Consider the following 119,702-nt stretch of genomic DNA (forward strand, 5'->3'; position numbering starts at 1 on the left):
AAGGGGTTCGCTTTCGAAAGGACGGTTGTAACCCGTTTGTGACCCTTGGATCAAAAGTTCTCTTGCATCGTTTGTAGTTGCAAAGATTTTTCAGTCACACTGGTGATATTTGACCATGGACAAGTGTTTTCTAAAGTTTGACCTACTGACTGCTGGGGCAGCCCGATGAATTTGTGCTTGAATTATTTAGGATTTGGCAGCCTATGGGAAAAATTCGCAGCTCCTATTTTACGCAGGGCTATTCGGTTCTCGCACCCTTTTCGCCCCATTTCAGATCGTCAAAGATTTATTTTAGAGTTAAGCATACCTCTTGTGTATTTGTCATTTGCAAGTACAAAGCATCCTAGCCGAAATGGCCATTTTCCAGACTTATTACGGAACCAATAAGCCAACGGAAATGAAGATTGATGCGTCGTTAACATTCGAGCAGACGTGCTGAACATTCAGGCGGCATCGAGGGCCCGTCAATGAGTCCCACTATCAACCGGCGCTGTTTGAAAGCAACACCTGCCACCACGCAGATCTCTGATTGACACTGATTGTGTCATTTTGATTGTCTCCAAATGGGCATTTTCTTGATTTTTTTTGGCAGCTCCTGCCTGGACATATATTTGTAAATGGTGGCAAGTTATTAATGGTAATGGGCACATTTGATATATTTCAATCATTTGATACATTTTTATATTTTTGGTGGAACATGAACAACATGGCCTGAGGTGGGAAACAAGGCTAGACAATGACTAGAAACTTGAACTTATTAAGTGGGGTCTCTAAAGCTTCCCCAAGAGGGACCCCGCTTTGTTTTGCCTGTGAGCAAAGTGTTGCGCATGAGCACCGTTGCTTCTCCTTGGGAACTATTGATTGTTGCTGGATTGACTCCCGGAGGAGAGTCCACAGTGCAGGCGCTTATTTATATAAACAATGTACTCGTCTTTATTGACAAGGCGGGAAAGCAGATTGAGCCCTCTTTGTCTTGTTAGAGGTTCAACGCTGTTACAATGTCCCCAGGGCTAAGCGGTTCTCTTGGGGTACTTTTTTGTTATTTAAATGAAATAATGTGCCACACTTGATGTATAGAGTATCGTGGTGTATTATTTGAATGAGTTTTCTTGCCTTCAGCATTTTATTCTGTAGTAGAATTTAACATTGCCATAGAAGATTGTTTAATATATGAGACGTGAAATGAATTGCTGGCCAAACATGAAGGTCATTTTGCATTTGTGTTTTTCCCAGTTGTTCTATATTGCAAAGGAAGGATTGTAATATAAAATGATTGTATTTAGAGATTTTTTTTTTTTTTAAAAAGTCGGTAAAAAGAGCCCAGAGCAGATTTTCTGAAATATTTTTCGCAAATTTTGTGATGTTTCATAATTCCCAAATGATGTTCAGTGCGTCACCTTTACGAGAGACAAAACCTGCAGAATGACTTTAAATACTAGCATTTTCCACCCCATTAAAAGCCATAATGAGGTTTCTCAGAGCTGTTCTATTGGCTGTTAAAAGTGCTGCTGCTTGATGCTTGTCAGCCGTTAATGGCCAGGATTTTATGTCCGTATTGCACGTTAAAAATCATCATGCCATCCATTAGCCAGACAGCATTGCGTCCATAAGCGGCGGCCTTAAACATGCTTGTTTTACTCGATGTTAATTGGGCGTCCATTAAAGCCGCAAACATTTAGCAACTTTGTTATTTTACAAGCTAATTAGAATCGGTTTTATCTACGTTGCTTTTCCGATGCTTTGAATGCGCTGACGGCAGACGGTCGATTCTTTTGGAGGCAATTTTATGTGTTTTGGAGAGAGACAAAGCAATGTAAGCAAAGTTCTGCAATTAAGTCGAAAGATAACTAAATTAAAGAAAACGTCTTATTGCAGGGCCCAGGCAGGCCGTTAACTTAAGAGGGCGAGCTGCTAATCGTCAAGAGTGAAGTCTTGCGAGCTTCTGTTTTTATGTGGCTAAACATACACAGAAATTGAATTTTTTTTTTTTGCCAACTCAATACAATAGTTTTGCTTGGAACAATGAACCACATGCTGCTTCACCAAGACAAACATTAAAGTATATCGCCATGCCTGTCCGGGCAAATATCCAGTCAATGCACTTGGTTTGTAAGTGTTGCCTTCAGGCAAGGTTTGATTTCAGCATATTACCACCAAGGTCATATCTGGAGGGTGTGTTGAACCAAAACAAGCTTTAACATAACCACTGAGGTCAGTTTGACAGCTGCTTGCATACTGATCAGACTGACTGTCAAAATATTCCATCATGAGAGTCACGCAAGACACAAATGGTGTGTGTTTTTTTGGAAGACTGCTGAACGTTTAGTCAATAGTGATGCAGCTCATGCCCACAAAATGGAAACTATGACCCCCATCATAAACTTGTGCGTGCGCGACGGCTCACTCAGCCATTTGCGTTTGCTCATCAAAGGCCTCAAACTTGAGACGGTTTTAATGAGAACGTCTGGCAGCCAATTATTGAGAATGACCTAATTGCGTGAGATACTTCTGACACAAACACGCACACACTCCACTCTGCTACTGGTTTGTTGATTTGCCTGTCGACACGCATCAGTCTGGTTGGCTCCTCTGGCCATGATGTGATTTTTAACGGTGGGGGGTAGTTTTCACCTCATTTTATCTTCTTCTTACTGCCATTGAAGTCAGTCTTCTCGAATATACTTCATTGACATCAAGATTAATTGGTGTTCGGAATACAGGTTGAACAAATGTATACAAAAAGAAATGTCAAGGCTGAGCTGTGGAAAGGATTACAAAAGCCGCCCACTGGCAAAATGCCAAACTTTGCAGCTCTTAAAAAGATTTCTCGACGCAAATATGATGTTATCTCCCCAAATGATTGGCCTGCGGGGCAACATGTCATCGGCTGTCGCCAAACATAATTACTCCCATTGCTGCCCTTTGGAAAGCGCCGGAGTGATGAATGCTGCGTACGCGTTCCTCTCCGTTGCTCATTCCGCGTTGTACTTCTAAAATGACGCCAGAGCGGAGCAGCTGTATTAACAAACACATCCAAAACTGTCACGGCGAGGGGCTGGATGAAAAGACAGTGAATGCATCAACCACTCGGAGAAAGAGAAAAATAGAGGCTATTATGCATGCATGTGTTTGGCAGAGGCTGGAACCCGTTTGCGCTCTAATTTGCTGCATAAATACATATGACAGGTATGTAAATATGGATGCAAAACTCCAGTGGAATCATTCCTTTTAAGTGCTTGGCCTGTCATGACTGAAGCACAAAGGCAATAGAACACATACACAGGTAAGGTATAGCTTTTAGCCTTTTTTTTAGTGCTCAATTAAATGAGTGAATCCAACAGAAAGCTACAAAAGCAGACCTCTACAAAGAGATAAACTACTATACACCCTGACGGGATGCAAGCAATGGAATATGACTCATCTTTCTCTCATAAAATGAATGCAAATGCCTTTGTGCACTTGATTATTCAGGGCAATATAATACAAACATACATAAGACTATCACAACTAGGCGTCTCAATAAGCTGGAGTAAAATTGGATAAAAACGTATACATTTGAGTATTGCCCGTCTATGAGTTGCTGCACCATTTGTATGCCATGCTAGTTTCATTTCCATCAGCATCAACCAAAAACCAAAACAGTTTTGTTTTTTAGATGTTACCTGCTGACAGTTTGGACTGCTACTCCAGTCTTCGATGTGCTCCTGAAGTGTCATTTATCCAGTGGCCGGCTCGGCAGACCTGTCAAAGTCCGCTGAGCCGGGCCATCCGCCTCTGGTGGTCTTTGGAGAAGGGAATCCCAGATGTGTGACAGGATATACGCCCCCTCATATCTGATGATGGTCCCGCTTGCTCGTTTCCATGGCCTCCTTGATCCACTGCTTTAGTTTGCTGGATTCTGATGTTGTGATTTTTCCCGGTTCCAGTCCATGATGTGGTTGTTTCTTCTGCAGTGGTCTGTGATGGCTGATTTTAGATTTCCCTGTTCTGCTTTTTCTCTTATCGCCCCTCTGTCTCCTTTTCACATTCTTCTTTTTGATGTTCCTTTTTCCTTATGTTGAATGACCTGCCTGTTTGCAGGAAAAGTGATTCGGACTCTTGATGAAAGGAGAAAACACCGTGTGTTTTTCATTGCACAAAAACCTTTTGGATTCTAGGTGAAATAAAAGACTTCCACAAATTTGTGGCACTTTGGTCAAAAAAAAAAAGAAAAGACAAATACAATTGCTAGCAACAGGAACATGACTTGCAGCAACAACCGACGAACAGAGAGTGAAAGGAACCAGGCTAGCTAAATACAAGCAAACTGATGAGTCAGCGAGGTACACCTGAACAAGACAAGACAGGCGCTGATTGGTCGACACAAGAAACATGGCTGACGACAACAGGTAGAAAAAATGAACCAGACAAGAAGGAAAACAAGGCAACCTGAATAAAAGGCCCAATATAATCGAAAGAACAAAACACATGATAGAGAGTACTCAAAATATGGAGAATTGTGTCAATTTTCTATAAAAAAAAACAATTTCAAGCACCATCATTTATTTATACTGCTCCTCAATTATACAATTAAGCCACCTAATGTTTCGTGAGAGCGAGAATGCTTAAGCGAGATAATTAAAGACAGAAAGGGAATTAAACACTATGTCGTAGAAGAATTGATGATCAAGATCTAAGGAGGAGAGACTTATGAAAAGCATGTTCCTGTAATTAATCTTAGATCCGTTATCGTTAATGTCATTTTGATCCAGAGAGTAAAAAAAAAAGTTGCAACAGTTTGAGTTAATACAAATTAAAAATTCAAATATCAAAAACCTGTAATTAATCAAAGGCTTACTAGGAATTAGTGGCTTTCGGGCTAATTCACGATCCCGTGTAATCCACTGTGACTTCATCCACGTAGTAATTCCATCATCTTAATTGTGCGTCTGAGTGTTGGACGTTTCCGTCGCTGAGCTTTGACGTGCGTTTTTGAAGTTGTTAAATAACTTTTATTCACATTCGGTATGACTTGAAAAGTTTAGCAAAAGAATCAAAATGAGGTACTTGATGAATGAATGTCATGTCCGTGTCAAGAGTGCTGAATGGTTGAAGGATGGCAAGCTGAAGGACTAAAGACGTCTGATTCACGGGTAGTCATAAAAGGAAGGATCTATTCGATATATTTTTAAGGGTGGCAGAAGTTCCGTTTGAAACGACTTTCCTATGAGACTTCAGTGACATGTCCTGCTACGGATCTCAAAAGGAGAACACGTTTGACAAGATTTTCTGTCCATTTTTTATGTTGCTTATAATGTTCAGGGTTGCGAGAAACCCCCGATGGCCACCACGACCTTTTCCCATTATCCTCACATCATACTGGCGTAAATTAAAGGAGAGTTTTAAAAACCTTGTATTTCTTCGATCCATGTTGGCCTCTTTCTTCTTCTTATTTTTTGTAACACTGACTAGATGAAAGCAAGGGAGAGGTGGGTTGAAATACGACCATCCAAGAAATAGAGAGAGACAGCACGAATGAAAGTAAATGTGCTCTCCAGCTCGGCCCACACAATATCTGCCCGGTCTTGCGGAACGTTCATCTCCTGACTCTTTCACACACTCGCATGCACGTACACACACACACGACAACTTTGACATCACCTGTGTTGCTTCCAGTTTTCCCCATGTTGGCCTTTGTTCACAGCCAAGGGAATTAACAGGCCTCCAATGTTTCCGATTTAATCAACAGATTGTCTACCTTGCTTAAATGGTATTCGGGGGACGTGATTCACAAAGCATGCCAATGCTTTAACATGAAGACCAGGGCTGTCCTTTTTTTTTTTTATCCTGAGGGTTGCAATAAAACTTTGGCATTCTTCACCTTCAATGTATTGAGTACAAAAGATAAAATGAGCACATGTACATCTCACCAATAAAAGACGATAAATCTCAATCTCAATACATGGGGTCCAATAAAAATGGAAGCAGCCAGTTGGAACAGCAAAAACATTGAAGCCTGGCCTTTCTGTTTATTGGCCTGACTACACATTTTAAATGAGCAACCAAACACAGATGTGTCACAAATTTGCACTACTCAGTTTTGATGGATGCCATCAGAGTTATTTGTTCAAAAATGGTATGTTCTAGCAACCGTGGAACGATTGTGCTACAGCATTCTGGGAGAATTTTTACACGCGAAGTCATCATGACTTCATCGGAATGTACTCACAAACGTAATTAACGCTCTGAAATGTGAGCCTGTTTGGTTCAACACAAAGCTATTATTCTGCTGTAACACGGGTTAATTGAACCTTCTGGCATCTATCTATTTATATGCTCTACTTGTGTCACTGGGATATATGATTTGTAGAAATTATTTCAGAACAAATGCAATTATATCATTTCTGCATTGACTGCATTCGATCATGCAGGTAAGATTGATGAGATATTACAGCTCCTTCTCCCTGGCTGTATTCAAATTTGGAAAGAAAAACGATGCAGCCCGTATCTGAGTGCTTTACCCTGGAAAAAAGCAAAACAATCCATAGCGCCAGCACGCTACACGAGTATTGGTAAACAACCTCCCTAGTTAGACTAATTGATTTCACACACCTGGCTAAGCCACCATGATGGATGGAGTGGCCAACGTTCTGTGCATTTTAATTCGTACTTGAGCTGTACACACAAATACAGTATATAAATATACATACACGTATTGTGCATTTTTTGTGATTCTCTGAAAAAAAAAATATAATATAAAAAAAATGTGCCTCAAAATCTGATACAAGTTTTTCCCGTTGCAGCCTGTGGGTCGCGAACAGTTGCTAATTGTAATTTTTCTGCAATGCTCCAGTGCATTGGTAGGCAACTCTGGTTAGCAAATGACAGGATTGTTATCCAGCTTCTGCAGACCTTGCTAATTATCTGACCGCTTGAATCAGTGTGCCGCAACATGGAGACATAGAGAACATGCAGGACGACGGCTCTCGAGGATTGGAGTTGCCTACCCGTGGTCTAGTTTTTCTCCCCTCGCATAGCTTCTCCTTTTCCAAAATGCAAAGGCGCCCCTCCCTGCGGCCATCTTACTGTGGAGCACAAATTAGGCATGACACGTGCCTTCAGAGGGCGCGGCGCTTCTCACACCCTCATCTAGCAAAATAGTCCATTTTAATTGAACATCCTCAAGCTGACCCCACGCGCACATGCGGTGACAGATATTTTGCGGGAAAGGTCGTCCGCTGTGTGGCACAGGGGGCTTCACACATGGCTGCTGCAGCTGACACTAAAAGAGGGGGGGGGGGGGGGTTGTATCCCCTGCGTGTGTGCTACGCTGCTCACAATGCCGCTAATGAAATGGAAAACAACAACATTAATGAGCATTCTTCAGATATATCAATCGCTCAACGGGCGTCTTCATCAGACGGAAACATCCATCCATCCATTTTCTGAACCGCTTAGTCCCCACGGGGGTCGCGGGAGTGCTGGAGCCTATCCCAGCCGTCAACGGGCAGTAGGCGGGGGACACCCTGAACCGGTTGCCAGCCAATCGCAGGGCACACAGAGACAAACAACCATTTGCACTCGCACTCACACCTAGGGACAATTTGGAGTCTTCAATCAGCCTACCAAGCATGTTTTTGGGATGTGGGAGGAAACCGGAGTGCCCGGAGAAAACCCACGCGGGCCCGGGGAGAACATGCAAACTCCACACAGGGAGGGCCGGAGGTGGAATCGAACCCGCACCCTCCTAACTGTGAGGCGGACGTGCTACCCAGTGCGCCACCGAGCCGCCCAGACGGAAACAGATTTGGAAAATATAGCCATTCACAGCACGTCACTTGAAAGTTCACTTGCTTGGGTCATGCTGTGGCCGCAGGAAATATCTCTGCTATCTTTGTAGATGCGGAATATGCATACATATTTCATCTCCATGCTCTGCTGCCCTTTAGTCCAGCTGGAATTGTGGAAAGAGGCAGACAAGTCGATGTCTATGTCAGTGTCTATGTTAATCTTGTTCCATTTTTCCACCTCCAGAATTGCTGGAAAAAAAAAATTATATATGTATACATACAAACTTGTCTTTCCAACCCCAAGCAGGCCTCACTGATGGTGCACGTCGCCCCCTGTGATCGCCCTCTGGTACTACAATCATCACAGCCAGCTGTGGCGCAATTAATTTCTCATTAGTGTGTAGACAATAACTATCACGCCACTTTGCTTGCAATTCTTTTTTTCTCTGTTTGCCAAAGCAGACCCCTACCCTCCCAGCACCCCCCATCATCATCACCGCCGCCGCCGCCATCAGCGTTCACGTCCCCACCGAAAGCAAACAACAATTAGCTTCCTGTTGACACGGTAAATGGTAGACAATGGTGTACAAATGAGCTCCTGCTGAGGAAGCGACAACAGGGACTTTCACTTTAGGAGTTGCTTAATTAAGCATCTTCACTTCTTCATTTGTTGACATACAGCCAGCCTTGCATAGTCATCACCTTAGAGAGGTTACATAATTGATAACATCCCGATGACAACTGTTTGTCTTTTGATCATCTCAAAAACCATTTGTGTCTTTGTCGGCAGCTGTATTTTATTTGCTTCATCGTGCTGAATCAACAATTTGGCCTGTGCTGTAAATTTAGGTTCAAGTGTAGCGTGACTACACGCTTCATGCTTCACTGGATGTTTCTATGTTTTAGAAGTGGTCCATTCCTGAAGGCCAGGGACAGTGCTTCGGTCAAATTCTGTCGTTATTTAGCCATTTCAATAAGCAAGGCCTGCTAATTGAGTCAACGTTTTGCAATTTTTGGCTTTCTGGATGGGAGTTTGTAATAATCTCGGAGGGTGATTTCTCAGGTATGATTTTAGGCTCTTGCAACATTTGGGGATGCGGTCGGTGCAGACGGCGACTTTGATCGATCATCTCTCTTCGCGGGCGTTAAAAGCGCCATTTCAGCAGCCTCCGCAAAATATCCCACGGCTCAGAGTGTCTGCTATCTGCTTAGAGAGCAGATGGGCATATAATAGAAGATTGTGCTGGCTAAATTGTTTTGAGAAAACGCACCGACCCGACACCTGGGGAACCACGCTATCCGATTGTAAGAAGATGCTGATGCCGAGTGGCATCATAAAGGTGTGGCTTTCCTGTGGCAATTACTTTTAACCTTATTTTCCAATTCGGTCGGAAGAGTTATCAATATATGCGTCGTGTGATGTTCATATGGGACAGTAGTTCTAAAACTTTTGAAACAAAGTAGGCTACCGTCTAAGAAAAATACTCGCATTGCTCATACTGTATTTTTAATGATTTATTTTCTTCTTAGCATACTGAGGCAAAGAAACCCCTTCATAACAATCTTTACTAAACAATCTCAAAAAAATAAATGTCGGACACAAACAATCTGAATTGGCAATATCCTGAGAATTAAATTCAAACTCTTACATTTCAAAACGACCTGTCCAGTGCACACTGGAATAATTATCAGTATTATTTTTCAAAATGATTTCAAAACTCATCGATTTGATTGCTGATACAAACTGTCTGAATTTAAGTCAACAGTGTTTGACTTTGGTGCCCGGAGATAGTGTTTAATTAAGGAGATTAGCAAAATACCGTAATTTTCGGACTATAAGTCGCGGTTTTTTTTCATAGTTTGGGTGGGGGGGCGACTTATACTCAGGAGCGACTTATATACATATATATGGGTTTTTTTCACTTTTTTGGGCATTTTATGGCTGGTGCGACTTATACTCCGGTGCGACTTATAGTCCGAAAATTACGGTAATAAGATCTGGCAAAAAAAAAAAGTGGGACATTATATTCACGGCACACATTAAAATGTATTTTACAGGCATGTCTTGCGTTTGAACCCCCGCCATGAACATTTGGGATTAGGCAACAGTGTCGTCTGGACTCACACTCGAGCGTCAAACACTTCCATTTACTGGCTGGCGGGCCCTCCCCTTCCCTGCCGGGTACGAGCGGTGGGCAAAAATGGCGACTTGCCGGCGCAAGCCTGGCACCTCTCCAGGCCGTGAGGGTAGCAAGCCTGGCAGCGCAGCTCGCTGATGGACTCGTTGAAGCGGTTGGCCAGCATGGACAGCTTGCTGCCGTGACACAGCGAGCACGGTGTGCAGCCCGAGCCGCCGCAGAGCTGGCAGCCCACCGGCTCCTGGACAACATGGCGGAGCGTGCGGCCATGAGGGTAGATACAAAGTAGGTAGGTCAGGTGGGAAATGGAAGGGAAAGGAAGATTATTGAACAAGTTTAACATTTACAAAATCTGACCCTGACCTTTTGCCAAAAATTTAAATACACCTCAGGATAATCAGGATATGCTTGTTACGACTTCCAGTCATCAAATCTTTGCTGGTGTTGATCACCAAGGTTTGGCGGTGCAACAAATCAGAAGTGACAGACGGTTGAGAATGATGGCAATATAGCAGCACGCACAATGAGACAGACTGGCAAATATGGAGGAATGAGATTAGCCTAACATACAAATGGAGGTAATAAATACTCCTGGCAGGGCAGAATACTTTGGATCATTACCTGCGCCTGTGAGGTTGCTTTGCGCTCTGCCTCCTTCGCACGCCTCCTGCTGCCACGCTCACGGGCCTGCGGATAAACCTCCGGAGACGCGGGGGGCGCCGTCCCGTGGCGTACAACGTCGGCCTTCCTCGCAGGTGCTCGTACGATTCGCAGGTTGCTGGTGTAGATGATGATCTTTCCGAAGTCCAACACCGACTGAGAGCAAAGACAGATTATGTATCCCGTGATTTTCTTTCATTTGATGATATTTACATTGATACGGATTAGAATTAAAAGCAATACGGAAAGCTGTCGTCGACTTCTTCCTATCTTCCTTCCTTCCTTCCTTATTTGTCTCTCAGGGTGCAGATATCTGCAGGCATTTGCATTTTTTTCAAACATGGTGAAATGACAATCAGATAAGGGGCACTGCGCTCCGGCCGAGTCTGTCTTTTGAAAACAGCGAAGGGGAGTATAGAGGCGAGCGGTCATGTCTGTGAACCTAAAATACCGCCCATGTATAAAATCCACATTTCTGTCCGCCACTGATAAACGGGATAAGAATGTCACGTCTCAGCCGGCGTGTGGCTTTTTTTGTGCGGCGGATGAAGCTGACACTAAGCCACCGCCGAGCCTCCTGACATTGTCGCTAAAGTGTCGACTTTGTGTTGGCTCGTAATTGTTTTTGCTCCCTTCGAACGGAAATTGACTTAAATTGCACAGGGATTTGTCGCTTTTTCTTGTCGAGCTACCCCCCCCCCAGCATCTTTATGAAACACATCAGCTGTTTATTATTGTTGGTTTTTTCTATGTGGGACGCAAACATACAAATACAAGCGGTGCTACAATCCTATTATAAATCCTTTCATGTCATTTACATACAGTAAATCCAATGAGATGATGCGCCAGAAATAGTGAGATATTTTTACAAAAATACCATGAGAGGAATTAAAAGACGGACGGGGTTTAAGGGTTTCATCATATAAACGGTCTTTTCGGGATGCTTGAAGGTCAAACTGAACCGCCCAATGCTCTTGCTAACCAAAACAGCAGCACAGATGAATTCAAGCGCAGATACGCTCATGGAAACTAAAATGAGCATTCATGAGAAACAATTATGAGCGTTCCAGGAGTTGTTGTTGAATACATTTCAAGTCACATCACGTCGCGACTGAGCCCGCTGCTTACTTTCGGGTCTCCATCTGTTTGGTTGGTGTGGCCCGCAGCAGCCTTGTAGCCGCCTCCTATGCCTCTGTACACGTTGATTCTCTGGGCAATGAGCCCGGTTGGAGGCTCCCCACCTGGGTGGGTGCACAATAACAACATGTTGTCACGCTAGTCCAGCTTTCGTCCTCCAACACAACATATGCTATTATGGCCTTCAATTAGCAATCAATCCCATTCTTTGTTTTTAAATAATATCCATGAAGCTACAGTCTGAAGGCATGTTCAGTCCTTTTGAATAGTCTTATTTTTGACTTGTTTTGATAAATGTTTGAAAAGCAACTTTCCTGGCAGGAGCTCTGACAAAAGTGAACTTTTCCAGCAGAGGCTTTCCCAAGCAAACAAAAGTCAAACAGTCAAGCAGCTATCAACCCACCCTGCCGTTCCGATGAAGACTCCTCAAAGCCGCACCGCTGCTCCATCTCCAGGTGGCTCGGCGCTATCTTGCCGTGCGGGAGGAAGCTGTGAGGGTACTTCTCCTCAGGGCTGTCCAGCTCCTGCCCGTCCTCGTACACGTGCTTCAGGACCCGGCCGCTGTAGGACGACGCCAGCTTGAACCTGACCTGGTGGTTTGGAAGCAGAGTACGGGCTGTCAAGATGCACAGTGCACAATGCATCGGTAGCCCAGAAGACGATCCGGAAAAGCGGAAGGGTTTGATCTATTATGGGAGACGCGAGCATTGGATCAGAGGGTGTCGACGGAGAGGCAGGCACGTTTATATAAGACAGAGTGGAAATAAAACAAATATAAAAACAGAAATATACACGGAATAGTTAATTGAAAAGTCAAGAGTTACATTTGAACTGAAAAGTCAACATGAAAACTAACTTGAATCAAAAATCCCAAAGCAGCCCACTGAATTGTAAGCGTTAGCATTTGCCAAATAGCCATTGCACATCTGATTCTGGGCCCGAAGCACACAGCAGCACTGATGTCAGAAGACATTTTGTTCACCTTTTGACAGGCCGACGCAAGCAGCTTCTCTCCAGATAACTCACCTTTCTGTGCTTGGTGCCTTCATGTCGCTGACTCTTTTTTCTCTGGGGTTCCTCCATGACGTCTGCTGCGCTGCAGAGAGCAGGCGGGTCAGTCTAGAAGGTGAGAACGTCAGCATTAAGCAGTCTGCTGTGATCAACGGCAAAAGATGGACGGGAGTCCTGCTCAAGAGCTGAGGTGGCTGGATTGAGCCCTTATTTTTCTGGTGGATGAGTGAGTCTGTGTGCGTGTGTGTTTGGCGTGCCTCCTGCGCTTAACAATGATCTACCATTGGCCCACTTTTATTGGTAAGCACGTTAAATTATTCACACCTGGATCGGGTGTGCCAAAGGGTGGTGAAGAAACCAGAAGCTCTGTCATCAAATAGTTATGACTGCTTGAATAGAAGCCTGCGTGCACGTGCGTGTGCGTGTGAATACTTGTGTGTGTGTGTGTGGGAGTTGTTACACAACAGAGGACAGCTTGTCAATGGAGTGGGGTGTCAGTGTGAGATTGTAAATATGTCAGCAGGCCTAATATTAGATATACCTACACTCTATGATCATATACAAGTATTATGCAGTATTGATATAATTGAAAATATTTCTTGTCAATTGTGCTACTCCATAATATTTGTCGTTGGACGCAGAGGATCAAGACTTACTTGATTAATTGTTCACTTCATTTTTGTCAGTATAAATGAAAAGATACGTTGACAGAAAGGCATAGTGCATTTTAGATGAAGGCTAACACGGAGTGTTTTTTCTATAACAAAAGCTCCGTGTGCGGCATGGAAGAAGCGAGCCGCTCGTGCAAAAATGGTGTCCACGCAAGCGCGTCACATTTTGAGTCTATCACCCCTATCAACATTCAACGTGAGCTTCATCCATTCATCATGTTGAGCACATCTAAAGTTCAGCAGGTGCGCGTGTGCATATGTGTCACTGTCTCGCCTCAAGAAACGTCTAACATCAAAACGGAAGCATTCTTTTCTATTCTTTGGGGTGTATTCACTCTTTGCAAAATGTCAAAAGAGAAACCTGACAGAACTCTGTGTCCAATGAAAGCAAAAAAGGTTTAAACAGTGCCTTGTAAAATGACAATAAAGTCAGCCTATCAGCGCATCTTGTATTTTTCTCAGGCGTTTCCATAACAACACAGCTTGTTTTTTCCTCATCTGGTTTGAAGCTTCATTGTGACTCATTTCCACTCCTAGGCCAGCCGGGCTTTGTCTGTATACTTTTCCTTGTGTAAAGCGTATAAAAAGGCAAATGGGGAATAAAAAGGCCCCTGCTGTGCTACTTTGGGGTGTAGAGTAAAGCGAGACACCCGCAGTGTCGTTGAAGAAACTGATTGTGAAATAAATATCTGTCTGACAGTGTCTCTGCATATTGAGCGTTGTTTTCTTTGCAAAGGCCGAATTTGAAATTGTCTGTCCAGTGTGAAACGAAGCCATCAAGTACTTCTTGTATGTGACGATTTGATACAGAGCATGTTGCAGACACTTGTACATGTTCTGAATTGTGAGGGGAATATAAAGCATGCAATGTCACCTTTAAATGCATTTTCTGTTGGATATCATTGGATGGTGCAGGTCTTAAGGAATAAAGTGGCCTCCTCCTCCTCCCCTGCACCAAACTTCGCCTTCCAACGCTGACTCTGCCTTCAGGCTGCTCGGTGGCAGCAGGGAGGGATCTGAGTGAGAACCAAGGGGGAGTTGAAAAGACTAATGGAAAGCGGGAAAGGAGACGGATGAGACGACCAGGGCCACCAAGGAGAGGAAAAGGAGGAGTGATGAAGAGCAGATTGATGTTAGAGAGCATACGTGTCTGATATCGTGTCACCAACACCGTGAATATGTTAGGTCAAGAAAAACAGAAGTTAAGTTGAAGTCTTGACAAGATCAAATCATAAATAAATACCACAGCGCACATTTTGCATTGCGCCTGTTGTTGTGGTCAGCCGAACAAAAGTACCGCATTTACTGTATAATTTTGTTCAGTATGAATTATTATTATATTTGATTTATATTATTATAAATTAAAAGAATATGTAGTGAAGTCCAAGCTGGAAAAAGAAATACCATGACAAGATTGCTGGGCCATTCAAAGAAAAATCTGCTCCACGGCAACTTTTGAAGTGGAACATTTAAACGTCATCATCATAATTAGTTTGTCAATCAAAAACGAAGGTAGATAGCAAGCTAGCATTTCGCCGGGGGTGGATTGATGGCTCAATTAGCTGAAGGGTGCTACTCGTGTCTTTTCAATGCACGCAAATACGAATCTAGTGCCGAGTCCTCTCGTAAACACTCCATTCTAACTTCTATTCCATCTCAGGACTGCAAAAGAAGGCGCATTGTCGTTGCCATGGCAACTCCGCATCGCCTATTTTAGTGCGGTATTATTGCTTGCTCTTTTCAACATTAGATCAAAAAACAATTTTCACAGTAAAGAGGAGCCCCGGTGCTTACATTTGTACTTGATTGGATATTTATGCAATGACTTCATCCAGCATAGATAAACATAATGTTTTTTTTTGGTTTTAAAGGATCAAATGGAAAAACCTAATTACTTTGAGCAAACGACTAACCTGGAAAGCAAATTGTTGTACGGTTCTAGCTATAAAAGATCGTTTAGCACTGAGCTCCGCATTGTTGGCAACAATGAGAAGATGTCAGAGCTTTAAATAACTGGCCTCACACGCCTACCCCGTCTGTCTGTCATGTGGGATCTGAGGTGCGGCGGGTTCTTTGGATCTCATTTGTTTTACAGTCCATTTGATGCACCGGGAGTCTTATTCTTCACTCTGTCTCACTTTTAACACCCTGCTTCACTGCACGTTTGTTGACTTGTGGCTTTATCCGTCATTTGGTCTCGTTCATGCCTTCGTCTCGACACCATTCTGTCTTGGGATTCTTTCTCTCTGCTTCCCATTATCTCTCGAATAAAATAGCCGATCGGCCCTGGATCACCAGACCGTTTACAGTATGTGTGTCCACATTTATTTGACAAGGAGCTATATTTGGTGAGTTGGGTGGGTTTCCAAAAGTGCCTTACAGATACAGGGACAGACAAATAGCCCGAGAGATAGAAAGGTAGATTGGTGGTTTAATGGATCAACTGAAAATTCGTGCCTGTCACATAATAATGTTTGCTAGCATCAAGGACAAGACTCTGTAATTGGATCTACGTTCTGACAAATTGTGAACACAGTCAGTCTCTCTTTTGGAGAGTGTTTTGCCGCCTCGTCGCATTTGCTCGCCTTGACTATTTGTCGGTCATCGTGGTGCACGCAAGTCAAGTGTTCTTCATCTGAATGGAATGCTTTCATTTAGTGACCTTTCCCGTGCATGTCAGCGTCGCACAAATTTCCGCGTCATGCATACGAGCGTAGTGCCGTGCGTGCTGAATGACACCTCCGCCAGTCGGCTTACTCGACGCCTCGCCGCGCTTCATTGTTTGCGTCTGCCTTTGAGTGACGGGTCATCCTCTGAAGAAGCTCGCTCGCTAGATTGGACATGCTTGCGTGATCGCAGCCTGTGCTCGTCTTTGAAGGAAAGGCAAGGCCGTTCGGTTCTTCTTTATAGTTAGAGATTTCAAACACTTGTTCACTTTCTGCATACTTGGAAGAGATCAGATGTTGGTGCTCACACATAATCAGGATAGGTGGACAAACACATCAAGAGCCCAACAGATTGATGGATTAACAGACTGTCGGGCAACAAATATGATCATTTGACGGACAGACAGGTGGATAAAATGACAGGCTCGGTGGACAGATGGACCAAATGGTGGACATATGGACGGACAGATTAACTAACATGTTGCTTCAACCGTGTCTCCACCAATCAGTTTATTACCTGCTTTTTATTGTCCTGTCCAGCTGTCCGTATGGACTAAGATGCAACCACGGTCCAACACAGACAGGAGACCAAGGCACGGACAGCAAGAGAGGACCTCAGCAGGGGGGGGATGGAAAAATCATTTCCGAGGACTTTACATCATCACTTCTTGCACCCTCTTGCCATCACTACACACGGCACCTACACGTTTGACACTTAGGAATTCACCGAAGCCTTTGACATGCAGTATGAAGCGCACACACACACACCGACGGCTGCCGCAACTGACATACTTGGATGAAAGAACACCTTCATCAACGGCGGCTGTGTGTGTGTGGGGGGGGACACGAAAGCAGTATGCAACACTTACCAACATCTTATATGAGGCACGGGTCATATGGTACTGGTGACAAGGACATTTAATGCGGTGCGACGTATTGCAAATGGCCTGCAGGCTTTGTTTTTCACACTCAATGCTAACAAGGGTGCAATCATGCAGCAGGAAAATATTCAATTAAGACAGTGAAAGAGGAAAAGGTGCATTCTTTTAAAAAGTACAAAAAAAAAAAATGTTTTACATATCCAGCAAAAATTCTCCATCAACTAGCTGTGAACTAGAGTTCTTTTTGAAAAGTGTGGCAGTAGGAGAAGATAAAAAAAAAAAAAGGAAATGTTCTTTTCCTTGTCAAAATATTCCTTTAATGTGTGACAGGAGAGAAAATGAATGTTAGAAAATGTAAAAATGGTTGTGTTTGCTTTTGCCTGGAGGCCCTGTCACTGACTTAACACCATGTTTTCTATTTGGGCTTGTGGGATCGTTTGCTTTTTTCGCTTTTCGATCCTGAAGGCTCGCTAGTGGAAGAACCTTTGTTTGCACAGAAAAAAAAAATCTATTTCAATTTGGACTTGCAGAGGTCATAAGGGACACGCCGCATCATTGAGCTGCTACTGGAAAACCGCTTGCCGACAACTTTAACTACCTGCAATTCATCACCGCAATAAGGACTAGGTGGGTTCAGAAAATGCTTGCACCAATGAACAAATTTGGCTAAAGTTGGCCTCTAGGATCCCAGAACACAAGACCCCCTCGGTATCACGGGTTCCCCCAGCCACCCAAGACTTTACCGTGCAGCAGAACAACAACTGGTCCTCACGGAATGAGCCAAAACATTCACTTTGAAGCCGTCACATGAAAGGAGTGGAAATGGCACCTTCAAAAGAGACTTTCTTGCCCTCTGGTTTTTCTTCATATGCCAATATGACTCCAGCTTGCCTGCAGAGACAAAATGTGTTAGTTAGCGCTTAGCTGTGAGCAAGCAACTCAGCTTTCACTCAAATCAATTTTCCTTATTCAAATGAACTCAAATGCTCATATGTGGTCCAAAACCCATGATGCCATTTTTAGATGAAGTTTTAACATGTTTATGTGAATGCCCTTCCTAGCTGGAACCTTCCCTATTTATTTGCATCATGCATCCTTAGACGCAGCAAAAAGGAATGCACAAGTCACTCAATTTACTGCAAGCCCAAAAAATAAAAGAGATTCCTAAATCAATGAAGCTGTCCTCGGTGCGAAAATACTTTCTAATTACGCCTTGTTTCCCTCCTACTCCCCCCCCCACCCCATCCCGGTCTCAATTTCATCTCGGTGTCTTAAACTACCATTTGCACTGCACGAGTAATACGGTTCTGTATATGAGAGTGCGGAGTGAGGGGCGATATACTCCACTGAATAGCGAGTCGGCCCAGTGATCAAAGTGATAAATGTGCACCTCGCCTTCATTACTTCGCTGCTGTCTGAACTCCATTTTCCTGCTACTTTATTCTATACAACTGTGAATGGGAAGCATACTAACATGGAATATTCAGTACAAAGATTAGTCAGCCTAACAGTGGCTGAAATTATAATGAAATAAAATCAGACTTAATACCATAATATAAAATTTAATTATATGACAAGAATGAGACTAATTTCACAGTCGTGCTAGAAATAAAACATTTTTTATTTTTACAAAGCATACAAGCTAACTTGTGTGTGAGTGTGTGTACTTGTCTAGGTGTCCTTGTGAGCACAACCCTTGACAGGCCACCCTTATTGTGGAGATATTTTTTATGGGGAAAATGCTAGGAGGATGAGTGCTTTTCTTCTTCTTGTACTCTGTGTGTGTGTGTGTGGCAAGTTCTCAAAACAGCAAAGGAGAACTGCATCGCCATGAATGTTGGCGGCATAAGCGATGCCAACTGTAGGCTTTAGTCATTAAAAACAGGCCAAATAATGATAACGTAACTCCTAATCACGCCAGCTCACTTGCGACGCCAATGAGGACAAGTGCTAAAGAAAAATTGATGAATGAATCATTTTTAAATGAGGAAGAAAAAAACCAGAGTGGCACTTTGGTGTACATAACACCTCTTTGTCACCTCATCATCTTTCCAGCGCTGGTGGGTGTGCAACTTGAGGCCCTGATGTGCTCCCTCCCCCTTGGGCTGTATTTTGATTTCATCTGTTTGCAAGTGGCCAAAGAGTGCAATGGCATTACAGAGATACAGCCTCAATTACTCATATCCACACATTTCCCCAAAGGGCTGTTTTCTATAAGCGCGTGTACTCCACACACCATGCATCGGTGCGTTTTGATGCTGAAAGTGCAGCAAGTAATATGAGCGCACTGGTTTTATGGCCCGCCTGCTGACTTTAGATGCTCCAGGACTGCTTCAAATTTTGACCTCTTCTCCCGCTGGGGGAATCTGGATATGACCTTAGATCAGCACACTGGACTGACTACTCCCTCTGGGCAGCTTCACGCCCTATAGTTATTATTGGAAAACAGCATTTAACTAACATCTGCAGCAAGACTGCCCCCTGGTGGCTTACGGGGCATTTTTTTTCTTCCCCCTGGATGGCGTATGTATCCCCTTTTACAGCCAGTAGAGCTGGGAAACGTTCCCAAGCCACAGTGGGGCAGCTGGCATTACCCAAAGTGGGGGGAAAATAAAAAATAAAAATAAATACTTTTCCCCCCATGGCCCATTATTTGCTTTTTCCCCCTTGAGATGTCACAGAAACATGTTTCCGGACGGTAAAGCCTTCACTGGGGGCAAAATCCAATCAACTTTTTGAATTCCCAGAAAGGGAACTTTCTTTTCTTTGATGTTAGAAATGCAACTTTCTATGAATTAGTTGCCAGGTAGTCAGCCACGTCCAATAGATGGTAATAAGCACCCAACCGCTTTGTGTTGTGTAATGATGTTTTCACACCCACACGGTGAATGCTCGTTGGCTGGCATTTTTAAATTGAGGGAAGGACAGCAATCAGAATTAATAACATGATTGAACGCCTGCAGGGTGGGGAAGCAGGCGGAGATGCGTTAAGGCCCAACACTGAAAATGAAAATTCCATTTATTATCAACATGCTGTCCAGCAGGTTGTCACTGCAGTCGTTTTTGTTACTTTCAGCGTGTCTCATCAGAGGTCGCTTGGGGCTTATTTTTTTATTTTTGGCATGATCACTGGCCACTTCTTTAATAAACAGCAATATCTAAAGCGGAGATGCCAAAAATGATAGCTTTCCATCAGACACATCCCAAATTAAAATAAAAGGGTGTGCACACTTGTGCAACACCATTACATTGTTTTTTTGTTGTCTTTCCCTTTGTCAAAAAGTTTTTTTTCCCTCCAGTACTTACTACAAGCTATATGTCAAAATATTTGATTTGTCTTGGTCTCACTTTTAAACTACAAAATCCTGGTATTTTAACGAGGGTGTGTAGACTTTTTATATCCACTGTGTTGGCTCAGCAGATCCACACTTTACCTCGCCGCTATGTACCAGAGAGGAATTACATTTAATGTGTCAGCTGACCTTTGCTGTGCAGGACAAAAATCAAAAAAAGCTCAGACCTACAAAATCTATAAAGCATTACAACGCAGCGGCTGCAAAGATTATGAGGCTCATATCTCTGGACGTGCAGTAAAATAATACAGATAATAACTTTTTTTTTCCCCCACTTGATGAAAACTATGACGAAAACCAGAGAAAGGTGATTAAAGCTGTAAAGGTTGCAGTTTTATTGTGTGCACCCTTCTATAGTACTTGTCTTTCAGAAATGTAAAATATATTTGTTAAACAGTAGACTGCCCACTTGATCACCGAATAATAATGCAGTTTGTGATTCTAAATCTTGTCCCTCACATCTTGACAATAAGGTAACCAAATGAGGAGGAAAAATAAACAAATGTAATAATAATAATACCACTGACAAGTGCATGCAAGCATCTTTTTTTAAAGAAATTCAATTGTGAAAGTGTACCTAATAAAGTGGCCAAAGCAGGCGTCCTTCAGGGGCCCTCCGAATCAACACTGCTGAGAGCGCGAGTGGAATTCGGGATCGGGTCTGGCGGCGGTCCCGGTCGAGCAAGCGCAATCCAGCGCGGTGGCCACGTGGTACGTCTGAATCCCGGTGCGCCACTTCATCTCCCGTGCCATTTGACACACGGCCAGGGAATAACAGCAACACACGGTGCTCCAGTCGTCGCACATGTTCCCCTGTAGAACAGCACATAGGAACATATTCATGATCGGTTGTATTATATGCTCATCCACCAAAAAAAATTGACACGTATATATAACATATGATGAAGACTGTATTTACTGTATGACACGCACTCGTATTTTATAGCGCTCCCTGAACCCGACTCTCATGGCGAAGGTGGACCCTGGCAGAAGAGGAAAACAGAGACACTCGCCGTACTGGTTTGCGAGCCTCAGGTCCAAACAGCATGGCGCCACAGCGCCGACAACACCTGCTTGGGAAGAACACAACCTCAGGCCCTGGATTATATGTAGGACAACATCCAGATGAAGATGAGTGACTGTACATGTGCATTTATCTCCGCAGATGTCAAACAGACCACTGCTCCAGTCGCCGCCTGTCTGTGTGATGGTGGTGACGGTCGTCCTGGTGACGCCCAGGCCGGGCTGAGTGAGCGCCGCGATGCTCATGTAAGGGAAGTTGTTTGACCTCCAGTGTGTGTCACTTCCTGTGGGGAAACATCCATCGCCCTTCCCTGATAAAGATGGCCTACAATGCAAGCAGATATTACTATGAAATTCGTTAATCACAGGATTTCATTCTTTTTAGTGTGCAAGCATATGACACTAGCATGAGCTTGGTATTTGTGGATATATTTTTGACAAATGTTAATTATTTTAAACACGCACACAGCGTTAACATGAAGAAATAACATCAGTTTGCACAACACGAAACGATCAAGAAGTCGTACTGTTGTGTTGTAACAATTTGAATTTCTAAGTTCTGAACAATTTAGAACTTTTTTTTTGCGTCATTTAATTACACATAAGTACAAAGGACAAGTAGTCGACAAGCCAAACACTTACTGCTGTGTGACAATGGTCTGCTCCATTACAAAACGCCGCTGGCATGCAGAGAGGAGAGTGAAGGCCAGGAGATGACAAGGAGGAAGAAGTGCATGTTAGGGGCAGATAAAGCGGCTCAATGCCAGGCTTGGCAAGAGAAAAAAAAATGTCTTGTAGAGATAAGTCTGCTAGTTGGCCTCTGCGCTAAATGCTGCAAAAGACACATCAAGGTAATGAATGCATTGACATGACCTCACATATGTACTATTTATGATTTCATTTTGTGTAGCATTGATCTGTATTTACTATAAATATAGTTCAAAACAAATCCCCTAGGGATATTATCACTTATTGTTTTAATTACAGAAAAGAGATACTTCATTTGCTCATATCTTATTATGACTTTGATGTGGTTATTGCTCCAGGTGAAATAGGTTACACCAAATGACATGAAGCTATAGAGGTCAACAAATAAATTGGCCAAAAATTATTACAAAGAAATGTCATATTTTACAATGAATATTATATAGTATTTGGAAGGGCTTTACAAACCTTTTAGCTTTGTCACAAGGGTTGCTTGGGGTCATCTTACTGATGTAACATCCTGTTTACAGCCATTGTTTCCTTTCTTCAAAATAAAAGTCAAGTTGTATGGTTGTAAAAGCCTTATATGAAGGAAATGTATTTATTTCAATAGCCTTAAAACGAGTGGGATTAGAAAAAGCACACTATTCACACAAACTATTTTTCACTTTGCACTGTAACATTAATAGTACGAGTCAAATATTTTTCATAGATTTGAATCAGGGCCACATGGGGATGGATGTTACTTACAAACAAAAAGCAAGTAAATGCTACACTCACCCTTGGGCAGGAAAATAAGAATTGACTCCGACAAATGAGGTGCAGGCAAGGGGAAAATTGACTCAGGGAGAAAATATCTACAGTTCACCTGTAAAAAGGGATTGTTTCATTATGTTGACTGTGACATGACACGTTTTTTGGTCATAATGCATTTTCCATCATCCATGCGGTCTCCCTGTGTCCTTTTCAGTTCACTCTTTTAGGTTTGGGGATCTAAGTGCAGCCAACCCATTAGAGCTGCTCCGTATCGTCATGGTAACAAAATACATACTCACCATTAGCCCAGCAGTGCGCGTGACAGGAGGATGAGAGTCGCCACAGATGTAAGATGGTGGGATGTAGGGGGGGGGGGAAAAATCTGGAAATGCTGAACATTTTGTTTCACAAGTTTTATTATTTCTCTGGAAATAATCATTTAAAAAAAAAACACGTGAGACAAACAGCACCTCTAGAGACAACAGGAGGGACCGTGACGTTTCACCTAGGATGAACAAAACAAGGCAGCAGACACAATTCCATCGGTAGGTATGAAAACAGCAAGAGTTTGCAGATATCAACTTATGATGGCCTGTTGTGTCGCAACACTTGATGACGACTGTGTGTTTTTCAATTAAACCAGGTAGGCCAGAGTGTCGCCGATGTCCACAGTGAGGTTGTTGTCAGCCACAGTGACTTTCTTCTCATCCAGGTTGATGCTGAACACGGACTGAGGGGAGATGAGGACTTTGCCCAGCTCCTCTTGTCCCAGCACGGGTACCCGACGGGGCCCCAGTAGGGGGTCTTCGTACCTCATCAGCTTCACTTTGGATAGATCTGGTCGGAGGGAACGTGGCAAAAGGTCAGGGGCGAAGGAAATTTTGATTTGTGTGCCATAATGTAGCTTGAAATAGCTGAGATGAAAACATGAATTTTGGATTGTGTCCCTTTCAAACATCTCTTTAGTCCAGATGTTGTTTTGGATATCTAACCTTTGATGAGTCTGTTGACCTTAGCGAGTCTGCGGATGACGTTGTCTCGGCTGTCTCCCTGCCTGATGTCGAGCTTGGTCGAGAAGAGGCTGTTGCACGGCTGAGGATTGACCAAGGTCACGCAAACTGCTGGCTGTCAACGTAGAAATTGTCCATTTCAAATTTAAGGCGAGCGCATGGAACCTTGGGAATCACAAAGACGTCCTTCACACGAGCGGTCACCTCGGATCTGAACACGCAGTACGGTTGCCCCGGGCAACAGTCTTCCTTCACTTTGTCATCGGCCTCGGACGCGAACAAGATGTCGATCCCCTCCAGCTGCATTAAGCGTGAAAATTGAGGAAACGCGCTTAGAATTCTTTCTCAAGCTTGTTGACTGTCGAGCTGCAGTATGCCAGGCATCTTTGAAAGTCCAATCAGTCTGGTGAAGTGTCGACATACCTCGAGGGAATTGGTTAGGTAGACCAGGTTCTCCATCAGAACTGCCCGCTCGTCAAACTCCAGCTCGAGGTCCAAAACCCTGGGCCCGTTTTTTTCAAGGTTCTCCTATGGAAAGCCGCATGCACGTGTGATAAGTTAAGCACTGGTGATTGGACTCTCTCGTTGATAGGCGGACAACTTGGACTCGATATGTCTCAATTCGGGATTAAATTGAGTCTGAATAAAAGGAAAACACAATTGAGAACTGCAAAATAGAGATTGATGAAAAGCAAAGATTGGAATAAACATTCTTGATGGATTTTTCCTCTGTCGGAGATAGTAACTTTCAAGTCAGCAAGAAATTGGCGACTTGAAAAATCCGGCGGAAGATCAATATAGCAGTTTTGTGTTTTTGTCTGACACATGAAGAGAAAAAGAAAAGCTTTTCACAATACCCAGACAGAAGACAAAAGAATGGGTGGGAAATTGTTGTACTCAATCGCCACCAGAACAGATAGGCCAAGTGAGATGTAGACTTTAAAATGAACACAAAAATATTTGATTTTAATTTTGCTATGAAAGTAATTATAAAATAAATGAATGACAACAGAATATGTGCATTTGCAAAACGGTTCACATTGCTCGCCGCATTAGGATTCTGCAGTGTTGATGCCGTACCTTGATCATGGCAACAAAGGGCATGACTCTCTTCATGTACTTCTTCAGCTCGGGGAGTGCTCCCAGCTCGCCGGCTATCACCTTGTTGTCTGGAAGGGCGCCATTGTTGCTCTACACAAAGAGGACAAACAAAGACGCAATGTCGGCGTTTGTCTAACGCAGCATGTGGAGCATGCGTGTCCGTGTCGCTGACCTTGTAGTGCTTGCCCAGCAGGGATAAGGCGCTGTGTTGCCATGTCGGGTAGCTCTTGGCCACATAGATGGTGCAGTGTGAAGGTTTGCTGGGGGGCTTTGAGTCGCCTTTCTGCTCAAGGGAAAACAAAGTACATCGCGTACATCCAAGCACAGATAGGGGGCAGTATTGGGCGCTTAAACATTTTGGTTCAGCACAACTGAACTCCGTCAAATGTCTGCATTGTACCTTATTTTTCGGGGGAAGCAGATATGCTTTGAGTCTCAGTCGGAGGTCGTGTGCCGTCTCCATCAGGTACTGAGAGGAGCGCATGAGAATCTCATCCACTGGACCGGCGATGGGCCATGACGCCTTTGTCACAGATGTAGGCTGTCGGAGGAGAGGCAAAACACAGGAGGGTGAAACTGTTCGTGCTCATTAGCGTTTTAGCCGGTGCAGGAAACGGTCGTTGCTAGATGATGACGGAAAATACACGTCAGTGGCCTAGCGGTAGAGTGTCCGCCCTGAGACTGGAAGGTTGTGGGTTCAAACCCCGGCCGGGTACCAAAGACTATAAAAATGGGACCCATTGCCTCCCTGCTTGGCACTCAGCATTAAGGGTTGGAGTTGGGGGGTTAAATCACCAACTGATTCCCGAGCGCGGCACCGCTGCTGCTCACTGCTCCCCTCTCCCCCAGGGGATGGATTAAAATCACACGGGGATGGGTTAAATGCAGAGGACAAATTTCACCGCACCCAGGTGTGTGTGTGACGATCATTGGGACTTTAATCTTTAATCTTTAATCTTCAGCACAGCGGCCTTCATTTCTACCCTTACCGTTAGAGTGTTGAAAATATTCTTGGCTCTCTGTGTTATCATGTACATGCACGATAAGTGTGTGCCTCAATTTGACAGCAGCAACAAGAGAAAGCGTGTGTGTGTGTGTGTGTATGGAGACAAGCTCCGAGTGGTCACAGCCAGGAAAAGCGTTAGAAGTGGATTAAATAAGCCGGTCTGATGGTGGCTGTACTCATGAATATATATTAGTGCAGGTCTTTTAAAATGTCGCTTTGGTGCCCCTGCCTTCTTTTAAGCGTACAAAAGGAGGTGGGTGGAAAGGATGAAAGTCAGCACTTTGAACGAGCGGCAACTCTTCCTCAATGGAGGTGGCAAATATGCACATTTCTTACCTTGCCCAGCAGACCCCAGGTGTACTCGCACAGGTGTGGACATATGGGGGCCAGCAGCAGCGTTTGTTTCTCTATGAACTGGAAGACCAGCTCTTTGTGCATGCCTTCAATCGCCAACTCCCTGTACTTATCTTTGGCAGCCTGGAGGAAGCATTCATCATATTAATAACTAGATCTGGATGGAGTTTCTTTTAGAAGGGGTAAACAATTGTAAATTGCTTGAGAAGATTTTATTTACCTGGAACTCAAAGAAGCCACACTTCAAAGCCTCTTTGAACATCATCCTGATATAGTGTTGCTCCGTCTTCAATATTCCAGAATTCATCTCGCTGGCCAAGATACAAAAATCCTTTAAAGTTTCGGCTCGGGGGTTCTTTAAAAAAAGAGGTTTTCGTGCAGCCTCTGAAATGCTTCCCGACTGGCTTGCTACCAGCTCGAGCGCCTCGCAATTTATTTTTACTACAACGTTTTAACTGAATATGACATGATGGGTGTAGACTGCAGTGCATCATTTTGTTTTTTACTATAGTAATCCTACAGAGCGCAAAATTAAGTATGAGGTGATGCAATTAGGGGAGGAGGACAACAAACATTTGAAAATCTTTTGCTCCGATTGTGTTTACCTGGCAAATACGCGGTCGTTGAAGGTGTCTGCAGGTCCGGTCCTCAGGTTGTCCTGGTTGGCTATCATCTCCTTCACCCACTCCAGCCAGGTGTAAAGGCGCAGGATGCCGGCATCCGCCATGGTTTCCACAAAGTTGGCATCCTCCACCGTGTCACCAGCGTCAGCTAGAGCCAGACGCATACCTAAAACAGAAGGAGGAGGAGGTTGACACCACTATGGGGCATCGTTGTTTCTCAAATAATGGCTTTTTATTTGATAAATTGCCAACGGTCATGGAAAAATACAGAATAGAGAAGTAAAATGATAACAAAAATACCTATGATGCAAACTCTGATCCAAAAACCATGTCATATGTTTTCAACATTACAAATAAATGGTTTCAATTGACCAAAGCGCCTCCCACAGTGCTTCCAGCGCACACAGCATTGAGATAAGCCCCGCTGTCCATCAGAGTGGGGATCACTATTTGAAGAACGGTACTAATTCATGCATAGGTAAACATGAGGACAAATGACCATCTCATTATTGGCAAAATGGCTGTCAAATTGAGACTCCTGCAAATACACCACTTTCAGCTCGGAGACATCTTCATCAAGAGATGCCTTCATTACGATAAAGGTGGCATCACCAGGATACCAGCTCGTTTTTTTCCTCACACACTGTTGGTTCCACAGCTGTCAAACTAGCCAAGCGCAAAGCAACAATGAACAGAGGGCCGTCTTCCGGGCCCTCTGTCTCCATCTCCAGGTGGAAGCTGTCAGTCAACAAATAAATAAAGCTGCGGTGCTGAAACGCATGACACTCTCAGCCTACCGTCTGCTGAGAACTTTTTGATGGCTTGGCTCAGAGTGAGGAAGTTTCCGGTTGATTTGGACATCTGGTAGACAAGAAAAGCAGATGGTAAGTAACGCCACACCCCACAGATTCCCACAGAGAATTCAATCAAAAGCAGCGCAAAATCGCTTCGCCGTGGCGAGTTTGTATGATTAAATATGGCAAATCACGCCATTAGGATTTGATGCACCTTCTCGGAATTGAGGAGGAGATGCCCGTTGGCTCGCACAGCCTGTGGCCACTTCCCACTGTGGAAGATATGTACCCCATCAAAAATCAATGTGCACTGGAGGTGAATACTATTTTAAAGCGCTATGTCATGAAGACAAGCTCACCGGTCATTGGGCCACATGGCCACGTGGTTATAGAGGTAGTACGACAAGTGGTTGGGCACCAGGTCTTTGCCAGACACGCGCACGTCCACCGGGTACCAATACTCAAACTCCCTCTTGAGCTTCTGAAGATGCTCTTTTGGGATGTCCGTCTTGGGGAATGGGGACGTTTTGAAAAAGAGAAAGTCCCACACCTCCTTGGTCATCTGTTGTGGTCTGAGACACACATTAAAAATAATGAATACATGAAGAAGTGTCAAATGGGATGGTGTTTGAGTTCCCGCCGTGATGACTCACTTGATGCCCAGCGGCGAGGCCCCCTGTCCGCTGAGCACGCCTCCCTGGAGGAGGTGGGCCACCGTGTAGTAGGCCATGTAGATGGTGGAGTCCGAGAGGGACTCAATCAGCCAGTACTCGTCCCAAGGCAGCCGTGTTCCTATGGCAAGCAAGCGCAAACAGGTGTATTAAAAAAAATAAAATGTCAGCTGCAGTGTCGAGCCTGCCAACAGCCCTGAAGTCACTTTCAGTAAGCAGTCTGATGCAGTTGTTCAATGGATTGAATTCTTTATGAACAATTTTAATAATAAACCGTCAATCAAGAATAATGGTCAACTCGGCTGAGCACACTTACCAAGGCCGTACGTCCGAGAGCAGGCGTGCTCCTGCAGCCATGCCAAAGTAGCCTCAAAGTTTCTCCTGGTCTCATCACAAAATCTATGCAGAACGGAAAAAAAATCGATTGTATGAGATCAATTGGGTAATCCTTTCAGTGCTTGTTCTCCGCAAGCAAAAAGCATAGAATATCTTATGAAATGAATGGAGCGCGTCTTACGTCTCCAAAGACTTGAGGGCTTCGTTGGTCTGCTGCTTCCAGTCAGCATCGCCGTAGTCCAAATACCTGCGATACAAACGACCTCATTTGAATCTACTCAGCCCTAGAGTTGCAGTTTATGTCACTTACCACTGATCACAGAGGGCCACCACGCACTCGTCTGCCGAACGCGACATGACCTGTTTTTCTGGCTCCATGTAGATGCAGGCCTCGCCCTGAAAATCAGAGATGCAGGCAACATTTTGGGGGCGCTACAACGAAATGATGCTACCTGCTGTAAGTATCCAGGAAGAGGCCACAGACAGAGCAAGTCCTACCTTTTCTATCATCATCTTCTGGATTGGCTTCTTCACATCCTGGACCTTCAGCCCCTTGTAGCCGTCAACTAACATGATCTGAGGGAATTCATTCATCATGTATTCTATCATCAGCTACAGTACAGCCCGGACAAGGTGGACTAACCCCTTCATAGAATCCCTTCAAGTAGACTTTCTCCTTAGCCTCGGCCAGCTTCTCCTTGTCATTCTGGCTTTGGATTTTCAGCTCGTCACAGACCAGCGGAGCAGACAGGTTCCCATAGCCTGGAATGTCTATGATGGGGATCTGAAATAGAGAGACACTTATAGCAGCTTCACAACTACAATTGATAGGTTTAAGATGTCTGAGGAGATGAGCTTACCGGCTCAAAAGGAAGCACCATCTTGTCCTCAATTCCATACTTCTCCCTCAGGGCCTATGAAATATTCATATTGGGTTTTTGACGACCAAGCTTTGTCACTATGAATGTGGCGTTGGCTCCGATGAAGCATTGATGTGTAGAAAGACGCGCAACTCACTTGTTTTTTCTTGATGTCCCTAAGAGCAGCGATGTCATCGGGGGCGTCAGAAGGCACGCTGGTGACTATTCCTGTGCCTGATGGAAACCAAACAAGAGGGGGGGAAGGTGTTACATTTCGGGAAACTTTTAAAGCTGCACCGCTTTGCTATTTGCCGTCGCAGTATACCGTTTGCCTAATTGCGCATGATGAGCACCGTGGATGGACATTTTCAAAGTGGGAAATGGTAAATAAAGCTGCTTGGGAATCTGCTGAAATGTCAGTGCACCAAACTCATCCGTGTTTAGCGCACCTCATTGCCTTCCCTAACCTTTAAAACCAAGTGAACCTGAGGGTAATTAGAAGTTGGATTTTGACATTTTAACTTTTTAGAAAATGTAAACCCACCGGCGTGTGAGCGTGGATGCTTAATTGCTTGGGATTCACTTTCTCGTACCTTTGTCCTCCTTGATGGTGAGCATAGGCAGAGCGTAGATGATCTTGTAGGACGTCAGGGGAGCACTCAAGGCGCAGCCGAGGATGTCCTGCAGGCATAATGTTTTGCGAACACTGTTGGACCAACTTCAGTAAAAAGCAAATGCAAATTTTACAGGGCACCTCGACCGCTTTGATAAATATTGGCTCCAACTTTTGCGTTTAATAATAACATACCTGTCCCAGTAATTCCATGACCACGGGGACCACACCATTGTCCTTGGTGAATCCCTGGAAGGACATGTTCCTGGCAGACCTCCCAGTACAGATGAAGACATCCCCGCCGGTGGTCTCAAAGGCCACGTACTTCATGTCGGGCCTCACCCAGCAGTTGGTTTGACCGAACATGGTCTCTGGCCTCAGCGTTGCGGCCACCAGGTAGATGTTCTTGCCTTTTATGGCGCTGCAGGGAGGACAGAATCAATGCCATACTTTGATTTTAACATCACGTATTTTGGGTCTGAATTACACAAAATTATGCAAATTAACAGCAGCAAAGTTTGTTACCTGCTGTAAAAAACCTTGGACTTGAATTTGGCCGTGTAGGGCTCAATAATCTTCATCTTGATGAGTGTGTACTCCTGAGGTCCAACTCCCTGCAAGTGAGGTGAAAATAACTAATTGGGATATATCTTATCGATCTATATATCTTGTTTTTCATAGCACCGGGTAAGCGTACCTCTCCTGTTTGCCTATCATGGTCCATACATGGTTGTCCATCCTTGGGGGAATAGATGGTATACCTGTAAAAATAATATCAATACAAAGCGACATTGAACAAACGCTGATTGTTGTCATCTCACCTTTTTCCAAAATTAATCTTTTTTCTCTCCTTCAGGGTGACAAACTGCCAGCGGACAAAGGAGTCGTAGAAAGGGTTCACGTCTGTCGTGATGAACGAGCGCCGCCAGTCCACCTGGGAGGATCACACGAGACGTTTAATAACCTTTTAATTTGTGGGGGTTTTATTTGAATGCAAAATATGATTTTGTACCTTGACCCCCATCATTTTGAGATCTTTCACAGCCAGAGGAGGAAAATAGTCCAGCCAGTGTTCAGCGTTGGCAAACCTGGCAATGTCGTGGTCATTCAGGCCTAGAGACCTCATGATGTTCCACTGGAAGGTGGCCGAACCAGATTTGGCAACTGCTTTACTCTAACAAGACAATTACATAACGTCAGAAACTGGAATGATAGACATTTCTTTGTCGCCATCTGGTGGAAACTTACTGCCAATGGTGTATGTTGAAGTCAAATGAATTTAATTTTGACAAGCAATGCTTAGCCACCGTGTTGTGGCACGAATTACTCATAGAATTTTGTTATTAATGGGGAATTTTGTTATTAATTGTCCAAGAAGGGAAAGGGAGGCATCTAATCGAGGCAGGTGTTTATTTGTCTTAACTGGGTTATGCCTCCACTCAATGAGTAAACACCATCTCAAATTCAGACCTTCTTCCCCTTGGCTTTGTCCTTGATGATGATTTCATCACACGTGTTTGGCTTCTCCTTCTCCTCTTCCTCCTCATCTGGAAACTGTGGCGGATTTCCGTACAGTTCCATCTCCCGCTTGAGCTTGTCTGCACAAGCCTTTGGAAAAAAAGATTAATTTTGTTATGGTTGTTTTGCAATGTCATGTATAGCATGTATGAGGCAATCTTGAGGAATACACCAAAACACTCACTTTGATTGGCATGCCTGTGCAGTGGAGACCAAATGGGAAAAGGCACTTCTTTCCTTTCAACATCTGGTAGCCAACCGCAAACTGAGACACCATAAAGCACAGGGGATTCATTTCTATGTTCTTTGCCTTCCTAAATAATAGCAACTTACCTCACACTTTGACAAGCTGAATGTGTGACCAAGATGCAACCTCCCATTCATGTATGGGTAGGGAAAGGTGACAAAATACTTGTTTTTGCTGTGGAATAGAGGGAAAAGTATGCAACAATATTTCAACGTGACATTGCGCATCATCTTTACATTTTGTGCAAATCGACGCCCCGGCAAACAGCATGATGTAACTTAACGCTCGTCTTTGGGAGCTTCAACATAAAGGAGCTACTTACTGTGCACTTTCCCCAATTGTTGTCGCTGCATCATTCTCAAACGTTTTGTTTTTCTCCCATTTAGCCTGAATTTCGAGCTCAATCTTTCTCAAAAAGTCCAACTTTGCCGTTCCCTTGCGCTCCTGGAAAGATATGGTAAGCAAGATGTACATAAAAGTAGTGGCAGCTAGAAAATAAACAATGCGTCTGTGAATGGATCATTTGTGAATATGAAACTTCAGTGGCGTTCTTTGGTGTAGGTTTTTTGTTGTTAGAGTACTTGGACTACAAGTCTTTTGCTAGCTAATTTGCTAAAGCTATGGCATGTCAATGCAGTGCAAAATGCTAACGCTTACTATTGACACATTTTTTTAAATTTTTTTATGGGAAATTACTGAAGAATAAACTTACCGTCATTTTTGCACAACTGGTAGGTTATTCCGCTGCTTCGTCAAAAATAAACTTAAGCGCTAGCCAAGAAGCAAAGCCAAGGGAACCCACGCCACCGCTGCGCCGGCTGATGACACCAAGACACTTGCAAGGAATTCTGGGAGAAGAAGTCCATAGACTGTCACATGCATAACACACCGGCAAAGTTAATATCTTTTATTTTAGCTATAAAAAACAAGGACAAAGTGTGTGTTTTTTTTTTTTTTAAATAAATAAATCCAGGTCTTCCGAAAATATTTTTAGTGACATGGTTGGCTAAAGACGCAATTGAAATACCAACGTCGTGCAGCAGGCATTCTTTTACGACACCTCGAGTGAGTTAACATAACGTAAAGTGTTTCAGTGCGACCTGCCAGTTGAGACCCAAGGCCCCGAAAGCTTCCAAATTTATCGACGATGAAAGCAGGCGTTTCGGGGCTTCGTTTCATTTTTTAAACCGCGTGATCGTCTTCCTCACCATGATTATAGAGAATGTTGATGCTCTCAAGTCGTGGCTGGCAAAACTTCTGGAGCCAATGTGAGTGTTTGAATTTAAATGTCATTTAGCTTGCACGCTACGTAGCTAGCTCGTGTGTTAGCATCAATGAGGGGGAATTGCTAGAAACCGTGGCCGATCGCTTGCTATAAAGAACCTTTTTGACTGCCCGTTAAGTGGGAACTATTATGTTCGCTATCTTTCTTGCAATAGTTGGCCGAGTAAATTATGTAAATCAACTGGATCACGAGAAAACAACTTTACTCTAGCACCCCTCCAAAGTGCAGCACAGCATGCAGCCTTCTGTTTGCAATTCTAGAAGCTCTCTTGCAATCACATAGATGCAAAATGTGTAAACATGTTTCAGAGGAGACGCTTGCTGCGAGTGTTACCATAGTTACCATCTCTGCCTCGGCAAATGGATGGCTTAAATTACAGATAACATGCACATAAATTGCAAACTTTAGACACACGCACTCAATAAAATCCTATTTTGAACTCAAATACTAGGCCCCCAAATCAGAATAATAAAGTGTTTACTTACCTCAATTGAGCCAGAGGAAATAAGTACATTAATCAAATCTTCATAACAAAGCGAGTGTCAAATGTGTCCAAGTACTTTGGAGCATCAAGTTTGATCATGTCTTTGTTGGCAGATGTGATGCTGACCCCTCTGCGTTAGCCAATTACGTTGTGGCTCTGGTGAAGAAGGACAAACCAGAGAAGGAGCTCAAAGCGCTGTGTGCCGATCAGCTCGACGTCTTCCTACAAAAAGGTATTACTGGTTACACTTGACTTGACTCTATGATTTATGATTGATTTCACGTGTTATTACAGAGACTGTCGGCTTCGTGGATAAACTTTTTGAATGTCTGACAAGCAAGAACTACCAGGGGAACCCGATTGCTAAAGAAGCTCCAAAAGAAGTGGTTAACGTTCCTCCAGCTAAATCAGATGCAGCCGAAGTAAGTAGGAATCACTTTGTCTGGTTCCATTTTCTGAACATACCAAGAGAGATAATTGCTTTTTGTTGTTCTCGTTGTAAGATTGAAGCTCCAGAAGAGGAGAGAGAAAACCGACGCAGGAGAAGTCCTCTGAGGAACCGCTCTGACTTCAATGAATCCAGGTTTGATTTTGTCTCCTCTTATCTGAGACTATAATGCGACAGGCAATATCATTTTGCCCATTCCCCGACCACGCAGGAGTCGCGACGACAGGAGGCGGGACGAGCGCAAGAGGCGGGACTTTGATCGTCACGGCAAGAGCGGCGGCGATTCGCACCGCGAGCGGGAGCGCCACGAGCGGCGCAGGGGGAATTCTCGTGGGAGGAGCAACAGCCGAAGCCGGAGCAGGAGTGGCAGCCGGGGGAAGAGCAGGGGACGAGGTGAGAAACAACAACAGCAGCAGCAGAGGAAGAGGCTGTTTTATGAGTTGGAATCATCTCGATCAAATGTGGACCGCTTTGCATGTCGCTCATATGGGCTTCAGCCACACAGGCTGGAATTGGCCTTATTCACCTCAAGGTTGGTTTGTGTGACGTGACGGGCTATTGTCTATGTTCAAATACCTTTTTGCCTTTCCGCCAGACTTCAAGTCAAAATTCGAGCTTGAGAGGAAGGACGCCGACAGCTACAACTCGTCCGCCACGGGCAGGCCCCAGCAGCCTCCTCAGCTCCCGTCGCCGCTCTTGCCCACCCCGCTTCACCCGTTCTCATCCACCGCCGGCGGCCCGGGACCCGGCGGCGTCCCCTTGGCGACGCACGCGCACATGCCCGACGGCACTACGGACAGCTGGTCCGGCTACTATGGCAAAGGCAGGCAAGACGGCGTCGGCAAGCCGTTCAGCAATAAGAACCCTTCACGCAAGCAGCGGTGCAGGGATTACGACGGTAAACATACAGCTACTCTTTTCATACTTATGAGTGTATTTTCACTTTGTCTTTAGATCAAAATATTTTGATACTAAATGCTTAACTCGGAATAAAAGGCTTATATGCAAAGAGACCCCGCCACTATATGATTCTACAAATTGGTGTTTCCTCGTGTCATCTTAAACTGTTGTACCATACATGCATTAGCCTTTTTCTTCATACCACAATTTGCCCTTAGGGCTTATTGATGGTTGTGTTTTTCATGGCTAATGACCACTAATGTTGATCACTCTGGCTATCGTCCCCGGTGGGGGAAGGCTCAAACACCTCTCCAGAGGTAAGCGGAGTTAAAATATCTCGCGCCCCTGAAGGCCGCCACTGCCAGTACTCGGCCACGAGAGATTGGTCTTCTTAATGAGACCGTGAAGTAAATAATGTCTAGTTTATCCTTCCAGAACCAGACATTGTTGGGGAGATCGGCACTGAGCCTTGTCGTAAATCATGAAAAATCATCGGTTGAATTTTGTCTATAGATTCCACAAAATGAGGTCGAAGCACTATAGCCATGTAAATGAAGCTCCTCAATTTATGTCAACATTGATCCCAAATCATGATTCTCTCCTCCTCCCATGCAGAGAAAGGATTTTGCGTCCGCGGCGACCTGTGCCCGTTTGACCACGGCAACGACCCTCTCATCGTGGATGACGTCAGTCTTCCCAACATCATCCCGTTCCCGCCGCCCCCTGTGATACCCCCCGGCGGCCTGCCCATGCCGCCGCCCATCACCGAGCCTCCCCCATCACTCAGGATACCACCGCCACCAATGCCGCCCTACAGCCAGCCGCCGCCCCCTGGCGTCTTCTCGTTAGCTGGTGAGTGTCTGTCTGTCTGTCTATCTACCCGTCTGTCTGTCTGTAAATGGTTGAACTCAGCACACGATAGCAGAACAAGGAGCTTTTTCCCCCGTATTGCCGAGTTCGGTATGTGAATGAAGGGCTCACCCCGGATGAGTGAAGGACTGGCTGTTATGAGGCATCAGCTTGGGCTTGTGTCTCCGTCAGGACCCCCTCCACTGATCGCAACCAGTGGAATGGAAACCCCCAACCACCAGTCGGCGATCACGTCATCGCCTTCAGTCGGGCCGCCCGGCGCGAGGCTACCGCCTCCTCTTCCTCTTCCTCTACCGCCTCCTCCCTCGTCGGTGTCGCTCCGTCCCCAATATATCCAGTCTGAATGTAAGCAGGTTGGAAGTTTGTCATGGGATTTCCCCATTCATCGCCCATATAGCCCACTCCATTTTGTTTTTGTATGTTCACATGAATATCTTTTTTTTTTGTTCATGATTTGTTTGGTGGGCGTTGTCAGCAGGCTGCAGTGTTGCCTGTTGACCTGAAAGTGGCAGTGCAACTTTATTTTTGAACATTGTTTTGCTTTCTGTGAATTATGCTCTTGCCTCTTTTCATAAATAAGTCAAAGAACTTTAATGCACTTCTGGCTTCCAACATAAATTAAAATGACTGTCAAGCTCCAAAACCTAATACAACCTGACTGACCAAAAACAACGCTGACGTAAAACTCATTTTCATCTTGTCGAATGTTTTTATTTTTTCCACCATGCATGCATATTGTTACTGTCCAATGAAAAGCATGCATCTGCAAAATGTTTTTTTTTTGAGGAGCAATTCCAATTACATTTAGTTTGAGAGCTTTTCATTGGACAGCATTGATGTGGTTGTTTGGCAGCATCCTGTTCATTGGGTTTCACTTACTTGAGAATATGTATGCCTCATAGTTCAAAGGTTCTCTGCTGTGACCTTCCTGTGTGGAGTCCTCCTGGATGTATAAAGAAATGTCATATCTTATGCCCAAATCTATTTCTAATTTCAAAGCGCCTTTTTTGTCTTAGATAACTACGATGCGGAGGGCTACAACCCGGAATCGCCGGGGCTAACTGGAGCAGGTCGGAACCAGTATCGTCAATTCATTCCCCGAGTCCAGACGCAGCGGCCCAACCTCATCGGCCTCACATCCAGTGAGGGACAAGGCTCCAGAGGTGCCGAGTATTAACCTTCTCAGTATTCACAGAAGAAAGCGCCGGATGGTAGGAACATTTCAAATGAGATTCGATTCCATTTTTCCCCTTTAGCCGCCAATATAGTGATCCAAACGGAACCGGCCACTCCCACCAGCACACCAGGAAGCAACATGTCCAGTTTCAACTCAGAGCTGCACAATAGGAAGAGACCCATGGGCTCTATGACACCTGAGGGACCCACGGCTAAAAGGCCCTGGATGCTCAAGTCAGAATTGACATTTCTATACAAAAAAACTATTTTCAAAATTTCCAAACGATTTCATTTACCTCTCTCTTGGTGTCAGGCCAAACTTCAACAACAAAGGCGGCTTCCCGAAGAGGAACTTCTACGTGAACACTAAGCTGGAGGTGTGGAATATCCCGCCGGAGCTCAACACCATCACCAAGCTCAATGAGCACTTCAGCAAGTTCGGGACCATCGTGAACATTCAGGTATCATCTGAAGCAAAAGAAACCACATTTTAAAACCATGTTGATAATAGGACAAAAAAACAAAATGGAGAGCAGAAAAAGCTGGATTTGGAAATTGATTTCATCCATCCAGGTGGTGTTTGGCGGCAACCCAGAGGCGGCGCTGATCCAATTCACATCCAACGAAGAAGCTCGCCGGGCCATGTACTGCGTGGAAGCGGTTCTCAACAACCGCTTCATTAACATGCGCTGGCATCGCAAGCCCAACATGCTGGGGACTCACCAGATGGATCAAGGCGCTAGCAACCAGGTGCCCGGGTCCACTTCCAACCTCGGGCCGCAGGTAAACGCCCTGTGATGGCATTAACGTGTAAGGGCTGAATCAAATCATCGAAGCATTTGACTTGAGCTTTTGTTTGTTTGGCAGGGGATCAAGCAGCACAATCCGGCCGCGTACGTGCTGAACAAGCATCGGCCGCCGGCGCCAGTCGGCACGACAAGCGCACCTGACAACGTGAACCCCAATGCGGAAGCTGTCAATGTACGTCTTAATAACTTGACATCTGCTTCATTTGTTCCAGTAGAATGCGGTTTAAAAAAAAAAAAGGTTCAGTTTTACACAACATGAAAAGGCAATAATATCATTTGTATCAGGAAAGTTTGAAGCAAGCAGCATTTTAAAAGTAAAGTCTTGTTCGTACCACGTCTCCCGGCGATGACCTAAATTTGTTGCCGTCCCGTCTCGCTGTGCGCGGCACTTAGGTGGCGCCGGTGCTGCCAAACACCCAGAAGGGCCCCTACACTTCCGCCCCGCTCAAGCCGTCCTCCAAGTGCCTTGGGAAAACGGCGAAAGCACTGGAAGCACAGGAAGCCCTGAAGAAGAAACAGGCACGTTGCTTTATTTTTTTTCCATTTTAACGGGCAATACGAGGATGACGGACGTGACGGCGTTTGTTTCCGCCAAACGCTGGAATTTGCCGTACCGGTTTAATGTCGTATACGATGCTGTTTGTTTTCATTCAGGAGGCATTAAAACTACAGCATGACTTGCGGAAGAAGAAGCAAGAAATGTTAAAGACGCAGATTGAGTGGCAGAAGGTGAGGATTATAATTGCACGTGATGCTTGAGCGTGATAATGGAGCAAGGTTACATTAACCAAAAAAGAAAACACGGCACAACTTGCATTTCTCATCAGGCGCTGATTAACCGTCTGGAGAAGAACCGGGGGATGAAACCAGAGGAACGAGCCAACATCATGAAGACACTGAAGGAACTGACTGAAAAGATTGCCCAGCTCCAGAATGAAATGAATCCGGCCTCTCAGGTCTCTAAAGCCAATCACTCCCAGCCCAAGACCAAGACTGATGTGAGTCTTCAAACTTTTGTGAAAGTTAAGCACTTCAAAAGCATCAAAGTAGGAAGCGGATACATGCTTCAAGTTAAATGCCCCCCTCACTCTGTCTTTTGCTTCATTTCTCACGTGCAGGCCCAGAAGGAGCTGCTGGATGCTGAGTTGGACTTCCATAAGAAGATGAACTCTGGAGAAGACACGACAGATCTCAAGAGAAGACTAGGCCAGCTGCAGAAGGAGGTAAATGCATGCACCATCTTCAGCCACCTTTTATTTTCTTGGTGGTAATATAAGGTTTGAGTCAGGCTTTTTGAAAATAGGTTCACGCGAAAGAAAGCACTTTATAGTCATCTCAACCTCACACTGGCTCCACACCCGCTGAAACAACGCAGACAAGGCTTGTCATAGCAGCAGCCGAATAGGAACACAGTTTTTGATAGTAACACCCAGCCTTAACATGTCTCACTCATCCCTACCCTATGGGTTCTAAATTAGCTAGTGGTTAAAAAATGCATAACTCCCCTTCCCTACACACCAGCATCTCAGCCCAAGCCTATCCTCCCCATGCACATTAAAAAAGCAGCCACTTTAGCAAGCCCAGAGGAAGAGCTAAATGCTAACGAAGCCCAATCAGACACTCAACGCTCTCTCGCACCGATGGAGGCCATCTCATTAAAGTCTAAGCCGCCGGGAACAAAAATCACAGGCGGTAGCAGTAAGAGTGGGAAGTAAGCGCAGGGCCAAATGGATGGAAAGGTTTCGGAGAGGTGAGGAGGAAAATTTGGAGACGTCTAATGGAAAAGTGAGGGCAAGATGAGGAGAACCCGAGTTCACGTTGGTACGACATGTCATTAAGAAAAACAAATAACCTGCAGGCAGAGCATTGTGGAATGATGAAAATGTGCTTTTTTAGGACATGCTTACCTTGAGTCCTTTTTTGAATGATTTTCTTTACCAGGCAACACAATTGGGCATCCTGCGATCCCCGACGTGTCGAGGCCGGGGCAAGGTGCTGCCGGAAGGGGGCGCCATACGTCCGAGGGGCCGCAGCGGTTCCGTCAACCGCATGGTGGTGGACCACCGGCCCAGGGCCCTGTTTATCATGGGGGTCACCCAGGAGGAGAAGGAGGAGCTCACGTCACACTTTGTGGTGAGAACATAACACGATTGCCGTGAAATGCTGATATTTGCATGTCGATAGCCATTTCTTTCTTTCTTTGCTCATCATTAGAAATTCGGTGATCTGGAGGAACTCCGTGACCAGGATGCGACCAGCGTCGTCATGACTTTCAAGACTCGGAGCGAAGCCGAGAACGTAAGTCGCGTTAGTCTCTCTAAAGTTAAAGTTAAAGTTAAAGTCCCAATGATCGTCACACACACACCTGGGTGTGGTGAAATTTGTCCTCTGCATTTAACCCATCCCCATGTGATTTTAATCCATCCCCTGGGGGAGAGGGGAGCAGTGAGCAGCAGCGGTGCCGCGCTCGGGAATCAGTTGGTGATCTAACCCCCCAATTCCAACCCTTAATGCTGAGTGCCAAGCAGGGAGGCAATGGGTCCCATTTTTATAGTCTTTGGTATGACCCGGCCGGGGTTTGAACCCACAACCTTCCAGTCTCAGGGCGGACACTCTACCACTAGGCCACTGAGCTCTACTTTATGGAGCCGACCCAAGTTCTTGCAAATGATCTCGCGGGCGGACCCCTATGCTACGGTTTGAGAACCCCGGAGCCAAACTTACATTTTTACACTTCCTTATTCCAGGCAGCAAACCAGGGAGCCAAGTTCAAAGGTCGCGTTTTGCAGATTTCCTGGTACAAGCCTAAGACGCCCTCTGTCACGACCGAGCCCGAGGAGGAGGAGCCCAAAGACGACGACAATACGGTAACAATTATTTTGTTCAACAAGGTTGACGCCGTGCTGTGCAACTTTTGAAGCGAGTGCAACTTGGAGAAATTTCAGTTATAATAGGCTGCGTCGGTCCTCTGCGGCGCTTCTTAATTTTTAAACCCGCCGAAGCTCTCAGCGGAAGTGGAGTCGGAGTGACACGACTGTCAGGAGGAATCCTCTCTCATGCTCGAGAGCTTTTGAGGCCAGAGTCGAGTCGGATCTTGAGATCTTAGGGTGCACCCCGTGATGTCACATGACATGGGGAGGGTTCATCCTTCCAAGAATGTCACTACATGCGTCGGTGAAGTCCAAACACAATTTGCGCTGTGGCGCCGGTTGACTTTCAAGTTGTTTCATCGGAAAGCATAACGGTACTAATGTGCTTTGGTATGGCTGTATCAGCAGAAGGAAGGTCGCTCCTATCTGCCTGGCGAGGAGGAAGAAGAGGAAGAGGACGACGATGAAGACGACAAGTACGAAAGCAGATCTTGGAGACGATGAAGTAAATCGCCAGTTCAAAGAACCGGAAAAAAACCCAGTACTCTCTTGTTTTTTTTTTTCTCCCCCAGTATTTTCAACAGTCATTTTAAGACTACCATTTGGTTTTTTGAGGAGTCCCTCCACTCAACAAAATAATCTCACTTTTGCTGAGAAAGACGAAGGTTTGGTTCTTGGAGATAGTTTAAGTGTGCTTACTTTAACTGTCAGTAATGCGCAACCTTTGCATCTACTGTGAAAAGCTATTTTTATACATGACTGTATTTAAGATTTTCGGGGCGGTGGACATTATGGTCTCCGTTTAAAGACCACATTTCATTTATTCTTCTAACTCTTACCTGCTTCTTTATTTGGATGATCCAGATGCTCCCATTCAAGTCACTTTTGCACTCCAAGGTGTACTGCATGGATAGCTCACCCCAAAATATATTCGGAAATTCTACAAAAAAAAAAAAAATCACCCACAGATGTTCATGGAATATATTTTCACTATTTTCTAAATTTAGGTGAACTATGGAGGACTTTATTAAACCTAATTGGACCACCGTGTACTCATTTTTTTTATGTTCCCCAACCTCTTTCTCAAACAAAGTAAAAGAATGACCTAATCATACATAAATATATAGACAGATGTTTGAATGTAAAAAAACCTTGATTTTATTATATATATGAGAGAGAGAGAAAATAAGAGTTTCTTTGCCTTAGACCTGTCGACATTCAATGGATTTTTTTTTTTTTACAAGATTTGTGATTTAGTTTTTTTTGTGTGTGTGTAAATTTTGTACATTTGCTTAAAATTGATTCATGTTGATTTTTTTCTTTTTTTTGGATTTAGTTTCGTTATTTTAATATAATTTAATATACAGTTGTCCCAATTCATTAAATATGTCCCCCTTGGAGGATTCCTAGTTTCCTCTTTTACTGTATCGAAATTCTGTTGTAATTTGCATAGTAATGTGAACAAGTTTACAAACTTGATTTCATTTATTTTATTTTTTTGGGGCAGTAAAAACATTCAACCAAAAGAATATTTATATAACTTTTCATGCATGTAAATACACTCACTGTCCTTTGGAAGTCATCCTCGCACCTTGATTATTCTCTTTCTCTCACTTCTCTAATCTGTTCCCTATTGGTTTTAAAAAGGACAAAGTTACTGGGTTCTTGTATATTTAGACAAATTTCTCTCTATCCCACTTTTTTGTACTTGTGTGTGTGCTAATACACCGTAGTGTAAAAAAATGTAAGTTTATCGGATAATAGTTTTGGATTTGTTACTGTTTATGATGTATTTTCTTCATGTCATTTTGTTTGTAAAAAGATGAATTTCTAATTTACAAGCATGTTTGCTTTTGCCAATAAAGACGAAGGAATGGGCTGCTTGCGAGGGGAAAAAAAGGAAATGAAAAGAGAAAAGAAAATATACAATTTGATCTTGGGCAAAAAAAAGAAAAAGAAAAATACGGATAGAAAAAAAAATCATTGGCAATTATGAGGAAAAGAAAAAAAGAGCAAAAGCATTCCAGGAAACATCTTAAAGCTGCTGTGTTGTCTTGTTATTTTGCACCTTACACGAATAGAAAACCAGCACTGATGTAAACTTCCGAGTCTCCACACTGGAGACATATTAGCCCCAGTCTATACGACGTTTGTCTTCACTCACCAGTATTAGGCACAACCGTCCGTCACTGTGATGCTGAGCCAACTTGGGACGCTGGAATGCTGTGCCCCACCTCGGTCTTATTGCTTCAACGTCGCCGTCAAAACACACCATGACAGCTCCCAAACAATGACGGGGTCAATAATAAATGACCCTGGTGCCTGTTGGAAGGGAGATAGTGATGGTGAGAAAAGGGATTTTATGCTTTATTCAGGGTAAAATGGCACTTGTGTCTGGTGACACGCAGTCTCAGTAGAGCACTAGAGGATTTCAATGGGCAGCAAATGTCAGACGGTAGATGTACGTTGACTGTGAATAGAAAAATATACCTTGAAAGTTGTCTCCAATCAGAAAGCCACGATGACTGTAATACAGTACTTGAAAGTCTGCTGCCTCTTGTCACCAATGTACTGTAATATTAGCCTTGGCCTGGTAATGGATGCCAGCCTGGGCGCCATGCTGCTTGATGCATTATTGACTAGTTAAAAGAAGCAGACTTGAGCAGTGGGATCAGATAGACACACAGCCACATCACCTTTCGCCATTATTTGGAATATTCGAAGAGATCAGCACCACGGACAGCTCCCATACCACGACAATGAGGAATGCTATTTATCAGTCATGAAATAACGATGCCCTGCAATTGGCTAGTGTCCAGTCCTACGGTGTACCTTCACCAACAGACTCCAGTGTAGAAAATAGATGGAGTGATAATGGGGTTGCATAAGTGCGCACACCCATTTATGTGGGGAAGTGACTGGATACAAATTGTACCAATCACATTGGGAGTCAGCACACATCTGTCACAATTTAAAACAGCTCTGATTAACAACAAATGAGGTTGAAGCTGTTCTAGTAGGCTTTTCGTGACATTTTTTTTCTTCTTAACCATCAACCTGTGCATGGCTATTAAGTGATTTTACCTTGCGCATGCACACAGCTCCACCTGTTGTAATTGTAGCTGAGTAAAGTGCAAGAGGAGGGAGGTGAAAAAAGACGACGAAGAGGGGGGAGGATGAGAGGGAGGGCTTGCTGCGGGGGGGGGGCAAAACAGACGCGCTCAGTCCAGAGCGGGACAACTTGCAAAGAGAGAGCGAGGACAACGAGGGCAGGAAGAAGACACAAAGATGATGATGATGACCATGGACGGCAAGCAGCACTTCGGCCTTCACGAGGGCATGCGCAGAGTGTGCGGGCAGGGGCCTCAGGTAGGTCGACACCTGGGGGGACGGAGGGTGATGAAGGCAGGAGGGCGGAATGCGAGGGGGTAATCACGGAGGGAAAAATGTGTAAATGTGATTTGACGTGACTTTGTTCCATCCGATACACACGCCTTCCTCCTCCGCCTCCTCCTCGCTTCCATATTAATTTTTATGACCCTCCTCTCTGACACAATTCCCCACTGACTCCCCCATCATGCGCGCTCCTGCTCGCAGCTCCAGGCCAATATATTGGGAGGCGGCGTGGAGGAGAGCCTGCTGGCTCGAGCGGAGGCTCTGCAGGCGGCGGCTGACAGCATCCTCGTCTCCCAGGCAAGGAGAGACGCCAGCTTCCATACCATGAGCGGCGTGCCCTCCTGCACCGTCGCCGCCTCTTCCTCCTCTTCCTCCACCGTCTCGTCCATCATCGCCTCACACCATCATCACAACTTTCAGAACCACCAGCTGGGACCCAGCCTGGAGGCCGGGGACCTTCTGGAGCACCTCTCCAGCAGCCTGGGGATGACCGGGATGGGCGCTCCCGAGCCGGGCGTGACGCACCACCACCAGCACCCTCACCACCATCATCACCACCACCACCTCCAGACCATGGGGCAGCTGCACCAGGCCATGGCCGCCATGGGCCACCCGCACTCGGCCGTGCCGGCGCACGGCGACGTGGAGTCGGACCCGCGTGAGCTGGAAGCCTTCGCTGAGCGTTTCAAGCAGAGGCGGATCAAACTCGGCGTAACCCAGGCGGACGTGGGCTCGGCCCTGGCCGACCTCAAGATCCCCGGCGTGGGCTCCTTGAGCCAGAGCACCATCTGCAGGTTCGAGTCGCTCACGTTGTCGCACAACAACATGATTGCGCTCAAGCCCGTGCTGCACGCCTGGCTGGAGGAGGCGGAGGCGGCTCACCGGGACAGGAGCGCCGCCGCGCCGGAGCTCATGGGGGGAGGGGGCGGCGTGGCGGACGACGCCAGGCGGCGGAGGCGCACTTCCATCGCCGCCCCGGAGAAGCGCTCCCTGGAGGCCTACTTCGCCATTCAGCCCAGGCCGTCGTCGGAGAAGATTGCCGCCATTGCCGAGAAACTGGACCTGAAAAAGAACGTGGTGCGTGTGTGGTTCTGCAACCAAAGGCAGAAGCAGAAGCGCATGAAGTACTCGGCCGTACATTGACTTTGAAGGCGTCATCAATAAAACAGCTCTGATGACGCATTCTTCATCAACTCATAACAATGAGAATCCCGTCGGATTAAATTAACACGGCAGATCTTCACTTCTGATATTTGGGATTTTCTCCTCTATTTTTCTTCATTTTATTGCACTTTTTCGGGAGGGGTTCTCAAAGGGGACATTTTTCCAAACAGCACCCCATAACGTCGTTAACTGTAAATTCAACAGTTCATAAACCAATCGACAATTTTCATTCATTATCAATTGACTCCTCTGATAATCGATTTAGGATCTTGTTAAACTTCTGCCTCTGAACGGTAAATATTCTGCAGGCCACCATGAAAGATTATTTTTGTTGAACCAAGCTACAGCTCGCCGACCCCAGTTTGAGAACCCCGGTTTTTGAAGCATTAAAACGAGACTTGTGGAACACTCCATTATGCTTGTTATAAATACACCAGCCACTTTATGTCACATTCAGGGATATTTACGTCACTTTAAAAATGGACTCTTCTATGTTGAGGACCGAATGTGTGCTTGTTGACATCACTTCATCACGTCTATGTGCAAATGTGATCACCCCCCCCGAACACAAATGAATGATTGCCGCGTGGATTGTTTGAATTATTTAGAACACTATATTTTATGATCTTTTCTGTTTTGGAGCATTGTAACAAATGTTTATGCATTTCCAAAAGCCAGCAGATCTAACGGAGCACTCGTCAGTCAGTTTATTAGGTTCACCTGCGCAACAATGCTCGATTTTATTCATATCATATTTCAATGGATTTTTTTAGGGAGTGATTATATTATTGTTGGTGTATTTGGCACGTGTGCCTAATATTGTGGCTGGCGAGCATATGTGCACACACACAAGACAGCACATCATTGAATGAATTGCTGCACCTTTAAATTTCACTTTTTAAATGGAATAAATGATTGGTTATTTTCTAAAAGTTATTTGTGCGACTTATTTGAAACCTGCTGGGACTAAATTATATTTTTCGTAACTCTTTCACAGGCAACTCTCAGTTACAATACATATTTGGCGTATAGATATGGATGTATAATATTAATATTATAAAATATTAAGTTAAAATCCCATTAATTGGAACAAATATATATACGGACAAATTAATATTCAAGATTCAAGAGTTTTTATTATTATTATTTATATATATTAATATGGGTTGATGCATATAAAATATTGCATTTACTGTTTTAATCATAACTTTAATTATTTTAAAGAATATTGTATTGATGTGTAATGTTTTATTTTTGCATGAGTTAAGAAGTCTGGACTGTTCTGTAATAAATAAATAACACATACATGCGCGCACACACACACACACACACACCCCTAAGCTATCTATTTTCAGAAGCAGCGTAAATTTGCATGGCTGTGCGGAGGCGTGTTGCACAGGATGTTTGTAATTTGGCAGATGGGCGCAATTTAAAAAAGTTGATCAGATTTCTTCGATTTGGAGCAGGCTAATGTCAAAAAAAAGAATCCAATATGGCGTGCTCACAAAATCTTTGTCCAATTCCCCATCTTATTAGCCAAGTGAGGGTGTGCTGTACATTCTTGCAGGTAGAGACGCCATTTATATTGGATCTCATTTGCAGAGCAAGTGTACCCAATGAAATGTTGGGTGTGTTTGAAACCTATCAACAAATAGCCTTGTGTGTGTGTGTGTGTGGGGGGGGGGGGGGGGGGGGCGTCAATAAGAGGTTAAACAGGGTCTAGGCCGTGTGAATAATGGATGGACTGCTTGAAATGAGAAGCGACCGTGCTGGTAAGTGGAGCTGAAGGCGTATGCGTTTGGGTGTGTGTCATGCATGGGGCGACGGAGGCGCACTTTAATTATTTACAGGGCCGGTTGTCATGCAACAAGATTGCATCGAAATGTTTTTTTTTTTTTTTTTTGGAGGAGAAGCTGTCAACTTCTTTCAAATATTGCAGAGAGAGGAGATATTGACCAAATGTTGATCAAAGTTGCTAGGGGGCAGTGGCAAAAAAAAAAGGCTGACATTTCAGGGGCGGGGTAGGGTAAGGGAATGCAAAAGTGCAGAGCGGAGGGTGAGTGTGGGGGGGGCACCCCCAAAATCAATAATTCATTCATAGCCAGCAGCAACAAATGAGAATGAGGAAGACAGCTACCTCGCTACTCTATTAGTCATCTTCTATCACCATCATGACAACTCACTATCAACACACGCACACAAATGCACACGCACACATGGAACCTGAGGATTGGATGATGAATGGAGATGCTGTCCATCTGTCTGGAGCGCCTGCAGAGAACATCTACAAAAAACAGAAAGCAAAACAAAACATTTGATTGGCTCCATCATCCAAACATGCAGCACACTGAGATGCGTTCCTTATATTTCATAACAAATAGCTTGTTGGAAAGTAAGTTCTGGTGTATCAAGTCACAGAAAAAAAGTTCAAAACTAAACTATTTTGTCGTAGTTTTTCATCTAAAAATAAAATCTAGCTCAGTCACCTTAAAATAACTGTGAAATGTTTTTTTATCAATATTTTGTTCCATAAACACGACGTGCAAGGAATTCCCGCATTCCAAATCTGGGAATGAGGATATTAGAAGCGCTCTTGCTTAATTCATCCGGCAGGCCTGCAGAACACTACGATCCACTCCATTCATAATTTAAAGTGTTCTCCATTATCAAAGTGCCTTGAGGAATAAGATTAGCCAGCCAGAAATAATTCACAGTGGTGTGATTTCTTTTTTCTTTTTAAATCAAGTCTCAACAGAAAGTAAGCACAGTGAATTATCCTCTCCAAGAAAATGCGGAGATGGAAACGGGATGAGGAAAGTCGAAGAGGAAAAGGAATGCAAGGAAAAAGAAGAAATCCAAACGGGACAAGTTTGGCATTCCATCATCTCGACTGTCCAAACTTATCATGGCGTCAAGGTAAGCGCACGTCCCGGCAGTCCGAGACAAAGATGACGCTGACCCGGTGTGACAACAGGGGAGTCCCCCGTGGGACCCTCAGCCACAAGACAAGTAGGCCCCCGCGTCTTGCGTGCAAAGAGGGAGGGAGGCTGACATGGTCCAAAACAGAAAATTTACAGGTGGAATATCAAAATGTTTGAAAAAAAATTCTGAATTTATTTCAAAGGAAAAAATTCTGGACAGACAACTACATTCGTAATAATCATGCTCCGGTTGAGTCTCACAGAAAGAGAGAGAGAGCAAGGAAGAGGGACGAAATGTTACAAAATGGTGAGCGGAGATCACAACAATGGCAGCAGCCGCCTCCCTCCCTCCCTCCCTCCTTCCCTCCGCTTTCTTTGAAGACTCACATGAAACGCAGAGTGGAGGCCCCGGGAGGACGGCCCCTGGCGGTTGCAGCAACACACCCCACCCCGCCAAGCCCGCCGTCTGATCCCAGAGGCCCCGGGCCCTCGAGTCAGCCCTGAGGCTACTGGACCAAAAGCAGCTGACTGCACACCAAAAGAGAGAAGGAAGATTAGAAACCAAACATTAAGATATGTAAAGATTGTATTTGTTATCGTATTCTGAGCATCCAACGCATGGGTATTTATGTGCTTAAAAAATGTCAAGTTTGTGACAAACATTCGAGAAAGCCGTCAAGTCAACAGATGGCGCAAGATCACAAAAATTCAAGGTGATTTTTTACCAACTCAGAGACACAAGTGGATATTTCGACATATTGTGAAAAATGGAAATTTCAGTTCATACGCAAATTTAAGCTATATTTAACCCCAACATGGAAATAAAAATACGAATATTTTAAATCTAAGCGCAAATCATTTTTATTATAAATCTAATTAAATACAATAAAAATATTTCTAATAATCAGTCAAATCAATCAAATTGGATGAACATAAAAATAAATCAGAATTGACAAATACAATTAAATAAATAAATGATACAAATTCAAATAGATAAAAAGAGGTCATTAGATCATGCACAGCTCACTTGTGAAGTTATTTTGTTTTTTCTCCCTTTTGAACTATTAATGAGCATCGTGGTTCACACACTGAATTTGGCACAGGGACGTGAGCACGGAGAGTTTGCGTCCGCCGCAGCCCTCCTCCTGGCTCATCTAGAGCTCACATTGCATCACATCACCGAGTGACGGCTGCAAGAGGGAGCAGAGTGCTGAAACGTGTTCGTCCCAAACAACTGTGCTTCTCCACTCGTGTATTTCTGGGAACGGGCCGAGAGTGCACCCGCGCAAGAGAACAGATTCTAGAAGACTTCTTTGTGGGCTGAATACTTAAACTGGAGCTTATTTATAATTGATTAGAGCTCCAGAGGGTAGGGAGCTAATAAACAGATTAGCAGCTCTATAAAAAGGAATGTTTTAGTGAGCATGGGCGGTCATTTCAATGTGTTTTGTGATAAAGGCTAGACGATAGATGCAATCGAGACTGCGGTAGTTTGGTGGTTATTATTCTGGTAAGGTGGAGATTTCCAGTTGAGATAGTTACACAGGAAGATTAATCCAATGCAAAAAAAAAATAATCTGCTTTTACATCCCTTACGTTTTTTGTAAAGATTGAATTTGATTTAGCACAGCTGCTCTCCATTCACACCCAAGACATTAAATCATGACACCAAAGAAGGTAAATGGCAAATTGGAACCAATGGAGACACTTTTGTTACCTCTTGCCAACAGTTTCGAAGTTGACGGCTGTGTCTGGTTAAAATGAAATAAAAAAATAGTCAAAGCGGGGTTTAAGAAGTGATGATAGTAATGTCAGAAAAAGCCGACAAGAAAATCAAAATTTTTATTTGGGGTTAATCAGAGGCGCTTACAATGTTACAGGTGTGAATTTGAACACACCTGTGCAACCATATTTTTCTTAGTTGTTTATTTTCCCTTCTAAACTGAGTTGTACAGGTGACAATATTGGAAATAAGTGACAAATTAATCATTTTGGTCCATTCTAAAATACCCTTTTATCCTTTGTTTGTTAACCTCTGATCTCGCTTATACCATAAAAAAAACATTCCAAACACATTTTATAAATGCTCAATAAGATTTCGTTTTATTTCATTTGTTGGGAGTACATTAAATATGCCACTTAAATACACAGTATATAATAAATAGATGAATTCCAATGATTTTGACTGCAGCGGTTTGAAGAGCTCTTCAAGTTGATGAAGTAGCAGTTTTGTAAACCAGGGTGAACACATTTAACGTCATTCATTTTCAAAGTGACCTTTGCGTCTATTGCGACGGCCTGGTTGTAATTGTCGAAGGCACGGTGGTGCTCGTTGAGCTGCGCATGATTTTGTATCGGATGCATTTGATGAGATCCTCTTTAAGAAGGGGCATTTGGTATTTGTTGCCCGTCGGTGCCACTCGCTGTAGCACGGCTTTGCATTGAAACTGCGATAAGAGAGAACAGTCAGTGATAATAATAATTCATTAAATTTGTATAGGGCTTTTCAAAGACCCAAAGATGCTTGCACAAAAAGAAATCAAATAAAAATGGGGCAGTCAATGTTATCCTTACTTCTTTCTGACGATTGTACACGTTTAAATGTCTTGCAATCTCCTCGGTCTCTTTTGTTTTGTTCAGGAGCTCGTGAACTTTGCAGAAGAACTTGGCCTATTGGGTAAAAGCACAATTACTATCAATATGCTTGAAATTTTTTCTTCCTTTTTTTTTTTTTATCCATGTGCCTGATCTCATCCTCACCTCACATCTTCCAATGCCTTCTGCCAGATGTGTCAAACGATCAAAGTCTCCCTGTAAAGAAATAAAAAGTTACATTTAAAAATCTATGCACCAGCAATGTAGTGTATTTTTTATTTTATTATGGTGGATTGAAACTGCGATTCTCTTACCGTGGGTAATGACATGTTGCTATCAAACAAGTCGATGATTGGTTTGAGTTTATGCTCGGGTTTTTGGTGGGTCGGCTTGGTTGAAGCTGGATGGCCCAGCGAAGCCGGATGGCCCAGCAAAGCCATCATCAAGAGCGTCGCCATCATCAAGGTCATCATTTTCGCTTCTAATTTCACCTCGTCGGAATGCGCTTGAATTGTCAGCGACTAGTTCGTTGTGATGCCTCAATCGCAAGCATGGAATTTATACTACTCGTTCCCCCCACCCCCTTTAAAAAAAAAATGCTGTTACCCTGCAGTACACCGGAAATAAGATTTAGTTGATTATACTTACAACAAAATGAGATATGTTTCTTTGAATTTGTGTGTCATATTAGGTCACAATATTAGAAAATAAGCACCTGAGCATATTTTTTCCCCCCCATCTCTTCCCACTATTAGAACGACTACCGTGACTTAAAAGTTAAAAGCGGAATAACATTATGAAATTTAAATGTGACCATTAACGAAACATATGAGCTCATTAACATTTTTTTTTTAACAATATTACTGATATTCTGTACACATATATATCTATATTCTCACATTTTCCACACAGATTGCAGCTTGCAGGAAGTCGTTTTTTTAATGCCAGAAACTCAACCTTGTATTCAACTCACTGGTACTGCTAACAATGCAGCGTTCTAAAGCCATTCAATCAATCAACAACACTTTGATACAATAGTCAAGATGCAAACTTAAGTCATTTCTCTGTTTTTGGTGAATTCAGAAAACCCAAAATTGAACCCGACCAAAAACATTGAAATTTGATTTCTAGAATAATCTGTGTTTATATTTAGGTATTTTCTTGTATAATGAACAAACCTAAGTGGAACTGTAAATGGTAACGATGAAACTAGTTACTGTAGAGGTGTTGCGGTATACTCAGTGTAAATAGGAGGAGAGAGAGCTGATACTGCACTTGATGATCTCAGAGTTCTGTTCCCGGTTCTTGCGGATGCGGTAGAAGTTTTCGATGTAACTGGAGCGGCCCAGCAGCTCCACAAAGTCCTCGTCGTGCGTGATGATCAGCAGCTGGAAGTTGCGCTGGCGGGAGCGGCTCTTGATGATTCTGTGCCGATGGGAGAGGAGGAAAAGGGATGAGAGTTGTAAAGTCGCACATGGATGCTGCTAATGACAATAAAGATTTTCCGTTTTTTTTTATCTTTGCTGATATTGCTGTTGGGATCGACAGCAATGCGCCACATATTTTGCACCTATAACATTTTATGCTATGTTTACCATTTGAACTCTATATTAGTGGATATTTTTAGGAGGGGATCTTCTGTTTTCAATCACTCTGACACTTGGTAGTGAAGCTTTTTGAAAATGTTTCCCCTGTAATTATGGGATCATTTGTAAGGCGTGTGTGTGTGTGTGTGCGCATGTGCACCGACTCGATAAGGGCGTGTGCCAGCGACTCGATGTTTTCTCTGTCCAGGTTGGTGGTGGGCTCATCCAGTGCGAGGATCCCGCAATTCAGACAGAAGGTCTCCGCCAAGGCAAGACGGATAATAAGAGATGCCAACACCTGCGAGCACACGGAATCAGACTTACACAAAGTACACAAGGCTATTTAAAAAAAAATAATAATAATAAAAAAATAAATCAAGTAGGTACCTTCTGGCCAGCACTGGAGCGCCCCCTCATATCCAAACTGGTATCTCCTTTTACCATGACTACTCGATAGTTGTAAACTCTTCGTCGCACTTCGGCAGAAGTGTTCTCATCCACGTCCGAGCGAATTTCCACATACTCAATATCTGGGAAGAGAATTGAGGATGGACCAGGGTGAACACCAATGGCTTGTGTTTCATTTTATTTCTAAAATGCCATGGTGTGAAGAACTGTTGTTCTAAATGAAACAATTATGACAATTTCCCGCTTAAAAATAATGATCTTCTGCTGTGGACTTCAAGATACCTTGTCCTCGGTAGGTGCTCCGCCAAAGGTCTCTGATGAGTTTGTTGATTTCATCCATCTTCATGCTGTGGAACTTCATGATGGCTCTAAAATTAGGCAATTGCGTTTTTTTTCCAACTCCATGCTGTATTTGTTATGAAGGATGAGGGGGGAGAAATGGATGGACGTGTGTGTGTGTGTGTGTGTATGTGTATTTAGTTATTTATTTAAAATGTAAAGTTACGACATCTCATACAAAATTGCTGATAAATACTTCTGAGAGGATACCGAACGTGATTAATCGTCAGTCATATTATTTCATACCATAAGCTATTTCAATCTGTGTCATTTTGATATACGGTAAACAAGTAGGTTGATAAAGGCGATAAAAAAAGCAGCTGACTGAATATGGTCTTCCTGTGTTACTCGAAACGTTTGGCCCAACAACCCAGCAACTGCAATGTGGTCAAACTATCAAGTGGAAATCAACTGCTTTCTTCCGAGGCCCATATATGGCACCTGAAGAGGCGAGTCATGACAAAAAAAGGAAAAGTCATTATCAATCCGTCTGATTTGCTTACGAGGCAGAAAGGGTTGCTAATTTTTTTTTTTTTTATTCTATACAAGTAGTAGCTAATTCTTTTTGAAGCTTTTGAATGGATATAAATAAAATAATGAGTATTGCGAACAATGTATCTTTTTTTCCCTATTCAATATGAAGTACTAAAACCTACTGTATAGGCCACATGTTTTTGACATAATTTGTTGTTAAAGGCCAAGTCCATTTTTTAACTGGGCCACACACCCATCACTCCTTGGAGGGCAGCCAAGGCCTCCTTGTTCTTGGTATTGATAATGCTGACGAAACAGCTGACTCAACCATGCGGGCGTGACGGAAATAACACTTCCACTGTGCCATTATGACTGACAGCGACACACTGCCCCGTAAAATCCCTGTTTCGTCATCCACTTTCTTCAGGGTTTTTTTTTTTTACAGATTTATCAGCTGCTTGTACTTATTGAGATTATTTCTTTTCTAACTCCAAATACTTGCTGAGTTTTATAGTTCACATTTTTTGTGAAGTGCTATTATACATTGACAGAAGTACAATTCCAAGCATTTTTTTTGTAAACTATTCACATATTCTCTTGTTTTTATGTTGGGACCAAAGCAATAAAAGCTTTCAGTTGGTGCCGTTTTGGTGGCAAGAAACTGTGTTGAAGTGATTAGTGGAGCTTCATTTCGACAAAAGTGGTTCTTTGTCACCATTTTGTGCCATCTTTATGACAAGCAACTAAAAAAAAAAGATAAATTAAGGTGCGGCGGGATGCAGCACAGGAAAACGTGTCACACTCAGTGATAAAGCAAAGTGTCACACTTACTGATCGAGGGCTTTGTAGTAGAGTCCCAGGTCTTTGATGACCAGCTCGGTCGTACGCATTGTGATCATCTTGTTTTTGTAGCGCTCGTCCGCTTTACCGTACTGGTCTTCTCGCAACTCTTTTCTGAAAGCGATACGTCAAGTTTTTTTGCAAAGCCAGTAAAGGCGATGACGACAGACGGCTAGCTCGGTAGCGTAGCGCAGCTCACTTGTGATGCAGCAACTCATCCTCGAAGCCTTTCTGGCGACCGAACGCAGTGCTGCGGTTATTCTTCAGCTCCTCCAACTTGCGTTCGGCTTCACGTCGTTCTCTGCACGAGCACGTAAAAGAGTCAAAGTGAGACCCCCGGATAAAACGAACTGAAAAGGATTTCTTTGGCAAAGCACAGATGAGGACTCTTACTGGCGCAGCTGTGTCACTTGCATGTTGCCTATTTCTTTGCAAAAGGCCTCCCGCTTAACCACAAGCTCTCTTAGCTCTTCAACACGCTTTCTTAGGGTCAGGTTGTCCTGTAACCAGCGCTCTTGCATCTGCCATGAGGGAAAATACACGTTAAACTTCCATTTCTATCTGTGCATCGGCAGAACAATTAAATGTGCTTCCAATAAAGTTAAAATGGTATCTCAACGCACACTTTTTATCACATTCGTTTGGTAAAACATTATGTATGCTAAATATGTACAAACAAAATAGGTAAATATGTGCCATGGCGAAATGTTGGGAAAACGCTGCACTCTTGGACTAGTTTACATTTTGAGTGTCGATGTCCTGACGGATGTTTTCTTTCTCTTTGCTGATCTTCTCTTTGTGACGTTCAGCCGCATGGAGCAGCGTGTTGGTTTCTTGAAGTTGAGATTCTTTTTTCTGCAACGACAGAAAAAAAACAACAATGCTTATCTGTAGTGCTAATACAAAGACTGAGTATCTTGGACACGACTGATCAGTCCGCTTTTAAGGGTCAGCGTTGTAACTTTGAATGACTGACCTCCTGGTGTTCATGTTTGCCCTCTTCAATATACTTGCGGATGTGCCATTCCACGTCGGAGATGGTCTTTATTTTCTCTTTGATGGTGTTGATCTGCCATTGACAAACGGTGAAGTAGATATAAACATAAATGGACAAAGACTTGCGAGTAATCATGCATCCACCTTTTCCTGTCCTTCTTCCTGCTTCTGCCTTCTCCGTCCCATCATCTCCTCTTTTTCCTGTTGCATCTTATGCAACGTGGAGATTAGCGGAGACAGCTGCTCCTTCGCTTCCTGATTGTGGTGAGAACATGGCATTTGGTTGCTTTGTTTTCTGCTAAGCCCGAACAGAAGAAAGTCGAATTTCGGCATGGCAATGAAAGTACCCGGATGTCCCTGGTTAAGGCCTGATTCTCAGCGGAGAAATCAGCACGCTGCTCCTCCAGCTGCTGCTGCTTCTGCATGTCGCTGCTCAGTTGGAGTTTCTCCGCTTTGGTCTCGTTCACACAACTCTTCAGCATCTGAATCCGATCCTGCTGGTCTTGGATCAGCTTGCGTTTCAGATCCATCCTGTTGGATGCTACGCGGTGGGGGAAAGGGGTGTCAAGAAGCACGGTTTCTCATACTTTAGTGGCTTTTTTGTTGTTGTTTGATGGTGTGCCTTGGCTCATTTCATGTTTGGAAACACTGAACGAGCTGAGATCATCTTACTGGTGTCTAATTTGAGCTGAGTCTCCTGCTTCTCCTGACTGACTTGCTGGACGGTTCTGGTCAAGTCTACTCCCTGGAGTTTAGCGGCGTTCTGAGCTATTTTCACCTCCACTTCTTTTAGATCCATCTACGAAGAACAAGAATTTTGAATTGTCACAACGACGTCTCGTATGTTCCCAGAAGCAAACGGGAGAATCGTACCAGGAATCTGTCCATCAGAGCGATGTCCTGCTGACAGGCCTTGACGGTTTCCTCCTCTGACATCAGAGCCGCAAGCAGAGTCTCCTGTTCCTCCACATCTTTTTTCAGCCTCTCAATATCTCTGTTCACACTCTGCAGTCGATTTCGCAGCTCAGGCAACTCATTCTCCTGTAACTGCAGAATGGACTGCCTGCGGGGACAGGTAAACATGAACGTAAAGTACATAGGAGGAAAAGTGAGGATGATTGGAACGGATTGCTCAGTAGATGAACAGCAAATCAATCCATTGATTCTTATGGTAATTATTTTCTTGAAATTCCAACAACCAGCTTCACGCCACAGATTGTATTTTACTTTAGAGCTTCCAAGCTACTGTGCAAATATTCTTATAGGCCTTTCATGATAATCCCACGCCATCTAGTGGACTAAACCATTCATCGCTTTTAGTTCAACCAAATTGCTTACTGGCCAAATTTTGGCCACACGCTTATATCGTGTGTTATACACATTAGAGTTGACATGTTATACCTGACTGGTCTTAGTGTCACCATCTCATCTCTCCTTCTTTCCTTCCTCTTCAGGTCCTGCTCGGTGTTCTTCAGCTTGTCTGGAACCAGACGCAATTTGGACTGCATGTCGCCGATGACCTCTTGTAAGTCGGGTTCGGACGGGAACGTTCGCTGGCAGACGGGGCAGCAGGGCTCCCTCTCCTCGGTCAGCTGGCTGATAAACTGGGTGTAGACGGCAGTGGCTCCAGCAAGCATGGCTAGAAGAAAAGAAAAAAAACTTAATGTAACTTTTTGAATTGATTTGCATAAATGTAGTGCACACGACAACCTCTTTGTTTGGAGATTTTTTCCAGGTCCTCTTGCAATTTGCTGAGGTCCTGCTCCAGATCTTGACTGCCGCAGACGTTGAAGAACTTTTCTTCATCATTTGTCAACTGCTGCTCCTTTTTACGTAGCTCAGCAGCAATGTGGTTCTTATTCTGCTCGCTGGATGCCAGGTCCTTACTGTGAAATCATAACAGGCTCGTCATGACAAAGTAAGGTTCAATAACAAGGCCCAAACATAAACAGAATGGAACCTCCAAAGTAGAACTGCAATGCTAATTGACTTCCAAGGTTTTCTAATTTCAAAACGTCTTCATGTACAATAGAATTACTTGGTTTCTGACGATTTGAAATAATTATAAACGCTCAATTAACAGGTAATGCTTCCGCTACAGTAGTAGTGGTGTGACATGAATTTTGAAAATGATAGGACTTGCAGTGCTCGACTTTGAAGGTTCCGAGAATGTAATAATTAGACAACCCACTTGAGTTTGGCCAGTTTGTCCCTGGTTCTGTTTATTTCCTTTGACTTAGCGTAAAGCCAGTCCTCCAGTTCTCTTTTGTTGGGAAAGTGGCCCAGCAGTGCCACCAGTTCATCACTATGACGTGACTTGATCTTGCGTACCTGCTCCTCTTTCGCTTTCTACAAAAGCAAAAGAAAAGATGGAATGTTACAAGGGGAAACGGCAGACAAGCATGAGGAAGGATGACAAATGTCACCTTGTCCTTAGTCAACATGTCCATTTGAGTACGTGCTGTTGTGTGCATGTTGAGCACGGCCATCTCTTGGTCCAGCTGCCTCTGTGTGCGGTCGAGCTCTGCCTTTTCTCTCTGGAGCGCCACAACCTCGACCTTCAGCCCCTCTACGTTGGACGTCTCGAGGGCACTCTGCAGCTCATGTTCCTGAAAAGACAACAAATGAACTTGGTTGATGTTTTTTTTTTTTTTACTAACTTTGGAAAATGGACAAACTCACCGCTTTGGCCAGCTCGCTTTCCAGCTCGTGCATTCTGCCGAACGAACCTTCAAGCCTCTGCAGCTCAGTGTGGACATTCTGGAGCTCAAGCTGCTTCTTTAGCTGCATGTCTTTTTTCAGTTCGATTATTCTCTCCAGACCCGTCTTCTTATCCCTGATATCATCAATTGACTGTTGTTTCTGCTGCTCCTTTTCCTGCAGGTCCGCCTGGTTGAAGGAACGAGAGGTGAAATGAGTGACTCATCAATTAACTTGCTTGAGTGGTCTGACTTTTTCTTACCATAACCTGAGCAACTTTCATTTTTTCCTGCTCCAGTCTCTGAGTGACATGACGATGGAAGCTCTCGAGCTGAAGAGTCGTGAAGGGCGGCCGGTCGTAGCCTTCCATCTCCAGTTGGGATGACAATAAGCGGACCTGCGACAGTGAAACGAAGGCTCTCTCAAGAACCAGCTAGTTTGATTTTGAGCGCTAGGATTTGCTCTCACCTGAGTGTCACGGTTCTTGATGTTTTGTGTGTGGCAGTCAGACTCGACTTGGAGACGTCCTGGGAAGACCAGAAGACATTTTACAACATTTTTAGCCACTCTTCTTTCTATTGACAAATTCACAATTGTTGCGGGTTTCTCGTGCTTACGTACCTTGTTCCACTAGGAGCTCGGACTTTTGTCTGTTGAGTCTCTGACACTCCCTGTCGGCTTGCTCCAGCTGCTTCTGGCAGTCTTTCAGCCTACTTTCCTTCTCCCTTACGGTTCTCTGGTGGTTCAGGTAAGACTCTTGCAGCTGCTCGGTCGAACCCTGGAACACCTGCAAGCAAACAAGGACTACAGGCTCAAAGCTATTCTGGAGTATTTCAAATGATTTTTTTATAATGTGTGACATTTTTTTTAATTAGACCTCAATGAATTGTGCAGCTGTATCTAGTAAAGTTTTAGATGAGTGTTCATTTCATGGTTAAGTGTTGCACCTTTTCCATTGTTTCCTCGAGCTCCTTGTTGTCCTCCTCCATCTGTTTCTTCCTGCTGTCCAATACCTTGATATCATTGTCCAGCTTCATCACCTTGCCCAGTTTCAAGTCGATGTCTGCCAACTGATTCTGACAATTGAGAGAGAAAAAAATACAATGACTCATTTATATGGCATGTAATCACTTGGATTTCAAACAGCGCAACAGCACGCACTTCCAGTGGCTCGATTTGGCTTTCCAGCATCTGGACACGGTCCCTGGAGGCCATCAGTTGATCTTCTTTGTAGGCGACAATCTCTCTAATCTGCTGGGCCTTCTCTTTGTTCTGCTTCAAAAAGTGCAACTCCACCTGGCACTCTTTCACGGTGTTGCTCTGCTTGAGACGCAACTGACGCATCGTCTCCAGAGCTTTGATGTACCTTGAAGGCGATACGAATGTCAATAAAACATCTAGTGGCAGTGAGTGAATGTGCAAATGAGTTGGCTTTACTTGGTTGCAGCAAAGATGGAATCAAACTTTTCTTTGAGTGCCTTGCCCTCACTAAGTGGCCAGTTGGAATCCTCTTGATGGCAGAATATGACGTTATTCAACACGGCCTTGGAAACGCCTAGTGCAGAAATCATCTCGCGGTCTAACTCGCCACACTTGGATGACAAGCTCACCTTTTCACCATCCCTGGATGAATACATGGAGAGAATATGAGCATAGATTGTTTTTTCTCCCACGCTCCCAAATCATGCATGCGAGGTTGATTGAAGACCGGAATAGGCTCGCAAAATAAAGAGCCAGGCTTGACATGACTTAAAAAAAGTCAGGACTTACTTTATCCGAGTAATAACCTGCTCTAAGCTTTTAAAGGAGTAATTCTTCGTCTTCTGGGTACACGACATGGAACGTTGGATGGCAATTTTGTCTCCGTTGACATCAGAGAACAGAAGTCGAATCTGCGCCCGCACGTCTGTTTCGTGGGCCTCCTGGAATCACATGTTGATGAATGCTCACATTAGAATTTAGCATGGGGAGTAGGGAATGCACAACATCTAAAAATAATAATTCACCTTTGGATCATGGACGAAAGCAACTCCTTTAGAACCTGGGGGAAGTTCTCCTGAAGTTGCATACCTGAGGCACTCAATTATGGTCTGAAACACAAAAAGATATATACTGTACAATCAATTCTAGCTCCAATGTGTACTCTTGAGTGTCTGTACCGTTTTGCCTGCTCCGTTGGAACCAACCAGAACCGTAAGGGGAGTAAAGAACTCGATTACTTGTTTGTCTTTGTCTTCAATTCCAAAGCTTCGCACCCCCAGGATGCTCATCTTGTCAATTTTAGACATGTTTGCTTTCTGCAAGAGACAAAAAAGAAGCAAAAATGAAATTCACCTGTAAAGGTTATTATGCATTTTGAGTTGATGCTAAAATTTCATCTGAAGGCCTTAACTTTTGCGAGGAGTGTATGAATCTGATTTTGTTCGATTTTACTGGCTTTTGGGGTCATGCGCGACCCCGGAAAGGCACGTGGGTTCAAAACATCACAACGAACCATACAGGTATAGTTACAGATACAGGTAAATTATAACAACAGATATTAACTATACTTTATTAGAACTGTGTAGACGTTTTAGTAACCCACAACTTGTCTATTTAAGCACGAATTACTTTTTAGACCTATCACGAAAGTAATATACGCGGTAAGCTAGCTAATAATATTACGTACGGTTACGCTCGACAAAACAGACAAGCAACATAACAACAACAACAACAACAACAACGTCAAAGCATTACACGGAATAATGCAAATGGCCATTTGTTCGTATTTAACTTGTCTAAAGACGCATTGTGTCACGAAAACACACCTTCTTGTCTTGGAACGTGCCTCCACGTTTAACAGTTCTGAATCCTACGTTTCGCGCTGCATGAGTGATGACGTCATCACGCAAGACGTTCGACTTCCTGGTATGTAATGCGCAACGTCAAGCGTTGCGATTTTATTTACTTATCTCTTATGTATTTATTCTATTTCTATTTTATTCAATTTTTTATTCTATTTAGCCTAGTAACTTACTGACTATTTATTCAATCTTCATTTACGTGTGTATTTATTGTGTTAGCTAACTAATTAACCAACTGGGCGTTCCCTTGTAACAATGCTAGCTCAGAAAAGTGATAATTCCAAAGAATTAATAAAATAGAAAATAATCTACGGTGCTCTACAGTGTACTTGTCAACAAGTCAAAATTATAAATTACCGCAAGAGAGCAGTATTTTTATGTAATAAACCACCACTGAGCTTTTAGGCTACTGTAATAAGTGTTTACCATTTTGATTTTTTTTGTTTAATTATTATATTACGTTTCACTGTTATCTTTTCTCATTAACTTTCTTTTATGCTAGGGGCCTGTTGTTGAACACTCCCCATAAAAACCTGGCAACATCACCTCTGTGACCCCTCATCTGTTCTTAATGAGCCAGCACATGAAGGCGAATACGCCAAGTAAGTTCAGCTCAGACAGCCGACTTGAGAAGAAACACGTAAGTGGTTGCTCGTTTGACGATCTTTTTTGTTTCTTGGTTTTTAATTATATTACAATGCAAAACACTCAATGGAAGACAAAATGAAAGAAGAAATGAAACAAAAAAAGCAGCAATTCTTAAAAAAAATAGAGCATCAGTGATTGCAAATCACACAGATGTCACACTATGATGAAAGGGCACCGTTACAAATCTTCCTAAATGAAAGCAAACATGAGAGATAGAAATCAAAGTGCACCCCGAGAATGTGTTCAGTGGTCAATAAGAAAAGCCGCAATTTCACACACACATTTTATTCATTACTGCCAGAAGTTAATTGTCATGTCGCATTCATTGTGAAAAGGTCAACATGCAGCGAATGAAGCACCAAAAAAAGACATATCCGCATCTCTATTCTTTTCGACTCCTATTCTATTTTGTTTGCTTTTTGGAGCAGACATAAATTTGCCTGCATGGCTGCTTGTCTTGTGTGTGTGAGTGCGTGAGCCGACTTGTGCGTTTGTGTTTGTGTGTATGTGTCTAACGTGGTCTTGGTTTAAACTTGGGCAGCTGCACGCATAGCCTGGCTGGCTGGGAGCTGTGGGGAAATGTGGGCGTTGTGTCTGCCAGGCCTCTTACACTTGGCTTGTCGACATGCATTACTCTCTCTCTCTCTTTCTCTCTCTCTCTCTCTCTCTCTCTCTCTCTCTCTGTATCTCTCTCACACACACACACACATGCACGCACTTCTCACAACACGTGCCTCGTCATGACACATCATAGAAGCTCACATGCAAAGGCCTGGAAAGGCAGACTTTGGGTTTTTAAAATAATATACACACTGCTGAAATAATGCACACATGCACACACAATATTAAAGTTGAAATACAATGAAAATATATTTTTGATGTTGAGTGTTGTCATGTTGATTGGCAGCTTTGTGCAAGGTAAGCAGAGCTGACAGTTAATTTCCGATGAGCAGCCGGAGATGACCCAATTTCACTTAATTGGTCCAAAAATCATTATTTATTTGCCATACTATACAACAATAGTTTCTAGTTAGTTTGGGGTGTTTGGGAAAAGGTTCAAATGATCCCAAATGTCTCCAATAATTCAAGCTTTAACCTCAAACATATTATTTCTTATCTACACTCGATGGCGCCATTGAGCCATGTATTTTTATAAGTTCATGTCAGGCCACTGAGGTGCCTTCTTTTGCAGCATCCCCGCTCCTTTTGTGACGTATTTAGCAATGGAATAGCCACTTGCTATGCGGTCTATTTTAAAAGTGCATGGGGGTAATGACCTGTATTTAAAATTTAAGCCATTCACCAAAGAGTGATTGCACAGTCTTTTTCTCACGCAAGTTTCATATACGTAAACTTAAAGTGTCTCAGCTCTGTAGTATGTGGTGTATTTGTGTGTGTGTGTGTTTTTTTTCTTGGCGCCCTCCCCACTCCGTTTTCTCACCCCCTACTCCCTCGCTCCTCGCCCCCTCGGATGGTGGAAATTGTGCGGCAGCGAGCAAAGAGAGAGATGCGCGCACCTCTAGGCGAGCCTCCACAGTTAGATTAGTCCACGCGTGGGTCAAGACGGCAAGAGAGGATCACCTCCTCAAAAATACCCCCTACACCTCCAAGGAAAAAATAGTAAGGAGGAATCAAGAGGAGCGTCGCGAGGAGTGACTCCCACAGAGAAGTGCGCACGCGTGGGTGCGAGACGCACTCTCCGCGCTGAAGAATGCGTGCCAGGATGTCGGGAGTGTTCTAAACAATTTCATTTGATGGACTTTATTTTTTAAACGGATTTTCCAACCACCCGCGGATTGCACAAGAAGGAAAATTTAAAAGGCAAAGCTGTCAGATTGGAAAGTGACCTTGATGGGGGGGATTATGTGATCCTGACACTTTGAGAATGACGCTGTCAACCTATTGCTTTTATTCTTCGATAACTTTTTTTTCCAACCTTGTGGAAACATCGGCATCCTTTTGCCAACCTGCGATGAAACAAATCTAACCGACAGCAGTGGTGGGGTTTCGATCCAGGTGGCCGATATATTAAAGTGGAAACGCCTGGAGTACCATTAAACAAATCAGATAAACGCACTGCGAAATCCGTCGATAGCCTTTATTGACGAGGGACTATAAAAAGCTAATGACCGGACCTGACAGCCAGCATTCAACTCAGCTCGACAGCAAGCGCGCTCGGGAAACTTTCCCGGAAGGTCGACGGTAACGCCAGGCTTTTCTGTGCTCTTTGAATGCACCGTGTTATGAGCGCCCCGCTAATTGAACCGGATAATATGCGCCGAGCGTGCGGCGAGTGCTGATGCCCTGATAGTTGGCAAGATCCTGACCACCCAAAACCAGCATGGCGGTTCTGACCAGGTACCTACGGGTGACCCAGGCGACTGGGGAAGCGGCAAAGGGACGGCCGACCTTTCAGTCCTGAGATCCGTCTGCGGAGCGGCGCAGCTGCAGCGGGCCGGGGGATGTGATGGGGTGACGGCTCATGCCCCCCCTTACCCCGATCCCTAAAATCCCACCCGCCCCGCATACGGTCTGGCTTCAACAATGGATCAAAATTTCTCGACGGTTCGAGACGGCAGACAGCCTCTGCCTGAGCGTGACTCGTCCAAACGGGTTTTGACGGGATGCTTCCTCTCCCTCCTCATCTTCACCACGCTGCTGGGCAACACGCTGGTGTGCGTGGCCGTCACCAAGTTCCGCCACCTGCGCTCCAAGGTCACCAACTTCTTTGTCATCTCCCTAGCCATCTCCGACCTCCTGGTGGCCATCCTGGTGATGCCTTGGAAGGCCGCGACGGAGATCGTGGGTTTCTGGCCTTTCGGCCCCTTCTGCAACGTATGGGTGGCGTTTGACATCATGTGCTCGACCGCCTCCATCTTGAATCTTTGCGTGATCAGCGTGGACCGCTACTGGGCCATCTCCAGTCCGTTCCGCTACGAACGCAAAATGACCCCCAGAGTGGCGTGTCTGATGATCAGCGTGGCGTGGACGCTCTCCGTTCTCATCTCTTTCATCCCTGTGCAGCTGAACTGGCACAAAGCTCAGACGACCAGCTACGTGGAGCTCAACGGAAGCTACCCGGGCGAACTGCCGCCCGACAACTGTGATTCCAGCCTTAACCGCTCTTACGCCATCTCCTCGTCTCTCATCAGTTTCTACATCCCCGTGGCCATCATGATCGTCACGTACACTCGCATCTACCGCATCGCCCAAAAACAGATCCGGAGGATATCTGCCCTGGAGAGGGCAGCGGAGAGTGCCAAAAACCGTCACAGCAGCATGGGCAACACGTCCAATGTAGAGAGCGAGAGTTCGTTCAAAATGTCGTTCAAGCGAGAAACCAAAGTGTTAAAGACGCTCTCGGTGATCATGGGGGTGTTTGTGTGTTGCTGGTTGCCCTTCTTCATCCTCAACTGCATGGTTCCCTTCTGCGAAGCCAACCTGCCGGACGACGCCAACGACTTCCACTGCATCAGCCCGACCACCTTCGACGTGTTTGTGTGGTTCGGCTGGGCCAACTCCTCGCTCAACCCCATCATCTACGCCTTCAACGCCGACTTCCGCAAGGCCTTCTCCATTCTGCTGGGCTGCCACCGCCTCTGCCCTGGGAGCAACACCATCGAGATCCTCAGCGTCAACAACAACGCCGGAGCGACCCTTCCCAACCCCGCTTGCCAGTACCATCCCAAAAGCCACATCCCAAAGGAAGGCAACCACTCGGCGGGCTGCGTGATGCCCCACAGCATCTTGTGTCAGGAGGAGGACTTACACAAGCTGGACGAGATGGAGGTAGGTGTTGACAACAACGCCTTGGACAAACTCTGCCCGGCCATCTCGGGGAATTTAGACAGCGACGCGGAGATCACTCTGGAAAAGATCAACCCCGTAACGCAGAACGGACAGCACAACGCCATGTCCCGCTGAACGCTCGCAACGGACATCTTGCCTGACGGCGACATAGTGAGTGTTGTTCCATCCATCACCCGCAGGACCTTCGGCCCGGCCCGTTGACAACTATCCACAAGAGAGAAAACACAATCCGAATGTTTCCGAGTTACAGGCACTTTATTCCGGCTAAACACACTGCAGAATTCTGACGTGTGATCGCATTTCTTTGTATGCATCCTGTACAGTACGGATTGACTTTTAACAGTATTATAGCGCAGAAGATGTAGAAAACGTTAGCAAAATGTGTTGTCTAATGCAGTTGATATCTGATTCTATTTTTAATTGCAGTATAAACATGGCAGTTTTCTTTGGAGAGCCAAAAGACGTGCGTTTTTGACTTGCGTGCCAAGGAACCAAAGTCGGAATTCAAAATGGAGGAGGCAGGAGAACAACCTGTTATTTTTCTACTTCAAGTTTGTCTAAACGGTAGGGATGGCAATTTGTCGGAGGGCAATTATGACAATAGACAATTTGTAACTTTAGTAATGACACAAAGTCGATGCAAAATTGATCTTCCCGGTCCTCATAAAATGATGTGGTGGGTCGTATCTGGCCCCCGGGCCTTGAGTTTGATACTTATGGTATCTCAAAAGCCGTACACAGTGAATCCCCGCATGTTTTGGCATTCATGAAGTCATCTTGTGGAGTTTATAGGCCATCATAAATTTGTGGGTGAAGTTTCAGCGGATTAAATCCATATCCACTGCAAACACAAGTTGTCTAAAATGGGGTACACACATATCGATTTTTCACTTCTGTGGCGCCCAAACTGCTGTAGCAGAAGAAGCTAGGCTAACTGTTAGCTTATCTGTGTCTACTTGATAGTTTTATTGTGGTGAGTGACTTGGGAGGCACGCACGGTTGCTCCTATAATCGTGCTGTGTTCAGGTTGTATCTTGATTGGCTTTCGCTTTTGTTTCCTTTTAGGTCACAATCACCGAGTCGCTAGCTCAGCCCAACTCTGTGTTTTCCATCAGAGATTATCGGCATGTGTGTACCCCACTTTGGGTTGGGATTTATTTCTAAGTATCTCCGTCTTGCTTTTCACCAGGTATAGATTTGCTAACTTGAAGGCTCCCTCTTCCAGCGATTAAAGTTGTTCTGTTTATAGCAAATACCATCAGTCCCCCCAATGTAAATCTGCAGATTGAAACAAAGCATCAACACAAACCTCCACTCAGATGGAGGAGGAGGAGGGAATTGGAGTGCACTCAAACTTAATGAAAGTGAAGTCGACTGACCTTTTTGCCAAACGTGTAAATATCTGATTTGTTCAATTGCCTGCGCTATGCTCTAGCGGCCATCACAGTTGGTGACCGACGACCCGTCAGTGCGGGTAATTGTCATGACACCTCATGCAATGTTAATAATTGACATCAGCTTCTTAATTCAATTGAAGTGGCATCAAGTAACACCTTCTTCTGTGAGCATTCCATTTATGCTCTGATCTGATTGGTTGAAATGTCTTAGTGGTTTGCGTTGAGAGCGCCACCTGTTGCTCTTCAAGCGCTGCACAGCCTTTAATTTAGTTTTTTTTTTTAAACGCACTTTTGACTAGTTTGGACGTCGACACTAACGGAATTGAAATGGCCGATAAGTCGTTTGAGACTCACTAGCGCCCCTGGAGGTACTCAAAGACGGCTCCGGCTTCTTACCAAAATCACACATTTCACAAGTAAAGGTGAAAACAGGGAAGTTCAAACAAAAATGCGAAAGCTGTGCATTAAAGCCAAACCAAAGTTCGGTTTGATGAAATGACAAATACGTCCAAGTCATATTGTTTGGCTGGCGGAGGGGAATAAAAAAGCGCTCGCTGAAACTCTTGCAGGGGAAGAGAAAGACAATCCGATAGAAAGCGATTGTTCTTAAACGAAGCGTTTGATTTTCCCATGCTGGAAAATCCAATGCTGTCCATATGGGCAACGTGGGGAACTTGTAGCTCAATATGTGGCACACAAGCAGCTCATTGTCCTCTCTGCCTTGTCCTCTTCTCACGCTGTTCTGTTGACTGAACACGAGTTAGCAGGCATCTGCTGTCAGCTCATTTCAATTTCAAACAGCCCTAATTATCTTTCAAGTGCCACTACATCATGTTTCTTTGACGCTTTTTGGGAGGGATCTGATGCTTCCCCACAACTGACCAGGAACTACAGATGTGTGCGATTAGTGTGTCAGGATGGACGGATGCTTGAGAAAACGCCTCGGAGAAGGTTCCCTCCTCCTTCTTCCGACTCGTGCTCGCTCGCTGGCTTTTTCTCTCGGCTTCCTCTGTCGCCCTGATGAGCATTCCAGATGTTAACACGACTGGATTTAATATTAAACAGACAGGGCCTACTGTTTCCTTTCTCTACTCGGAGTCACGGCACCGAATCAAAGCTCGTAGATCATTTCATGTAGAACTGTTGATGCTCTAAATCACCGCGGACGAACGGGAAGACGTCCGGAGCATTTTAATGCTGCCTGTAAGAAATCAAAATGGAACCTATCAATGAAGTATTGTTTAAAGTAAATAAGTTGCTTTATTTGAGGAATTTTAAAACGTCCCTGACGCTGGCTTGTGAGGAATGCAACAATAGTCTTTTTGTATGTTTTCTCTTTTTTCATTCTGTTCCGATTTCATTTGCTTTACTATCAAATAAGAACTGTGGGTTTCAGGTGACATTTGGTTCCATCATCTCATTTTGGATGTCAGAAATTTTGGACTTTTCGCGCTTGTGATTAAGTGCATCAATGATCCATTTCGAATGTTTTGTTTCCATTGTTGTACAATGTCACACTGCTGTAACTCAAGCCACATTCTTTTCCATTGATTCGATTCTATAGGTCCGAAATTGCTGACACAATTTTCAGGAATGTAGTAATGATCTTGCGCCATGTTTGTGGCCCCTTTTTGTCCAACTGCAACTTCATTGCGCTTCTGATCAAATATTCCGTTCCGTTTTTTTTTTTTACGTCATCCAACATTCTGATGTTTGGTAACTGCAGATGAATTCAAACGCCTGTTTGTATGCATTTTTCTAAATGCACCTGGAGCTGCGTGTTTGTCTCCAGTGTATTTTGGCTTCATGTTAAAGCCCCCTCGAGGCCTCACCTTGCTAACACGGTGAGTCATCGGCGCTCACGTCACCTCCTTTGATTCGAAAGATGGCCGACGTCAGGCCGCCGCCCCCTGGAGTAACATGTTCTTTTTCATCAGCCCGCATGTCCTCCAGTTAGGGTTAGTGACAGAACAATGTCTCCCAATGAGAGTTGACGTTTGACGACTTAAGCAAAACGACAACGTCCGACTGACAACTCTCCTCCTCGGCGTCATACGCATTCCTGCAATGCAGGGGCCAAAGGTAAACCGCTAGAATTTTGTTGTGTCGGCTCATGTAAAAAAACAAATCTCAATGGCAGTATTTACATGTGAGGAGAGGGATTCTGTATTGTACATGATGTTTTAAAAAACAAAAAAACGTCATTTTTTGGTGACCAACACAAGTGCTTTTTATCTGAAAAGAAACCTTAGCTTGTGTAACAAATGCCGTTTGTCTTCTCCGTTGTTTGTCCGCCAGATGCAGACGGCCGATGTCTATTTATATATTTATTTACTTGTTTCTGGTGTTCTTTCATGAAAGTTATGTCAAAGATTATACTCCTCAAACTTATTACTGTATTTAGTTTACGGTTTGTACAAAGATATACATAGATGATGTGCCCTTCTTGTAAAGAAAAATAAACATGTATGGCTCTTTTATTTTTGCAGCCGTGTTTTGTGAATTGGGGTTAAGGTTATAGGAAATGTGTGTGTGTGTGTGTGTGTGTTGTACCTTTGACACCGCGCGGCTATCGAAAGATCACGTCGCTGTGGTGGATCAATGTGGATTGATTTGGAACTGTGACGTATTTTATTATTATTTTTTTTTTCCCCCGGTTCCACTTCCCTGAGTGTGTTGTCCTAGCCGCCTTGCCTGTGCATTTACATAACTTGACAGCCACTTGACAGCTGACACATCCTCGCCTCGCCACGTCGCCCCACCACTCCACTGCGCCCGGCCTCATTTGTTACTTGAAATGTGGCACATGCTCACGTTTGCTTTTCTGTGGATAGATGAAGCGGAAAGGGTTACGAATGGATGCGTTGCGAGACACTCGGCACTTTGCAATTTTTTTCATCTGCCTGTGCCAAATTTGATATTTTGTCTGTACTACAACAAAATGACACATTCTATGAGTTACTCTGTTATTTGCAGTGGTCGAATGAATAAATAATGGCTTATAAAGTTTGAAGTCGGATTAACATCATATACTGCTGAATGGATAGGCTGCCAAATCCCATACATGGATATTTAGGCAATCCTGAACAGGGAGGTCAGAGTGGAAATACAGTCAAGGTTAATGATAGACTGCAGGCAGATGAACAAACACACACGCACACAAACGTTTGTTCTTGTGTGTGTGCTTGCATGCCGTAATGTGCTTATGTAACCCCACCAGCACCACCTCGGCTCTTTGGCTCAGTCCAAACACAGTTTATTCCGGAGTCCTGAGCATACGACACACTATATTATTATCATAACTACATTATTTTACATTGCTTCTTCAACCGGCATTGGAAAGACAAAATGGCGGTCGATGGCAATTGTTATGGTAAAAGGCTGTGTTCACAAACATTACAATATGGTCTATATATTTTATGCTTATATATATTTTTTTATATTTTTAACATATTTAAAGCATGCAGGAGGGGTAAGACAATTTTAAATAACAATAATAAAAGGCTTCCCTGACATTTCTAGATGGTATCCCCTGCGATCACTGCAGAAAAAAAAAAAATGGCAACCGCGGATGGAATTTTGTGTCATGATAATCAGGATGTGTCATCTTAATCAGGAACAGTTGATCATCTATCACGTATTGACGTGCCTGTGATAATTGCCCGCCTGCGGGGTCAAACTGGCCAGCGGGGGGAAAGGCTCCAGTCCACATTGCCAGCTGATTGCATAATTTACATTTCTAACCTTTTGCCGTTATTAGACTGAGTTCTAGTCGATTCGCACAGCTCCACCACAAAGCGTGTTTTTCTTTTTCCCATAGGAAAAGAAGATAATTTATTGATCCCCAGATGGGAAGTTGAAGCGACAGCAATGCAAGGTAAAGCAACACAACAGCAGATTGGTTTAAAAAATATCGATCTTTCAATAAATAATGAGACAAGAGAAAAATAAGATGTTACCTTTACAAAAATAAAGCTTGTAGAAAAAATCATCCTGGTCCAAAGCTAAGATAGGGAGGAGTCATTTGTTTATCAAGTTTGCTTTGTTGATATGCCAAAAATGTTGGAGGGCCCCGCTTCAATATCTGGAGTTAACAACACTCAATGACATCAAAGTGGCAGTAAACAACATTGTTAACCAAGCTTTGCTTGTGTAAGCAGTAAGTGCACACAAGCGTGTTCTTCACCTTGCAGCTCCAGCACAATTTCTTTGCTTCTGAATTAATTGTCTCTGAGCGACATGCTATATACTATATATATATTCTCTGCAAAAAATATGGCCTGCCTCTGCATACTTTTTAACTTCCCAAAGACTTTTTACTAGTTGGACATCCATGCAAAGAATTTTTTTCGCTTTTGCTCATGACACAGCTAACACTCATTGGCAGTGATCAAAGCAGTCTTTAGCGCGCCGTTACCTCATCACCGGCCGTGCCTCTATTGATCCGTCGCGGATGTCAGACATTCTGGAAGCCGAGCGATTTGCCCAAAGACACTCTTTCTGTTTCAAGTGTCTTGTGGGACTGATAAAGGGAGGAGAGCAGAGTCGATGGCGTGAAGGAATGGCTGTCATTACAAAGCAAAAGATTATTATTATTATTATCAGTAGGATACCTGTGTATGATTGTCCTGACCTTATGGGAAATGCCTGTGTATGTCCATTGATCTTTCCTATCCTGCCCTACATCTGTCAGGATTTCTTATAAGCCCCTGTGCCTTATTGGAGACCTTTGGCAACCCGCCCAGCTCATCTGTCCACCCGAACATCCGTCACTTTTCCATACCCGTCTATCACCTGTCTCACATTTACATTCCTCCCGGTGCTCATTCAGCCTGATTGCATAGCAGGTCTGACACACACACACACACACACACACACATGCTGGAAGAGCCTGGCAGCAATATGGCAACCAGGGAACTGGGAATGTTAATGAAATGCGACCACTCGCAGCGAAGTCACCGAAACTTATCTCAACTTTGGCGCCGCGTGTGTGCGGTGACTACTGATGCTTGTGAGGATGTTTCCGACATCACCTCTCAAAAAAAAAATTGTCTCATTTAATTGAAAAGAATCTCATTAGGGACACCTGCACAATCGAATGAGATTTAAATCGCACTTTATAAGATGGTGAAAGATCGATTGAACTGCAACTCAACAATAAACCCCACAGGTCATATCGATAAAAGCCACCGGCGTGCATCGACAAGAATCTGATATTCTTGTTGTTTACAACTTTTTTAATTTGCCAATTGACTTTTGTTTCCATTTTTTTGAAAATACACCGTCAGATAAAATATTTATGAGCCAGTCATGCATCTAATTGATTTCTTTGAGTACTCCGATCAATGGCAGCCCGTAGATACAGAAGATAACTCCGTGATATCCAAAGCTAACAGGTTGTTGTAATTGAAACTATCGGAGTGATAAGCTTGAATGATGAAACCGTGTCTGTGTGTGTTGCGAAACCGGTCCAGTCAACATGATTTCATTTCCGCTGTTCACGAGAAATGGACAGCAGATTATCGAGCAGAGACCATAACAAAAAAATAGCTAGTCGCTAGCGTTTTAAAATTTGACACCACTGTTAGTGTGCTTGCGTGACCTATTTCTCACAGACAGATGCTATTCCAAGTTTGTGCAAAAAAGGTATAAACAGAGTTTGGGAATGAGACGCCACCCTAGGCATTTCCTGTTTGGAATAAATATGTCACATGAGACATGAGATGAGAAGATGTCATTGTCAACACCGGGCTCACTTTACCTCATCTGTGACACTAAAATGGCCCTTTTCAAACTGGATATCCTTCAATTGTCCGTGGTTACATTCATTTTCAATAGTGCTTGTGAACCTACCATGCATGGTTTGGAAATTCAAACTATTTGCTATAAACGGGAAAATAGCAACCATGCGGATTTTATATTTTAAATATTGCCTAGAGAGGCTTGAAACGATCTAACTTTCATTGACTTCAATTTTTTGAAGGTGACCACTCAAACGTTATTTATCAAGGTGGCATTGACTCTGCTAACAAGCCCAGTCGTGGTTTCCCAAAGAATTTATGTTCATGTCATCCTCTTTATCTGAGTTCTCCAAGCAGAAAGAAGAAACGGTGCCGTCAAACACACCTTTGGGCGGCTTTTGCTTTTCTCAAGCTCCATTAGTGTGTCAGCTATTCAACGAGACGCTTCTTTAAATAAAGACGAGTGGCATCTGGCCGCCAGTCCTGCATTAATCCTGCTGAGCGGCCTTAAAAAATAAAGACGCATTGGAGTAAGGGAACAGATCTATTTTTTTTCTGCTCATTTGAAGATGCAGTTTCCTCTGAGGACATCAATCAATTTAATTGCGGGGTTCCCAAGTCAAAAAATAGATTTTCTGTAGCCTTAGGCCTCATTTGGGCAGTGTGGGGCTGGAGCATATTGGGAAAAAAAAGGCTACTAGAACAATTTACATTTATTTGGGCTTAATCAGAGGTGTTTTAAATGACGGAAGATTTAATGTAAGCAGTAATATGATTGAAGCGCAGCCAGATTATTAGGAACAGCAGTGCCTAAAACGTTACGTAGATCCAAAATATTAGGTGCACCTAATATTGGTCATACTTACTGGTGAAAGAAAAAAAAAGTAATAATTAAAACAATAATAATAATACAAATCTGTGATTAAAATCGGATTTGCCCAATTATAATGCGGACTTGTTCCGATTGGTCACACGTCTGGTCACGTCTCCTGGGATCTTGAGGAATGTGTCTTTAATTGACCTGTCTGTGAACATGGATTCTTTTTTTGGATCATTGGATGTTCTTAGGTCATTGTGAGTTCCCTTCAGACGAGACTGTCGTGGGAACTGCAAGATCCCATCAGTGGTCCCGTGGGAAATCCCACCGTCACTATAACGTGTTTTCACACTCCTTCACTCTTCCTGTCATAATGGAATTTCTCAGCTGCTGTCTTTCAGTCCTCCTTCATTTCCAATGTGACACTGCAAGTCTGTGAGGGGTTTTCATTTTTATTTCATCAGTCTGATACCACCTACTAATCCATTACTGGGATACGTATGAAGTACTTCATGATAATATTACAACATTCCCTTTGGAAAAATGGTTTAAAACGACATTCGAAGGACTTTGTGATATATTAATCCACATAACCAGTGGCAACCAATTGAGGTAATGTATTATATCAGCTTAGCTGTAAAAACTGAATTAATTAATTAAGCCCAGGGGTGATTTTGCAAATCGGCTGTGAAGAAATTGCGTCGTTTGGCCGATAGTTTGTGCTGTCATTTTTTTCGTACAGCGAGAAAGGTTAATATTCAGTTTGGTGTCCACCTTGTTCATTTGAAGATTACTGCTTGACATTGAGTTACAGCATCAAGGATCATTCTTGACAGTTGTGATTTGCTAATTTGTTTCAAGTGTGTACTGCAATAAAATAAGGTGGCAAATTGAAAAACAGCAGCGGGTGGTTTATCACCCACTTTAGAATAGAATGAAAATATGCAAAGAGCTATAACTATCCCAAAGGAGAAATCCCAGGCAATACCACTCAATAAAATAAAAGTGCAGCGGAGATGAACTTTTTGAGTTTGGAGAGAATCATTCAAGTGACCTGAATATAACACTTTAAATCCTCAAGATTGACTGAGCTTCTAGAAATCTGCGAATGGATAGGCGGGGGAAAAAAAAATAGAGGGAGGCAAAGCGAGGCACATCCAGGGAAATTGCTTTTGGCAGCCGAACATGCTTTTGCCGCAACTTTGAGCCGTGATATAATCCAAAATGACCTGCGACTAGGTCTTGAAGGCGTTGCGGTTACTGTTAACGTGCAACATCAGCTAATGGGATGGCAATCTTACTCAGCGGCCCATAACGTAACGTAATAATATGTCTTATTTGCACAATATCAATGACAGTACATGTCCAATCTGCTCATTTCAATCCAGAATTAAAAAAAAAAAGATGACGTGTGTCCTGGGTATAAAACAATGGACGACAATGAAGCCAATATATCCACGTGAGATTTCTCTACTGTTATCATATCTCCCAAGCCTATTCAATATGCATGAAAGTGAACAGCTGTTTACTCAGTGTGCTACTGTTCTGTCCAACAGACAGCAGATGGGAGTTGAATGGAGGTGTCCATTGAGGCCAAGCGGAATGATCCCAGAAGATATCTTTTTGGACTTTTTTTCCTCCTCCATCGAAGGCTATTTATAGCAAGGTGTGCATGCGATCATTTGGTTCTGTGTCACCTTCAACAAAGCGGTATGGATAGGACCTTCTCTCATTATGCAAAGGAGGTCCTGGCAGTTGGAAGAACTGGGTCAGGGAAAGAATGGGAATATTTGTGCTTTTTTTAGTCCATCCAAGAGAAGACTACAAGTCCACTTCCTAAATTGTCGACTTAATGAGACGTCTTATGTCAGGCTGCTGCTTACATCCAATTGGGATATCGCGGCCAAAAGTCATTTAGCAATGAATTATTGACATCAAGGTGTTTGAAAGCCCTTGGGCTGATTTCTTCATGGCATGAAATTGTGTCTGATATAAATCAACAGAGGTAGCACATTGGACTCGCAGTGGGCGCAGTTATTTCGTTTTACTTTCATTTGATGTGACTTCAGCACAATGCTGTGTTGGACTTTCCCCACGCGGTGATCTCAGCAGTGGGAAAGTAAAGTCAAACAACAATGTAGGCGAGATCAGAGTGACTTCAAGTGATCTTGCTCTGTCGCTCTCATTATATTCATTGTGTGCCTGTGAGGTGAGAGAAAGAGAGAGAGACATGTAGAGCAGAGATATATATCTTGGATGAGGCAAAACCATGCAAGGCAAAAGTTGCCTAATTCGAAGACGTTTCCTTTGGATTTCTGATAAAAGAAGCTTCACGGATTATTTGGGTAATCCGCGAGCTCCTTGATAAAATTGGTTCACTTAAATGTCACGTGTAAAAAATGCGTTGAAAACATTACGGGCCACTGGATTGGTTTATATTCAAATCCTGCTATGAAAGAGAGTGAGATAAACCCGGAGCAAGGAAGAGGGATAATCCGTACTCGGGTTTCCGCCGTTTGCGTGGAGCACAAGTGTCACTCTCCGGTCCTGATGCAAATGATCAAGATTGTTATCAGGCTCCTGCAGTTGAGCTGGAATATTGCTATTTGGTCATTTTGGTGATATTTTCCAGCGTGCTTGCTCCATGTGTGGCCTCTGAGAGTTTTGTGAATGTTAGCGGTGCAACCTCTGCCCACTTGCAGCAGATCCCGGAGGTATAGTCAGGGTTATGTTCATTATCTGAACAAGGTATAAGGGATGATGAATGGGCTCCACTTGCTCTGCTTCACATGGACGCACACAGAAGGAAACACATACCTATATAGTCCTGCTTTGGAGGACAAAGCATTGACCTACATTTATTCCTGTAGATGCACAGAAAGCGTTACTTCAGTCTAAAAATAATTGACTTTTTTGTTGACTGTTTTCCAGGGCGTCCATATATCATTTGAATTTAGGTGAGCATGACACCCGGTGGAGTCAAGGATGGGAAAAGTAGTTCATTTACCCGACTTACTACGTGTAGGCAGTTTGGGTGCAAGTCCTTCTCAGGGATGAACAGGAGTCTGGAAGTCGATGATAGCTTCAAGCAACTATCGCCATATTGTTATGTTCGGATGAAAATACGGGAAGCACCATCCCGGGATCAGCACGCATCCGTGCTTTCCGAAAAGCTTAACTTGGCATTCTGTAAACGTGGCGCTATAATGTATCCTCTTATTTTAATCCACACAGGCTTTGTGAGTTCAAGGAGGTCAAATTTGACACCGTAGGAATGAATTAACATATGCTAAGTGTGAAGAATACACGTCCTCAGAATGATTAAGAGACCTGCAGAATGAGTCAGAGTGAAAAAAATCCATTTTGATACAAATGAGTTTTGAAATCAAATAGATAGGCTTGCCTGCACATCCATTTTTGCTTACTTTAAAGAGCCCTTATGACTTCTTTGTGTAGACAAGTTGACACAAGCGCTATTAGTATATTAGTATAGTGCAGAAGAGAATGGCTTGATGGCGGCTGTTAAACAGAGCACCCCCTACTGGGCCGGATAGCGATGATCAGGTTTATTTTATACATCTCTTGGGTGTATCGTGACATTAGGCAGCATGGTGAAGTCAGCTGAGGTCTACCCCCGGCAAGTAAAAGATAGCCAAAAATAATCAGCAGAGCAAATTTTGGAAATGAACTCTTTGTAATTACAATAAATGCTTAAGGGTCCTTTCTTCTGTACTATTTACTATATGAGTCGGTGTTCCAAATGGGTCCCTTCAGTCTAGTGAAAGTGAAAATAACTTAGTAGGGTTGCAAGTATCGAAAGTGTGCATTTCTGAGGCCTTTTATGCAAAAATGACTTTTTAATAGCCTGGATACAAATGGTTGAGTCTCTGGAGGGCGTGGCCACACATCAAGTGTGAAATGAAACAACCAGGAGGAACTGGAAATGTGTCTGAGTTAGCCTGGTGTCCACTTTAGCATCATGTTGTGTTAAGTGTACAGAAATTGGGGTAGTTTGATAAAAGTATGTCACAGACTTGTTTGGGAAGTGTTGGATAAAATGCAGAAAAGGCTGGACATTGTTAGGTTGAACTGAAGGACAGGGCACAATGAGGAAAACATGTTACACAACTTATTTTGCCTCATTTCCATCATTTCTTTAGGGCCTTTTCCCATCCAGACAATCTGTCTCTCCATTCTGCCTCTGTTGAGAATCGCATCATTACAGTTAAACGACTCCCGCGGTGTAAAATGTGCCCGGGATGAAGTGGTTTGTATGTTATTTCTTTTAAAAATAATTTTCACAAACCATCAGCTAAATTCTTTAAAAAAAAAAAAAAAAAACACAATAGTTTTCAGTGTTTTTTTTTTTTTTTTGGCAGTGGCAGACACTTCCACTGGTAGTGCTAATGTGACGTTACGGGTGTTGCCTTTCGTGTTAACTGCACCGCCAGCCAGCTAGCAAGTCGGCGAGCTTCCTTTTTAGCCTATCGCCTTGCCGAGGCCTCTCGTCCACATGTGGAAATAATGTGACATTCTGGACCTACCGTCCGAGTGGCTAGGACTACACGAGCCACCCCTCGCTTTGACGTGCCCTCCAGGAAAAAAAAGAATGCTGGCTAGATAGTGTCACTTTCCATTACGGCCCACGCCTGCCTTCCTAAAATTAGAGGGGACGCCAGTGTAAACATTGGAGGAGACCTTGGAATGACTGCCATCAGGAAATGAAGTATTCAGAGGAGGTTGTTTGTGCACCCACAATAAATCAAGTCAAAAGCAGATCATATTTTTTGGTTTGGTCTCATTTATCACTCGATGTAAAGGGTGGGAAAGCCTTTGTGCTCAAGGGTTACATTTATATTTTAAGTCGGTCTTTTCAATCCCCAAACCAAGATGGCTGGCAATGCAAAACGTAGCACTTGTACTCTATTTTAAATGCCAAAAATATCACCAGAATCCTAAAACTCCATTTAATTTTTCTCCACACTTTTGCTCGAGTTTTCTGTAACTATCTGATCTCGGAGATGTTTTTTGAAACTTAAATGGAGACAGACAAGGAAGGCACTTTACTGAAAATGGTTTTGTCCTTCCCTCCTTACGCTACCGAACCAGGATGTTATTTCACCTCTTTTTCCCTGCAGAATTAAGGAACAATTTAATTAACGCTAGTAGAAACAATCTGTTCTCGGGTCAAGCTATAACAACTGTTAATCAGGTTTAATTGCTTGTGGCAGAATGGAGGAATAAAAAAAAAAAACACTTTTTAATGACTGACCAGCCTATATGAGCAGAATGAAAAGTGTATGACTAGAGAGAGGGAGAGATACAATGAGTACAGGGAGATAAGTGTTAACTGCGCTGCCAATATATCTTTCTGCTCGGCATTGTGCCGCGCTGTGTGCTAGCGGTAATCAATGTTTGGCACCGGTTATTTGTGGAGTCGTATCCTGGCATAAGGATACTGCAAGGTCAAAAGCACAATGTACACGAGGTTACAGCCGCGCTGCCCGTATTGACGAACACATCGATCGGTGTGATCTATTCGATGTTTTAATGCACAGATGCAAATTGAGATGTGCTGTATTGTGAACTAATGCCACTAGTTATCTGTAAGCGACACAATTTTGTACCTTTTATTGGGAACCTTTCACTTGATGAACTTTAATGAATGATGAATAAAAAACATTGCAAACATAAAAAGCTAATCAGCATCCATCAATGCTGACATTCAAAATGGGTGTTTGTGTATATAATGACTAATTAAGTGACAAAATGTGACTATGGTCCAAAGGGAATATGACAGCTGTCCGCCTCTTGGAGTGTAAAGTTGCTCGGATGAAGAATTAAAGTCATCGTCCATCATTTTTTCGTCCAACCTGTATTGATGACAATTAGAGCGCCTTGCTCAGTGGGCAACATGCGAGATGTATTTTTGTCACCTGCTAATTCCATGGCATCGCTTGTTCACTAGGTGATGGGGGACTGCTGGCGAGTGGGGGAAAAACAGCGCTGTAAATACTGGAGGCCAGGAAGCGAACACAAAGGAAAAGGTAGAGCGAGTGTGTGTTTGTGTTTGGGAGAGAGATGGATGATGAAGAGCTGAGCAAATGCATCACACAGTGTCGCCCTGCATCAAAATAACATTATCATACTGCTACTGACAAACTGCTGGCCTGACCCCCCCCCCCCCCCCACACACACACACATAGTCAGCTTTTGCAGCCCACCTGGCTTTTCATGCAAGTAACTGCGAGGTGAAATGTTATTTGCGCTGTAATATAAAAATTGCCCTTTGTTGACGTTTACCAAAGTCTAAGCCTTTGTTCATTTTGCAGGAATTAACTTTTCTTGACTTTCTTAAAGCTATTTGAAAAGTGCTCCTAGTATAGTGCAACATCATGGTGCAAGTGTGGTTCTGCCATCTCATACACTAAAGGGAATGGAAGGAGACTCTTTGGTTGGCCTGGATTTGAATTTGACTGTGGCCACTCCCACAGCAGCGCAGACCTCCTTATCACCATTTTTACAATGTATTTTATTGATAAACCATTTAATCCATTATTTTATGAATGCTCATGAATGGATTTTTTGCATAATTTTCCCTGAATTTAATTAGGCTCTCGGAGGACTGCAATGAGCTGTGCTACAAGAAAAGGATTTCTCACTCCGGCAGCAGTTTTTTGGTGCGGTGCCGACAAAGCGCAGCTGCTTTGTCTGATAGGAATGTCTGATTTGTTTTGAAGAGCGACAGCATAGTTGGATATACTTTTAACTAGTTCTCCCCTAAAAGCTAAGAAAAACTATCAACTATTGATTTGCTGTCGGTGCACGTTAGTGCTCTGTGTCACTTGGCTCATGCGACACCCAAGTGAGCATGGGGGACGCCAAATTCATTCTCTGGTGACTCTCTATGACAGCTGTGTTCCAGCGCATCAGTATGTGTGAGAGGGAGCAATAGAACGAGGAGTTCTTTTAGTGCTTCGCCATGCTAGCATGAAACAAACCAAGTTCATCTAGCCTCCCTAATATTGGTATTGAAACAAGATGTGAGACAGCCCGGGGAAGCCACTAATAACACATATTTAACAACATACTTATTATTTGTGACTTAACTGTTCAGGACTGAAAATACTAGATTTAAGTAACCAATAAGAAGCACCAAAATGAGTCATACTGGTTCTCTGGGATAATAATATAGTGGAAGCACGAAAGTCCAAACCCACATAATTCTGGGGGGGAAAAAAACAAATCATTAGAGGTAAGACTTCAACAGAAAATATTCCATTTGGTCTCATTTTATCTCTTGTTTTGACAGTTTTTTGTTTCCACCATTTCCTGTCCTGTGGGTGGAGTCAACCAATCAGATCCTTCTAGTCACGTGCTGCCCAGGTGTGCTTCCTTGTCATTAGTTTCCTGTTTTGCCCAACATGTTGTGGTGAGTAATTTCTTGTGTTTGTTTATTTTTCTTTAATATGCTCTGTTCATTGAGAGTTTGAATGATTCAGTGTTTGCCACTTTTTTGGAGACTACTTTCCTGTCTTGCTTGTCCTGCATACTGCTTGTGCTTGCATCCAAAAACCCTCAGACAGAAATCTGGTCCTGTAGATTGAGCCCAAAGTTTTTATTTTGTTGTATGAAATGCAACAAAGGGAGATGCATGCAGTAAATTGTACCTCCTGCCATTTAGTCCATCAGCATATTATTGTTCCATATGTAGCTTTATGTTGCTAGCATAGTAGGATAGATGAACACAACTCCTAAGTCCACACAGAAAGGCGATGAGAATCCCAACCTTCAAAATGTGGACTGACATGTGACTCCCCAGTTGACCCTCAGCATCATAATAATGTCGCAATATCTTCTGGAAGTGTTCTTTAATGACAAATGGCATTTCACTCACACAGCCATGTGACAGGTCGCCGCCACGCACATTGAAAGCTTGTGACATCAGCTTGTGAACTACCGTGCGCAGAGCTGAGGGTGACACGATTCTTGCTCTGACTGTCTCAGTCTGTCAGGTAAGACCACCGAACATTTAGGTCACTCAGCTGCACTGGGATGACTCATTTTGTCATTGGGACTTAGTATAATTGTGTTGACAAGCATTGGCAGTTATATTGGCATTATGATGAGGGAAAAAATAAATAAATCATTTAAAAATGATAATTAATAAAAAAAAAAAAATATATATATATATATATATATATATATATATATATATATATATGCTAGATATCACAATCTGTTTCTATTTTTGCCGGAACATGTTGTGTGACCTTTGGTGCCAGGATGTGTGCCCACAGAGGCTATGTGGCACAAGCTCACTGACAGCCACGTGCTTGGGAGTGTGTGTGTGAGTTGCTGTCTGTTCAGATCTAACATCAATGCCATGGGAAGAATAATGCAGTCAGCACAACATATTTGCGTTTGTTTTACACTGCTCTACTGTATACTGTAGAAATGGGAGACGCTAATGCAAGGGTCCTGGTAATATAAACAGACAGGCGCAAAGACTTTCCCAACTCATTCTGTAAGCTGCAGTAATATTAGCCATTTTTTACGAAGGATAAATATATGCCTGTGGGTGTTATATTGTCTGTCTACATGTGCTGCTCCTCCATTTGTGATCAAGTATCGCTTGCCACTGATGCTATTCGTTAACTCATCTAATTTGCTTTGTGTGTTAGCATTAAGCTAGTGAAGTCTTTGAGAAATGTAATATTATTTACAGTATCTTTCGATACACAGATCCCTCCAGCCACCCTTTCATTAATTCAGTGAACAGCACGTGCGCAGTATTGCACCATCTGCTTGCAGTGCCTTGCAGGATTTACATCAAACTGCAACGTATTAGCCACCTTTTTGGCTGCTGCCATGTTATCAATGTGCTAATGGAGCAATTTAAGGCTCGGCAGCACCGATTGATGCAGATGGGGACAGGAGGCTGCAAATGTTGCGCTTGTCAGTCAAATTTGCAGTTTAATGTTGAGATGTCTTCATCTTCCTCCAGCTTATGAGCGTAAAAGAACCGTAGGGCGGGATTTCCATGAAATGCCGCGATTACCGAGACAATAAACAACCAAGGGAAAAACATCCTCAGGCTGTGCATCATGGCAACCTGCTGTGCTTGAGCAAAGTTGTCGGCGTCCAAGCATCCACTTTCAATCACGCTTGTCCTCATTAGTTTTGCAGGTGAGCTGGAGTCTTTCCCATCGAGCTTTGGGAAAGAGCCAGCAGCGTGCAAACACGAGTGTTGAGTGTCTCTTTTCTTGACGCATTTTTCTTCCCCCCTCGTCAATCACGTGCCAAATCGAGAGGAAAAGAAAATAGAAAATAGCACGCCGTTGTGCCATATGAGAATCCCGGTGCCACAAGATGGCAGGTGATCAGGCAAACAAACACAATCAGCCCGAGCGCAATGTCACCGCCATTAATTATTCAGGAGAGCCAAATGTCAGTGCAGGCATATTCGAAGCGACAGATAAACTTCACAACATTATTTGTCCGGCCGCATGTGTGATAGAGTTGCCTTGAGCTGCGAAAGTAATGCATCTCCTACAAGCACCGGCTAATTAATTTTACACAGCAACGGCGTGAGTCATCGTCACCGTGTACGTCACATGTCCTTTAGAGAAAAGTTGGCAAACAATGCTTGGTTTGAATTCTATTTTCTAAAAACATTTGGGGACTTGACACCAGAGCTGCAACGATCACTCCGCTGCGGCATGTTGGTCATTAGGGCCAATGTCCACCTAGCCGATAACAAACGCTTGATACGTCAACTCGGTTAAAGGTGCTTCATATTTACTGACTAAACTAATACGGTACGTGCTGACACTGCAAATACTCCACCAGGCTTCTGTAATTGGACCAAAGGGCCCTCGAAAACAACGCTAAAGCATAAACGATATCTAGAGGAACATTTTGTTTTGGGAACCAGTTTTGACACTTTTCTGCAAATAGGGGCTCCCTTGGTAGCTTTAATGTGGCACGTGTTGACTGGACCAAACTTGCCGCCGCCACTACTAGAATCGCTGGTGTGTAAAATTGGCTACCGTAGATTTCAAAGTAAGACATTTTCCTTGCATGGTGCATCTAATTTATCCCGCAGTGTTTTCCGCTTTCTGAGTATGAAGTGAGATTCAGCCGGCCGCCGCCAAGCTCTACCGAGACATCATACTGTAGGATTTATATTGTTTTGCTATCCAACTTTGTTAAATTTATGATTTCAAGTGTGCCTGTGGCTATAAAGTCAATGTACATTTTCTTTCCGCCAAACCCTCAGAGACAAGTTGGACACTTTTGTAACATACTGGATCCTGATTTTTTTTCTGTCAACATTCCATCTCTCATAATTGCTATGACGTAGAATTGAGATGGGGAATTGGTGCAATCCCGCTGTAACGCCCTTTCAATCTTCATCGTTGCGAAACTAGATTTTTTCCTTCCTCCCCAAACATCTCGAGTCTTTTGCATGACTAGTTCTCCTACTGCTTAGTTGCATGCTTCAGGTGTGGTGGGAACATCTACAATTCAAATATTTACAATGCCTTTGAAAGGTGTGTTGTAATAAGTTAGGCCAGTTGGTACAAATGTTTTTTGTTTTTTTTTCCTGGTTCAGCGTGTCATTGTGCTAGCTGATATCACATAACATCATTATTACGGCTGATACAATTTGTCTCCTTGAAATGAGATTAGCTGTTTCAATTTCACTGTAAGTGAATTTATTCAGACACAGGTGGCATTATTTTTTAGGAGATTACAAGTTAGAATATTATGGTTAACTTATTTTAGACGCGAGACTATCAATATCAGAAGCACTAATATGATGCATTATTCATTCATTGCAGTAGTTCAGTTCAAAAGCAAAACTAATATATCTGGATTCACTAAACCCGGATAAAAGTACACTTTGTACTAAATCTAAGATTATTTTTAAATTGAACTACCGAAGAAAATGAATATTACATTCTTTTCACTGAATTATCGCCACAAGGCTTTTTTGTAAAAACCTCTCATTGGATTTCATAAAATGGTCTTAACTGTTTAATATTTACCGAACTTAGTGGTAATCTTGAACCCTGCAGCCATGGTGAAACCAAATTAAAAAATATTTTCCAATCTACCATTGGGCTTGTCCTCGTATCTGAAGATTTGGATTTAAGACGACGGTTTAACGTCTGCTATTGATGTCGAATTAAGCCAGGTTACGTGAGAGCTCTTATTTTTAAATGCCCTTCCCTCTGAGACGGCACAAAAAAGGGCAGACTTCTCACCTCCCTGATGTATTTGACATGAAGGGCCTACTAAATTATTGTTCCAATTATTGATGCGCTCATAAAAACGTCAGGGAATGATACGTTTCTCCTCAAGGCGCAGACCGGCTCACATAACGTTTTTTTTTTAAAAAAAGCATTTCCAAATATTTGCTCCCATAAATGTTATATAGGAATATTTCCAAACAAGTGGAACATTTCTCACCCCTTCCGTTCCTTGTACCATGCGTCATAGCCCCTCTAAAAAAAAAAAAAAAAAGCGGTTTTAAAAATAACACCATCACTTCACATCAGCTTCAACCTAGCGACCTCAAAGTAATGTGTACATTATGAAAGAGCCTCTGGGGAGTCAGAGAGTGCTGAAAGTAAATTCTGCATCATGCTGTCTGCCAGGACGTGTGTTGCGCTCCAAAACGTGAGACGACATTGGCAGGAAGGGAAGAAAGAAATAAAAAATAATGCCTCGCTCACATCCCATTCACAAAAGTGTATTATTATTTGATCCACCGTGCACCCTTTCCGCTTCCACTTCATTGCATCCTAACACCCTCATCAAGGGGCTTGCACTTGCCCGGCTCAACTTACCGTACATCATTTTGCACTTGGAGTCTGGTAGAGCTGTTGTATATCATCCATCTATTTTTTTAATTGTCCTCGTTAACGGTTATAAATAAGATAGGACCTATTGTAGCTGGCTCAGGGCAAGAGGTGAGGTACAAAATGTTCCTGGTATGGCCTCCTTCACGTGTCAATGCTCTTTCTCTTTCACCTGTTTGCTTTCAAGACAAATCATATTAACATAAAATCCCAGATTTTTTTTTCTTCTTCTTCAGGGAATAATTGAAGTTTCCCCAAAACATCAGCAGAAGGTGAATTTGAAAAAGCCAAACTGATATGTTTACCGCATGTACAAAGGACTATCATAAAGAAATGCTGAGAAAGGTCAAAAAGCGAGACTAGGCAGTGAGTCACGTCGCTTCCCTGAACATATCAAATGGAGGCGCACAATATTGCGGGGCCACATTACGTGTCAGGGTGAACCGGAATGCTAATCACGGTTAAATATGTACGTTCGTGTGGAGGGAACTCATTAATAACATGCGCACAGACTCCACTCTTTCATTTACTCTCCATTGCTTACATGCTTCAGTAGGTGCTGCTATTTTGGCTAGCATTAATGGCATTTACGTACATTTCAATGGAGAAGATTAATTTGAATTAGGAATAAACCCAGTTACAAGATGGCTTACGTGAGGAAACACGCTGATGTTGCCGTCAGTGACATTTGAAAACAGAGTTGAATTCTTCGCACGTGGCCTCGTGTCAACCTGTGAGGTCATGACTGCGTAATGTCATGTGACTGTAACACTTGGCAGAAACACCTGTGGTGACCTTTAGCTGACGGTAATTGCTTCATTAGCTCACACATATATAGACAGCGCTAGCCAGTTTGCCACCACACGCTGGTGACGACACATGCGTTTGTGGCTCCAACGTAAAGGTCAACGCGCTGCAAGTCTCCATACCAGCGGGCCCACACAACTCAGCGGCGGTCAAGAGCCCCGGCTACTCCGCACAGCTGCTTGCGTGAATTGTTGCCAGACATTTCATGTTCTGCCTCATTATTCATTCACTGCATGTCCTCATGCAGGCACATTTGAAAGGTGGGTGGAGATAGTGTGGAAAGCCGCTCAGGATTAGAAATGTAGGGATCTGATACTTGGATGTGACATTTTAATTGTGACTTTTTGGTGCTTTTTTTTTTAAATTTTTTAATAGCACTCAAGGTCATTTTGGATTGATGGTTCAAGTTTAATAAACATTAACATGGCTTAGCGGTCCCTTTGTATCGAGAACAAAATATCTCGTTGTAAATAAAGGTATAATTACATATTGTTTCAAAATGAAGCTAAACTCTATTAAAATATGTTTAAGTATGCCATCCAGTTTTCTCTAATTAGTGTAAAATAAACTACCTCTACGTTTTGTGTTTTTCTTTTTTTTTTTCTTTTTATTAATGACCTAAAGAAAACCAATTATCTCATGCAGTTAAACACTGAAGGTGCACCCGACCAAATGAAGCTTTGTTTACACTGATTTGCATAAAAGGTCCTTGCGGCACAAAGGACATTCAGTGAGTAATAGACTGGAGTAATTTATGCCCTTTCAAGATACACCCACCTATCTTGATAGCGCTGCCTGAAACAGTCGAAACATAGATTCATCTGGTAATTTATTGTTTCATATAAAAAAAAAATGTCTCTACATAGGAATGCTGCCAAAGTGGAACAGGGCAACATCCGTCAATGTCGAAATTGGAAACGCAGTAAAATAATGACTCGGATGAATCGCACCCGTTGAGACGGCAGTGACGAATTGCAATCAGGAGATGAATTTCAGAAGGAGCGACGTTCAAGTGTAGTTGTTGTTCACAAATATATTCAGATAGATCTCATGAAGCAAATTTGTGTGCGGAAAGAATTTTGTTTTTGCATTAAGGGAGGTTTATTTACTCCCGGTTTGGATATTTGGAGTGACAAAGGGTCATTTCTTCTTTAGCTGGAAGAAACAACGCAATCCTCCTCATTTTCATTCTCGCCTCAAGAGGATCAATGCACCATGGAAATACCATGGTCTGCTTGAATTGTCATCCAATATGTGTTTAGTTTATCACTCACTTGAAGAAATGATTGCTTGCACTAGCTATTTTTTCCCCCTCCCTGGCCCCCAGGTATGGTGCAAGCTGAATTAGTTTTGATGTTGACCCCCAGGGGATCATGGAGTATAGAGAGAGGCAAAAAAAAAAAAAAACATTTTTACATTTACTGGATATAGCTAAGTATATATATACAAAGTAAACTTTGTAAAGTTTGGAATCTTCCGCTCCGGGAGATGATTGCAATGATGGTGCTATTGTCAGATGCAATGCATTCTGAAAGCATTGCCAGTGGAATAGTATTTCAGTACATTTAACATGATGTTGCTTTCTTCTACAGCACTATGAAATTGTGTTTTCACACATGGCTAGTTTATTTAATAGCTGGAAGTTGCATTTTATTTCTCTCCGTAGTTCATATAATAGCAACAATCAGATGTCCCTTGGTGCTTGCTTCGTTTCATCTGTCAAACCGATTTGCATAATTAGTCTTGACCTCAACTGTGAAACACATGCAAACTGCCATCTATACTTGACTAAACTAAACTTAAATGAAAAACCTGGGGATAAATGTTAGGAGGAAAAAACACAAATACTCATTCTACATTGTTTTTCAGGTCCTTCTGTTCTATTTTGCTCCTTTGTGAGACAATTCATAAATTTATAGCACTCAATGTTGTTTCCACTCGGCTGCTGTTCAATCAGGCTTGTTTTTACTCTGACCTTTTTCAAAGTTGAGTAGAACTTCTTAATGCAGGCAATTCTCGCCAACAAATAATTAGATTTTGCCCATGTGCCTACCACTACATGATGAATAACGACTCGCTTTTCAGCTGATGTGGCGTAACCACGTGTTCTCTCCTGCATTTGATTACCTGTCCTCATCTCTGATAAGAAATGATCACCAAAGGCGCCATCTCATCGCACCGTTTGACATTACGAGAGACCTGAGGTTTGCGGCGTGCCGTCGGCTTATCCAGAGGTCGTCGCGTTTACTCCATCTTTGCCGCCTTGTGAAGTGTTTCATTTGATTTTCTCACTCACAGATGATCAGAGTGACAGTTTATTTCAAATAAGGTGACATGTTACAAAGTAGCCTTCTGTTCTTTGTTTAGCAAGTAGGAAAGCAAATGGTCAGTCAATGTCTTACATTGTATCTGAAACAACTGAGTCAATATTTTGTAAACGCATTTTTCTTCTGCCACCACGCAGATCGTCTCTGCCACGACTTGGAAGCCATTTTCAAGCAACTGAGGAATGTCGCTGAAGCATTATCAAAGGTAAGCAGAGCTGCAATGCTGCACAAATTAGCACTACGGATTTGGTGCACACTCGCATGAACGTTTTGATCCTCAGTAAAAAATGCCCCCAAAAATGTTTGAGTGCGATTAAAATGATTGCGGGAAATAACACATAGAGATTTTTGGGTGCACGGTAGCTTGACTCAGCAAAAAAAAAAATAATTAGTAAATCCCACAAGACTGGAGCAATCTGTCTTCTCGCCGAAGGAGCTTCCTGCTCTGGGTAACTAACTGCCTTTTACTGTACCATCTGCAGCTAGCTCACTTGCGTGGCTTTATCTGTGCCCTGCAGTTGTCTATTGCTTAGGTCCAACAGGCTCCGTCCGTGCTCTCCCTTTGCTTTTCTGAAGTCCTGTCAGCACTCGCATTGTTTCCTAACAACCAAAACAAATACAAGCTTATCACAATCCTCAGTGATGTTTTCTTGTTTACGTTCAGCTGGAATGCTTTTTTTAAGCGCCCTGTGCAATATTTCCTACTCGCCAAGGCTGTGAGTGTTCAAAGGAACACTACTTCCTCTCTGAATTCAAATGATTGAACACCAGAAAAGCCAATCGGCGAAGTCGAGATGTGCACATTTGTGACATGAGCTTAACTTGGATGTTGACTTCATTTTAGACTGCATGTGTGACTCATTACGCAGAACATCATACGTGTGCCACCAATCATCTAACCAGCCTTCGACAATAGATTGTCATTAATTACCTTCCTCTCCAGCACAGTAAGCCGACCCAACCCACCGAAGGCGGTCTTGTATTAATCACAGAGAATTAGAGAACTGCCCTGCTTACGCGAAAGAACAAGCAGTCAATTACCGAGAGATACTGAGTCTAAATTTGGAAGCCGGAGACTCTTGTCCGCAAGGCGCAGCAGGATGAATGAGCACCGGAAGGCTCCCGTGGGAAAGAAAACATCTGCCGGCCCAAACACGAACGAGGCGGGTTGTGTGTGTTTATTTGGTCTCCTCGGGCCACGGAAGTGCAGTATGAAGCCCGATAAAGCTGCGGCCGCCGCATGGCTCGTGCTTTGAAGACGCAATGTCTGGGTTAAGCAAAAAAAAAAAAAAAACGCCAACGCCATAGCAGAGTTCATGTTGTCGGGTTCAGCAGTTCGTTTGTGATTTAGGATTCTTCTACATTTTCTTTCCGTAGCTAGAGGATGATTTGAATATGACGTGTTCCATTTTTAATCATTTCAGCACAGACTTTGGGCTCATTTACATATCTTTTAATAAGTTTCCTATTGACACGGGGGTAACTTTAAGGTTCCAATTGTGTCAAAGTAAGTTTCAGCTGAGTCCCAGGCTTTTGAAAATAGCGCTACCTTCCCACTTTTCTAAACACATCATGATCAACTTTAAGGAAAAGTTAGTGTCCTAATTTCCCCAATGAAAGTGGAGCACATGCTTTCAGGTGTAGTTTTGAATGTCTTGCTTCGAACAAAAAAAAAAGTACTTTTTATTGTTCAATAAGAGCTTTTGTACCATATAAATGGACATTATCCATAAAGAATAACTCAAAAGATAATGTCTGAGGTCAAGCCCACCAGCTCTTTTTATGTAAGAGACACTCATTTATTGAGGCACCACTGCCAATAACTAAATGGATGCAAAAGGGAGAAAAACAAGCTCGGAGTCAGAGAAAGGCTAAATATAATGATGCAGACAAAAAGTGTGTAATAAATTGCTTGCTTGTTCGACGACCGCAGTGGGCGGATGTCTGTTTAGTTACAGAAACGAGGCTGGCCACTTGCCATGACGCTTTATGAAGTAGCGCACAAAGTGGAAGGACGCTTGATGTAGGGTTGACGTTTTTAATCATTTTAATTCTGTATGAAAAGCATATTTTTTTTGAATTAGCAACAACGCAGAGAGAGAAGCTTTAAATGATTCATTCCAGCCGATTAAAGCTTTTCATTCGTACGGGTTCTTTGGATTCTCTTTAAAAAGAAATATTGAAATGGAATCACGCTGGCCTTGCCCGAACAGTTCAAAGCGTATTCAATGTATGAACAAAAATCATACCGAACTTTTCAAACTGTTGAGTAAAATGATTTGCGGAAAAAAAGGTTACTCTGTATTTCTCTCCTCGGTATTTAAAACTATTTCCAGTACGTGTGTAGGCAGAGAGAAGGAGCAAGAAAAGCAAAATGAACACCATACTCCCAACGTTGATTAATATATCACAGCATATGGTGGCACTCCCAAGATGTTTTGCAAATGCGCTTCATTGTGAGCAGGATCAAAATGATATTGGTCATTTAATTGCACCCCCACTAAGTGCTCCGAGGCATTGACTTGGCACCAATGTCAAATGATTCCCTTTTGATTCGTTGCCAATCTGAACTTGCTGAAAATGTTTTCAGATGGGAAAAAACAAAAGAAAAAGTTATTACTTGCCTTTCCTGAGGTAAGCTTGGCTTTTGATTTCAGTCTGTGGAAAAATGTCAGTGCTTTTAGGCATACTTGAAAACAAGAGTGGAATAATAAAACTCATTTTTGGAAGACGTTAAGTCCTAATTCTCAGAACGCCATTCGTCAACAGTTGGCTGAAGAAGTCACGTTTTCACAATGATGACAATCAGGATGTGTTTGCAATTGGAATTCGGGCCGTCACCACCTGTATGATGTGTCAACAGCGTAGCGTAGCCAGCTACCCACTGACACTTTTTCGATATATTTAGACTGCACGCCAGCCAGTTACTGTAAGTACCTTTTGGGTGCTGTTCCAGCTTGCCGGTCTATAAATTGCACATTGCCGTGGAAAACCTCAAATGTCACTTGTTTTTTTTTCTTTCAAGAGCAATAAAAACTTTTCTACAGTGACATATTACATAAAAATTGATCTAAAATGTCATTCCAAAAAATGAAGCACAATTTAATAGAAACTGTACCAGAGTATATTATATTTTGACAGTTTGAATGGACTCCCATTCACATCTGCGTAATTGTAGCTTTCGCTGACTTATGACTCGTTTGTTTCTCTCACCTTGTAAAATTCATCTATCATTACATTTTCAAATCATCATAATACAATCGGCACTTTAGAAGATGACATCAGACTGTTATTCGCGAGCGTGTTCATTAAAACAAAAGTGACAGGAATTGAGTTTTTATGTGTGTTGGCGGAAGAGCGTCAAACAGCTGCAGCTCATTCAAAACGCTCCAGCTCACTTTCTGGCTGGACCAAGGAGATCAGAACATGACTCAGTCCTAAAGGCTGAATCCCAGAAAGTTTCACTCGTAGTTGATGAATCACAGGATTGACCAAATGCTAATTTTACACATTATCAACTCAGTAGGTCTTCAGAAAATACAATATATGATGGCTACATTCTAAACAAAGTCAATTCCACAGGGGGACATTTGTTCCTTGGAGTCGATTTAATGTCGGTCTGATTGCGCCAATGTGATGTTAGATTGACGAGGACCTCAAAGGATGCTCTGGGGGAAATCTTTTGTCTGCATCTTGCTCTTCAGTGAGATGAGACGGATTTTTTTCTATCAAATTGTTTGTGACCTCTACTGGTGCTTTTGCTGATTGGTGAATGCACAATGGAGCCAAGTGGCCATTTCATTCAACTTTACTCCTGGTTGGCTCCTTAGAATAGTCTCTTAGAAGCTCTTCACATCTCTCATGTCCTTACACACTCTTATTCCATCATTATATTTTACAAGTCATTGGTTTTCAAAATCATGTTTTGCTGAATGCTTCCCAATTTACCTTATCAATAGATCAAGTCAAGTCATTGCAAACAATCTGCTCTCGAGCATCTGTTGATACTCGAGTGTTTGGTTATCTCATTTTTTATTCATGAAATTAATGAGAGTCAAGATGTTCTTTGGCCGCACGCTGTTTCTAAAAAAAAAAAGTGACCATCTAGATAACCAGCAGATTCATTTATTCTCAACAACTGACACAACATCCTTGTGATTCTTCTATTATCCCCGCACGACCGTCTGGGTAGAAATGAAACTCGTCGCATTCGTAGTCACAGCAGGATATGAAAGCTGCCGACATTTATGTTTTGTTTGAAGAGGGAGAGCAATTAGAGCAAATTGCCAGCGTGAGGAGCGCTTGTTGAAAGCAATATCAGCTGACTACAAGGAGCAATGCGGCATTAGATCATCGATGGCCAAGAGGGCGTATCCGTGAAAATGATATATTTTTTTTTTGGGCTTTAAATTATGTTCAGGCGACACCGGATTAGAAAATGACAAAGACTGACCATAATAGATTGCTGCAATTATTATTTCCAATGACAAAAGCGATCATTGCAGACACTCAACACGGCTCTCGATGAACCGCAGTGGTGGCCCATTGGACATCATATGCGTATGCCTGAGTGTTGTCATTAAGGCTCATGGATTATTCATGATTTATTCACAGAGAAATAAAGGAAAATGTCAACCTTTGCAAGGATAACTGAAAAAAAAAATCTCTGCACATTTTTTGCTGAATCAAAATATAACTTCGTCCCAAAGAGTTTTGCGTTAATGCTAGCAACAACCCAAATTAATAACGCTTCCAAATCAACAAAACGTATGCTAACTAATTGCCTAGTAATAGAAATGATCATAAAGGCTGTCCTGCTTAAATGAAGTTCCCGGTGACACTGGCAGCTGCGTGGCTTGGGTAAATGAATGCAGGAACGCGGCCAGCACGGCAATGGCGGAAGCGCATAATGACAACCCTCGGGTTAGGTCAAACACAATGGCTTGGCATTTGGAGGGAATTAAAATACAATGCCGTAAGGACAGGGGCGGTAGTTCATTTGGGCGAGAGAAGCCATTTGGCCGTTATCAACTGCGCTGTGAAGGCAACACCTGCAGAATACAAAACATCGTAGGTCGCTAGTAGATCTTTGAAAAAGGCTGCTACTGAGTAATTCATGTTTTATATTGATGTCCGAAAAGTGTTTTTCATATTACTATGAAAATATGATCTATTGAGTATTTTTTTTCTTTACTGATCTGTTGGTTTAGATGTGAGATTTCAACATTCAGATTACTTCCAAATACAAAATGATATTTTAGATTACCTCTAGAATTTCACTATCTAAAGTTTATAAAGCTCAGCAATTACTCTTGATGTGCCATCATTTTGATGACTGTAGTTATTTTTCCACGTGGACAGTGCATGTCCATCATTAGATTTGCAATCTGACCCCTGACCCCCAACTAATGCCACAACATTTGGACCACCTCATTCTTTCTATTCTCCGAAGCGCATCCCAGAGAATCGATTGACAATCTGACTAGCATGTGAACTCCCCGTTGCAGAAATGCTCTCCCTATTTAATGATTGCAGGGCATTCTGCCCACTCCTGGAATTCCTCATTTGTATTCCTCCTTTGCTCTGGGTAGCTATCTCAACCTCGCCGCTGACCTCAGATGTGTCACCGACTGGGCCATAGAGCCTCCTACAATGAGCCGAGATAAAAAGCTCATTCTGTGTCGCTATGCCACCACTGCTTCATTAGATGGAGTCTAATCTGAAAGCAACAGAGGGAGAGGGCGGGGAGAGGCCGTGTTCCAAGTTGTGTGGCCGGCCGGCCGCATGTCTTTCTAGTGTCTAGTTAGAAAGCCATTATCGGGGCACAAAATGGCTGCACCGGGACAACTTTCTTGTTGTGGTCTCACACGTTGAAATTGAAAGGGTAGACGAATTGACTGTTAGAATGGGATCATCGTAGAAGAGTTAAGCGTGATTGAAAATCTGCTTTAGTGCCACAGTCGGAACAAAATCCGGTCCGAGCGAGAAACCCCGAAGCGCATTACAAATCATGTTTACTGGATGGAGGTCTTTACTTTGGGGAATTTACAACATGCTGTAAATCTCCACACTTTTCTTCATCTTAGTTATAGAAATAGTCTTTGCTTCTTCATCAGGTCAGAATTGGGCATGGAGGTGTGCCGAATGAAATGTCCATTGCGTATATTTTGGGACCAGTCACTTCCCTCAGCATCAAACTCTACCATCCTCCCTTCGCATCACTATACACATCCCTGCCCCTCGCCCTTTGCTAAAAATAAACAGCAGTGTAGCAGAAAGTGTCACAGCCGTGTTTCTCCTCTCGGTTCTTAGGCAACTTCCTGGAATAGAATTGCGTTGGACGCCGTGTCGGGAGCGAAAACTGTTATTCCCCAGAGACCTAACCGCTCGAATGACATGCTAAATTGAGGAGGGCTAGTACTTAAACTCATGGATACGGCGCCAGACACTGTAACCAGACAAATTGAAAGTTTGCATTTGAGAGAAGTTTGTTACAAATTGAGCCAGGTGTTTTGTAAAAGTCACTCGCTGCACAAAACGCCGTCACGTGATTTCTCGTCGGACCTCACGATACAGTTAAGGAGAGCGCGCAAGTGTTTGGGCCGTATATCTTGCAACACCCGTGGGCATCTCCTCCGATGTTAACATCTCTTGTCATGTTTCATTGCCTCTTTGAAAGGTCACACGCTGCAAATTGCCATTGCGGTGCTTATGAAAAAGCAGGAGGGGGAAAGGGGCCCCCACGGCATTTGCGGGAGTGACGGCGCCACCCTCGGGACACGGTGCGTCGCGTGAGCTTGCGCTGACTCAAAGTGACACATGACTCGCTCTGTCCATTCTGACTGACAGACAGGCCCTGCCCCCTTGCTCTACTTCCTCTAGATCTCACTTTTTAGATTTCACCTTGTGCCGCTTTTAGCAATGGATATTTGAACACAAACTGTGAAGTCATACATGTAGACAGACAATGTAAAATTACCCAAGCATGTATTATGGCAGCTTACTCGTTGTAGTCGTCAAACTCTTCTTTGTCTGTATGACAGTTATACTGCCCCCTAGTGGCTAATTGGCAGACAGCCGAAGGAGCAGCAACCGCGACGCATTTCATTTTGACATTCTATTTATTGATGTCATTGCTAAGTTGTTATTCTTGACTATAGATAAATGACAACTGTTAGGTGCTGTTTTGCATTCTGGTTGGGAAGCCATTAGACAATGGTCACTATGAAAGAGAAACTGCAGCAAAGGATGACAATTGCCAACGGATCTTTGTCTTCTTAATAGCCTCAGTAGGCTATTTTCTGCAGTTAAACGGTAAAATTGCTGCTCTGTCGTGATGAATGCACATAACCTTGAGGCAGACATAGTGCAGACAACACCTGAAGGCGATGAAATGCATCATGGGGGTAAAAATCATCCTGCAACATTTTCTTCTATTATTTGGAAGCAGCAAGGAGTGATTTAACAGCACCATTCCGACCCTGCTAGACATTTATTTGGAGCGCTGTAAAGTCGAACAAATGTAGCCATTTATTCACGGATTGGTTGATGGCTTCATGAGCTTGAACTCTTATGTTGCACATAATATATTTGATTGGATGATAAAAAGCGCCATATTCCTGCCTTGTTAGACTTGTCCTTCCTGTTTGAACCCTCGGCTCATACTTCCAGTTCGGGCGATAAAACATGACAAGGCGGGCACATCCAGCCATTTGTCATTGAAAGATTAAAATGTGAAATATCTCGAGGTGTTAGATGTGACTTTTCTTTCTCAGGTTTATAATGATTTGCAGAAGATGTGTATCGATGGCAGGGATGTCAAACGGCCTTTTTTTTTTTTCATTTAAAGTCATGCAAATTGGTGATATGCTTTAGTTATATTTGATATCACCCGTACAGTTTGTGCCATTAATATGTTCCACCATGGAAAAATAAAATGGGTGATTGACTGACTTTGGCCTTCGATTTCAGTCTTCCACAGCCACGCGCGCACGTTTCATTTATCCGCAGGCGCTCTGGAAGCCCTGCGTGATAACTTGCCTCAATCATTGCTAAGTTCTCGCCTACAGGTCGGAATTCCCAGCTGCCGCCTGTTGGACTGCGGGTGATGTTTGACAATGAACAACTGCGTGCCGCCTGTAGCGTCTCGGCTTAAACACACGCTCTGCTCTGGCTCACCCGGTGGGATTCCGCTCTGGAAAACCGCTGCACATTGTGCTCTTATGTCATCATAGGGAGTGCTTGGCGGAGCCATATTGCTTTATGACAATCAAAAAAATGGAAAACAGAGAGTGATCTATGTACAGAGTAGCAAGAAGTGTATTCACTGTAAGCAAAAATTCCCATGGAGATTTAAAAACATTCCATAATATCGCACTACTGCTACTTGGAAGTCAATTCTATTTCCTGTTCTATGGCTATCGTTACACTTTTTCCTTCCTTATATGTTGGCAGCCTTTAAATGTGTTTTGGTGCCCGAGCGCCTATTTATTGACTTTGAAACTATGGCATCATTGGAAATGACAATTTTCACATGAAAATCCAACGTGTGAATGTATTTTTAGATCATAGCCTCGCAGCTATGTTCTCACTTATCATATGGCTCGGACACATGGCCGCTCGCTTCAACAAGCAACGATAGCGTGAAGGGTGTTGAAGGTGAAGCCCACTCCCACTCAAACTCGGGAGATGCATCCATTAATGTTGCGTTTTCAAGACGTCTGGATTGAGCGAGTGGCCTTAGTAGGATGGAGATGGTGGATTTGACGAAATGCTGTGTGATTGTGTGTCCGTTCTTGTCACCTCCTTATTGATTTGTCAGGCAGCACTCTTTTTTTTCTTTTCATTTTATTTAAATGGAAATGGTTATATTTGATGCATTTCAGAGATAGAGATGAACACTGAGTGCATGTAAATTGAACTAAAACAAATGACTACAACACAAGCAGGCACATTGCCCAGTAACCAGATGTTTGGACATAGGGCAACTAGATGTATATCTATTTTTTTTTTATTCGGCCCACTGTACCGCAAATCAAATGTCAGGCTGCCCTCACCCTTTTTTTTTTAAAGCTATTTTAAGATCAGCCAAATAAGAAGCCTGTTTTTTGCAATTATTTCCAGTTGCCTTGGTTTGAAGGCGTCTCAACTCTGTTGCTATAGTGGCACCTGCTGGATAAAACATGTAGCTTGAAAGTCACCCTTAAAAATAAACCCTTTTGCTCACTTCCTTTCTGTTTCATCTATAATTTTTCCTCTCTCACAATTTCGTGTTTGTGTGTGTTTTTGGCTTGCGGTGTATTTTGCATTTTCACCATAACTTACTCCAGACAACTTCTGATTTGATTGTCTCAGTTTGGCTATAAAGTGACACATGCTGCTTATGAGCATAATGGCATGTGACGTAAGTGCGTCGCCATCTGTTTTGGGGCTAATTAAATCCTAATTAAGAGATCTAATTGGATAGGATGACGCTCTCACCCTGTCAGCTCATCCATTCTTTCATAAAACTATTCAAATAATTCAGCAAATTGCTTTGCTGAGAGGTTTCTGGCAGGCTAATCTTTTCGTGTCTGAGTTACAATGTGCCTCTTTAAAAATATATTTTGAAGACCGCACTATTTATGTCCTGCATAATAACATCGAGCGACATGGCCCAACGTACCTAATCTGGACCCACACCTGGTGGTTGACGCTTGCACGCAGACTTGCTGCAATTGAAAATCTACCAGCTTGGTGTTCTTTGTGAAAAACAACAATTTGAGGTTTTTGACTTTGCAGGGCTTGAGTCTGCAACCAATTTGGTCGCATTTGCATCAGTGCTTCCAATGTCAAAGTTAGTATAGAGCCTTGCTTTGACGTCTTGTATGGCTATCAAATGGAAAATGGCTGAAAGGAACTTCTCTTTGAGTGGGGTTGTCTTGCAAATGTTATGTAAAAGTAGGCCAGAAAGTCTGAAAGGCTTGCTCACAGACACATTGCGGGAAAGGAATAATAACAGTTTTGTAAGATCTTCGTCATGCTGTCTGATGGCTAAAACCTCATAATTGTTTTTACGGGCCCCGCCGTCTTGATATCAGTCAGCACCAGCAGCATCTTTTCAGACTTCTTATTCATTTTTTTTATCATCATGTGCTATGGCTTTGAAGCTCACACGGCAGCAGCAGAGGAAGCCTCTTTCTTAAGTGATCAGCAAAGCACAAAAGACAGATACAAAGCGTGGTATTCTTCAAATTGGAAATGCTCAGAGGCAAAAAAAAGTCTTTTTCACACCCTCAGATGGCATCAAGCCACTTTTTATAGTCTCTCCACGAGCTGGTCACACTCCCAAGTTGTCCAATACTGAAGCCCAGTCTCCTGAAATGACTTTTATAAATACAATATATTCATCCCAGCCACTAGAGGGAGGTAGTAGGCATTGCGCAGTCGTGTTGACACACTTAACAACCACATGCTGTGCTAATTACTACCAGAGGGCCCACTAATGGCACTAACAGAGCTTGAAAAATCGATAGCCTAGTGGTGAACGCTTCGCCCTTTGACATTGGACACCCCGAAAGAAAACGACGCCTCTGAACCCTTTGCCGATTTAACAACAGGAAACCTCGTAAACGTGCTGTTGTCGCCCGTAAATAATTTCCTTGTTATATTCTGCTTTCTGTTAGAAAACAACAATGCATGTCCCCAGTGTACGCCGTTAATGCGATGTTTAATAAGACTGAACATTGGATTTTGGTACCAGAGATGGGCGCTTTCAGTCACATGACTTGACTCAAGTCAGACCCAAGTTGGCTATTTTAGGGTGATCACAATGCAGTGGTACTGTGGAAGCAGATCTGCTCAACTTTCCATGCCTTGATGTTTTGCTTTCGACAGCAAAACCAGCTGATATGTAATCGGCTCTGCTGTTTATAGTCAAGTAGTCTAGTCCGATTACTTTAAACATCAATTTCACACAGTCGATCATTTCAACTCATAACACCCGATTAATGCATGATGCGTGTCCCTTGTGCGAAGAAATCATTTGAAGTGTTTCGGTCCAATGTTGTGGAAAACAGTCATGCAATAATTGTACAGTTATTCATAATATATGATGAGCATGTGTGTGATAAATGTTGTATGGGCTTTTTATGAGAGTTCCTCTAAAATTTTATTTGTTTTTAGAATTGATGGTGTGCCTGAGCAAAATTTATCGTGGGTGTTATATTACCCAATAAATGTTTGGAACCCAGCAGACCGCATTACAATTTTGTCTCACAGTTAAATTCAATGTATGTTTTTCTTTACTGTGCAACTTTTGGCGCGATGATTAAAAAAAGCCAAACGTAAACGCTAGATACAATAAAACAGTGTTCAGTACGTCTTTGACATGCCTTTGCTAAAATATCAGTTGCCAATACTTTAGGCAAAAAAAAATAAAATATGGCCTCGAGTAAGTCCTCCTCAACAGTAGTTGGCGCTATACTGCGGCAGTTTGACACATTGGTGAATCATCTATTTATAAAGAACGGTTGTCACCATTTCTTGTCATTGTACATCTTTAGTTAAACAGATCCTAAAATTCCACCCCTAAAATAAAATTAAGAAATATTTAATAATAAATATAATCAGTATTTGTTTTTTTTGTTTTTTTCGTGTTTTCTGAACCAAACATGAAAAAAAAAATACTGAGGCCGATATTTTAGGAAGGTGCCGATATTTAGCTTTGTGATTACAAAAAACTAAGTCGAACCGGTTGAACAGGAAGTACAAACGGGTTTGACAAACCATTGCGTGAAATTAATGCGCTGTTCAAAGGACTACAACACACACACGGAGAACAGCTACAAAGACACAGGGGATTTATTTTTATACTCACATATTTTTCCATACAATGCATAATTACTGTAATTATGGCTTCACTACTGTGTTGGTGATGGTCGACAACCTGTTCTGACTTGTGTACAAATTCCGGTTACGTCTCCCCCACAGGAACGGAACTCCATCGTAAACCGAATTTGTATTTACATTCGACCGTGTGAAACAGACAACACTTTTTTTTTTTTTTTCTTCAAGCAAACATTCTGTAAGGCCTTATTCAATTTCAACAAAAATGCATGCAGCATAAACCACATAGCATAACGTTGACCCTTTAAAAGGATCGTTTAAGAGCCATAAAAAATATACCACTCATATACTGTGTTCTCAGTAATAATCATAAATATATATCTAAAAAAAAAAAATCACTTGTACAATCCCCACAATTTCCGAGAGAATAAATAGAATTAAGGCCACCGTGTTGTATTGCTGGGGTGGTTAAAGCTAGAATGAAAGGTGGAATAAAACCAGGTCTATTAACATTGACTTTTATTTGGTCTTAAAGCTTGTTGTTCACTGTACGGTGGATTTTCAAGCTATCATTTCAATACGTAGGCTACATTGTGTCATAATATTGCAGCACTGAGGGCTACTTGAGGAGATGCAGCATAATTAGGAGCATGAAGAAGAAGAAGCAGAGAAGGTCCCCAAAATAGTTCCAGTGAGACGTGTTGTTCCCACCTGTTGTGTTTTAGAAAATATAATAGTGCTATTTTTATTTGGAAGGATGGAATACAATGATGGCATTTCTGTTCATTTCAATGGAGAAATCATTTTTTTAAATAAGTGTTTTGCGTGACGAGCATCAGTTTTAAAGTAAACATCAACTGGAAGTGAGTTTGAAGCAATCACTCTTTTTTTTTGAGTACTGTATGAGTGACAGCTGCTAAGAAGTACATATAAAAGTTGAATAAATTCAATGTGTTTAAAACATAAAAGGGGTCAAACAATCTATCTTAAGGCCCTTGTGGACGTAAGGCACATTTGGCTATCAGTTCAGAGTCCAGTGCAAGCGTGTAGTAAACATGAGCTGGTGAGCGAGACATCATGTGAGCAAGCGGCTCGTCTGAACCGTTTTACAATCCTCACCATGGGGAGAATAAAAGATCTCCTTGTGCGGCTATGAACACGTTGAAAGTCCGTCCGGCATCCTCAACGCGTCCTTCTGGAAGTCAGTGATACATGCCGTAGCCCAGGGGAGCGGCGTACAGTCCTAACGGCGAAAAGGGCATCATGGCTCTGTGGTGATACGCCGAGTAGGACTGTCCGTACAGAGACATGGCGCCTAGCGTCAGCGGCAACCGGAGGCCGGGCTGAACCAGCGCCGCCGCCGCCGTCGTCGATTTAACCGTGGCGGCCATCTTTAGTTTCTCCAGCTCGGCCTCCTGGAGCCTCTTGGCTTTGGCGCGACGGTTCTGGAACCAGATCTTCACCTGGGTCTCGGTCAGGGTGAGGGAGGAGGAGAACTCGGCCCGCTCGGCAATGGAGAGGTACTGCTTCTGCCGGAACTTCCTCTCCAGAGCCAGAAGCTGCGACGTGGTGAAGGGCGTGCGCGGCTTGCGGTTCGACTTGTGCTTCCTCAACTGACAGCCAGGACTGACGTGACCTGGGGGAGAGAACCAACAAGTCAGTCGGGAGTCAACAGCCGAAATATCCAATCATGTTTAAACTGTGCACAATGTGACAGCAGCGTCTTCAGATGTAAAACTTTTTGTCTGGATTTTTTTTTTATGCCTATTCTGTTATTTGTAAATGACCGATTCATCGTATCCAAGCAGACTTGGAGAGTGTCATCTCTCTTCGCAGGTCTTGTTGGTGCATCAGCTTGCTCTGTCAAAATTCTTATTATAAACCAATGATTAAATAAATATGTTTGAAATGTGCATGATGTTCTTCTTTTGGATGTCACTGAATATTTTCAGCTTTGCTTTTGAGACTTCTTGTTGTGACTTTGTCATCAGAGTTAGTCACTCACATGATTTGTTTGGCCCAGTTTTTTTTTTTATGCAGGATGCCCTTGCTGGTATTTTGAATCTTAGTGCAAGTGTACCTAATGCTCTTTAAAACCACAAATGATGATTCTAGATGATCGTTGTATATTCACATTGAAGACTAATTGGAACTGGGCCTACTCTGATTGATACAAAGTTCTGTTTGCGTTGTCAAATTTTCCTCAAATATGACTTAATAAGTCACAAACTGTCTCCTTTGAGCAAATATATGTGATGAGAAATTGAAAACATCAAAGTAGAGAACAAAATTTGTGTAAATAAACAAAAGAATGTTGAAGTGCTGACGCTGAACTAAAATGCAGTGAAATGAATTGACTGGAGAATGCAGGAAGATTTGAAAATGGAACGGTTTGGATTTGTCAATTAGGAGACAAAATGTAGGAATGTTTTGAATCGGTCAAGTTTAAGGAGGAGATAGTTTTAGAATTTGAATAGCTCCGTATAGGTAATGGATGAGTCAAAGTTGTCACAAGTCTGAGTGTCACTTGTTTTTTGTCACGTGCCCTGTCGGCATTAATTCGAGAATGCTGTCATGGAAAATATGAAGTAATAGAAAACTAAATGGGGATTTTGATGGAATGTATCCAGTGTGAGGTTTGATTTGGAATCCATTATAGAATTGAGTTGAACTTGGAACAAAGTTGATTTCATGAAAAATGGGGGAATTTTGTAGAATTTGTGGAAAATATTATAGTAAACCCGAGATGTTCTGGATGATGCTGGTGAAGAAATGTGGACATTGAAACAATAATATATATATATTTTAATTGTCTATGTTCATTTGTGACAATGACAACTCACGAGATTGTGAGGAGAGCATCCAGTCTTCCGGCTCGGATGTTTCAGACTTGACCGGTGACGAAGGCGCTCCCGGGTAGCTCTTCCGGGCCTGCACGGCTGCATCCCCCCCGCACCTGTAAACGGAACCAAATCCTGCAGGCGATGATCCAGATCCAGGCTCTGTCTTGCACCGAATGGGTTCCCCCCCGCGGCTTTCGCTCGTCGTCCTCCCAGACATGATCGCCTCCACGCTGAACGGATGGCGATGCCGCGGAGGAGAGCTTTTCCTCTCCTCCTCCGACGAACTGCCCCCAAAATCCTTCGTGCTCTCCCGGGTCGTCATCTCCATAGTCCCGCCTGACGAGTTGGTCGTGCTCCGATGAGCTGCGCGTTGTATTGATGCTGTCAAGTCGCGTGTAGGCGTTTGTAAGGAGGCAGGTCATGTGACTCCGACGCCCCACTTGGACCAATCGCGTTTCACCAGGATCTTGAGCGCCTCTCTTCAGGGAAGGCTCGCTCGCTCGGCAAAGGCGGATGTTGCTTTATGAGCCGATGGAAATGGAAAGAAATGCTTTTATCATTAATAGTGGAAGCCAGATGTAGCTCGAGATTGACTTGATTTAAATTACATTGCTTTTCAAACTTGGAAGCAGTGCAGGACCTCTGCAGTGTTTACATGTACGGCACCAAAGCACACATTTTACATAAAAAAGAAAAAGAAAAGAGTAGAACCCCTTAGCACGACTAAACCCGGAGTGGCCTATTTGGTGCAATGTGAAAATTCCTGGTGGGCAGCCAGGAGTCACTTGGCATTGAGTCACAAGAATAAAATATCTTTAGATCCCGGGCTGTGGTGGTTTCATGTTGCATTGAGATCATCATAATGGGACCATTCATCAAGTTTATCATCTTAAAACATAAACAGTCCGGTATCACTTTATAGCATGAAATTTATCAGCTCATAATATAACACTGAAGTCATTTTATTTTCTGATGTTGCAGCGATACGCTTCCATCATTTTGCACCTTGGTAGTTTTTTTTATTTGATTTTTTTTATCTATCTCACTCAGTCCGAGTTGTCAATGTGTTCAAAGAATATTTTACATCTATTGCAATCTCATTCCGCTCCAGTGATGGATTAGCTCAGTCGCTAACCTCATGACACCGTATGTATAAACACAAGCACCACGCGGTTAATTCAGGGCCATTACACCCTCGGATGCGGCACAGATCCCTTTTCTTCTTTATCTCAAATCAGTCTGTTTGCTTTATTAGCGTGACTTTTCTGTTAGGGCCTACTGGGAAGTTGCGTGTCAATCTGCATTGGAAGTGATGTGTCACACTCCAATTGCACACTAAACGGCTTTGCTGAATTGAAGATTTATGCTCCACGCTTTGAGTTTAGCGCCCCGGCTGGGCTGGACGCAAACCAGATGAGACGTTCACATGCCTCTGTGCGGCTGGCCCATTCATCCGTGATGTCCTATGATTCAGCACTATTTCACTTGAAACGGCTCCTTGTGACCCATATGATGGTTGTCAGATAAGAAGTTCCTGGCAGGGAGGACTTCACACTTATTTCCACAGTTAATTTATCTGATGGTTCGGGATTTCTTTTTTTTCCTTATTAGAGTGAAAGCGTTTCATTCGCATAGGCCACAGTTGCTTGTGTAATGTCACATGTGTTGCATGATTGTTTTATTAGAAAACCCCGGGCTATTCTTTTTGGAGCAATCAGGCCCCTCGAACAATAATCAATACAAAAGAGCCTGGTTTACTTCCAAATATTTTTAACTTCAAAACAATCCTGACAGCACTCACTAGGCCACGCCCCCCTGAAGGCACAACAGTACTCTTGTTGTGACTTCTGGCTTGTCTTCTCGTACAGTTGTTGTTTTTTTGTCAGGCTATGAATATGTCCAAGCCTGGAGAATTATTTAACTGTGGTGTTTTTCAGTGACTCTTCCGTGTTGGAAAGCGGCGGGAGGCCATGTTATTAAAGTGGGGTGATTTCACAGACAATCAGGGGTTTGTGAAGGCGCCAGTGAGCGGCCAGATGAAAAGATCAACTCCTCAGGGGAGAAACTGTTGCCTTCCCCCGCCTGCCCTCCCGCCCCAGCAGCCCGTCCCTCAAGTGTTCTGCTTCTCTTTTGCCCCGCAGGCACCTTGTCATTCATGATTTGCATAACATGAGTGTCAGTGGCGTGTTTCTCCACCTTAGCTTGTGTTCATCTAATTGCAATTTTTTTCCCCCCCCACATTGGCACTTGGATGTCTTTTAGTCATGTTCTTAGATATGTCCCTAGGAAGGCAGGCATTTTAAAAAGTATTTAATGTTGCAACTTTGGATTCAAAACTAAATCAATACAATGGCTCAGTAGTACAAAACTCATTGACCCGCTGGGTAAGAAATACCAATAAAAACAGTCAAACAAAAACAACACTAGAAAATAATCGGACACCAAAGCCATGACCAGCACCTCTTTTTTTGACTTGGCAAAAGGACAAGCAAGCCAAAACAACTGATAAAAGGCTTGAACAATAAATCAAAAGTCAAAGTCTGCTTTATTGTCAATTTCTTCACATGCCAAGACACACAAAGAAATCGAAATTACGTTCCCACGATCCCACGGTGACAAGACATAGTACACAATATACATACACGTAAACAACAAAAAAATAAAAACAAGAAGGCACAAACAATGAATAAATAAGAGTGATGAATAAATAATAAATAAGCAAATAACATAATAAATAAGACAGCAGACAGTCAGAATAGAGCGCAAAAGTACAGGACGCTACGCAGCCGAGGGGGGAGAGAGTTCAGGATCCTAACCGCCTGGAGTATGAAGCTGTTGATGAGTCTGGTGGTGCGGGAGCGCAGGATCCTGTACCTATTCCCAGAGGGCAGAAGATCAAACAAAGAGTGAGCGGGGTGACTCACATCACTCACAATCGCGGTCGCCTTGCGGGTGAGACGGGAGGTCCTTCAGGGAGGGGAGTGAAGCACCAATAATCTTACCAGCCGTGTTCACTATGCGCTGCAGGGCCTTCATGTTGTATTCAGCGCAGCTACCACCCCAAACAGCGATACAACTGATCGAATGATAGGGGATCTCCGGGATGTGGCAAAATTACCCGCACATCCCACTTCCTTTCCTCCATAATATCACTTAAGCCACGATAATAGCGAAAGCAATTTGTCTGAACATGTTTGTGTGTGTGTGTGTGAGCGGGACGGAGATGCCTGGGAAGCTTCTATGCGGGTCGGGCACACCTCGGAGCTTTGTAATTACAGCAGGGACTTTGAAGTGGTGGAATGTTCGCTCGGGATAATCAGCAGCCTGTGCCGCGCTTGCACACTATTTACATTTCCATTAGGACGCCCGGCGGTGCCAACGCACTGGCGATGCCTTTTGACAACAACTGAGATACGAGCCATCATTTGGGCAACAGTTCAGTCTTCTCACAAACATCCCTTTGTGTTGTACCTGTCACTGCCAGAATTTGTCACAATTTCCATATTTCACCAGTTAACCGCACTGTGGCAAAGTCAACAGACAGACTGGTTTCGTGTTTCCGACTTGCTCTCTCGAGACTCGAGTGAAAAAGTGTGTCAAAATTGGCAGCCGTGTTAGCATTTTTTTTTTCTTTCTTATCTCTGGCATGTCATCCTAGGTGACTGAGGTGGAAAAAAAGGAAGCACTTATGAACATGAGCAGATGCACGCCGTTGTTCTCCTCCCAAGCACCAAGAAGGTAAGCTTGCGACCAATACGAGAAGATAAAAAAAGACAAGTGAAAAGCATTCGTGTGGCAGATGTCATAGCCCGGCCTCGGCGCAATCGGGTTTGATTTATTGACCTTTATTTGTCAGCATTCGAAAACAATCCAAAGATTGCATTCTGTCATTATACTGCGGGTTCATGTTGTTGATGACATCCATGGTGGTCTGTTTAATGGCAATGGTGGTATCCCGTTCCGATTGCTCATCCAACCCATTTCAAACATTTTCACATTTTGTTCCCATCTCATTTCAATTAATGCAGACTCTTTTTTTCTTGCCTTTGTTGTTTATTCCCAACTCTTGCAAAAACAAACTTATTTTGTCTTTGGTGTAATTGGACAATACGTCACCGCCACCCACATTTCTGGTGATGAAGGGATGAGTACTCTTTTTGGGTGCGCCGGTGCACGAGAGCTGCAAATTGAATATCGTGCTGTCAAGCTAGCTTCAATTCAAAGTCAAGTCAGTCGTGATGGCTTCAGAGTGAGCTCATCGTAATAAAAGCTAAGTCAATGATTGATCATTGTTTTTTTTTAGTAAGCTGCCGTGGTCATCCAAACAAAACGTACCTTAACGCACCGTCACTATAATTGTACTTTCGCTCCTTGCTCACTCTCTCTGAGCTTCCCAAGCCCTCGGAGCCTTCTCCTAATGCACACAAATAACTACCTTGGAGGCTACAATGGCGCCATGGCCAATTAGCTGTTAAAAAGTACAGACAGGTCTTTTCAGCAACATGAATGATTGAAGCCCATTTTGCTAATAACAAGAGAAGGAGGCGCTTGGCTCAACGCCCCCGGCCTGCGTTACAACATCTAGCCAGCTGGCGAGCTTGTTTTTTTGGGGGCGGTAGGTTAAGTCACCGTCGAGAGAAACAAGGCAAAAATTTGTGTCAAGGACTCCTTGTCAATTGTGGCTGACATATTTGACTTTGAAGAAATGCAATAACCTCACAACCTGTCATCTTTTCCATTCATTCCTTTCAAGAGCGGACACACTCGCAGGACAATTCATTAGGTACAGCAGCACTGTTTTGTACTGTTGTTTAACAAAGACAAGAAACATGTTCTATACCTCCTCCAATTGGCTTGACAATTCCCTGCTATAATTAGACTACAAGAGGTGTGTGTGTGTTTGTGTTTGATTGCGAAATTAGTTGTTGTAGTTGCAGCAGTGGCGGAGGAGTAAACTCTCAATCATATCCAGGCATTACTGATTATTGATGGACTAATATTACAAAAATAGAAAGCAGGTTTGGAATGTCAAAACAATTTTGATGATGCAAATGTGGCATGACGATTTTTTGTCACGATTACAACGGAAAATTAAATGCTCCATTGGAAAATTTCAATTGTCACTTTATGGGGAGAATTGTTTTGTTTTTTAATACAGGTTGAGCTGGATTTCCGATCCAGTGTGACACCTCCCTTACAAACAATAGAATTGAGAGCAGCGGTGCGTCACAAATTGAGTGAGAGACGAGCGCATGCATAACTTGACATACAACTTAACATACAGGGCCATTATGGAGGCCTTTGAAATGCTATAATTGTTTTTTATGTGCTGGCGTGTGAAAGTGTTTGCCTCACGTTATTGCACGTGATGATGTGAAGATGAACGCTGGGAGGATTTCAAGCAACTGATGAATGGAAAAATCCACCACTTTTAATCATTATTTTCCCCACATCATTCAAATGACAGCCCATTACAAATATAATAAGAAGGGAAGGGTGGGATGTCATTCTTCAAGCTAACCACAACATCCTCGAGCTACTTCATGAAAACGAGACATAGTTTACATTTTTTTTTCTCCATAATTTAAAAGAGTTCCCAGGTGTCTTAACATGTCTGTGAGATGATTTTTGTGGAAAGAATCCATCCGCTTAGATTATGAAACATTGACTGTTTCCTTTCACACTTGGGGAGGCTCTTGTCAGATCCAACTATGCACAATGGTCTCGGATACTTGCTAACCCACATATGTTGTGTTTTCCCTCATTAAAGTTGGAAAAAGGCACACGCGTGCCAGATTGGACACCACAAAGACACATAAAGGTTAATATGGGCGCATAAAAGCAGAGTCATGAATCAAGACTCCGGCCGACTTTATTGAGGGCAAGATGCAGGGTCACAGGTTAGAAAGCGAGCTCTGGCGCAAACACACAATCCCGGTGATCTTTGTTATGACCTCACTGCCGCCTTTGCACTGACCCGTCCCTCTGCTGAGGTCACAGCCGTCTTGCCTGGGCACTTTGAAGTGCAACAACAGCGGACTGGTAACAGACTGATTGGTGGCTTGGCAATTACTGAGATGCCGGTTTAATTTATTTGCATCACCTCAGTGCAGGAAGAGGCAGAGAGAGAGAGTTAATAGTCCTCATAAATATTGGTGAAGGATTGGCGATCTTGCTTTGTGGCCTGCTTTCTTTTACAAATGATTTGTTTGTATTGCAAAAACAGTCCCCAAAAGATCTTGCTCCAGTTCTATGTGAGAATGACAAAATGATCAAGAACTGATGGCAATATGCCTTTAAAATGTTTACCTTGACATTACAATATGACTTGAATTCTATAACTATTCGCACTGACACAAAACCTTATCACACCGGTGTGAACGACAATAAACGCTTCCTTGACTCGTTGGTTCCAGTGGCACATTGAATTTTACTCTTCAAGGGTAAGGAACCAGGAAGCTAGTTTGGAAAATACCTGTAGGGCTGCAAATTTCGGAGAATTCCTCCCAAATCATGCAAAAAGAGACACATTTTCCTTGAAAAAAAAAAAATGAAAAAAACGTAAAATAATCTCTGGGTTTTTTTCCAAGTGTTTCTTTGGACATTTGAAAAATCTCCCTTCTAAACTTCATTTCTTTCCCTTTGCAACTTAAAAGCCTGGGGTTGTTCATTGGACAAATGATGTGCCAGAAACGCAGAGTCTCTGTATTTATCGTTTGTTGTGTTTGTGGATGGCTTTTGACTATAATTCCAGCCACGATGTTTTCTGAACTGCAGATAAAAAGACAAGAAAGAGATGGTGAAAAGGTCCCAATTGAATCAATTGAATACATTGTGTCGCTTTTGTCGTGTCTGCTATTACAATGAGATAAGCGGCGTGCGTGTATTTAATAACTTCCTGAGCTCCGCTTGAGGTTGACTTCATTTAAATTGCACATAAACAAAATTGTGTTTGAGAAGCACTTAAAGGCTGTTTACTTCCCTTGTGGCGGCGTTTCTGCGCACTGGCCATCTGCCTGCTCGCCTCAAACATGACTGACGTTGTTTGTCTTTGCGGTAATGGCTGGCATTATGTTGAATTACTACTCTGCTCGAGTACCAGCGGTTCCCTAAAAAGGACCCTACGGCACTCCCCGTCCCCCTCTCCAGTGCCTTGTTACAATCAATTAAGTTGATTACAAGCGCTATCTTGACCACTTCAAAGCGAGGCCATTACAGCGAGTCAGACTAGCTGTCTCTTTGCTTGTTTGTCGCCGCCACGTTTTATGAAACTTTTCAGGTCGCTCGATATGTGGTTACGCTTTTTTTTCTCACCACTTTAAGTATCGTGTAAAAATAGACGAAGAGCATTAATTTGTGATTAAAAAAAATCGAATTTGACCATATTAGGGGATTTCCGCCAGACGGCCAAGTTACAATATAATCTTGTGCCTTTAAGGGGCGTGGCCTAGTGAGTGACATGTGGCTCGACTTGGACGAAAAGTCGACGTGTGAACATCTGTGTGCGAATTGTGAGTGTTCTCATTTTCTATTTGTGTTTGGCAAGTTGTGCCATTGGATAAGCTCAACCTATTTGTACTTCACGACTTCCCAGCCCAATTGTCTAAAAAGGTCAAACGGGCGACAAATTCATGAGCTGGAGGACAATCGGTGTCATCTGTTGCCTTTCAAGTTGACTCTTTGTCAGGTCACACAACAGGTCAGACAATAAAACGCAGAACAGGGATGCAGAAAAGTCGGAGCGAGACGTTGAGTCTAGACGGAGTCCCTCCCTGATTGCTTTGTTGTGTGCCATGTCGACAGGTAATTACCTCCACAAACGACAGGGAGCCCTGTCAAACCTTAGTCGAGCTTGTGTTGCGTACCGTGAAAAGGCCGAGGATGGCAGGAAAATGAGCAGAGGAATGCCATCGTGCCTGATGTTTGTCACGCTGATGCAGAAGCCCTTCCTAAAAATAACTCGCTGGATGTTTCACCATGAAAACACATTGACATGGCCACTCAGATAAGAAGAATGCTCATACCCAGCCTAAAAATAACTGGAAAAGCATTCCAAATAATTCAGCAATAGAATAAAACCACCATTTTAAAGGGGAAAAAAAATCACAATTTTAGAAGGATCTCTTAATATGAGCTAGGTAACAATTGTATTTTACGAAAACAGGGGAGGTGTCATTTTTAATGAGCTACGTCGTAATATTCCAATCGAAAAAAGTGTCCTTGAAAAAGCAGAGGACAAAAGCAAAAAGACAAACATGCCTCAAGGGTTGCTGCGTGTCAGGAAACAATCTCTTAAAAATAACCAGGCTAACATTTCATCCGAAAAACACATCGAGGTTCACAACACTACCATCATTTATTCAAACTTTTAGGGTGGTCTCATCTTTTAATTGGGGGGTAATTAGTTAGTGGATGTGTTTATAGTCCTATAACAATTGGAAAATAACTGTCAATCATCTGTTTGCATGGGTGGCATTGACTGTCTGTGGTGTCGGGCTGGATGGAAATCGGATTGGAATTTGGTCCTTGACGCAGCCAAACCTCTTGAAAGAGGCCACAAAGGGAAGATGACACATTTCTAGTGGGAAGTGCAACGCATGCAATGCTGTCATGCCTCACATCAAATTGTATCTGCATGATTAGTCAGCCAAGCAAACGGTTTTCATTCTTGGAGGCGCCGTAAACTGTCACTAATCTATGCTAATGCTGTGCTAAAATCATGATTACACTTGAACATTCTAGCCCATGAATATGATAATCAATCAAATGATAATTAGTAAGTACAAGGGTGACTGACTGTGGTTATACTGCCTGAAAACTAATTCGATGCAAGCCGTTCGCTGCGTCAGAATGTCGCATGCAACTGCAAAATATAGGAATTATTACATTTTGCTTTTTACATACTGCAGATTATTTTACAAATCAGAAAGTAGATAGATCTAGTGGATTTCCCTGGAGAACATCTCGGTTCTTCATTACAACTTATTTAACTGGAAGGACTTTTTTTTTTTTTTTTATTAAAATTTTTCAAAGTGAGCCAAATAAAACGATACAATGTGACATTTCAGTTGAATTAGCTGCCTAATACGACATTTCTGACAAATGCAACCTACTGTGAAAAAAAATGTCACTTTTTTTTCTCAGGCCTATTTGTGTGTTCACCATGTTCACCCCAACCCACATGAACTATCATTATGCTGTGTAGTATATCCATCTCATAAATCACAATTAAAATGTCCTTACTAGCTTGGTATAAAGAGTGCCACTTATCTGTTGCGCTTTATCAGTTGGAAAACATAATTGGCGCTTGTACACTTGATGCTGACTGGAGGCCACCTGACATATTATAAATCATTATTTGCTTGCTGTCAGGATCAAGCTGCTGACTGAGCACTGTCATTTTTTCCCCCCTCGCAAAGTTTGCTAAGGATGTTAATTGAAGTCTACTTTTTCCACATTTTACAATTATTTTTAGACAAGTTATTTAGGAGAAAAAAATATGAGGGATCAAGTTTTTGTAAGAGAGAGAACATCACAAACAAGAATCAACTTGCAGTTCAATGCCTTTCTTGTGTGCCTGCCTTGGCCACCTTGGGGCAGTATAAGATACTGTTCATTGAGATAGCTCAACTTCAGCTCATCAGTGCGGCACTAATATAGTCCTTCCATGCTGAGGATAAAAAAATGTGACCAGTTTAGCAGTGAAAAGCTAAGCTATGTGATATTTATAAATCTTCCCCAAGGCACCACTTGTTTATCATGTCACATGAGCACATTTGTGATATTATGGGATGGCAAACCAATTCCAATTTTACGAGACAATATTCCTTCTTCTTCTTTTTTCTCGCTGTTGTTTTCGAAAGGCAAACAACAGAGGGTCAACTTTAGAGGAGCGTCCCTCCCCAGTGGTCTCTTTTACGCTGGCTCAGTATTGCTTTGTCAGCAGCACGGAAGATTAACCTCCAAATTGCCGCGGGGCAGCCCAACTGCCTGGTTGCCTGGCTCCGCCCTCCTCTCGGCTTCCTCCCGGCCCTCTCGCCAACTGACTCCCTCTTTGGGAATTCTTTCGTAACAAGCGGCGCCTCTGTGGAGCCCCCTGGGCATTAGAGGGTTGCGAGATGTCCCAGAGAGCGCTAATTACACCACTCAGGTGATTTAAGGGTTCGGGAACACGCTGACCTATGCGTGGCACCCCTCCGAAACAAAAAAATAATAATACACGACACTCTCACTGTGTTTTTCTGTATGGAATTTGGCACCCCAGTCAGTTCATCGTTGGCGCTTTTGCTATCCCCAGGAGTTAACGAGAGTTAGGTTCCGATGCTTGGATTCCCTGGAGAGAAACACATAAAATTATCAAGCTTGTGTTGACTCGGTATGAGCTATCACTGTTCAAACTGACTCTTGGTTGAAATAAGCACATGTTTAATTGCTTATTCATACAAATGTGCAGGAGCAGCACTTGAGGTCTAATTACTTTAAATGACACATAATTAAATAGATAAATACTTTGAGAAAAGCTTCAGGTGTGTTTGCGCTCCCTCTTGGGGATGGTTTTTTTTTTTTTTTTTTAACGTACTTACCTGACAGCTCAACTCACACTTTGGCAGTACCAGAAACACTACATTGCATTAAATAATAATTGGCACATGCTTAAGGGTTGGGAGTTGACATACCAATTACTCACGAGTCCATTTTTGTTTCGACCTCCAGGATGTCAAACATTGAGTAACGTTTTTGTATTTATTTGCTAGTTAGTCAACAAGAAAAACTAACCATGCAAATATTGTACAATGGAACGCAAAGTGTCACACAAGCCATTCTGTGACTTTTAATGTAAAAAAAAAAAGGTTATTCCCTTTTAAGTATCTTTTGAATAATTTTTAGAGCTTCACTATGCAATAACTTTGTTTTATTATATTGAATTATCAATTAGTATATTCAGTGTGCAACTTTTGCCTTGGCTGCTTTGTGATCACTCTTATTGCACTTCAACAGCAGCAATAGAGAAGAAATAGTAATCATGCACAAAGGCTCGGAGAAGACGGCCGTGACAGGCTGTAATTGAGCAGACAGAGTCAATAATGGCGTCGAGGCGGCCTCTCCACCTCCTGCAGACACTCTGGTGACATGGGGGAATGTTTCCCTTTAAACAAGGTCAGAGCTAATGCTGCTTAATTGGAAGGGGATGTTCCTCTGGCCTTCAGCTCACTCCAACTGGCCCTCTTATCTTCGCCCGCGCTTGCTTTAACAAGCTCTGACGGCGCTGCTGAAAGACACTTACTGTCTTGTTTTTGCGCGAGGTCCAAGAGTACCACTGGCCACCTGCTGCTGCGCTGTGAATAAACCAAATGAAATTGTTCAATTTAAACTACAGTTCTTTTTTTTTTTTTTTTTTGCACCCTCACATGTGGTTTCTCGCTTGGTGTCCTTCAAAAGTGCCACAAATAATACAGTAGTGCCTTGACTATGTTTGTAGCTTAAAACACGTGTCGTACATCAAATCATCTTTCCCCATTGAAATAAATGGAAATGCTGTTAATCCGTTCCATCCAAAAATTGTTGTAATGTGTATTTTTATTAAGTTAATCCTTTGTTAAAAAAAAAAAAAATACTGTAATGTCATAATTAAAAAAAGAATTCAAATTCCTCTTGGCATTGTTCAAAGAGCATTGAATTTTAATTAACATTAATTTTTTTACTTTAAGGCCTTGCAATTAGCATGTCCACCTCAGTTCTGAGGCTTTTGGTTTGAATCTCGGCTTGCGCATTCACATTCCCATCCCAAGCGTATACAACAATAGAAAGACACTATCCAAACAGCTTGAAGCAAGGCTAGAAACATTTGACTCAAAAAACCCGTTCTACAGTACTTTTGATAAATGACGACGAGTCCCACTTCTCCACATGCGCTAATTACATAAGTTCCCTGCATGAAAGGTCTAATTAAGTAGATAATGATAATGAGGTGTTGTCACCAATTAAAGTTCAAATTTGTATTGCAGGCTTTTAAAGATGATTTGTGGCTTTGGACACAACAACTTTGAGCGACATGGCTCACTTTACAAATCACTGCATGACACACTTTCACACATAAGGCATTATTCCAAAGTGTGATAACTCACCCCTCATGGGCCTCGACCTCGTGGGTGTTTGTGTTGGCTTCAATAAATTAGGAACTTATTAGGCCTATCCCATTTCTCGCAGAGAACCTCAGAGGGGAAGCGAGGATTTCGCTTCAAAGCCTGCGGCGCGGCTTTCTTCATGTCGCAACACTTCATATTTCACATCAACTTGATGGGCGCAGTTTCAGGGGTCATATGTCAACCGCAAGTGTTAACGCCAAAGGCATGGAAGCTAATTACAAGTATATATGTGTGTGTTAAAGTCGTGCGTGGAAACTTTTGTCACACACACACACACACACACACACACACCGGCGACCAGAGGGGTTACTTTTCGACAGGTCGTAAAAATCGGCATTTATTTTTTTTTATTTTATTTTTTTTAAAACCCAATTCTTAGTGCCGGAAAATGGACGACATGGCAAAAAAAAAAAATATATATATATATCCCACAAATGAGACAAAGGGGATGTGTGTGTGTGTGTGCGTGTGTGTGTGGCATTAAGAATCCATTGTGAGCCTTTTTGTGGCGCCTGTGTCTGAAAATGTCCCCTTATGACTTTGAGACCACAGCGTTAATGAAAAAGAGTCTTTTCATTTGACACTTGGGTTGTTTCTTAGCTTTCGTGTCGACTCTGTCTGGCACACAAGTGTTGCATTCATCGTGCGTGTTGTGGCTGGACACTGTCAGTGCGTAAATATTGATTAAGGCAGCAGGATATGATGGATAATGTGTGAATGACACGACTTAACAGAGAGCAAGAGAGTCGAGGACAGTCGATCAGATATCGCTGAAGTGGATTGGATACAATGTGGAGTGAAAAAAAGTCATTGTGGGCTTTGGCGGCCTTGACAAAACAGCGGAACCTGATCTGTCAACCTTTTAACACGTTCACTCATAAAAAGATGGCACAATGAGGAACCAGTTTGGTGTCTGTCTTGTGACACTCACATATTATCAAGTCCCTGCAAAGTGAAAATACACATTTTATGAATTTGACACACTGAAGAAAAGAGTTTTTAACCCTGGCAAATTTAGCAAAAATATCTATCCCATCTATTTTCTCTCTGTCCTATCTCACACTCATATTGCATTACATATGTTGGTCTATTGCATCAGCGCCCTCCTCTGTTCAAACCAGTCCATTACAGCCGCAACATGAAGTATGTATACTTTGCACACTCGAATGCAAGTTTCCATCCTCCAGGAAATTACTCCTCGAACAAGATGCAATACTCGGGGACTTTAATAAGAATACATTTGATTTTCCCGATAATTCAAAAAACATCGAATGATATTTAAATCTGTTGTTCATCTATTAAATGGATAAAAACATTTAGAATAGGATAGAATAAAATAGTGCTGTATAATATTTGACTTGACTTCCACTCTATTGTGTTTAAGCTGACAAAAACAGTCTATGATTAAATTGAACATAAACTAAAAAGTGATGAACTCCTGGCTCTTTCTGATGTGCGCCTTTTGGCCACATAGGGGCAGTATAATACACTCATGCAGATAATGGAAGGTCATTTTCCCTCAACTATAAGTGACTACTTCCAACAAGCACGATAATAACTTAAATGTGTACAGTATTATACAATACAGTTAGACCAGATTGTGTTGGTGCACTCAACGAAATGGCCAGTTTATAAAAAGGCTTTCTTGTTTGTTGAAACGGCCTCTAGTCTCTTTTGTTTGGTCTTAAAAGAGGTTTGTGTTCATTCATTCCTCAGTTTGGTAACACTGCAAGCATGATACAGTAGGCGCTCTATTCAAGTGTCAAAGTGTCCCTTTTGCGGAGAGCAATTCTTATCAGCACCTCAAAATCAAACGGTAATTTCCCGGCAATAGTAACTATTCTGTAAACACAGTTCCAAGAAGAGGTTACACAATATAAAACATTCTGGGGAAATTAGAAGCTGTGTACTAAAAATAATGGCCGTATTGGTCTCTGGTGATGTAAGAGTTTTTTTTTTTTTTTTTATCTTATCACATGTGGAACTTCTCTTTTATCCAATCCTTTTAGGCAATTATAAAAAAAAAAAACGTTGTCGAAAACTTGTGACGGATTATGCTCCTTTTTTGTAGATGATCTGGTTGCCTCTGTCCATCATAAAGTGTCAAAGGCCTAGTGGGGAGCGCTTTATGATGCATTCAAGGTCAGTGGTGATTATGCATTTTAGCAGCATGTCCGGTCCCAGATCTTCAAGGTTGCACAAATTCAGGAAATCATCTTTGGCATTTCACTGATGAACCTTGTCTAGTCACATCACACAGATGTATCACCTCTGACGAGATACACAACAGTGAATAGAAGAAGTCTACACACCCTTAGCACTGAACTAAGCAGACTTAAGGCAAAGCTAATTTACTCTGATAGAAATGATAAATCGTTCTACTCGGAATGCAGGGGCTATTTGGAAGGTCCAAATATGGTCCATTTCCTGTTCAAGGGGGACCCGCCCAACTGGAACGTCCCTGCTTGAGGACAGATGCATAAAAATAGACTCCTATTAGACTGAAGTGAATTCAAATAAAGTGAGGTATGTACACACACATACATAAATGATTGCATTTTTTGCATGACTCCAGATTAATGACACCCCGGGGATGGTTTCCCTCTCGATGTCAACCCCGCAGCGTTGTCAGTATTCTCTGATTAGCTCCTCGCTTCCTTCCTGAGAAACATTTCTCATCATGTTGAAAATGACTGTCATTTGCCTCCTTGTTGCCATGGCGATCACAATACCAAGCCGCAGCTCGAAATTGAGTTTCACAGCGATGGCGTTCGGCTGCCTCTTCCTTTCTCTTCTTTTACCTCCTTTGGGTTGCAGACGCAAGCAGTGCCAGGGATTATCCTTCTATTTCTATTAGTCACGCAGGCTCATAAGCCATGTATCACTTGGAAGATTTGTGTCAGCGCCTGCATCCGCCAAGTGCACACACTCTTCTCATTTTCGGAGGATAGAGAGGTTTTAAGGCTGGCGTAAAGTGCAATCATATTCTCAAAGTTTGGCACGTTTGCTGTCGAGCCGTTTGGGCGCCAGCATTCTTTAATTGGCGCTGTTGAATATCGGGCTGCGTTCGGTAGATTTGTTGATTTAGTCCAACTAGCCAGCCAGCCGTTTTCTAAAACGTCTTTCATTAAAGTTACTGGTCATGTATTCTTTATCCTCTGTGAGAACAACTACCATTAGCGCCGCACTATTGAGCTAAGAGGAGATGGCTCATTGAATGTATTTGTCTGGCTTGTACTGCCTCCTTGTGGCCAAGAGAGAGTAGGATATTTTGTTGAGGAAGGAATTGAATTCTTATCTCAAGGCACCTTTGTGTATATTTCCTCAAATAGTGTCGAACCCAAGACTGCCCAACTCATTAAAAATACGAACCAATTTCTACCGCGCTGTTCGTAATAACTAATCTTTCAATTCATCTTGAGGCAATCGGCAGTGGTGCATGTGGGAATCATCCAAATGTGAAAGCAGCCAGCTTCAAAAGGCTGATGCGGGTTTGTTGATGTGATGTCTTCTCCACACTTCCGCTGGGCCGTGAAATCCAATAAAATCCTCCGGACAAGGCTTACTGAAGGGTGGAAGAAACATTTTATGGATCCATCTTCACTTTGGACCTCTAGCTTTAATAATCTGTTGCCCACTTGTTTCTCACTTTAATAACCACAACATTCCACCTTTACCTCAGTGCAGCTCAACTGCTTTGTCTCTCTCAGTTTTGTATTCCTCATTTAGTAGGAGAAACCGGAAAAGCAATTTCATAGATATAGATATAATGCAATGATTTGGGGCATCAGAGGACGCTCAATGACTTTGCACCACAGGAGGTATCGAACATGCGGCATCGTGCGGCGACAGTAAAAGAGGATAATGCATGTGTGCACTTGAGCGCATGTCATCTTCAGCGGGAGGGGGATTGCCGTACGTACACAATAGAGGTCACTTTTTCATCGAAAAGGAAGTACGGTACAGTAATCACCTCTCTCACTCACGGGAGGAATATAGATGCAGATGCGCGTGCGTGCGTGCGTGTGTTTGACTACAAATCAACACCCTCAAACTGATGGATAATGCAAACAGTCAACTTAACGAGGAATCGTAATTAGGATTGTACCGCCGCATTAGCTTAGGATAGCGATCATAAGCTACAGTGCACTCATCTCTAATGTCTCTACTTAAGTTCAGGTGTTAACTCCAACTTCATTATCTTAGTTGATTATTCTCCCAAAAAAAAAGTTTTTTCAGCTGAGTTATGCGGTTATCCGGATAAGTTTGGTTATTATTGGGTGATGGCTGAGAGAGATCCTGTCAACTGTTCTCGAGAGTGAGTGAGAGTAATTGCCTCTCCATAATTCCGCGCATTCCATCCATACAATGACCGCAACTGCTGATTTTGATCATTAATCACCTATCAAGTGTGCCGCTCGACCCAAGGTCAAACCGTTTTTATATGACCGACATCTGACCAT

General features: G+C 43.1%; 7 protein-coding genes and 2 long non-coding RNA genes across 17 annotated transcripts; 4 read left to right on the top strand and 5 right to left on the bottom strand.

Annotated features, from left to right (window-relative positions):
* Window positions 1-9,823: 9,823 nt before the first annotated feature.
* On the bottom strand, window positions 9,824-20,962 carry LOC119133418 (glutaredoxin domain-containing cysteine-rich protein 2). Of its 4 annotated transcripts, none has more exons than XM_037269228.1 (6): window positions 20,864-20,962; window positions 12,731-12,800; window positions 12,108-12,294; window positions 11,696-11,808; window positions 10,529-10,723; window positions 9,824-10,148 (listed from the first exon to the last, which is right to left on the bottom strand). In XM_037269228.1, exons 2-6 carry the CDS (start codon window positions 12,785-12,787, stop codon window positions 9,918-9,920), a joined length of 783 nt encoding a protein of 260 aa, XP_037125123.1. In that variant the 5' UTR covers window positions 12,788-12,800; window positions 20,864-20,962; the 3' UTR covers window positions 9,824-9,917. The 4 variants fall into 4 exon arrangements, with proteins under 4 accessions (XP_037125123.1, XP_037125122.1, XP_037125124.1 ...); XM_037269227.1 differs by having other exon boundaries at window positions 12,731-12,823; XM_037269229.1 differs by lacking the exon at window positions 20,864-20,962 and adding an exon at window positions 17,763-17,781.
* A 2,206-nt stretch (window positions 20,963-23,168) lies between these two features.
* lars1b (leucyl-tRNA synthetase 1b) lies at window positions 23,169-32,766 on the bottom strand. Its single transcript, XM_037269220.1, has 32 exons — window positions 32,616-32,766; window positions 32,226-32,347; window positions 31,990-32,077; window positions 31,841-31,921; window positions 31,609-31,746; window positions 31,151-31,312; window positions 30,960-31,072; window positions 30,836-30,899; window positions 30,664-30,752; window positions 30,334-30,559; window positions 30,119-30,206; window positions 29,683-29,759; window positions 29,526-29,579; window positions 29,309-29,449; window positions 29,164-29,241; window positions 28,976-29,061; window positions 28,847-28,912; window positions 28,646-28,728; window positions 28,312-28,450; window positions 28,018-28,230; window positions 27,873-27,930; window positions 27,662-27,725; window positions 26,847-27,030; window positions 26,462-26,552; window positions 26,224-26,364; window positions 25,282-25,422; window positions 25,054-25,164; window positions 24,861-24,971; window positions 24,204-24,308; window positions 23,985-24,080; window positions 23,763-23,895; window positions 23,169-23,607 (listed from the first exon to the last, which is right to left on the bottom strand). Exons 1-32 carry the CDS (start codon window positions 32,619-32,621, stop codon window positions 23,405-23,407), a joined length of 3,552 nt encoding a protein of 1,183 aa, XP_037125115.1. The 5' UTR covers window positions 32,622-32,766; the 3' UTR covers window positions 23,169-23,404.
* Window positions 32,767-32,996: 230 nt separating this feature from the next.
* rbm27 (RNA binding motif protein 27) lies at window positions 32,997-42,687 on the top strand. 4 transcript variants are annotated; one of them, XM_037269221.1, is made up of 21 exons: window positions 32,997-33,171; window positions 33,786-33,904; window positions 33,967-34,094; window positions 34,176-34,255; window positions 34,332-34,513; window positions 34,716-35,018; window positions 35,636-35,872; window positions 36,062-36,235; window positions 36,907-37,053; window positions 37,147-37,300; window positions 37,380-37,527; window positions 37,640-37,849; window positions 37,934-38,047; window positions 38,269-38,394; window positions 38,530-38,604; window positions 38,703-38,873; window positions 38,994-39,098; window positions 39,817-40,008; window positions 40,090-40,173; window positions 40,623-40,742; window positions 41,151-42,687. In XM_037269221.1, the coding sequence occupies exons 1-21, from the start codon at window positions 33,113-33,115 to the stop codon at window positions 41,247-41,249; spliced, it is 3,027 nt and encodes a 1,008-aa protein (XP_037125116.1). In that variant the 5' UTR covers window positions 32,997-33,112; the 3' UTR covers window positions 41,250-42,687. The 4 variants fall into 4 exon arrangements, with proteins under 4 accessions (XP_037125116.1, XP_037125117.1, XP_037125118.1 ...); XM_037269222.1 differs by having other exon boundaries at window positions 41,154-42,687; XM_037269223.1 differs by having other exon boundaries at window positions 38,703-38,831.
* Window positions 42,688-42,898: 211 nt separating this feature from the next.
* Window positions 42,899-48,937, bottom strand: LOC119133860. Of its 2 annotated transcripts, none has more exons than XR_005100206.1 (4): window positions 48,614-48,937; window positions 47,529-47,589; window positions 45,024-45,203; window positions 42,899-43,067 (listed from the first exon to the last, which is right to left on the bottom strand). It is a non-coding gene; the product is annotated as an uncharacterized LOC119133860 (long non-coding RNA). The 2 variants fall into 2 exon arrangements; XR_005100205.1 differs by having other exon boundaries at window positions 47,520-47,589.
* LOC119133859 (POU domain, class 4, transcription factor 3-like) lies at window positions 43,193-46,030 on the top strand. The gene is made up of 2 exons (XM_037270052.1): window positions 43,193-44,114; window positions 44,343-46,030. Exons 1-2 carry the CDS (start codon window positions 44,034-44,036, stop codon window positions 45,282-45,284), a joined length of 1,023 nt encoding a protein of 340 aa, XP_037125947.1. The 5' UTR covers window positions 43,193-44,033; the 3' UTR covers window positions 45,285-46,030.
* A 1,369-nt stretch (window positions 48,938-50,306) lies between the features above and the next one.
* Window positions 50,307-61,042, bottom strand: rad50 (RAD50 homolog, double strand break repair protein). Its single transcript, XM_037269741.1, has 31 exons — window positions 60,972-61,042; window positions 60,324-60,461; window positions 60,171-60,254; window positions 59,935-60,086; window positions 59,602-59,787; window positions 59,326-59,530; window positions 59,112-59,240; window positions 58,786-58,951; window positions 58,633-58,691; window positions 58,427-58,561; window positions 58,147-58,353; window positions 57,891-58,073; window positions 57,656-57,813; window positions 57,175-57,350; window positions 56,866-57,103; window positions 56,338-56,527; window positions 56,137-56,263; window positions 55,812-56,005; window positions 55,609-55,719; window positions 55,445-55,537; window positions 55,210-55,323; window positions 54,862-54,989; window positions 54,668-54,769; window positions 54,460-54,582; window positions 53,098-53,183; window positions 52,795-52,937; window positions 52,572-52,705; window positions 51,136-52,246; window positions 50,987-51,037; window positions 50,801-50,896; window positions 50,307-50,673 (listed from the first exon to the last, which is right to left on the bottom strand). The coding sequence occupies exons 2-28, from the start codon at window positions 60,450-60,452 to the stop codon at window positions 52,060-52,062; spliced, it is 3,939 nt and encodes a 1,312-aa protein (XP_037125636.1). The 5' UTR covers window positions 60,453-60,461; window positions 60,972-61,042; the 3' UTR covers window positions 50,307-50,673; window positions 50,801-50,896; window positions 50,987-51,037; window positions 51,136-52,059.
* Window positions 61,043-63,119: 2,077 nt separating this feature from the next.
* Window positions 63,120-66,117, top strand: drd1b (dopamine receptor D1b). Its single transcript, XM_037269947.1, has one exon. It carries the CDS (start codon window positions 64,200-64,202, stop codon window positions 65,577-65,579), a length of 1,380 nt encoding a protein of 459 aa, XP_037125842.1. The 5' UTR covers window positions 63,120-64,199; the 3' UTR covers window positions 65,580-66,117.
* A 14,622-nt stretch (window positions 66,118-80,739) lies between these two features.
* LOC119133797 lies at window positions 80,740-117,381 on the top strand. Of its 2 annotated transcripts, none has more exons than XR_005100192.1 (5): window positions 80,740-80,852; window positions 81,322-81,435; window positions 88,562-88,629; window positions 106,752-106,831; window positions 117,311-117,381. It is a non-coding gene; the product is annotated as an uncharacterized LOC119133797 (long non-coding RNA). The 2 variants fall into 2 exon arrangements; XR_005100193.1 differs by having other exon boundaries at window positions 81,333-81,435.
* On the bottom strand, window positions 100,248-103,489 carry msx2b (muscle segment homeobox 2b). The gene is made up of 2 exons (XM_037269948.1): window positions 103,094-103,489; window positions 100,248-101,886 (listed from the first exon to the last, which is right to left on the bottom strand). The coding sequence occupies exons 1-2, from the start codon at window positions 103,419-103,421 to the stop codon at window positions 101,453-101,455; spliced, it is 762 nt and encodes a 253-aa protein (XP_037125843.1). The 5' UTR covers window positions 103,422-103,489; the 3' UTR covers window positions 100,248-101,452.
* Window positions 117,382-119,702: the final 2,321 nt, after the last annotated feature.

Source organism: Syngnathus acus, chromosome 14, assembly GCF_901709675.1.
Source record: "Syngnathus acus chromosome 14, fSynAcu1.2, whole genome shotgun sequence".
In the NCBI taxonomy this organism is placed as follows: domain Eukaryota; kingdom Metazoa; phylum Chordata; class Actinopteri; order Syngnathiformes; family Syngnathidae; genus Syngnathus; species Syngnathus acus.

What these genes read in the sequence shown, in the direction of transcription:
- LOC119133418 (XM_037269228.1), bottom strand. Translation starts at nt 12,787, where the DNA reads ATGGAGGAACCCCAGAGAAAAAAGAGTCAGCGACATGAAGGCACCAAG. An exon ending in GTCTTCATCGGAACGGCAGG is followed by an intron (nt 11,809 to 12,107) that starts GTGGGTTGATAG and finishes GCACCCACCCAG; the next exon opens with GTGGGGAGCCTCCAACCGGG. An exon ending in AAACAGATGGAGACCCGAAA is followed by an intron (nt 10,724 to 11,695) that starts GTAAGCAGCGGG and finishes CTTTGCTCTCAG; the next exon opens with TCGGTGTTGGACTTCGGAAA.
- lars1b (XM_037269220.1), bottom strand. An exon ending in TGGTGCTTCCTTTTGAGCCG is followed by an intron (nt 29,450 to 29,525) that starts GTAAGCTCATCT and finishes TCTCTATTTCAG; the next exon opens with ATCCCCATCATAGACATTCC. An exon ending in TCCTCCTCAATTCCGAGAAG is followed by an intron (nt 27,726 to 27,872) that starts GTGCATCAAATC and finishes CTTGTCTACCAG; the next exon opens with ATGTCCAAATCAACCGGAAA.
- rbm27 (XM_037269221.1), top strand. Translation starts at nt 33,113, where the DNA reads ATGATTATAGAGAATGTTGATGCTCTCAAGTCGTGGCTGGCAAAACTT. An exon ending in GGACCATCGTGAACATTCAG is followed by an intron (nt 37,528 to 37,639) that starts GTATCATCTGAA and finishes TCATCCATCCAG; the next exon opens with GTGGTGTTTGGCGGCAACCC. An exon ending in CTCGGAGCGAAGCCGAGAAC is followed by an intron (nt 40,174 to 40,622) that starts GTAAGTCGCGTT and finishes TCCTTATTCCAG; the next exon opens with GCAGCAAACCAGGGAGCCAA.
- LOC119133859 (XM_037270052.1), top strand. Translation starts at nt 44,034, where the DNA reads ATGATGATGATGACCATGGACGGCAAGCAGCACTTCGGCCTTCACGAG. An exon ending in TGTGCGGGCAGGGGCCTCAG is followed by an intron (nt 44,115 to 44,342) that starts GTAGGTCGACAC and finishes TCCTGCTCGCAG; the next exon opens with CTCCAGGCCAATATATTGGG.
- rad50 (XM_037269741.1), bottom strand. Translation starts at nt 60,452, where the DNA reads ATGTCTAAAATTGACAAGATGAGCATCCTGGGGGTGCGAAGCTTTGGA. An exon ending in TGAAAGTTGCTCAGGTTATG is followed by an intron (nt 58,354 to 58,426) that starts GTAAGAAAAAGT and finishes TCCTTCAACCAG; the next exon opens with GCGGACCTGCAGGAAAAGGA. An exon ending in GCTCCAGTGCTGGCCAGAAG is followed by an intron (nt 52,706 to 52,794) that starts GTACCTACTTGA and finishes GTGTGCTCGCAG; the next exon opens with GTGTTGGCATCTCTTATTAT.
- drd1b (XM_037269947.1), top strand. Translation starts at nt 64,200, where the DNA reads ATGGATCAAAATTTCTCGACGGTTCGAGACGGCAGACAGCCTCTGCCT.
- msx2b (XM_037269948.1), bottom strand. Translation starts at nt 103,421, where the DNA reads ATGGAGATGACGACCCGGGAGAGCACGAAGGATTTTGGGGGCAGTTCG. An exon ending in GATGCTCTCCTCACAATCTC is followed by an intron (nt 101,887 to 103,093) that starts GTGAGTTGTCAT and finishes TCTCTCCCCCAG; the next exon opens with GTCACGTCAGTCCTGGCTGT.